At 43.6% G+C, this 115904-nt stretch overlaps 19 non-coding genes across 19 annotated transcripts; all 19 read right to left on the reverse strand.

The window, feature by feature from the left end:
* Positions 1-827: 827 nt before the first annotated feature.
* On the reverse strand, positions 828-934 carry LOC138568000 (U6 spliceosomal RNA). The gene has a single exon (XR_011302377.1). It is a non-coding gene; the product is annotated as a U6 spliceosomal RNA (small nuclear RNA).
* A 5348-nt stretch (positions 935-6282) lies between these two features.
* On the reverse strand, positions 6283-6389 carry LOC138568001 (U6 spliceosomal RNA). Its single transcript, XR_011302378.1, has one exon. It is a non-coding gene; the product is annotated as a U6 spliceosomal RNA (small nuclear RNA).
* A 5351-nt stretch (positions 6390-11740) lies between these two features.
* LOC138568002 (U6 spliceosomal RNA) lies at positions 11741-11847 on the reverse strand. Its single transcript, XR_011302379.1, has one exon. It is a non-coding gene; the product is annotated as a U6 spliceosomal RNA (small nuclear RNA).
* A 5359-nt stretch (positions 11848-17206) lies between these two features.
* Positions 17207-17313, reverse strand: LOC138568004 (U6 spliceosomal RNA). The gene has a single exon (XR_011302380.1). It is a non-coding gene; the product is annotated as a U6 spliceosomal RNA (small nuclear RNA).
* Positions 17314-18818: 1505 nt separating this feature from the next.
* On the reverse strand, positions 18819-18925 carry LOC138568005 (U6 spliceosomal RNA). The gene has a single exon (XR_011302381.1). It is a non-coding gene; the product is annotated as a U6 spliceosomal RNA (small nuclear RNA).
* A 5359-nt stretch (positions 18926-24284) lies between these two features.
* On the reverse strand, positions 24285-24391 carry LOC138568006 (U6 spliceosomal RNA). Its single transcript, XR_011302382.1, has one exon. It is a non-coding gene; the product is annotated as a U6 spliceosomal RNA (small nuclear RNA).
* A 5350-nt stretch (positions 24392-29741) lies between these two features.
* On the reverse strand, positions 29742-29848 carry LOC138568007 (U6 spliceosomal RNA). Its single transcript, XR_011302383.1, has one exon. It is a non-coding gene; the product is annotated as a U6 spliceosomal RNA (small nuclear RNA).
* Positions 29849-53776: 23928 nt separating this feature from the next.
* Positions 53777-53883, reverse strand: LOC138568008 (U6 spliceosomal RNA). The gene has a single exon (XR_011302384.1). It is a non-coding gene; the product is annotated as a U6 spliceosomal RNA (small nuclear RNA).
* A 5355-nt stretch (positions 53884-59238) lies between these two features.
* On the reverse strand, positions 59239-59345 carry LOC138568010 (U6 spliceosomal RNA). The gene has a single exon (XR_011302385.1). It is a non-coding gene; the product is annotated as a U6 spliceosomal RNA (small nuclear RNA).
* A 5359-nt stretch (positions 59346-64704) lies between these two features.
* On the reverse strand, positions 64705-64811 carry LOC138568011 (U6 spliceosomal RNA). Its single transcript, XR_011302386.1, has one exon. It is a non-coding gene; the product is annotated as a U6 spliceosomal RNA (small nuclear RNA).
* Positions 64812-70170: 5359 nt separating this feature from the next.
* Positions 70171-70277, reverse strand: LOC138568012 (U6 spliceosomal RNA). Its single transcript, XR_011302387.1, has one exon. It is a non-coding gene; the product is annotated as a U6 spliceosomal RNA (small nuclear RNA).
* A 5351-nt stretch (positions 70278-75628) lies between these two features.
* Positions 75629-75735, reverse strand: LOC138568013 (U6 spliceosomal RNA). Its single transcript, XR_011302388.1, has one exon. It is a non-coding gene; the product is annotated as a U6 spliceosomal RNA (small nuclear RNA).
* A 5351-nt stretch (positions 75736-81086) lies between these two features.
* LOC138568014 (U6 spliceosomal RNA) lies at positions 81087-81193 on the reverse strand. Its single transcript, XR_011302389.1, has one exon. It is a non-coding gene; the product is annotated as a U6 spliceosomal RNA (small nuclear RNA).
* Positions 81194-86532: 5339 nt separating this feature from the next.
* Positions 86533-86639, reverse strand: LOC138568015 (U6 spliceosomal RNA). The gene has a single exon (XR_011302390.1). It is a non-coding gene; the product is annotated as a U6 spliceosomal RNA (small nuclear RNA).
* A 5359-nt stretch (positions 86640-91998) lies between these two features.
* LOC138568016 (U6 spliceosomal RNA) lies at positions 91999-92105 on the reverse strand. Its single transcript, XR_011302391.1, has one exon. It is a non-coding gene; the product is annotated as a U6 spliceosomal RNA (small nuclear RNA).
* Positions 92106-97444: 5339 nt separating this feature from the next.
* Positions 97445-97551, reverse strand: LOC138568017 (U6 spliceosomal RNA). Its single transcript, XR_011302392.1, has one exon. It is a non-coding gene; the product is annotated as a U6 spliceosomal RNA (small nuclear RNA).
* Positions 97552-102910: 5359 nt separating this feature from the next.
* Positions 102911-103017, reverse strand: LOC138568018 (U6 spliceosomal RNA). The gene has a single exon (XR_011302393.1). It is a non-coding gene; the product is annotated as a U6 spliceosomal RNA (small nuclear RNA).
* Positions 103018-108360: 5343 nt separating this feature from the next.
* LOC138568019 (U6 spliceosomal RNA) lies at positions 108361-108467 on the reverse strand. Its single transcript, XR_011302394.1, has one exon. It is a non-coding gene; the product is annotated as a U6 spliceosomal RNA (small nuclear RNA).
* A 5351-nt stretch (positions 108468-113818) lies between these two features.
* Positions 113819-113925, reverse strand: LOC138568021 (U6 spliceosomal RNA). Its single transcript, XR_011302395.1, has one exon. It is a non-coding gene; the product is annotated as a U6 spliceosomal RNA (small nuclear RNA).
* Positions 113926-115904: the final 1979 nt, after the last annotated feature.

A 115904-nucleotide genomic window follows, 5' to 3' on the forward strand; every position in this document is an offset into this window, starting at 1 on the left:
GTCTGTGGGATTTCAGTAACTTGGAGACATGCAACCTGGTCGGGAGTGCTTCAGGTCTCCTTCCTTGCATGTTCCAAGCAACTCAACAAAGCATCAACAGGCTGGGATACCAACCACAGAGCCCCTTCCCACTTGATTAAAAGGCCAAAATCTTTTCCATGCAAATACATAGCCCCCAAATACCATATTTTCTTTGTTTTCTCTCTCTCTGTCTCTCTCTCCTCCCTCTCTCCCTCCCTCACTCACTCCTTCCCACCCTCCCGCCCTCTCTCTTCCCCCCTACCCCCCCTCCCTCTCCCTACCATTAATTTTAGGTTTTCATGCACTGCAGCACATTGTCACAATGGTATTTCACAATGGGACTTTTTGAAAGTTACAGAAATCAAAAAAGAAATCAACCAACTAAAAGCAGCCAAATCCGGAGTACACTGCTCAGCCCCAATTAAAGATTAAGGCCCTGAAGCAAGTAAAGCTGTGGTTCAGAGCGATGTTTGCAAACAGCACCTTAAAGCAGTTTACGCTGGAGTGCACAACAAGGAGGAAAGTGATAATACTGAGTTTGGTAGAATGGGATAAAAAAAATTTAAAAAAAGAAGCGTGCCACTTCTAAAAGTACAAGTCAAGAAACTGAAGGGGACAGGGCTGTTCATTCAGTCAAGAGGACTCACAAGTAAAAGGCTCCTGAGGCATTAGTGTTGAATTTGGCGCAAAATGTATTGTGTTGTCGTGTAATATGAATGAACATAAAATGTCAATCTTCAATAAAAAAAGATATATTAAAAAATAAAGACTTGCAAATTAAGAAAGTTTCTGTCCAGACATGTGCCTAAAATAGTGAATGCTTTACGAATGTGCGTGTCATCCTTTAGAGCAGGGGCCAATTTAATTTTCCCATTATCATTCCAATATTAGTACATGTGTTGCAGAAGCAAGCGCAAAGGGAGAGTCAATCAAACCATTGATTAGGACCTCTGGTCAAAGGTTTGCCATACCAAATGTCCTTATGTCAGAGGGCAGAAAGTCCAAACACCATTTAGATATCGGGTGATATGAAATGAAGAGGCAAACAACAATGAATAAGCATTCTTTGCTGCTGTATTGATCTGGTCCTAAAGGGTTTTAGTTTAATGCCAATTATATTTAAAGATATAAAGATTAATGCTCCAGGGTGCTTGCAAAATGACACCCCCTCCCCATCACAATGGCTGGCTGATGCAAGCCTGAGAGCATCACAACAGACCCATAGACATGAGAAAAACTCTGTACCTCTGAGTGTATGTGGGCCCATGGCTGTAACAAGGACAAGGCAAGAACAGGAGGTGGCTTAAAGCGTCAGCACCAGAGGCTGTCCGATTGAGCCCTGTAAGCAACAGATGTTGGACCATCCTTTAAAGGATTCTCAGGCTGATTTCAATTTTAACTTTGCAGCTGATTTAAGGATTGCTCAACCTTCGACCCACGTCTAGATTGCAAGGATAAGCCCTGGAAATCTTGTACAGCTTGTACTGGTGGGAGATGATGTGACTTTATCAACTGCAACGGGATATGAGGCATGTGTGCCACAAAAAGCAGGTCTAGGATTTTTTAAAAGAAAGCCGCTTTAAGAAGGGAACTTTGGGCAACCCCACTGAGAGCAAAAGTATGACACAAAAGGTAAGGGGTTCAGTGGGTCAAATGATAGCACATTTGACTGTGAGTCAGTTTATTGTAAGTCCAAATGCTACCTGCTTTGAAATTTTCCAGGCTTTTTGTCTCATTTCTTAACAGATCCATTCCTATGTACCTCTGTGCTTTGAACAGAGTTTTCATTGTAAGGGAGGGACATACAGTATACCTTCCTGGGCAGGGAAGACTCTATGTAAAAGCAAGAGTAGCAGACAGCTTAAAAGAATCACCAGCAGGACCCTCTAGACCTTCCCCAAAAAACATAAAATGATTTCTCTGCATACATGTGCATTGAACAGCGCAAGTAGTTTGGTTAATGTCAGTGGATAAATGTCACTTTCCCACAGTGCAGAACAAAATCTCTTGTACAGGCCCCTTCTGCAAAAGCATTACCACTGTAGAAAGCAGGGCAGGTGAGGCAGTGTACAGTCACCTCCGACACTTCACTCCTCTGATCGGCTACGATCGGCCAAGGACCTCTCTATGAGAGCTGAGGGTGGAATTTTCTGGTCCTCGGTAACTTAGGGAGACATGGCAAAAGGGATCCTCAATCAACGGCTCAGCCTTTGCTTTGTGGCCTGTCCATATATGTCTGTTCTCCAAATTACCTGCCGCTGCCCAGGTGTCAGCTGGTGAGATGGAATGACCTCGCAGGAAGCAAACTGGCAGATGATTTGCATAGGCAAACCCCCTCTCCCTCTTTCTTAGCCCTGCTTACTCCACAGTAGCAAGTATCTGGGGAAAATATAGTGGTCGAGGTGGGGTAGTAGTAACTAGTAAATCTGGGGTGCTTGGCAACTTGTGGGGAACAACTGCAGAGCTCAGCGCCCAGAACTTTGTGGCACAGGGAGGAGGTCTGTGGGATTTCAGTAACTTGGAGGCATGCAACCTGGTCGGGAGTGCTTCAGGTCTCCTTCCATGCACGTTCCAAGCAACTCAACAAAGCATCAACAGGCTGCCATACCAGCCACAGAGCCCCTTTCCACATAAAGAAAATATGGTATTCGGGGGCTATGTGTTTGCATGGCAAAGATTTTAGGCTTTTAATTGTTTTCTCTCTCTCTCTGTCTCTCTCTCTCCTCCCTCCCTCCCTCCTTCCCATCCCCCACAACCCCCGCTCCCTCTCCCTACCATTAATTTTAAGTGTTCCTGCACTGCATCACATTGTGACAATGGTATTTCACAATGGGACTGTTTGAAAGTTACAGAAATCAAAAAAGAAATCAACCAACTAAAAGCAGCCAAATCCGGAGTACACTGCTCAGCCCCAATTAAAGATTAAGGCCTAGAAGCAAGTAAAGCTGTAGTTCAGAGCGATGTTTGCAAATAGCACCTTAAAGCAGTTTACGCTGGAGTGCACAACAAGGGGGAAAGTGTTAATACTGAGTTTGGTAGAATGGGATAAAAAAACAAAAGCAGCGTGCCACTTCTAAAAGTACAAGTCAAGAAATTGAAGGGGATGGGGCTGTTCATTCAGTCAATAGGACTCACAAGTAAAAGGCTCCAGAGTCATTAGTGTTGAATTTGGCGCAAAATGTATTGTGTTGTCGTGTAAAATGAATGAACATACAATTTCAATCTTCATTAAAAAAGATGTATTCAAAAATAAAGACTTGCAGATTAAGAAAGTTTTTGTCCTGTCGTGTGCCAAAAATAGTGAATGCTTTACGAATGTGCGTGTCATCCTTTGAAGCAGGGTCAAATTCAATTTTCCCATTTTCATTCCAATATTAGTACATGGGTTGCTGAGGCACATATGAATGGATCTGTTAAGAAATGAAACAAAAAGCCTGGAAAAATGTTGAAACAGGTAGGATTTGGACTTACAATAAACTGACTCACAGTCAGATGTGCTATCCCTTGACCCACTGACCCCCTTGCCTTTTGTGTAATCCTTTTCCTCTCAGCAGTGTTGTCCAAAGTTCCCTACTTAAAGAGACTTTCTTATACAAAAGATCCTAGACCTGTTTTTTATGGCCCACATGCCTCATATCCCGTTGCTCTTGATAAACCCACGTCATCTCCCACCAATACAATCTGTAAAATATTTCAAGGGCATAGCCAAGGAAATTAGACGTGGGCCGAAGGTTGAGCAATCCTTAAACCAGCAGCAAAATTAACATTGAAATCAGCCTCAGAATCTCTTAAAGGATGGGCCAACATTGGTTGCTTGCAGGGCGCAATCGGACAGCCTCTGGTGCTGACGCCTTAAGGCAAGCGCAAAGGGAGAGCCAACCAAACCATTGATTAGGACCTCTGGACTTTCTGCTCTTTGACATAAGGACATTTGATATGGCAAACGTTTGACCAAACACCATTTAGATGTCGGATGGTATGGAATTAAGCGGCAAACAGCAATACATCAGCATTCTTTGCTGCTTTATTGATCTGGTCCTAAAGGGTTTGGTTTAATGCCAATTATATTTAAAGATTCATGCTCAAGGGTGCTTGCAAATCGACACCCCCTCCCCATCACGATGGCTGGGTGATGCAAGCGTGAGAGCATCACAGCAGACCCATAGACATGAGAAACACTCTGTACCTCTGAGTGTATGTGGGCCCATGGCTGGATCAAGGACAAGGCAAGAACAGGAGATGGCTTAAGGTGTCAGCACCCAGGCTGCCCCTTTGCACGCTGCCAGCAACAGATGTTGGCCCATCCTTTAAGAGATTCTGAGGCTGATTTCAATGTTAACTTTGCTGCTGATTAAAGAATTGCTCAACCTTCGACCTGCGTCTAGTTTGCTTGGCTAAGCCCTGAAAATCTTTTACAGCTTGTATTGGTGGGAGATGATGTGAGTTTATCAAGAGCAACGGGATATGAGGCATGTGTGCCACAAAATGCAGGTCTAGGATCTTTTATTTGAAAGCCACTTTGGAAAACCCTACTGAGAACAAAAGGATTACACAAAAGGAAAGGGGATCAGTGGGTCAGGGGATAGCACATCTGACTGTGAGTCAGTTAATTGTAAGCCCAAATCCTACCCGTTTCGACATTTTTCCAGACTTTTTGTTTCATTTCTTAACAGATCCATTCCTATGTACCTCTGTGCTTTCAACAGAGTTTTCATTGTAATGGAGGGACATACAGTATGCCTTAAACATGCCTGGGCAGGGAAGACTATGTAAAAGCAAGAGTAGCAGACAGCTTAATAAATCATCAGCAGGACCCTCTAGACCTTCCCCAAAAAACATAACATGATTTCTATGCATGTATGTGCGTTGAACAGCGCAAGTAATTTGGTTAATGTCAGTGGATAAATGTGACTTTCGCACAGCGCAGAACAAAATCACTTGTACAGGCCCCTTCTGCAAAAGCATTACCGCTACAGAAAGCAGTGAAAAGGTGAGGCAGTGTGCAGTCCCCCCTGACCCTTCACAGCCCTGATCGGCCACGATCGGCCAAGGACCTCTCTATGAGAGCTGAGGGTGGAATTTTTCTGGACCTCAGTAACTTAGGGAGACATGGCTAAAGGGATCCTCAATCAACGGCCCAGCCTTTGCTCTGTGGCCTGTCCGGATATGTCTGTTCTCCAAATTACCTGCCGCTGCCCAGGTGTCAGCTGGTGAGATGGAATGACCTCCCAGGAAGCACACTGGCAGATAATTTGCATAGGCACACCCCCTCTCCCTCTCCTTAGCCCTGCTTGCTCCACAGTAGCAAGTATCTGGGGAAAATATAGTGGTCGAGGTGGGGTAGCAGTAACTAGCAACTCTGAGAAAGTAAATCTGGGACACTTGGCGACCTGTGGGCAACAACTGCAGAGCTCAGTGCCCAGGACTTTGTGGCACAGGGAGGAGGTCTGTGGGATTTCAGTAACTTGGAGACATGCAACCTGGTCGGGAGTGCTTCAGGTCTCCTTCCTTGCATGTTCCAAGCAACTCAACAAAGCATCAACAGGCTGAGATACCAACCACAGAGCCCCTTCCCACTTGATTAAAAGGCCAAAATCTTTTCCATGCAAATACATAGCCCCCAAATACCATATTTTCTTTGTTTTCTCTCTCTCTGTCTCTCTCTCCTCCCTCTCTCCCTCCCTCACTCACTCCTTCCCACCCTCTCTCTTCCCCCCTACCCCCCTCCCTCTCCCTACCATTAATTTTAGGTTTTCATGCACTGCAGCACATTGTCACAATGGTATTTCACAATGGGACTTTTTGAAAGTTACAGAAATCAAAAAAGAAATCAACCAACTAAACGCAGCCAAATCCGGAGTACACTGCTCAGCCCCAATTAAAGATTAAGGCCCTGAAGCAAGTAAAGCTGTGGTTCAGAGCGATGTTTGCAAACAGCACCTTAAAGCAGTTTACGCTGGAGTGCACAACAAGGAGGAAAGTGATAATACTGAGTTTGGTAGAATGGGATAAAAAAAAAAAAAAAAGAAGCGTGCCACTTCTAAAAGTACAAGTCAAGAAACTGAAGGGGACAGGGCTGTTCATTCAGTCAAGAGGACTCACAAGTAAAAGGCTCCTGAGGCATTAGTGTTGAATTTGGCGCAAAATGTATTGTGTTGTCGTGTAATATGAATGAACATAAAATGTCAATCTTCAATAAAAAAAGATATATTAAAAAATAAAGACTTGCAAATTAAGAAAGTTTCTGTCCAGACATGTGCCTAAAATAGTGAATGCTTTACGAATGTGCGTGTCATCCTTTAGAGCAGGGGCCAATTTAATTTTCCCATTATCATTCCAATATTAGTACATGTGTTGCAGAAGCAAGCGCAAAGGGAGAGTCAATCAAACCATTGATTAGGACCTCTGGTCAAAGGTTTGCCATACCAAATGTCCTTATGTCAGAGGGCAGAAAGTCCAAACACCATTTAGATATCGGGTGATATGAAATGAAGAGGCAAACAACAATGAATAAGCATTCTTTGCTGCTGTATTGATCTGGTCCTAAAGGGTTTTAGTTTAATGCCAATTATATTTAAAGATATAAAGATTAATGCTCCAGGGTGCTTGCAAAATGACACCCCCTCCCCATCACAATGGCTGGCTGATGCAAGCCTGAGAGCATCACAACAGACCCATAGACATGAGAAAAACTCTGTACCTCTGAGTGTATGTGGGCCCATGGCTGTAACAAGGACAAGGCAAGAACAGGAGGTGGCTTAAAGCGTCAGCACCAGAGGCTGTCCGATTGAGCCCTGTAAGCAACAGATGTTGGACCATCCTTTAAAGGATTCTCAGGCTGATTTCAATTTTAACTTTGCAGCTGATTTAAGGATTGCTCAACCTTCGACCCACGTCTAGATTGCAAGGATAAGCCCTGGAAATCTTGTACAGCTTGTACTGGTGGGAGATGATGTGACTTTATCAACTGCAACGGGATATGAGGCATGTGTGCCACAAAAAGCAGGTCTAGGATTTTTTAAAAGAAAGCCGCTTTAAGAAGGGAACTTTGGGCAACCCCACTGAGAGCAAAAGTATGACACAAAAGGTAAGGGGTTCAGTGGGTCAAATGATAGCACATTTGACTGTGAGTCAGTTTATTGTAAGTCCAAATGCTACCTGCTTTGAAATTTTCCAGGCTTTTTGTCTCATTTCTTAACAGATCCATTCCTATGTACCTCTGTGCTTTGAACAGAGTTTTCATTGTAAGGGAGGGACATACAGTATACCTTCCTGGGCAGGGAAGACTCTATGTAAAAGCAAGAGTAGCAGACAGCTTAAAAGAATCACCAGCAGGACCCTCTAGACCTTCCCCAAAAAACATAAAATGATTTCTCTGCATACATGTGCATTGAACAGCGCAAGTAGTTTGGTTAATGTCAGTGGATAAATGTCACTTTCCCACAGTGCAGAACAAAATCTCTTGTACAGGCCCCTTCTGCAAAAGCATTACCACTGTAGAAAGCAGGGCAGGTGAGGCAGTGTACAGTCACCTCCGACACTTCACTCCTCTGATCGGCTACGATCGGCCAAGGACCTCTCTATGAGAGCTGAGGGTGGAATTTTCTGGTCCTCGGTAACTTAGGGAGACATGGCAAAAGGGATCCTCAATCAACGGCTCAGCCTTTGCTTTGTGGCCTGTCCATATATGTCTGTTCTCCAAATTACCTGCCGCTGCCCAGGTGTCAGCTGGTGAGATGGAATGACCTCGCAGGAAGCAAACTGGCAGATGATTTGCATAGGCAAACCCCCTCTCCCTCTTTCTTAGCCCTGCTTACTCCACAGTAGCAAGTATCTGGGGAAAATATAGTGGTCGAGGTGGGGTAGTAGTAACTAGTAAATCTGGGGTGCTTGGCAACTTGTGGGGAACAACTGCAGAGCTCAGCGCCCAGAACTTTGTGGCACAGGGAGGAGGTCTGTGGGATTTCAGTAACTTGGAGGCATGCAACCTGGTCGGGAGTGCTTCAGGTCTCCTTCCATGCACGTTCCAAGCAACTCAACAAAGCATCAACAGGCTGCCATACCAGCCACAGAGCCCCTTTCCACATAAAGAAAATATGGTATTCGGGGGCTATGTGTTTGCATGGCAAAGATTTTAGGCTTTTAATTGTTTTCTCTCTCTCTCTGTCTCTCTCTCTCCTCCCTCCCTCCCTCCTTCCCATCCCCCACAACCCCCGCTCCCTCTCCCTACCATTAATTTTAAGTGTTCCTGCACTGCATCACATTGGTATTTCACAATGGGACTGTTTGAAAGTTACAGAAATCAAAAAAGAAATCAACCAACTAAAAGCAGCCAAATCCGGAGTACACTGCTCAGCCCCAATTAAAGATTAAGGCCTAGAAGCAAGTAAAGCTGTAGTTCAGAGCGATGTTTGCAAATAGCACCTTAAAGCAGTTTACGCTGGAGTGCACAACAAGGGGGAAAGTGTTAATACTGAGTTTGGTAGAATGGGATAAAAAAACAAAAGCAGCGTGCCACTTCTAAAAGTACAAGTCAAGAAATTGAAGGGGATGGGGCTGTTCATTCAGTCAATAGGACTCACAAGTAAAAGGCTCCAGAGTCATTAGTGTTGAATTTGGCGCAAAATGTATTGTGTTGTCGTGTAAAATGAATGAACATACAATTTCAATCTTCATTAAAAAAGATGTATTCAAAAATAAAGACTTGCAGATTAAGAAAGTTTTTGTCCTGTCGTGTGCCAAAAATAGTGAATGCTTTACGAATGTGCGTGTCATCCTTTGAAGCAGGGTCAAATTCAATTTTCCCATTTTCATTCCAATATTAGTACATGGGTTGCTGAGGCACATAGGAATGGATCTGTTAAGAAATGAAACAAAAAGCCTGGAAAAATGTTGAAACAGGTAGGATTTGGACTTACAATAAACTGACTCACAGTCAGATGTGCTATCCCTTGACCCACTGACCCCCTTGCCTTTTGTGTAATCCTTTTCCTCTCAGCAGTGTTGTCCAAAGTTCCCTACTTAAAGAGACTTTCTTATACAAAAGATCCTAGACCTGTTTTTTATGGCCCACATGCCTCATATCCCGTTGCTCTTGATAAACCCACGTCATCTCCCACCAATACAATCTGTAAAATATTTCAAGGGCATAGCCAAGGAAATTAGACGTGGGCCGAAGGTTGAGCAATCCTTAAACCAGCAGCAAAATTAACATTGAAATCAGCCTCAGAATCTCTTAAAGGATGGGCCAACATTGGTTGCTTGCAGGGCGCAATCGGACAGCCTCTGGTGCTGACGCCTTAAGGCAAGCGCAAAGGGAGAGCCAACCAAACCATTGATTAGGACCTCTGGACTTTCTGCTCTTTGACATAAGGACATTTGATATGGCAAACGTTTGACCAAACACCATTTAGATGTCGGATGGTATGGAATTAAGCGGCAAACAGCAATACATCAGCATTCTTTGCTGCTTTATTGATCTGGTCCTAAAGGGTTTGGTTTAATGCCAATTATATTTAAAGATTCATGCTCAAGGGTGCTTGCAAATCGACACCCCCTCCCCATCACGATGGCTGGGTGATGCAAGCGTGAGAGCATCACAGCAGACCCATAGACATGAGAAACACTCTGTACCTCTGAGTGTATGTGGGCCCATGGCTGGATCAAGGACAAGGCAAGAACAGGAGATGGCTTAAGGTGTCAGCACCCAGGCTGCCCCTTTGCACGCTGCCAGCAACAGATGTTGGCCCATCCTTTAAGAGATTCTGAGGCTGATTTCAATGTTAACTTTGCTGCTGATTAAAGGATTGCTCAACCTTCGACCTGCGTCTAGTTTGCTTGGCTAAGCCCTGAAAATCTTTTACAGCTTGTATTGGTGGGAGATGATGTGAGTTTATCAAGAGCAACGGGATATGAGGCATGTGTGCCACAAAATGCAGGTCTAGGATCTTTTATTTGAAAGCCACTTTGGAAAACCCTACTGAGAACAAAAGGATTACACAAAAGGAAAGGGGATCAGTGGGTCAGGGGATAGCACATCTGACTGTGAGTCAGTTAATTGTAAGCCCAAATCCTACCCGTTTCGACATTTTTCCAGACTTTTTGTTTCATTTCTTAACAGATCCATTCCTATGTACCTCTGTGCTTTCAACAGAGTTTTCATTGTAATGGAGGGACATACAGTATGCCTTAAACATGCCTGGGCAGGGAAGACTATGTAAAAGCAAGAGTAGCAGACAGCTTAATAAATCATCAGCAGGACCCTCTAGACCTTCCCCAAAAAACATAACATGATTTCTATGCATGTATGTGCGTTGAACAGCGCAAGTAATTTGGTTAATGTCAGTGGATAAATGTGACTTTCGCACAGCGCAGAACAAAATCACTTGTACAGGCCCCTTCTGCAAAAGCATTACCGCTACAGAAAGCAGTGAAAAGGTGAGGCAGTGTGCAGTCCCCCCTGACCCTTCACAGCCCTGATCGGCCACGATCGGCCAAGGACCTCTCTATGAGAGCTGAGGGTGGAATTTTTCTGGACCTCAGTAACTTAGGGAGACATGGCTAAAGGGATCCTCAATCAACGGCCCAGCCTTTGCTCTGTGGCCTGTCCGGATATGTCTGTTCTCCAAATTACCTGCCGCTGCCCAGGTGTCAGCTGGTGAGATGGAATGACCTCCCAGGAAGCACACTGGCAGATAATTTGCATAGGCACACCCCCTCTCCCTCTCCTTAGCCCTGCTTGCTCCACAGTAGCAAGTATCTGGGGAAAATATAGTGGTCGAGGTGGGGTAGCAGTAACTAGCAACTCTGAGAAAGTAAATCTGGGACACTTGGCGACCTGTGGGCAACAACTGCAGAGCTCAGTGCCCAGGACTTTGTGGCACAGGGAGGAGGTCTGTGGGATTTCAGTAACTTGGAGACATGCAACCTGGTCGGGAGTGCTTCAGGTCTCCTTCCTTGCATGTTCCAAGCAACTCAACAAAGCATCAACAGGCTGGGATACCAACCACAGAGCCCCTTCCCACTTGATTAAAAGGCCAAAATCTTTTCCATGCAAATACATAGCCCCCAAATACCATATTTTCTTTGTTTTCTCTCTCTCTGTCTCTCTCTCCTCCCTCTCTCCCTCCCTCACTCACTCCTTCCCACCCTCCCGCCCTCTCTCTTCCCCCCTACCCCCCCTCCCTCTCCCTACCATTAATTTTAGGTTTTCATGCACTGCAGCACATTGTCACAATGGTATTTCACAATGGGACTTTTTGAAAGTTACAGAAATCAAAAAAGAAATCAACCAACTAAAAGCAGCCAAATCCGGAGTACACTGCTCAGCCCCAATTAAAGATTAAGGCCCTGAAGCAAGTAAAGCTGTGGTTCAGAGCGATGTTTGCAAACAGCACCTTAAAGCAGTTTACGCTGGAGTGCACAACAAGGAGGAAAGTGATAATACTGAGTTTGGTAGAATGGGATAAAAAAAAAAAAAAAAAAGAAGCGTGCCACTTCTAAAAGTACAAGTCAAGAAACTGAAGGGGACAGGGCTGTTCATTCAGTCAAGAGGACTCACAAGTAAAAGGCTCCTGAGGCATTAGTGTTGAATTTGGCGCAAAATGTATTGTGTTGTCGTGTAATATGAATGAACATAAAATGTCAATCTTCAATAAAAAAAGATATATTAAAAAATAAAGACTTGCAAATTAAGAAAGTTTCTGTCCAGACATGTGCCTAAAATAGTGAATGCTTTACGAATGTGCGTGTCATCCTTTAGAGCAGGGGCCAATTTAATTTTCCCATTATCATTCCAATATTAGTACATGTGTTGCAGAAGCAAGCGCAAAGGGAGAGTCAATCAAACCATTGATTAGGACCTCTGGTCAAAGGTTTGCCATACCAAATGTCCTTATGTCAGAGGGCAGAAAGTCCAAACACCATTTAGATATCGGGTGATATGAAATGAAGAGGCAAACAACAATGAATAAGCATTCTTTGCTGCTGTATTGATCTGGTCCTAAAGGGTTTTAGTTTAATGCCAATTATATTTAAAGATATAAAGATTAATGCTCCAGGGTGCTTGCAAAATGACACCCCCTCCCCATCACAATGGCTGGCTGATGCAAGCCTGAGAGCATCACAACAGACCCATAGACATGAGAAAAACTCTGTACCTCTGAGTGTATGTGGGCCCATGGCTGTAACAAGGACAAGGCAAGAACAGGAGGTGGCTTAAAGCGTCAGCACCAGAGGCTGTCCGATTGAGCCCTGTAAGCAACAGATGTTGGACCATCCTTTAAAGGATTCTCAGGCTGATTTCAATTTTAACTTTGCAGCTGATTTAAGGATTGCTCAACCTTCGACCCACGTCTAGATTGCAAGGATAAGCCCTGGAAATCTTGTACAGCTTGTACTGGTGGGAGATGATGTGACTTTATCAACTGCAACGGGATATGAGGCATGTGTGCCACAAAAAGCAGGTCTAGGATTTTTTAAAAGAAAGCCGCTTTAAGAAGGGAACTTTGGGCAACCCCACTGAGAGCAAAAGTATGACACAAAAGGTAAGGGGTTCAGTGGGTCAAATGATAGCACATTTGACTGTGAGTCAGTTTATTGTAAGTCCAAATGCTGCCTGCTTTGAAATTTTCCAGGCTTTTTGTCTCATTTCTTAACAGATCCATTCCTATGTACCTCTGTGCTTTGAACAGAGTTTTCATTGTAAGGGAGGGACATACAGTATACCTTCCTGGGCAGGGAAGACTCTATGTAAAAGCAAGAGTAGCAGACAGCTTAAAAGAATCACCAGCAGGACCCTCTAGACCTTCCCCAAAAAACATAAAATGATTTCTCTGCATACATGTGCATTGAACAGCGCAAGTAGTTTGGTTAATGTCAGTGGATAAATGTCACTTTCCCACAGTGCAGAACAAAATCTCTTGTACAGGCCCCTTCTGCAAAAGCATTACCACTGTAGAAAGCAGGGCAGGTGAGGCAGTGTACAGTCACCTCCGACACTTCACTCCTCTGATCGGCTACGATCGGCCAAGGACCTCTCTATGAGAGCTGAGGGTGGAATTTTCTGGTCCTCGGTAACTTAGGGAGACATGGCAAAAGGGATCCTCAATCAACGGCTCAGCCTTTGCTTTGTGGCCTGTCCATATATGTCTGTTCTCCAAATTACCTGCCGCTGCCCAGGTGTCAGCTGGTGAGATGGAATGACCTCGCAGGAAGCAAACTGGCAGATGATTTGCATAGGCAAACCCCCTCTCCCTCTTTCTTAGCCCTGCTTACTCCACAGTAGCAAGTATCTGGGGAAAATATAGTGGTCGAGGTGGGGTAGTAGTAACTAGTAAATCTGGGGTGCTTGGCAACTTGTGGGGAACAACTGCAGAGCTCAGCGCCCAGAACTTTGTGGCACAGGGAGGAGGTCTGTGGGATTTCAGTAACTTGGAGGCATGCAACCTGGTCGGGAGTGCTTCAGGTCTCCTTCCATGCACGTTCCAAGCAACTCAACAAAGCATCAACAGGCTGCCATACCAGCCACAGAGCCCCTTTCCACATAAAGAAAATATGGTATTCGGGGGCTATGTGTTTGCATGGCAAAGATTTTAGGCTTTTAATTGTTTTCTCTCTCTCTCTGTCTCTCTCTCTCCTCCCTCCCTCCCTCCTTCCCATCCCCCACAACCCCCGCTCCCTCTCCCTACCATTAATTTTAAGTGTTCCTGCACTGCATCACATTGTGACAATGGTATTTCACAATGGGACTGTTTGAAAGTTACAGAAATCAAAAAAGAAATCAACCAACTAAAAGCAGCCAAATCCGGAGTACACTGCTCAGCCCCAATTAAAGATTAAGGCCTAGAAGCAAGTAAAGCTGTAGTTCAGAGCGATGTTTGCAAATAGCACCTTAAAGCAGTTTACGCTGGAGTGCACAACAAGGGGGAAAGTGTTAATACTGAGTTTGGTAGAATGGGATAAAAAAACAAAAGCAGCGTGCCACTTCTAAAAGTACAAGTCAAGAAATTGAAGGGGATGGGGCTGTTCATTCAGTCAATAGGACTCACAAGTAAAAGGCTCCAGAGTCATTAGTGTTGAATTTGGCGCAAAATGTATTGTGTTGTCGTGTAAAATGAATGAACATACAATTTCAATCTTCATTAAAAAAGATGTATTCAAAAATAAAGACTTGCAGATTAAGAAAGTTTTTGTCCTGTCGTGTGCCAAAAATAGTGAATGCTTTACGAATGTGCGTGTCATCCTTTGAAGCAGGGTCAAATTCAATTTTCCCATTTTCATTCCAATATTAGTACATGGGTTGCTGAGGCACATAGGAATGGATCTGTTAAGAAATGAAACAAAAAGCCTGGAAAAATGTTGAAACAGGTAGGATTTGGACTTACAATAAACTGACTCACAGTCAGATGTGCTATCCCTTGACCCACTGACCCCCTTGCCTTTTGTGTAATCCTTTTCCTCTCAGCAGTGTTGTCCAAAGTTCCCTACTTAAAGAGACTTTCTTATACAAAAGATCCTAGACCTGTTTTTTATGGCCCACATGCCTCATATCCCGTTGCTCTTGATAAACCCACGTCATCTCCCACCAATACAATCTGTAAAATATTTCAAGGGCATAGCCAAGGAAATTAGACGTGGGCCGAAGGTTGAGCAATCCTTAAACCAGCAGCAAAATTAACATTGAAATCAGCCTCAGAATCTCTTAAAGGATGGGCCAACATTGGTTGCTTGCAGGGCGCAATCGGACAGCCTCTGGTGCTGACGCCTTAAGGCAAGCGCAAAGGGAGAGCCAACCAAACCATTGATTAGGACCTCTGGACTTTCTGCTCTTTGACATAAGGACATTTGATATGGCAAACGTTTGACCAAACACCATTTAGATGTCGGATGGTATGGAATTAAGCGGCAAACAGCAATACATCAGCATTCTTTGCTGCTTTATTGATCTGGTCCTAAAGGGTTTGGTTTAATGCCAATTATATTTAAAGATTCATGCTCAAGGGTGCTTGCAAATCGACACCCCCTCCCCATCACGATGGCTGGGTGATGCAAGCGTGAGAGCATCACAGCAGACCCATAGACATGAGAAACACTCTGTACCTCTGAGTGTATGTGGGCCCATGGCTGGATCAAGGACAAGGCAAGAACAGGAGATGGCTTAAGGTGTCAGCACCCAGGCTGCCCCTTTGCACGCTGCCAGCAACAGATGTTGGCCCATCCTTTAAGAGATTCTGAGGCTGATTTCAATGTTAACTTTGCTGCTGATTAAAGGATTGCTCAACCTTCGACCTGCGTCTAGTTTGCTTGGCTAAGCCCTGAAAATCTTTTACAGCTTGTATTGGTGGGAGATGATGTGAGTTTATCAAGAGCAACGGGATATGAGGCATGTGTGCCACAAAATGCAGGTCTAGGATCTTTTATTTGAAAGCCACTTTGGAAAACCCTACTGAGAACAAAAGGATTACACAAAAGGAAAGGGGATCAGTGGGTCAGGGGATAGCACATCTGACTGTGAGTCAGTTAATTGTAAGCCCAAATCCTACCCGTTTCGACATTTTTCCAGACTTTTTGTTTCATTTCTTAACAGATCCATTCCTATGTACCTCTGTGCTTTCAACAGAGTTTTCATTGTAATGGAGGGACATACAGTATGCCTTAAACATGCCTGGGCAGGGAAGACTATGTAAAAGCAAGAGTAGCAGACAGCTTAATAAATCATCAGCAGGACCCTCTAGACCTTCCCCAAAAAACATAACATGATTTCTATGCATGTATGTGCGTTGAACAGCGCAAGTAATTTGGTTAATGTCAGTGGATAAATGTGACTTTCGCACAGCGCAGAACAAAATCACTTGTACAGGCCCCTTCTGCAAAAGCATTACCGCTACAGAAAGCAGTGAAAAGGTGAGGCAGTGTGCAGTCCCCCCTGACCCTTCACAGCCCTGATCGGCCACGATCGGCCAAGGACCTCTCTATGAGAGCTGAGGGTGGAATTTTTCTGGACCTCAGTAACTTAGGGAGACATGGCTAAAGGGATCCTCAATCAACGGCCCAGCCTTTGCTCTGTGGCCTGTCCGGATATGTCTGTTCTCCAAATTACCTGCCGCTGCCCAGGTGTCAGCTGGTGAGATGGAATGACCTCCCAGGAAGCACACTGGCAGATAATTTGCATAGGCAGACCCCCTCTCCCTCTCCTTAGCCCTGCTTGCTCCACAGTAGCAAGTATCTGGGGAAAATATAGTGGTCGAGGTGGGGTAGCAGTAACTAGCAACTCTGAGAAAGTAAATCTGGGACACTTGGCGACCTGTGGGCAACAACTGCAGAGCTCAGTGCCCAGGACTTTGTGGCACAGGGAGGAGGTCTGTGGGATTTCAGTAACTTGGAGACATGCAACCTGGTCGGGAGTGCTTCAGGTCTCCTTCCTTGCATGTTCCAAGCAACTCAACAAAGCATCAACAGGCTGGGATACCAACCACAGAGCCCCTTCCCACTTGATTAAAAGGCCAAAATCTTTTCCATGCAAATACATAGCCCCCAAATACCATATTTTCTTTGTTTTCTCTCTCTCTGTCTCTCTCTCCTCCCTCTCTCCCTCCCTCACTCACTCCTTCCCACCCTCCCGCCCTCTCTCTTCCCCCCTACCCCCCCTCCCTCTCCCTACCATTAATTTTAGGTTTTCATGCACTGCAGCACATTGTCACAATGGTATTTCACAATGGGACTTTTTGAAAGTTACAGAAATCAAAAAAGAAATCAACCAACTAAAAGCAGCCAAATCCGGAGTACACTGCTCAGCCCCAATTAAAGATTAAGGCCCTGAAGCAAGTAAAGCTGTGGTTCAGAGCGATGTTTGCAAACAGCACCTTAAAGCAGTTTACGCTGGAGTGCACAACAAGGAGGAAAGTGATAATACTGAGTTTGGTAGAATGGGATAAAAAAAATTTAAAAAAAGAAGCGTGCCACTTCTAAAAGTACAAGTCAAGAAACTGAAGGGGACAGGGCTGTTCATTCAGTCAAGAGGACTCACAAGTAAAAGGCTCCTGAGGCATTAGTGTTGAATTTGGCGCAAAATGTATTGTGTTGTCGTGTAATATGAATGAACATAAAATGTCAATCTTCAATAAAAAAAGATATATTAAAAAATAAAGACTTGCAAATTAAGAAAGTTTCTGTCCAGACATGTGCCTAAAATAGTGAATGCTTTACGAATGTGCGTGTCATCCTTTAGAGCAGGGGCCAATTTAATTTTCCCATTATCATTCCAATATTAGTACATGTGTTGCAGAAGCAAGCGCAAAGGGAGAGTCAATCAAACCATTGATTAGGACCTCTGGTCAAAGGTTTGCCATACCAAATGTCCTTATGTCAGAGGGCAGAAAGTCCAAACACCATTTAGATATCGGGTGATATGAAATGAAGAGGCAAACAACAATGAATAAGCATTCTTTGCTGCTGTATTGATCTGGTCCTAAAGGGTTTTAGTTTAATGCCAATTATGCCAGAAAGCAGTGAAAAGGTGAGGCAGTGTGCAGTCCCCCCTGACCCTTCACAGCCCTGATCGGCCACGATCGGCCAAGGACCTCTCTATGAGAGCTGAGGGTGGAATTTTTCTGGACCTCAGTAACTTAGGGAGACATGGCTAAAGGGATCCTCAATCAACGGCCCAGCCTTTGCTCTGTGGCCTGTCCGGATATGTCTGTTCTCCAAATTACCTGCCGCTGCCCAGGTGTCAGCTGGTGAGATGGAATGACCTCCCAGGAAGCACACTGGCAGATAATTTGCATAGGCAGACCCCCTCTCCCTCTCCTTAGCCCTGCTTGCTCCACAGTAGCAAGTATCTGGGGAAAATATAGTGGTCGAGGTGGGGTAGCAGTAACTAGCAACTCTGAGAAAGTAAATCTGGGACACTTGGCGACCTGTGGGCAACAACTGCAGAGCTCAGTGCCCAGGACTTTGTGGCACAGGGAGGAGGTCTGTGGGATTTCAGTAACTTGGAGACATGCAACCTGGTCGGGAGTGCTTCAGGTCTCCTTCCTTGCATGTTCCAAGCAACTCAACAAAGCATCAACAGGCTGGGATACCAACCACAGAGCCCCTTCCCACTTGATTAAAAGGCCAAAATCTTTTCCATGCAAATACATAGCCCCCAAATACCATATTTTCTTTGTTTTCTCTCTCTCTGTCTCTCTCTCCTCCCTCTCTCCCTCCCTCACTCACTCCTTCCCACCCTCCCGCCCTCTCTCTTCCCCCCTACCCCCCCTCCCTCTCCCTACCATTAATTTTAGGTTTTCATGCACTGCAGCACATTGTCACAATGGTATTTCACAATGGGACTTTTTGAAAGTTACAGAAATCAAAAAAGAAATCAACCAACTAAAAGCAGCCAAATCCGGAGTACACTGCTCAGCCCCAATTAAAGATTAAGGCCCTGAAGCAAGTAAAGCTGTGGTTCAGAGCGATGTTTGCAAACAGCACCTTAAAGCAGTTTACGCTGGAGTGCACAACAAGGAGGAAAGTGATAATACTGAGTTTGGTAGAATGGGATAAAAAAAATTTAAAAAAAGAAGCGTGCCACTTCTAAAAGTACAAGTCAAGAAACTGAAGGGGACAGGGCTGTTCATTCAGTCAAGAGGACTCACAAGTAAAAGGCTCCTGAGGCATTAGTGTTGAATTTGGCGCAAAATGTATTGTGTTGTCGTGTAATATGAATGAACATAAAATGTCAATCTTCAATAAAAAAAGATATATTAAAAAATAAAGACTTGCAAATTAAGAAAGTTTCTGTCCAGACATGTGCCTAAAATAGTGAATGCTTTACGAATGTGCGTGTCATCCTTTAGAGCAGGGGCCAATTTAATTTTCCCATTATCATTCCAATATTAGTACATGTGTTGCAGAAGCAAGCGCAAAGGGAGAGTCAATCAAACCATTGATTAGGACCTCTGGTCAAAGGTTTGCCATACCAAATGTCCTTATGTCAGAGGGCAGAAAGTCCAAACACCATTTAGATATCGGGTGATATGAAATGAAGAGGCAAACAACAATGAATAAGCATTCTTTGCTGCTGTATTGATCTGGTCCTAAAGGGTTTTAGTTTAATGCCAATTATATTTAAAGATATAAAGATTAATGCTCCAGGGTGCTTGCAAAATGACACCCCCTCCCCATCACAATGGCTGGCTGATGCAAGCCTGAGAGCATCACAACAGACCCATAGACATGAGAAAAACTCTGTACCTCTGAGTGTATGTGGGCCCATGGCTGTAACAAGGACAAGGCAAGAACAGGAGGTGGCTTAAAGCGTCAGCACCAGAGGCTGTCCGATTGAGCCCTGTAAGCAACAGATGTTGGACCATCCTTTAAAGGATTCTCAGGCTGATTTCAATTTTAACTTTGCAGCTGATTTAAGGATTGCTCAACCTTCGACCCACGTCTAGATTGCAAGGATAAGCCCTGGAAATCTTGTACAGCTTGTACTGGTGGGAGATGATGTGACTTTATCAACTGCAACGGGATATGAGGCATGTGTGCCACAAAAAGCAGGTCTAGGATTTTTTAAAAGAAAGCCGCTTTAAGAAGGGAACTTTGGGCAACCCCACTGAGAGCAAAAGTATGACACAAAAGGTAAGGGGTTCAGTGGGTCAAATGATAGCACATTTGACTGTGAGTCAGTTTATTGTAAGTCCAAATGCTACCTGCTTTGAAATTTTCCAGGCTTTTTGTCTCATTTCTTAACAGATCCATTCCTATGTACCTCTGTGCTTTGAACAGAGTTTTCATTGTAAGGGAGGGACATACAGTATACCTTCCTGGGCAGGGAAGACTCTATGTAAAAGCAAGAGTAGCAGACAGCTTAAAAGAATCACCAGCAGGACCCTCTAGACCTTCCCCAAAAAACATAAAATGATTTCTCTGCATACATGTGCATTGAACAGCGCAAGTAGTTTGGTTAATGTCAGTGGATAAATGTCACTTTCCCACAGTGCAGAACAAAATCTCTTGTACAGGCCCCTTCTGCAAAAGCATTACCACTGTAGAAAGCAGGGCAGGTGAGGCAGTGTACAGTCACCTCCGACACTTCACTCCTCTGATCGGCTACGATCGGCCAAGGACCTCTCTATGAGAGCTGAGGGTGGAATTTTCTGGTCCTCGGTAACTTAGGGAGACATGGCAAAAGGGATCCTCAATCAACGGCTCAGCCTTTGCTTTGTGGCCTGTCCATATATGTCTGTTCTCCAAATTACCTGCCGCTGCCCAGGTGTCAGCTGGTGAGATGGAATGACCTCGCAGGAAGCAAACTGGCAGATGATTTGCATAGGCAAACCCCCTCTCCCTCTTTCTTAGCCCTGCTTACTCCACAGTAGCAAGTATCTGGGGAAAATATAGTGGTCGAGGTGGGGTAGTAGTAACTAGTAAATCTGGGGTGCTTGGCAACTTGTGGGGAACAACTGCAGAGCTCAGCGCCCAGAACTTTGTGGCACAGGGAGGAGGTCTGTGGGATTTCAGTAACTTGGAGGCATGCAACCTGGTCGGGAGTGCTTCAGGTCTCCTTCCATGCACGTTCCAAGCAACTCAACAAAGCATCAACAGGCTGCCATACCAGCCACAGAGCCCCTTTCCACATAAAGAAAATATGGTATTCGGGGGCTATGTGTTTGCATGGCAAAGATTTTAGGCTTTTAATTGTTTTCTCTCTCTCTCTGTCTCTCTCTCTCCTCCCTCCCTCCCTCCTTCCCATCCCCCACAACCCCCGCTCCCTCTCCCTACCATTAATTTTAAGTGTTCCTGCACTGCATCACATTGTGACAATGGTATTTCACAATGGGACTGTTTGAAAGTTACAGAAATCAAAAAAGAAATCAACCAACTAAAAGCAGCCAAATCCGGAGTACACTGCTCAGCCCCAATTAAAGATTAAGGCCTAGAAGCAAGTAAAGCTGTAGTTCAGAGCGATGTTTGCAAATAGCACCTTAAAGCAGTTTACGCTGGAGTGCACAACAAGGGGGAAAGTGTTAATACTGAGTTTGGTAGAATGGGATAAAAAAACAAAAGCAGCGTGCCACTTCTAAAAGTACAAGTCAAGAAATTGAAGGGGATGGGGCTGTTCATTCAGTCAATAGGACTCACAAGTAAAAGGCTCCAGAGTCATTAGTGTTGAATTTGGCGCAAAATGTATTGTGTTGTCGTGTAAAATGAATGAACATACAATTTCAATCTTCATTAAAAAAGATGTATTCAAAAATAAAGACTTGCAGATTAAGAAAGTTTTTGTCCTGTCGTGTGCCAAAAATAGTGAATGCTTTACGAATGTGCGTGTCATCCTTTGAAGCAGGGTCAAATTCAATTTTCCCATTTTCATTCCAATATTAGTACATGGGTTGCTGAGGCACATAGGAATGGATCTGTTAAGAAATGAAACAAAAAGCCTGGAAAAATGTTGAAACAGGTAGGATTTGGACTTACAATAAACTGACTCACAGTCAGATGTGCTATCCCTTGACCCACTGACCCCCTTGCCTTTTGTGTAATCCTTTTCCTCTCAGCAGTGTTGTCCAAAGTTCCCTACTTAAAGAGACTTTCTTATACAAAAGATCCTAGACCTGTTTTTTATGGCCCACATGCCTCATATCCCGTTGCTCTTGATAAACCCACGTCATCTCCCACCAATACAATCTGTAAAATATTTCAAGGGCATAGCCAAGGAAATTAGACGTGGGCCGAAGGTTGAGCAATCCTTAAACCAGCAGCAAAATTAACATTGAAATCAGCCTCAGAATCTCTTAAAGGATGGGCCAACATTGGTTGCTTGCAGGGCGCAATCGGACAGCCTCTGGTGCTGACGCCTTAAGGCAAGCGCAAAGGGAGAGCCAACCAAACCATTGATTAGGACCTCTGGACTTTCTGCTCTTTGACATAAGGACATTTGATATGGCAAACGTTTGACCAAACACCATTTAGATGTCGGATGGTATGGAATTAAGCGGCAAACAGCAATACATCAGCATTCTTTGCTGCTTTATTGATCTGGTCCTAAAGGGTTTGGTTTAATGCCAATTATATTTAAAGATTCATGCTCAAGGGTGCTTGCAAATCGACACCCCCTCCCCATCACGATGGCTGGGTGATGCAAGCGTGAGAGCATCACAGCAGACCCATAGACATGAGAAACACTCTGTACCTCTGAGTGTATGTGGGCCCATGGCTGGATCAAGGACAAGGCAAGAACAGGAGATGGCTTAAGGTGTCAGCACCCAGGCTGCCCCTTTGCACGCTGCCAGCAACAGATGTTGGCCCATCCTTTAAGAGATTCTGAGGCTGATTTCAATGTTAACTTTGCTGCTGATTAAAGGATTGCTCAACCTTCGACCTGCGTCTAGTTTGCTTGGCTAAGCCCTGAAAATCTTTTACAGCTTGTATTGGTGGGAGATGATGTGAGTTTATCAAGAGCAACGGGATATGAGGCATGTGTGCCACAAAATGCAGGTCTAGGATCTTTTATTTGAAAGCCACTTTGGAAAACCCTACTGAGAACAAAAGGATTACACAAAAGGAAAGGGGATCAGTGGGTCAGGGGATAGCACATCTGACTGTGAGTCAGTTAATTGTAAGCCCAAATCCTACCCGTTTCGACATTTTTCCAGACTTTTTGTTTCATTTCTTAACAGATCCATTCCTATGTACCTCTGTGCTTTCAACAGAGTTTTCATTGTAATGGAGGGACATACAGTATGCCTTAAACATGCCTGGGCAGGGAAGACTATGTAAAAGCAAGAGTAGCAGACAGCTTAATAAATCATCAGCAGGACCCTCTAGACCTTCCCCAAAAAACATAACATGATTTCTATGCATGTATGTGCGTTGAACAGCGCAAGTAATTTGGTTAATGTCAGTGGATAAATGTGACTTTCGCACAGCGCAGAACAAAATCACTTGTACAGGCCCCTTCTGCAAAAGCATTACCGCTACAGAAAGCAGTGAAAAGGTGAGGCAGTGTGCAGTCCCCCCTGACCCTTCACAGCCCTGATCGGCCACGATCGGCCAAGGACCTCTCTATGAGAGCTGAGGGTGGAATTTTTCTGGACCTCAGTAACTTAGGGAGACATGGCTAAAGGGATCCTCAATCAACGGCCCAGCCTTTGCTCTGTGGCCTGTCCGGATATGTCTGTTCTCCAAATTACCTGCCGCTGCCCAGGTGTCAGCTGGTGAGATGGAATGACCTCCCAGGAAGCACACTGGCAGATAATTTGCATAGGCAGACCCCCTCTCCCTCTCCTTAGCCCTGCTTGCTCCACAGTAGCAAGTATCTGGGGAAAATATAGTGGTCGAGGTGGGGTAGCAGTAACTAGCAACTCTGAGAAAGTAAATCTGGGACACTTGGCGACCTGTGGGCAACAACTGCAGAGCTCAGTGCCCAGGACTTTGTGGCACAGGGAGGAGGTCTGTGGGATTTCAGTAACTTGGAGACATGCAACCTGGTCGGGAGTGCTTCAGGTCTCCTTCCTTGCATGTTCCAAGCAACTCAACAAAGCATCAACAGGCTGGGATACCAACCACAGAGCCCCTTCCCACTTGATTAAAAGGCCAAAATCTTTTCCATGCAAATACATAGCCCCCAAATACCATATTTTCTTTGTTTTCTCTCTCTCTGTCTCTCTCTCCTCCCTCTCTCCCTCCCTCACTCACTCCTTCCCACCCTCCCGCCCTCTCTCTTCCCCCCTACCCCCCCTCCCTCTCCCTACCATTAATTTTAGGTTTTCATGCACTGCAGCACATTGTCACAATGGTATTTCACAATGGGACTTTTTGAAAGTTACAGAAATCAAAAAAGAAATCAACCAACTAAAAGCAGCCAAATCCGGAGTACACTGCTCAGCCCCAATTAAAGATTAAGGCCCTGAAGCAAGTAAAGCTGTGGTTCAGAGCGATGTTTGCAAACAGCACCTTAAAGCAGTTTACGCTGGAGTGCACAACAAGGAGGAAAGTGATAATACTGAGTTTGGTAGAATGGGATAAAAAAAATTTAAAAAAAGAAGCGTGCCACTTCTAAAAGTACAAGTCAAGAAACTGAAGGGGACAGGGCTGTTCATTCAGTCAAGAGGACTCACAAGTAAAAGGCTCCTGAGGCATTAGTGTTGAATTTGGCGCAAAATGTATTGTGTTGTCGTGTAATATGAATGAACATAAAATGTCAATCTTCAATAAAAAAAGATATATTAAAAAATAAAGACTTGCAAATTAAGAAAGTTTCTGTCCAGACATGTGCCTAAAATAGTGAATGCTTTACGAATGTGCGTGTCATCCTTTAGAGCAGGGGCCAATTTAATTTTCCCATTATCATTCCAATATTAGTACATGTGTTGCAGAAGCAAGCGCAAAGGGAGAGTCAATCAAACCATTGATTAGGACCTCTGGTCAAAGGTTTGCCATACCAAATGTCCTTATGTCAGAGGGCAGAAAGTCCAAACACCATTTAGATATCGGGTGATATGAAATGAAGAGGCAAACAACAATGAATAAGCATTCTTTGCTGCTGTATTGATCTGGTCCTAAAGGGTTTTAGTTTAATGCCAATTATATTTAAAGATATAAAGATTAATGCTCCAGGGTGCTTGCAAAATGACACCCCCTCCCCATCACAATGGCTGGCTGATGCAAGCCTGAGAGCATCACAACAGACCCATAGACATGAGAAAAACTCTGTACCTCTGAGTGTATGTGGGCCCATGGCTGTAACAAGGACAGGGCAAGAACAGGAGGTGGCTTAAAGCGTCAGCACCAGAGGCTGTCCGATTGAGCCCTGTAAGCAACAGATGTTGGACCATCCTTTAAAGGATTCTCAGGCTGATTTCAATTTTAACTTTGCAGCTGATTTAAGGATTGCTCAACCTTCGACCCACGTCTAGATTGCAAGGATAAGCCCTGGAAATCTTGTACAGCTTGTACTGGTGGGAGATGATGTGACTTTATCAACTGCAACGGGATATGAGGCATGTGTGCCACAAAAAGCAGGTCTAGGATTTTTTAAAAGAAAGCCGCTTTAAGAAGGGAACTTTGGGCAACCCCACTGAGAGCAAAAGTATGACACAAAAGGTAAGGGGTTCAGTGGGTCAAATGATAGCACATTTGACTGTGAGTCAGTTTATTGTAAGTCCAAATGCTACCTGCTTTGAAATTTTCCAGGCTTTTTGTCTCATTTCTTAACAGATCCATTCCTATGTACCTCTGTGCTTTGAACAGAGTTTTCATTGTAAGGGAGGGACATACAGTATACCTTCCTGGGCAGGGAAGACTCTATGTAAAAGCAAGAGTAGCAGACAGCTTAAAAGAATCACCAGCAGGACCCTCTAGACCTTCCCCAAAAAACATAAAATGATTTCTCTGCATACATGTGCATTGAACAGCGCAAGTAGTTTGGTTAATGTCAGTGGATAAATGTCACTTTCCCACAGTGCAGAACAAAATCTCTTGTACAGGCCCCTTCTGCAAAAGCATTACCACTGTAGAAAGCAGGGCAGGTGAGGCAGTGTACAGTCACCTCCGACACTTCACTCCTCTGATCGGCTACGATCGGCCAAGGACCTCTCTATGAGAGCTGAGGGTGGAATTTTCTGGTCCTCGGTAACTTAGGGAGACATGGCAAAAGGGATCCTCAATCAACGGCTCAGCCTTTGCTTTGTGGCCTGTCCATATATGTCTGTTCTCCAAATTACCTGCCGCTGCCCAGGTGTCAGCTGGTGAGATGGAATGACCTCGCAGGAAGCAAACTGGCAGATGATTTGCATAGGCAAACCCCCTCTCCCTCTTTCTTAGCCCTGCTTACTCCACAGTAGCAAGTATCTGGGGAAAATATAGTGGTCGAGGTGGGGTAGTAGTAACTAGTAAATCTGGGGTGCTTGGCAACTTGTGGGGAACAACTGCAGAGCTCAGCGCCCAGAACTTTGTGGCACAGGGAGGAGGTCTGTGGGATTTCAGTAACTTGGAGGCATGCAACCTGGTCGGGAGTGCTTCAGGTCTCCTTCCATGCACTTTCCAAGCAACTCAACAAAGCATCAACAGGCTGCCATACCAGCCACAGAGCCCCTTTCCACATAAAGAAAATATGGTATTTGGGGGCTATGTGTTTGCATGGCAAAGATTTTAGGCTTTTAATTGTTTTCTCTCTCTCTCTGTCTCTCTCTCTCCTCCCTCCCTCCCTCCTTCCCATCCCCCACAACCCCCGCTCCCTCTCCCTACCATTAATTTTAAGTGTTCCTGCACTGCATCACATTGTGACAATGGTATTTCACAATGGGACTGTTTGAAAGTTACAGAAATCAAAAAAGAAATCAACCAACTAAAAGCAGCCAAATCCGGAGTACACTGCTCAGCCCCAATTAAAGATTAAGGCCTAGAAGCAAGTAAAGCTGTAGTTCAGAGCGATGTTTGCAAATAGCACCTTAAAGCAGTTTACGCTGGAGTGCACAACAAGGGGGAAAGTGTTAATACTGAGTTTGGTAGAATGGGATAAAAAAACAAAAGCAGCGTGCCACTTCTAAAAGTACAAGTCAAGAAATTGAAGGGGATGGGGCTGTTCATTCAGTCAATAGGACTCACAAGTAAAAGGCTCCAGAGTCATTAGTGTTGAATTTGGCGCAAAATGTATTGTGTTGTCGTGTAAAATGAATGAACATACAATTTCAATCTTCATTAAAAAAGATGTATTCAAAAATAAAGACTTGCAGATTAAGAAAGTTTTTGTCCTGTCGTGTGCCAAAAATAGTGAATGCTTTACGAATGTGCGTGTCATCCTTTGAAGCAGGGTCAAATTCAATTTTCCCATTTTCATTCCAATATTAGTACATGGGTTGCTGAGGTACATAGGAATGGATCTGTTAAGAAATGAAACAAAAAGCCTGGAAAAATGTTGAAACAGGTAGGATTTGGACTTACAATAAACTGACTCACAGTCAGATGTGCTATCCCTTGACCCACTGACCCCCTTGCCTTTTGTGTAATCCTTTTCCTCTCAGCAGTGTTGTCCAAAGTTCCCTACTTAAAGAGACTTTCTTATACAAAAGATCCTAGACCTGTTTTTTATGGCCCACATGCCTCATATCCCGTTGCTCTTGATAAACCCACGTCATCTCCCACCAATACAATCTGTAAAATATTTCAAGGGCATAGCCAAGGAAATTAGACGTGGGCCGAAGGTTGAGCAATCCTTAAACCAGCAGCAAAATTAACATTGAAATCAGCCTCAGAATCTCTTAAAGGATGGGCCAACATTGGTTGCTTGCAGGGCGCAATCGGACAGCCTCTGGTGCTGACGCCTTAAGGCAAGCGCAAAGGGAGAGCCAACCAAACCATTGATTAGGACCTCTGGACTTTCTGCTCTTTGACATAAGGACATTTGATATGGCAAACGTTTGACCAAACACCATTTAGATGTCGGATGGTATGGAATTAAGCGGCAAACAGCAATACATCAGCATTCTTTGCTGCTTTATTGATCTGGTCCTAAAGGGTTTGGTTTAATGCCAATTATATTTAAAGATTCATGCTCAAGGGTGCTTGCAAATCGACACCCCCTCCCCATCACGATGGCTGGGTGATGCAAGCGTGAGAGCATCACAGCAGACCCATAGACATGAGAAACACTCTGTACCTCTGAGTGTATGTGGGCCCATGGCTGGATCAAGGACAAGGCAAGAACAGGAGATGGCTTAAGGTGTCAGCACCCAGGCTGCCCCTTTGCACGCTGCCAGCAACAGATGTTGGCCCATCCTTTAAGAGATTCTGAGGCTGATTTCAATGTTAACTTTGCTGCTGATTAAAGGATTGCTCAACCTTCGACCTGCGTCTAGTTTGCTTGGCTAAGCCCTGAAAATCTTTTACAGCTTGTATTGGTGGGAGATGATGTGAGTTTATCAAGAGCAACGGGATATGAGGCATGTGTGCCACAAAATGCAGGTCTAGGATCTTTTATTTGAAAGCCACTTTGGAAAACCCTACTGAGAACAAAAGGATTACACAAAAGGAAAGGGGATCAGTGGGTCAGGGGATAGCACATCTGACTGTGAGTCAGTTAATTGTAAGCCCAAATCCTACCCGTTTCGACATTTTTCCAGACTTTTTGTTTCATTTCTTAACAGATCCATTCCTATGTACCTCTGTGCTTTCAACAGAGTTTTCATTGTAATGGAGGGACATACAGTATGCCTTAAACATGCCTGGGCAGGGAAGACTATGTAAAAGCAAGAGTAGCAGACAGCTTAATAAATCATCAGCAGGACCCTCTAGACCTTCCCCAAAAAACATAACATGATTTCTATGCATGTATGTGCGTTGAACAGCGCAAGTAATTTGGTTAATGTCAGTGGATAAATGTGACTTTCGCACAGCGCAGAACAAAATCACTTGTACAGGCCCCTTCTGCAAAAGCATTACCGCTACAGAAAGCAGTGAAAAGGTGAGGCAGTGTGCAGTCCCCCCTGACCCTTCACAGCCCTGATCGGCCACGATCGGCCAAGGACCTCTCTATGAGAGCTGAGGGTGGAATTTTTCTGGACCTCAGTAACTTAGGGAGACATGGCTAAAGGGATCCTCAATCAACGGCCCAGCCTTTGCTCTGTGGCCTGTCCGGATATGTCTGTTCTCCAAATTACCTGCCGCTGCCCAGGTGTCAGCTGGTGAGATGGAATGACCTCCCAGGAAGCACACTGGCAGATAATTTGCATAGGCACACACCCTCTCCCTCTCCTTAGCCCTGCTTGCTCCACAGTAGCAAGTATCTGGGGAAAATATAGTGGTCGAGGTGGGGTAGCAGTAACTAGCAACTCTGAGAAAGTAAATCTGGGACACTTGGCGACCTGTGGGCAACAACTGCAGAGCTCAGTGCCCAGGACTTTGTGGCACAGGGAGGAGGTCTGTGGGATTTCAGTAACTTGGAGACATGCAACCTGGTCGGGAGTGCTTCAGGTCTCCTTCCTTGCATGTTCCAAGCAACTCAACAAAGCATCAACAGGCTGAGATACCAACCACAGAGCCCCTTCCCACTTGATTAAAAGGCCAAAATCTTTTCCATGCAAATACATAGCCCCCAAATACCATATTTTCTTTGTTTTCTCTCTCTCTGTCTCTCTCTCCTCCCTCTCTCCCTCCCTCACTCACTCCTTCCCACCCTCTCTCTTCCCCCCTACCCCCCTCCCTCTCCCTACCATTAATTTTAGGTTTTCATGCACTGCAGCACATTGTCACAATGGTATTTCACAATGGGACTTTTTGAAAGTTACAGAAATCAAAAAAGAAATCAACCAACTAAACGCAGCCAAATCCGGAGTACACTGCTCAGCCCCAATTAAAGATTAAGGCCCTGAAGCAAGTAAAGCTGTGGTTCAGAGCGATGTTTGCAAACAGCACCTTAAAGCAGTTTACGCTGGAGTGCACAACAAGGAGGAAAGTGATAATACTGAGTTTGGTAGAATGGGATAAAAAAAAAAAAAAAAAAGAAGCGTGCCACTTCTAAAAGTACAAGTCAAGAAACTGAAGGGGACAGGGCTGTTCATTCAGTCAAGAGGACTCACAAGTAAAAGGCTCCTGAGGCATTAGTGTTGAATTTGGCGCAAAATGTATTGTGTTGTCGTGTAATATGAATGAACATAAAATGTCAATCTTCAATAAAAAAAGATATATTAAAAAATAAAGACTTGCAAATTAAGAAAGTTTCTGTCCAGACATGTGCCTAAAATAGTGAATGCTTTACGAATGTGCGTGTCATCCTTTAGAGCAGGGGCCAATTTAATTTTCCCATTATCATTCCAATATTAGTACATGTGTTGCAGAAGCAAGCGCAAAGGGAGAGTCAATCAAACCATTGATTAGGACCTCTGGTCAAAGGTTTGCCATACCAAATGTCCTTATGTCAGAGGGCAGAAAGTCCAAACACCATTTAGATATCGGGTGATATGAAATGAAGAGGCAAACAACAATGAATAAGCATTCTTTGCTGCTGTATTGATCTGGTCCTAAAGGGTTTTAGTTTAATGCCAATTATATTTAAAGATATAAAGATTAATGCTCCAGGGTGCTTGCAAAATGACACCCCCTCCCCATCACAATGGCTGGCTGATGCAAGCCTGAGAGCATCACAACAGACCCATAGACATGAGAAAAACTCTGTACCTCTGAGTGTATGTGGGCCCATGGCTGTAACAAGGACAAGGCAAGAACAGGAGGTGGCTTAAAGCGTCAGCACCAGAGGCTGTCCGATTGAGCCCTGTAAGCAACAGATGTTGGACCATCCTTTAAAGGATTCTCAGGCTGATTTCAATTTTAACTTTGCAGCTGATTTAAGGATTGCTCAACCTTCGACCCACGTCTAGATTGCAAGGATAAGCCCTGGAAATCTTGTACAGCTTGTACTGGTGGGAGATGATGTGACTTTATCAACTGCAACGGGATATGAGGCATGTGTGCCACAAAAAGCAGGTCTAGGATTTTTTAAAAGAAAGCCGCTTTAAGAAGGGAACTTTGGGCAACCCCACTGAGAGCAAAAGTATGACACAAAAGGTAAGGGGTTCAGTGGGTCAAATGATAGCACATTTGACTGTGAGTCAGTTTATTGTAAGTCCAAATGCTACCTGCTTTGAAATTTTCCAGGCTTTTTGTCTCATTTCTTAACAGATCCATTCCTATGTACCTCTGTGCTTTGAACAGAGTTTTCATTGTAAGGGAGGGACATACAGTATACCTTCCTGGGCAGGGAAGACTCTATGTAAAAGCAAGAGTAGCAGACAGCTTAAAAGAATCACCAGCAGGACCCTCTAGACCTTCCCCAAAAAACATAAAATGATTTCTCTGCATACATGTGCATTGAACAGCGCAAGTAGTTTGGTTAATGTCAGTGGATAAATGTCACTTTCCCACAGTGCAGAACAAAATCTCTTGTACAGGCCCCTTCTGCAAAAGCATTACCACTGTAGAAAGCAGGGCAGGTGAGGCAGTGTACAGTCACCTCCGACACTTCACTCCTCTGATCGGCTACGATCGGCCAAGGACCTCTCTATGAGAGCTGAGGGTGGAATTTTCTGGTCCTCGGTAACTTAGGGAGACATGGCAAAAGGGATCCTCAATCAACGGCTCAGCCTTTGCTTTGTGGCCTGTCCATATATGTCTGTTCTCCAAATTACCTGCCGCTGCCCAGGTGTCAGCTGGTGAGATGGAATGACCTCGCAGGAAGCAAACTGGCAGATGATTTGCATAGGCAAACCCCCTCTCCCTCTTTCTTAGCCCTGCTTACTCCACAGTAGCAAGTATCTGGGGAAAATATAGTGGTCGAGGTGGGGTAGTAGTAACTAGTAAATCTGGGGTGCTTGGCAACTTGTGGGGAACAACTGCAGAGCTCAGCGCCCAGAACTTTGTGGCACAGGGAGGAGGTCTGTGGGATTTCAGTAACTTGGAGGCATGCAACCTGGTCGGGAGTGCTTCAGGTCTCCTTCCATGCACGTTCCAAGCAACTCAACAAAGCATCAACAGGCTGCCATACCAGCCACAGAGCCCCTTTCCACATAAAGAAAATATGGTATTCGGGGGCTATGTGTTTGCATGGCAAAGATTTTAGGCTTTTAATTGTTTTCTCTCTCTCTCTGTCTCTCTCTCTCCTCCCTCCCTCCCTCCTTCCCATCCCCCACAACCCCCGCTCCCTCTCCCTACCATTAATTTTAAGTGTTCCTGCACTGCATCACATTGGTATTTCACAATGGGACTGTTTGAAAGTTACAGAAATCAAAAAAGAAATCAACCAACTAAAAGCAGCCAAATCCGGAGTACACTGCTCAGCCCCAATTAAAGATTAAGGCCTAGAAGCAAGTAAAGCTGTAGTTCAGAGCGATGTTTGCAAATAGCACCTTAAAGCAGTTTACGCTGGAGTGCACAACAAGGGGGAAAGTGTTAATACTGAGTTTGGTAGAATGGGATAAAAAAACAAAAGCAGCGTGCCACTTCTAAAAGTACAAGTCAAGAAATTGAAGGGGATGGGGCTGTTCATTCAGTCAATAGGACTTACAAGTAAAAGGCTCCAGAGTCATTAGTGTTGAATTTGGCGCAAAATGTATTGTGTTGTCGTGTAAAATGAATGAACATACAATTTCAATCTTCATTAAAAAAGATGTATTCAAAAATAAAGACTTGCAGATTAAGAAAGTTTTTGTCCTGTCGTGTGCCAAAAATAGTGAATGCTTTACGAATGTGCGTGTCATCCTTTGAAGCAGGGTCAAATTCAATTTTCCCATTTTCATTCCAATATTAGTACATGGGTTGCTGAGGCACATAGGAATGGATCTGTTAAGAAATGAAACAAAAAGCCTGGAAAAATGTTGAAACAGGTAGGATTTGGACTTACAATAAACTGACTCACAGTCAGATGTGCTATCCCTTGACCCACTGACCCCCTTGCCTTTTGTGTAATCCTTTTCCTCTCAGCAGTGTTGTCCAAAGTTCCCTACTTAAAGAGACTTTCTTATACAAAAGATCCTAGACCTGTTTTTTATGGCCCACATGCCTCATATCCCGTTGCTCTTGATAAACCCACGTCATCTCCCACCAATACAATCTGTAAAATATTTCAAGGGCATAGCCAAGGAAATTAGACGTGGGCCGAAGGTTGAGCAATCCTTAAACCAGCAGCAAAATTAACATTGAAATCAGCCTCAGAATCTCTTAAAGGATGGGCCAACATTGGTTGCTTGCAGGGCGCAATCGGACAGCCTCTGGTGCTGACGCCTTAAGGCAAGCGCAAAGGGAGAGCCAACCAAACCATTGATTAGGACCTCTGGACTTTCTGCTCTTTGACATAAGGACATTTGATATGGCAAACGTTTGACCAAACACCATTTAGATGTCGGATGGTATGGAATTAAGCGGCAAACAGCAATACATCAGCATTCTTTGCTGCTTTATTGATCTGGTCCTAAAGGGTTTGGTTTAATGCCAATTATATTTAAAGATTCATGCTCAAGGGTGCTTGCAAATCGACACCCCCTCCCCATCACGATGGCTGGGTGATGCAAGCGTGAGAGCATCACAGCAGACCCATAGACATGAGAAACACTCTGTACCTCTGAGTGTATGTGGGCCCATGGCTGGATCAAGGACAAGGCAAGAACAGGAGATGGCTTAAGGTGTCAGCACCCAGGCTGCCCCTTTGCACGCTGCCAGCAACAGATGTTGGCCCATCCTTTAAGAGATTCTGAGGCTGATTTCAATGTTAACTTTGCTGCTGATTAAAGGATTGCTCAACCTTCGACCTGCGTCTAGTTTGCTTGGCTAAGCCCTGAAAATCTTTTACAGCTTGTATTGGTGGGAGATGATGTGAGTTTATCAAGAGCAACGGGATATGAGGCATGTGTGCCACAAAATGCAGGTCTAGGATCTTTTATTTGAAAGCCACTTTGGAAAACCCTACTGAGAACAAAAGGATTACACAAAAGGAAAGGGGATCAGTGGGTCAGGGGATAGCACATCTGACTGTGAGTCAGTTAATTGTAAGCCCAAATCCTACCCGTTTCGACATTTTTCCAGACTTTTTGTTTCATTTCTTAACAGATCCATTCCTATGTACCTCTGTGCTTTCAACAGAGTTTTCATTGTAATGGAGGGACATACAGTATGCCTTAAACATGCCTGGGCAGGGAAGACTATGTAAAAGCAAGAGTAGCAGACAGCTTAATAAATCATCAGCAGGACCCTCTAGACCTTCCCCAAAAAACATAAAATGATTTCTCTGCATACATGTGCATTGAACAGCGCAAGTAGTTTGGTTAATGTCAGTGGATAAATGTCACTTTCCCACAGTGCAGAACAAAATCACTTGTACAGGCCCCTTCTGCAAAAGCATTACCACTGTAGAAAGCAGGGCAGGTGAGGCAGTGTGCAGTCCCCCCTGACCCTTCACAGCCCTGATCGGCCACGATCGGCCAAGGACCTCTCTAAGAGAGCTGAGGGTGGAATTTTCTGGTCCTCGGTAACTTAGGGAGACATGGCAAAAGGGATCCTCAATCAACGGCTCAGCCTTTGCTTTGTGGCCTGTCCGGATATGTCTGTTCTCCAAATTACCTGCCGCTGCCCAGGTGTCAGCTGGTGAGATGGAATGACCTCGCAGGAAGCAAACTGGCAGATGATTTGCATAGGCAAACCCCCTCTCCCTCTTTCTTAGCCCTGCTTACTCCACAGTAGCAAGTATCTGGGGAAAATATAGTGGTCGAGGTGGGGTAGTAGTAACTAGTAAATCTGGGGTGCTTGGCAACTTGTGGGGAACAACTGCAGAGCTCAGCGCCCAGAACTTTGTGGCACAGGGAGGAGGTCTGTGGGATTTCAGTAACTTGGAGGCATGCAACCTGGTCGGGAGTGCTTCAGGTCTCCTTCCATGCACGTTCCAAGCAACTCAACAAAGCATCAACAGGCTGCCATACCAGCCACAGAGCCCCTTTCCACATAAAGAAAATATGGTATTCGGGGGCTATGTGTTTGCATGGCAAAGATTTTAGGCTTTTAATTGTTTTCTCTCTCTCTCTGTCTCTCTCTCTCCTCCCTCCCTCCCTCCTTCCCATCCCCCACAACCCCCGCTCCCTCTCCCTACCATTAATTTTAAGTGTTCCTGCACTGCATCACATTGTGACAATGGTATTTTCCTGGTGTCTGGGCTCGCATGTGGTTGTGCCACGGGGTGCTGGCTACAGTTAGTTTTAAGATGATATTTGAGTACCAACTGTAATACGTATGGATGATTTCTCATCTGAACATTGTCTATATCTTTTTCTAAATCGTTTCTTTTCTTGTTATCTTTGATTTCACTGTGTTTTTACTGATCCACAACTGCTGTACCTCGCCCTCTGCATGTTTTCCTGGTATGTTTATTCATTTTATTTTATTTTTGCATTTCCGTTATCGTTTTGGAATATCGATGTGTACTTTATTTTAACGATTATCTTTCTACTGCTATGTATTCAATGATTATTTCTTTGTTATCTTTTTGAACATCTATATTATTCTTATTTACGATGTGTGTTAACCAGCCTTGAAAACGACCTAAGTGTCGAAACACGTGTCGGCTGTTCTTCAAAGAAAGCTTTATTATTAAAAACATTGTATTCAGCAAGACTGTTGATTTACTTTAGTTTAACAGTGTCAAGCGCATTCCTACCCCCGTTTTCATTATACTATTGTTAATTGTTGCCAGCCTTTGTGGATGGGTTGGTGGGTACGGAATTGCTGCTAGAGACGCCTTTTCTGAATATAGTAGTGATAAATAGCGCACAAGTATTCTGTTTGTGACTCCACACATTTTCTTGTCACTGTATTTTGTCACTTTTTACCTGTGCCAGCTGACCATCACTCTATTAATAATGGCTGACTATATGGCCAACAGGGACCAGGATAGAGCGGCCCTATTTGCCCCACGGGGCAGTACTGCTAATGCCTTTGCCAATAACACTAAAGTTTCTGAAACTCTTAAACAGAAATTTATCCGACTTGAAAGATTATCCAAGAAAGAAATCAATAAATACTGGGAGCAGGCTTCCCTCACTAATTATCTTGAAAACAATCTTATCCCGAGGGGCCTACGCAACTTAACATTTCCGAATTTTGATAATGAAGAGGATGCAGACTTAGCGGAACAGTGGGTAGATAACCTTAATCAAAGCTCTAAGAACATGATAGAATTATTAATTTTACATGCCACTAGAGAACACAAAAGGGTTCTTACCCAAATCACAGCACTCAAAGATGAGATTACTAAAATGCCAAATGCTGAAGAAACCAAACGTAAGAATTTTGACAAAATGCATGAAATCTTGGTTGAATATCAGGATGAAATTAAACTACGTAAATGCAGAAAGTTTTTCCGAGACGATAAGGATTATCGTCAAGATAGGGTCTATACATTTCAAACCAAATATGACAATATTAATATTGGCGGTAAATCCGCCTCAGCAACGACCTCAGCTAACACTACCCCTGCAAGTTCGGATCTCGATTCTGAAACAGACTTCAGTGAATTACCAACGGATGACGTTCCAACTAATGAACCTAATTTAAAGGGTAAACATTTTTTAGGGGAAATTCGGAGATACAAAAAAGGGAATGTAAGATTCGCAAATACCAAACAAGTTCGTTTCACCAAAACACCAACAGTATTTACTCCAATACCTCTAAACATACCAGGGGCAGGAGGGGGGGCAAGCGGAAGCGGAAGTGGCAGCTCAGACGAGGAACTAGCCCGACCGGGCATCTTGACTCGCTCCAGAAAACGTTTGGGACAATAGTTGATGTTGACTTAGTTACTAATCTTTCCAATCGTAACTTGACTGATCATGAAATATCTGCCCTGAATAAAGGTTTATCATTTTCACCCAGTGTGTGTACCAATTTCATCAATTTTCAGATTGACCTTTACAAATTTCTGAGAAAACTTAAGCTCAAAAAATATTTTGCAACACAGGTTACTATGTACAAACCTAAACCCAAACCTGATCCCCCGAGTACTTTCAGCATTTCAGACCTTAAAACCATTGAAACTTTGGTTTCCTTGGATCAGGAAGCCGGTCGTGACACCTCTAATGTTATCCATGATTTGAATATCAATCCATTGCACTTGGATATCATGGAATTTAAACCGAAATCTAAGTTTACACCTCAATTTATTGGAGACAATGTCATTGAGACATTTAATCAAGCTTTGACTCGAGATATCCATCAATATATGGACAAGCACTCCAAACCCCATTTTAAATCCAATCTTACCAAAAATCAAAAAACTGCTCTTCAAGAATTAGCCGATGACAGTAGTATTGTAATTAAAGAGGCAGATAAGGGAGGCAACATTGTCATTCTGAATACTTCTGATTACATTTCCATGGGTCTCAAACATCTTTCAACCCCTGGCTGCTATCTCACTCTTAAATCTGATCCCACTAAACGTGTTGTGTCAAATTTAATTGATCTGATTTCTCATTGGCATTCTAAAGGATTCTTAACTGATGATGAAAAAGATTTTTTGTTAATTACTGATCCTACCATACCAACTATGTATTTTTTACCTAAAATTCACAAACCTTATGAGATTCTACCTGAGGTCAGACCTATTATGAGCGGTATTCATTGGGCTACAGAGAGCTTGTCTAAATATTTGGATGAAGTGCTGAAACCATATGTAATACGAATGAATTCTTACATCAGAGATAGTACCCATATTCTTAAGGACCTCTTTGCCACTACTTGGCAATCAGACTTTTTGCTAGCTACCATTGATGTTGTTGCTTTGTACACCAATATTGATCACCATCTGGCATCACTTACATTAGATTATGTTTTTAAAGATTGTTCGGCATCTTATATTGAACATGTCTCTATGCTTAAACAATTTCTCAAATTTGTTCTAGCCAATAATATTTTTCTTTTCAATGACCAATTCTATCTTCAACTGAAGGGAGTAGCCATGGGAGCCAAGTTTGCACCCTCCCTGGCTAATCTCTTTATGGCATACTTTGAGGAGACCCATATTTTGAATCAAAATCAATATCATGCCAACATTGTTACATGGCGACGTTTTATTGATGATATCTTTTTGATTTGGAAAGGCACTGAGGATACCTTCAATGACTTCCTTACTTATGCCAATACTAATACCTTTGGGATCAATTTTACTGGCAAATCTGATTGTAAACAAATTGACTTCTTGGACTTACATATATTTGTCGAGAATCAACAAATTTACACGTGCACTTACAGGAAACCTACTGAGGTGAATTCCGTATTAGCAGCACAGAGCAACCATCGACGAACTACTATTAATAATATCCCTACGGGTGAGTTTCACAGGGCCAGACGGAACTGTACACGCCCTATCGACTTTGACAAAGAATCTAATATTATTAGTCAACGTTTTTTGAACAGAGGATACAAAGCCTCTGTAATCAATGAAGCACATGCTAAATTCATTGGTGTCACTCAACCAGACCTCTTGAACAAGGCAGCCAAATCTAAAGACTCTTTACCCCATATTTCTTTGGTTACCCCATTTACGTCTGATTCTTCCATGATGTACAAATTGGTTGCCAAACATTGGCACATCCTGAGACTTGACAAGGATCTAGAGCCATACCTGACTCCTAAACCGAAATTTACTTATTTAAGATCACCAACTATTAAATCACGGGTGAGTCCATCATTCTTTGATAACAAAACCACAGAAACTTCCTGGTTACAACAACTGACGGGCTTTCGTAAATGTGGAAATTGCAATCAATGTGCCTGGGCGTTTCCCAAGTGTGAAATTTTCACTGATAAATTTGGAACTAGAGTGTCCATTAAGGACTACATTAATTGCAGATCTACCCATGTGGTATATGCCATTGTATGTGTATGTGGCAAACTCTATGTGGGCAGTACCATCCGTCAGCTTCGAATACGCATCAGGGAACACTTGGCCAGCCTCAGGATGTGTGAACCCAAATCACCATTAGCAATTCATTGGCAAGTAGAGCATCAATTGGACTCAATCACTGATTTGCGCTTTATTGTTCTGCAGAAAGCACATAAAGGGAAAAGAGGCGGCAATCTCCAGCTTAAACTGCGACAGATGGAAGCCAAATTAATTTGTCTTTTGAGATGCACAACACGTGGGTTGAATTCAGATCATGAGATGCATGTTTTTCTCTAAATAAGGCTTACCTTATCAATATTGAATTTTGTGAGCAGAAAGGTTGTTTTTTTCATGCATGTGCATCACTGTTTTGAACATCTATCTGATTGGGGCCAGTTATCACCGTGGCTCACCTCTCATGCGTGTCCGACCACCAGTAATTTTTATATTACTCTTTAGTCTAATTTGGAATCTGTTTGTATACCATATTCATGGAGTTCACGTTAAATGGTTGTGAGGATTTTCCGGCAATTATCGGGCACTGTAAGTCACCTTTTCGAAACTATGTTGATATCTGACGTCATAGCCTGCGACCGGGGCGCACTGCGTACGGCTACCGTCACCTTGTTGATACAATACGTCACCAGAGCGACGTAACGCGCCTCCACTTACGTCGCCGTCACTTCTGTGACGTCTTTAGCGACACACTTTATCTTGGAAGCTTTCGATCATTGACGGTTGAATTTATCCTGGTATATATGTTTCTCACTCGATATATCGAGTAAGTAATTTCCTCTTGGTGAATATTGAATCTTTAACTGATTGAAATCGACAGCTTTCTTATTAGATCCGGTTTCCTTTCAGGCTATATAATTCAGTCGGCCAATACGGCAACTAGTACCTTGTTCTTTTGCATTTCGCCATATTTCCCAAGTGATGGGAACTTTTTCAATATTTTGATCCGGTGAGTGATTTATTTTAGTCCTCATCATTTTGTTCAATTGATTTCATAGCTCCTGTACTGAGTTCTATTTTTGTTTTATATATTTTTACTTTGAATAGGATATAACCAGCTAATTGATGATCTTTAGTTTTGTGTGGTAAGTGACTTTTCTGTATCATATTATCATCGAAAGGAATTTTGCATTATCCTTATGCTACTCTATATAATTGGTATCTTTTAATTATTTAGTATCACGTAATATTAGCTGATGCTGTATTTACAATATCCCTCCATTTAATTTTGGGTTATTCTGGACTGTGATTAGCACTTTGTTTTTTTGTTTTTTTTTTTTTTTTTTTCCTGGTGTCTGGGCTCGCATGTGGTTGTGCCACGGGGTGCTGGCTACAGTTAGTTTTAAGATGATATTTGAGTACCAACTGTAATACGTATGGATGATTTCTCATCTGAACATTGTCTATATCTTTTTCTAAATCGTTTCTTTTCTTGTTATCTTTGATTTCACTGTGTTTTTACTGATCCACAACTGCTGTACCTCGCCCTCTGCATGTTTTCCTGGTATGTTTATTCATTTTATTTTATTTTTGCATTTCCGTTATCGTTTTGGAATATCGATGTGTACTTTATTTTAACGATTATCTTTCTACTGCTATGTATTCAATGATTATTTCTTTGTTATCTTTTTGAACATCTATATTATTCTTATTTACGATGTGTGTTAACCAGCCTTGAAAACGACCTAAGTGTCGAAACACGTGTCGGCTGTTCTTCAAAGAAAGCTTTATTATTAAAAACATTGTATTCAGCAAGACTGTTGATTTACTTTAGTTTAACAGTGTCAAGCGCATTCCTACCCCCGTTTTCATTATACTATTGTTAATTGTTGCCAGCCTTTGTGGATGGGTTGGTGGGTACGGAATTGCTGCTAGAGACGCCTTTTCTGAATATAGTAGTGATAAATAGCGCACAAGTATTCTGTTTGTGACTCCACACATTTTCTTGTCACTGTATTTTGTCACTTTTTACCTGTGCCAGCTGACCATCACTCTATTAATAATGGCTGACTATATGGCCAACAGGGACCAGGATAGAGCGGCCCTATTTGCCCCACGGGGCAGTACTGCTAATGCCTTTGCCAATAACACTAAAGTTTCTGAAACTCTTAAACAGAAATTTATCCGACTTGAAAGATTATCCAAGAAAGAAATCAATAAATACTGGGAGCAGGCTTCCCTCACTAATTATCTTGAAAACAATCTTATCCCGAGGGGCCTACGCAACTTAACATTTCCGAATTTTGATAATGAAGAGGATGCAGACTTAGCGGAACAGTGGGTAGATAACCTTAATCAAAGCTCTAAGAACATGATAGAATTATTAATTTTACATGCCACTAGAGAACACAAAAGGGTTCTTACCCAAATCACAGCACTCAAAGATGAGATTACTAAAATGCCAAATGCTGAAGAAACCAAACGTAAGAATTTTGACAAAATGCATGAAATCTTGGTTGAATATCAGGATGAAATTAAACTACGTAAATGCAGAAAGTTTTTCCGAGACGATAAGGATTATCGTCAAGATAGGGTCTATACATTTCAAACCAAATATGACAATATTAATATTGGCGGTAAATCCGCCTCAGCAACGACCTCAGCTAACACTACCCCTGCAAGTTCGGATCTCGATTCTGAAACAGACTTCAGTGAATTACCAACGGATGACGTTCCAACTAATGAACCTAATTTAAAGGGTAAACATTTTTTAGGGGAAATTCGGAGATACAAAAAAGGGAATGTAAGATTCGCAAATACCAAACAAGTTCGTTTCACCAAAACACCAACAGTATTTACTCCAATACCTCTAAACATACCAGGGGCAGGAGGGGGGGCAAGCGGAAGCGGAAGTGGCAGCTCAGACGAGGAACTAGCCCGACCGGGCATCTTGACTCGCTCCAGAAAACGTTTGGGACAATAGTTGATGTTGACTTAGTTACTAATCTTTCCAATCGTAACTTGACTGATCATGAAATATCTGCCCTGAATAAAGGTTTATCATTTTCACCCAGTGTGTGTACCAATTTCATCAATTTTCAGATTGACCTTTACAAATTTCTGAGAAAACTTAAGCTCAAAAAATATTTTGCAACACAGGTTACTATGTACAAACCTAAACCCAAACCTGATCCCCCGAGTACTTTCAGCATTTCAGACCTTAAAACCATTGAAACTTTGGTTTCCTTGGATCAGGAAGCCGGTCGTGACACCTCTAATGTTATCCATGATTTGAATATCAATCCATTGCACTTGGATATCATGGAATTTAAACCGAAATCTAAGTTTACACCTCAATTTATTGGAGACAATGTCATTGAGACATTTAATCAAGCTTTGACTCGAGATATCCATCAATATATGGACAAGCACTCCAAACCCCATTTTAAATCCAATCTTACCAAAAATCAAAAAACTGCTCTTCAAGAATTAGCCGATGACAGTAGTATTGTAATTAAAGAGGCAGATAAGGGAGGCAACATTGTCATTCTGAATACTTCTGATTACATTTCCATGGGTCTCAAACATCTTTCAACCCCTGGCTGCTATCTCACTCTTAAATCTGATCCCACTAAACGTGTTGTGTCAAATTTAATTGATCTGATTTCTCATTGGCATTCTAAAGGATTCTTAACTGATGATGAAAAAGATTTTTTGTTAATTACTGATCCTACCATACCAACTATGTATTTTTTACCTAAAATTCACAAACCTTATGAGATTCTACCTGAGGTCAGACCTATTATGAGCGGTATTCATTGGGCTACAGAGAGCTTGTCTAAATATTTGGATGAAGTGCTGAAACCATATGTAATACGAATGAATTCTTACATCAGAGATAGTACCCATATTCTTAAGGACCTCTTTGCCACTACTTGGCAATCAGACTTTTTGCTAGCTACCATTGATGTTGTTGCTTTGTACACCAATATTGATCACCATCTGGCATCACTTACATTAGATTATGTTTTTAAAGATTGTTCGGCATCTTATATTGAACATGTCTCTATGCTTAAACAATTTCTCAAATTTGTTCTAGCCAATAATATTTTTCTTTTCAATGACCAATTCTATCTTCAACTGAAGGGAGTAGCCATGGGAGCCAAGTTTGCACCCTCCCTGGCTAATCTCTTTATGGCATACTTTGAGGAGACCCATATTTTGAATCAAAATCAATATCATGCCAACATTGTTACATGGCGACGTTTTATTGATGATATCTTTTTGATTTGGAAAGGCACTGAGGATACCTTCAATGACTTCCTTACTTATGCCAATACTAATACCTTTGGGATCAATTTTACTGGCAAATCTGATTGTAAACAAATTGACTTCTTGGACTTACATATATTTGTCGAGAATCAACAAATTTACACGTGCACTTACAGGAAACCTACTGAGGTGAATTCCGTATTAGCAGCACAGAGCAACCATCGACGAACTACTATTAATAATATCCCTACGGGTGAGTTTCACAGGGCCAGACGGAACTGTACACGCCCTATCGACTTTGACAAAGAATCTAATATTATTAGTCAACGTTTTTTGAACAGAGGATACAAAGCCTCTGTAATCAATGAAGCACATGCTAAATTCATTGGTGTCACTCAACCAGACCTCTTGAACAAGGCAGCCAAATCTAAAGACTCTTTACCCCATATTTCTTTGGTTACCCCATTTACGTCTGATTCTTCCATGATGTACAAATTGGTTGCCAAACATTGGCACATCCTGAGACTTGACAAGGATCTAGAGCCATACCTGACTCCTAAACCGAAATTTACTTATTTAAGATCACCAACTATTAAATCACGGGTGAGTCCATCATTCTTTGATAACAAAACCACAGAAACTTCCTGGTTACAACAACTGACGGGCTTTCGTAAATGTGGAAATTGCAATCAATGTGCCTGGGCGTTTCCCAAGTGTGAAATTTTCACTGATAAATTTGGAACTAGAGTGTCCATTAAGGACTACATTAATTGCAGATCTACCCATGTGGTATATGCCATTGTATGTGTATGTGGCAAACTCTATGTGGGCAGTACCATCCGTCAGCTTCGAATACGCATCAGGGAACACTTGGCCAGCCTCAGGATGTGTGAACCCAAATCACCATTAGCAATTCATTGGCAAGTAGAGCATCAATTGGACTCAATCACTGATTTGCGCTTTATTGGTCTGCAGAAAGCACATAAAGGGAAAAGAGGCGGCAATCTCCAGCTTAAACTGCGACAGATGGAAGCCAAATTAATTTGTCTTTTGAGATGCACAACACGTGGGTTGAATTCAGATCATGAGATGCATGTTTTTCTCTAAATAAGGCTTACCTTATCAATATTGAATTTTGTGAGCAGAAAGGTTGTTTTTTTCATGCATGTGCATCACTGTTTTGAACATCTATCTGATTGGGGCCAGTTATCACCGTGGCTCACCTCTCATGCGTGTCCGACCACCAGTAATTTTTATATTACTCTTTAGTCTAATTTGGAATCTGTTTGTATACCATATTCATGGAGTTCACGTTAAATGGTTGTGAGGATTTTCCGGCAATTATCGGGCACTGTAAGTCACCTTTTCGAAACTATGTTGATATCTGACGTCATAGCCTGCGACCGGGGCGCACTGCGTACGGCTACCGTCACCTTGTTGATACAATACGTCACCAGAGCGACGTAACGCGCCTCCACTTACGTCGCCGTCACTTCTGTGACGTCTTTAGCGACACACTTTATCTTGGAAGCTTTCGATCATTGACGGTTGAATTTATCCTGGTATATATGTTTCTCACTCGATATATCGAGTAAGTAATTTCCTCTTGGTGAATATTGAATCTTTAACTGATTGAAATCGACAGCTTTCTTATTAGATCCGGTTTCCTTTCAGGCTATATAATTCAGTCGGCCAATACGGCAACTAGTACCTTGTTCTTTTGCATTTCGCCATATTTCCCAAGTGATGGGAACTTTTTCAATATTTTGATCCGGTGAGTGATTTATTTTAGTCCTCATCATTTTGTTCAATTGATTTCATAGCTCCTGTACTGAGTTCTATTTTTGTTTTATATATTTTTACTTTGAATAGGATATAACCAGCTAATTGATGATCTTTAGTTTTGTGTGGTAAGTGACTTTTCTGTATCATATTATCATCGAAAGGAATTTTGCATTATCCTTATGCTACTCTATATAATTGGTATCTTTTAATTATTTAGTATCACGTAATATTAGCTGATGCTGTATTTACAATATCCCTCCATTTAATTTTGGGTTATTCTGGACTGTGATTAGCACTTTGTTTTTTTGTTTTTTTTTTTTTTTTTTTCCTGGTGTCTGGGCTCGCATGTGGTTGTGCCACGGGGTGCTGGCTACAGTTAGTTTTAAGATGATATTTGAGTACCAACTGTAATACGTATGGATGATTTCTCATCTGAACATTGTCTATATCTTTTTCTAAATCGTTTCTTTTCTTGTTATCTTTGATTTCACTGTGTTTTTACTGATCCACAACTGCTGTACCTCGCCCTCTGCATGTTTTCCTGGTATGTTTATTCATTTTATTTTATTTTTGCATTTCCGTTATCGTTTTGGAATATCGATGTGTACTTTATTTTAACGATTATCTTTCTACTGCTATGTATTCAATGATTATTTCTTTGTTATCTTTTTGAACATCTATATTATTCTTATTTACGATGTGTGTTAACCAGCCTTGAAAACGACCTAAGTGTCGAAACACGTGTCGGCTGTTCTTCAAAGAAAGCTTTATTATTAAAAACATTGTATTCAGCAAGACTGTTGATTTACTTTAGTTTAACAGTGTCAAGCGCATTCCTACCCCCGTTTTCATTATACTATTGTTAATTGTTGCCAGCCTTTGTGGATGGGTTGGTGGGTACGGAATTGCTGCTAGAGACGCCTTTTCTGAATATAGTAGTGATAAATAGCGCACAAGTATTCTGTTTGTGACTCCACACATTTTCTTGTCACTGTATTTTGTCACTTTTTACCTGTGCCAGCTGACCATCACTCTATTAATAATGGCTGACTATATGGCCAACAGGGACCAGGATAGAGCGGCCCTATTTGCCCCACGGGGCAGTACTGCTAATGCCTTTGCCAATAACACTAAAGTTTCTGAAACTCAAACAGAAATTTATCCGACTTGAAAGATTATCCAAGAAAGAAATCAATAAATACTGGGAGCAGGCTTCCCTCACTAATTATCTTGAAAACAATCTTATCCCGAGGGGCCTACGCAACTTAACATTTCCGAATTTTGATAATGAAGAGGATGCAGACTTAGCGGAACAGTGGGTAGATAACCTTAATCAAAGCTCTAAGAACATGATAGAATTATTAATTTTACATGCCACTAGAGAACACAAAAGGGTTCTTACCCAAATCACAGCACTCAAAGATGAGATTACTAAAATGCCAAATGCTGAAGAAACCAAACGTAAGAATTTTGACAAAATGCATGAAATCTTGGTTGAATATCAGGATGAAATTAAACTACGTAAATGCAGAAAGTTTTTCCGAGACGATAAGGATTATCGTCAAGATAGGGTCTATACATTTCAAACCAAATATGACAATATTAATATTGGCGGTAAATCCGCCTCAGCAACGACCTCAGCTAACACTACCCCTGCAAGTTCGGATCTCGATTCTGAAACAGACTTCAGTGAATTACCAACGGATGACGTTCCAACTAATGAACCTAATTTAAAGGGTAAACATTTTTTAGGGGAAATTCGGAGATACAAAAAAGGGAATGTAAGATTCGCAAATACCAAACAAGTTCGTTTCACCAAAACACCAACAGTATTTACTCCAATACCTCTAAACATACCAGGGGCAGGAGGGGGGGCAAGCGGAAGCGGAAGTGGCAGCTCAGACGAGGAACTAGCCCGACCGGGCATCTTGACTCGCTCCAGAAAACGTTTGGGACAATAGTTGATGTTGACTTAGTTACTAATCTTTCCAATCGTAACTTGACTGATCATGAAATATCTGCCCTGAATAAAGGTTTATCATTTTCACCCAGTGTGTGTACCAATTTCATCAATTTTCAGATTGACCTTTACAAATTTCTGAGAAAACTTAAGCTCAAAAAATATTTTGCAACACAGGTTACTATGTACAAACCTAAACCCAAACCTGATCCCCCGAGTACTTTCAGCATTTCAGACCTTAAAACCATTGAAACTTTGGTTTCCTTGGATCAGGAAGCCGGTCGTGACACCTCTAATGTTATCCATGATTTGAATATCAATCCATTGCACTTGGATATCATGGAATTTAAACCGAAATCTAAGTTTACACCTCAATTTATTGGAGACAATGTCATTGAGACATTTAATCAAGCTTTGACTCGAGATATCCATCAATATATGGACAAGCACTCCAAACCCCATTTTAAATCCAATCTTACCAAAAATCAAAAAACTGCTCTTCAAGAATTAGCCGATGACAGTAGTATTGTAATTAAAGAGGCAGATAAGGGAGGCAACATTGTCATTCTGAATACTTCTGATTACATTTCCATGGGTCTCAAACATCTTTCAACCCCTGGCTGCTATCTCACTCTTAAATCTGATCCCACTAAACGTGTTGTGTCAAATTTAATTGATCTGATTTCTCATTGGCATTCTAAAGGATTCTTAACTGATGATGAAAAAGATTTTTTGTTAATTACTGATCCTACCATACCAACTATGTATTTTTTACCTAAAATTCACAAACCTTATGAGATTCTACCTGAGGTCAGACCTATTATGAGCGGTATTCATTGGGCTACAGAGAGCTTGTCTAAATATTTGGATGAAGTGCTGAAACCATATGTAATACGAATGAATTCTTACATCAGAGATAGTACCCATATTCTTAAGGACCTCTTTGCCACTACTTGGCAATCAGACTTTTTGCTAGCTACCATTGATGTTGTTGCTTTGTACACCAATATTGATCACCATCTGGCATCACTTACATTAGATTATGTTTTTAAAGATTGTTCGGCATCTTATATTGAACATGTCTCTATGCTTAAACAATTTCTCAAATTTGTTCTAGCCAATAATATTTTTCTTTTCAATGACCAATTCTATCTTCAACTGAAGGGAGTAGCCATGGGAGCCAAGTTTGCACCCTCCCTGGCTAATCTCTTTATGGCATACTTTGAGGAGACCCATATTTTGAATCAAAATCAATATCATGCCAACATTGTTACATGGCGACGTTTTATTGATGATATCTTTTTGATTTGGAAAGGCACTGAGGATACCTTCAATGACTTCCTTACTTATGCCAATACTAATACCTTTGGGATCAATTTTACTGGCAAATCTGATTGTAAACAAATTGACTTCTTGGACTTACATATATTTGTCGAGAATCAACAAATTTACACGTGCACTTACAGGAAACCTACTGAGGTGAATTCCGTATTAGCAGCACAGAGCAACCATCGACGAACTACTATTAATAATATCCCTACGGGTGAGTTTCACAGGGCCAGACGGAACTGTACACGCCCTATCGACTTTGACAAAGAATCTAATATTATTAGTCAACGTTTTTTGAACAGAGGATACAAAGCCTCTGTAATCAATGAAGCACATGCTAAATTCATTGGTGTCACTCAACCAGACCTCTTGAACAAGGCAGCCAAATCTAAAGACTCTTTACCCCATATTTCTTTGGTTACCCCATTTACGTCTGATTCTTCCATGATGTACAAATTGGTTGCCAAACATTGGCACATCCTGAGACTTGACAAGGATCTAGAGCCATACCTGACTCCTAAACCGAAATTTACTTATTTAAGATCACCAACTATTAAATCACGGGTGAGTCCATCATTCTTTGATAACAAAACCACAGAAACTTCCTGGTTACAACAACTGACGGGCTTTCGTAAATGTGGAAATTGCAATCAATGTGCCTGGGCGTTTCCCAAGTGTGAAATTTTCACTGATAAATTTGGAACTAGAGTGTCCATTAAGGACTACATTAATTGCAGATCTACCCATGTGGTATATGCCATTGTATGTGTATGTGGCAAACTCTATGTGGGCAGTACCATCCGTCAGCTTCGAATACGCATCAGGGAACACTTGGCCAGCCTCAGGATGTGTGAACCCAAATCACCATTAGCAATTCATTGGCAAGTAGAGCATCAATTGGACTCAATCACTGATTTGCGCTTTATTGGTCTGCAGAAAGCACATAAAGGGAAAAGAGGCGGCAATCTCCAGCTTAAACTGCGACAGATGGAAGCCAAATTAATTTGTCTTTTGAGATGCACAACACGTGGGTTGAATTCAGATCATGAGATGCATGTTTTTCTCTAAATAAGGCTTACCTTATCAATATTGAATTTTGTGAGCAGAAAGGTTGTTTTTTTCATGCATGTGCATCACTGTTTTGAACATCTATCTGATTGGGGCCAGTTATCACCGTGGCTCACCTCTCATGCGTGTCCGACCACCAGTAATTTTTATATTACTCTTTAGTCTAATTTGGAATCTGTTTGTATACCATATTCATGGAGTTCACGTTAAATGGTTGTGAGGATTTTCCGGCAATTATCGGGCACTGTAAGTCACCTTTTCGAAACTATGTTGATATCTGACGTCATAGCCTGCGACCGGGGCGCACTGCGTACGGCTACCGTCACCTTGTTGATACAATACGTCACCAGAGCGACGTAACGCGCCTCCACTTACGTCGCCGTCACTTCTGTGACGTCTTTAGCGACACACTTTATCTTGGAAGCTTTCGATCATTGACGGTTGAATTTATCCTGGTATATATGTTTCTCACTCGATATATCGAGTAAGTAATTTCCTCTTGGTGAATATTGAATCTTTAACTGATTGAAATCGACAGCTTTCTTATTAGATCCGGTTTCCTTTCAGGCTATATAATTCAGTCGGCCAATACGGCAACTAGTACCTTGTTCTTTTGCATTTCGCCATATTTCCCAAGTGATGGGAACTTTTTCAATATTTTGATCCGGTGAGTGATTTATTTTAGTCCTCATCATTTTGTTCAATTGATTTCATAGCTCCTGTACTGAGTTCTATTTTTGTTTTATATATTTTTACTTTGAATAGGATATAACCAGCTAATTGATGATCTTTAGTTTTGTGTGGTAAGTGACTTTTCTGTATCATATTATCATCGAAAGGAATTTTGCATTATCCTTATGCTACTCTATATAATTGGTATCTTTTAATTATTTAGTATCACGTAATATTAGCTGATGCTGTATTTACAATATCCCTCCATTTAATTTTGGGTTATTCTGGACTGTGATTAGCACTTTGTTTTTTTGTTTTTTTTTTTTTTTTTTCCTGGTGTCTGGGCTTGCATGTGGTTGTGCCACGGGGTGCTGGCTACAGTTAGTTTTAAGATGATATTTGAGTACCAACTGTAATACGTATGGATGATTTCTCATCTGAACATTGTCTATATCTTTTTCTAAATCGTTTCTTTTCTTGTTATCTTTGATTTCACTGTGTTTTTACTGATCCACAACTGCTGTACCTCGCCCTCTGCATGTTTTCCTGGTATGTTTATTCATTTTATTTTATTTTTGCATTTCCGTTATCGTTTTGGAATATCGATGTGTACTTTATTTTAACGATTATCTTTCTACTGCTATGTATTCAATGATTATTTCTTTGTTATCTTTTTGAACATCTATATTATTCTTATTTACGATGTGTGTTAACCAGCCTTGAAAACGACCTAAGTGTCGAAACACGTGTCGGCTGTTCTTCAAAGAAAGCTTTATTATTAAAAACATTGTATTCAGCAAGACTGTTGATTTACTTTAGTTTAACAGTGTCAAGCGCATTCCTACCCCCGTTTTCATTATACTAGTATTTCACAATGGGACTGTTTGAAAGTTACAGAAATCAAAAAAGAAATCAACCAACTAAAAGCAGCCAAATCCGGAGTACACTGCTCAGCCCCAATTAAAGATTAAGGCCTAGAAGCAAGTAAAGCTGTAGTTCAGAGCGATGTTTGCAAATAGCACCTTAAAGCAGTTTACGCTGGAGTGCACAACAAGGGGGAAAGTGTTAATACTGAGTTTGGTAGAATGGGATAAAAAAACAAAAGCAGCGTGCCACTTCTAAAAGTACAAGTCAAGAAATTGAAGGGGATGGGGCTGTTCATTCAGTCAATAGGACTCACAAGTAAAAGGCTCCAGAGTCATTAGTGTTGAATTTGGCGCAAAATGTATTGTGTTGTCGTGTAAAATGAATGAACATACAATTTCAATCTTCATTAAAAAAGATGTATTCAAAAATAAAGACTTGCAGATTAAGAAAGTTTTTGTCCTGTCGTGTGCCAAAAATAGTGAATGCTTTACGAATGTGCGTGTCATCCTTTGAAGCAGGGTCAAATTCAATTTTCCCATTTTCATTCCAATATTAGTACATGGGTTGCTGAGGCACATAGGAATGGATCTGTTAAGAAATGAAACAAAAAGCCTGGAAAAATGTTGAAACAGGTAGGATTTGGACTTACAATAAACTGACTCACAGTCAGATGTGCTATCCCTTGACCCACTAACCCCCTTGCCTTTTGTGTAATCCTTTTCCTCTCAGCAGTGTTGTCCAAAGTTCCCTACTTAAAGAGACTTTCTTATACAAAAGATCCTAGACCTGTTTTTTATGGCCCACATGCCTCATATCCCGTTGCTCTTGATAAACCCACGTCATCTCCCACCAATACAATCTGTAAAATATTTCAAGGGCATAGCCAAGGAAATTAGACGTGGGCCGAAGGTTGAGCAATCCTTAAACCAGCAGCAAAATTAACATTGAAATCAGCCTCAGAATCTCTTAAAGGATGGGCCAACATTGGTTGCTTGCAGGGCGCAATCGGACAGCCTCTGGTGCTGACGCCTTAAGGCAAGCGCAAAGGGAGAGCCAACCAAACCATTGATTAGGACCTCTGGACTTTCTGCTCTTTGACATAAGGACATTTGATATGGCAAACGTTTGACCAAACACCATTTAGATGTCGGATGGTATGGAATTAAGCGGCAAACAGCAATACATCAGCATTCTTTGCTGCTTTATTGATCTGGTCCTAAAGGGTTTGGTTTAATGCCAATTATATTTAAAGATTCATGCTCAAGGGTGCTTGCAAATCGACACCCCCTCCCCATCACGATGGCTGGGTGATGCAAGCGTGAGAGCATCACAGCAGACCCATAGACATGAGAAACACTCTGTACCTCTGAGTGTATGTGGGCCCATGGCTGGATCAAGGACAAGGCAAGAACAGGAGATGGCTTAAGGTGTCAGCACCCAGGCTGCCCCTTTGCACGCTGCCAGCAACAGATGTTGGCCCATCCTTTAAGAGATTCTGAGGCTGATTTCAATGTTAACTTTGCTGCTGATTAAAGGATTGCTCAACCTTCGACCTGCGTCTAGTTTGCTTGGCTAAGCCCTGAAAATCTTTTACAGCTTGTATTGGTGGGAGATGATGTGAGTTTATCAAGAGCAACGGGATATGAGGCATGTGTGCCACAAAATGCAGGTCTAGGATCTTTTATTTGAAAGCCACTTTGGAAAACCCTACTGAGAACAAAAGGATTACACAAAAGGAAAGGGGATCAGTGGGTCAGGGGATAGCACATCTGACTGTGAGTCAGTTAATTGTAAGCCCAAATCCTACCCGTTTCGACATTTTTCCAGACTTTTTGTTTCATTTCTTAACAGATCCATTCCTATGTACCTCTGTGCTTTCAACAGAGTTTTCATTGTAATGGAGGGACATACAGTATGCCTTAAACATGCCTGGGCAGGGAAGACTATGTAAAAGCAAGAGTAGCAGACAGCTTAATAAATCATCAGCAGGACCCTCTAGACCTTCCCCAAAAAACATAACATGATTTCTATGCATGTATGTGCGTTGAACAGCGCAAGTAATTTGGTTAATGTCAGTGGATAAATGTGACTTTCGCACAGCGCAGAACAAAATCACTTGTACAGGCCCCTTCTGCAAAAGCATTACCGCTACAGAAAGCAGTGAAAAGGTGAGGCAGTGTGCAGTCCCCCCTGACCCTTCACAGCCCTGATCGGCCACGATCGGCCAAGGACCTCTCTATGAGAGCTGAGGGTGGAATTTTTCTGGACCTCAGTAACTTAGGGAGACATGGCTAAAGGGATCCTCAATCAACGGCCCAGCCTTTGCTCTGTGGCCTGTCCGGATATGTCTGTTCTCCAAATTACCTGCCGCTGCCCAGGTGTCAGCTGGTGAGATGGAATGACCTCCCAGGAAGCACACTGGCAGATAATTTGCATAGGCACACCCCCTCTCCCTCTCCTTAGCCCTGCTTGCTCCACAGTAGCAAGTATCTGGGGAAAATATAGTGGTCGAGGTGGGGTAGCAGTAACTAGCAACTCTGAGAAAGTAAATCTGGGACACTTGGCGACCTGTGGGCAACAACTGCAGAGCTCAGTGCCCAGGACTTTGTGGCACAGGGAGGAGGTCTGTGGGATTTCAGTAACTTGGAGACATGCAACCTGGTCGGGAGTGCTTCAGGTCTCCTTCCTTGCATGTTCCAAGCAACTCAACAAAGCATCAACAGGCTGGGATACCAACCACAGAGCCCCTTCCCACTTGATTAAAAGGCCAAAATCTTTTCCATGCAAATACATAGCCCCCAAATACCATATTTTCTTTGTTTTCTCTCTCTCTGTCTCTCTCTCCTCCCTCTCTCCCTCCCTCACTCACTCCTTCCCACCCTCCCGCCCTCTCTCTTCCCCCCTACCCCCCCTCCCTCTCCCTACCATTAATTTTAGGTTTTCATGCACTGCAGCACATTGTCACAATGGTATTTCACAATGGGACTTTTTGAAAGTTACAGAAATCAAAAAAGAAATCAACCAACTAAAAGCAGCCAAATCCGGAGTACACTGCTCAGCCCCAATTAAAGATTAAGGCCCTGAAGCAAGTAAAGCTGTGGTTCAGAGCGATGTTTGCAAACAGCACCTTAAAGCAGTTTACGCTGGAGTGCACAACAAGGAGGAAAGTGATAATACTGAGTTTGGTAGAATGGGATAAAAAAAAAAAAAAAAAGAAGCGTGCCACTTCTAAAAGTACAAGTCAAGAAACTGAAGGGGACAGGGCTGTTCATTCAGTCAAGAGGACTCACAAGTAAAAGGCTCCTGAGGCATTAGTGTTGAATTTGGCGCAAAATGTATTGTGTTGTCGTGTAATATGAATGAACATAAAATGTCAATCTTCAATAAAAAAAGATATATTAAAAAATAAAGACTTGCAAATTAAGAAAGTTTCTGTCCAGACATGTGCCTAAAATAGTGAATGCTTTACGAATGTGCGTGTCATCCTTTAGAGCAGGGGCCAATTTAATTTTCCCATTATCATTCCAATATTAGTACATGTGTTGCAGAAGCAAGCGCAAAGGGAGAGTCAATCAAACCATTGATTAGGACCTCTGGTCAAAGGTTTGCCATACCAAATGTCCTTATGTCAGAGGGCAGAAAGTCCAAACACCATTTAGATATCGGGTGATATGAAATGAAGAGGCAAACAACAATGAATAAGCATTCTTTGCTGCTGTATTGATCTGGTCCTAAAGGGTTTTAGTTTAATGCCAATTATATTTAAAGATATAAAGATTAATGCTCCAGGGTGCTTGCAAAATGACACCCCCTCCCCATCACAATGGCTGGCTGATGCAAGCCTGAGAGCATCACAACAGACCCATAGACATGAGAAAAACTCTGTACCTCTGAGTGTATGTGGGCCCATGGCTGTAACAAGGACAAGGCAAGAACAGGAGGTGGCTTAAAGCGTCAGCACCAGAGGCTGTCCGATTGAGCCCTGTAAGCAACAGATGTTGGACCATCCTTTAAAGGATTCTCAGGCTGATTTCAATTTTAACTTTGCAGCTGATTTAAGGATTGCTCAACCTTCGACCCACGTCTAGATTGCAAGGATAAGCCCTGGAAATCTTGTACAGCTTGTACTGGTGGGAGATGATGTGACTTTATCAACTGCAACGGGATATGAGGCATGTGTGCCACAAAAAGCAGGTCTAGGATTTTTTAAAAGAAAGCCGCTTTAAGAAGGGAACTTTGGGCAACCCCACTGAGAGCAAAAGTATGACACAAAAGGTAAGGGGTTCAGTGGGTCAAATGATAGCACATTTGACTGTGAGTCAGTTTATTGTAAGTCCAAATGCTACCTGCTTTGAAATTTTCCAGGCTTTTTGTCTCATTTCTTAACAGATCCATTCCTATGTACCTCTGTGCTTTGAACAGAGTTTTCATTGTAAGGGAGGGACATACAGTATACCTTCCTGGGCAGGGAAGACTCTATGTAAAAGCAAGAGTAGCAGACAGCTTAAAAGAATCACCAGCAGGACCCTCTAGACCTTCCCCAAAAAACATAAAATGATTTCTCTGCATACATGTGCATTGAACAGCGCAAGTAGTTTGGTTAATGTCAGTGGATAAATGTCACTTTCCCACAGTGCAGAACAAAATCTCTTGTACAGGCCCCTTCTGCAAAAGCATTACCACTGTAGAAAGCAGGGCAGGTGAGGCAGTGTACAGTCACCTCCGACACTTCACTCCTCTGATCGGCTACGATCGGCCAAGGACCTCTCTATGAGAGCTGAGGGTGGAATTTTCTGGTCCTCGGTAACTTAGGGAGACATGGCAAAAGGGATCCTCAATCAACGGCTCAGCCTTTGCTTTGTGGCCTGTCCATATATGTCTGTTCTCCAAATTACCTGCCGCTGCCCAGGTGTCAGCTGGTGACATGGAATGACCTCGCAGGAAGCAAACTGGCAGATGATTTGCATAGGCAAACCCCCTCTCCCTCTTTCTTAGCCCTGCTTACTCCACAGTAGCAAGTATCTGGGGAAAATATAGTGGTCGAGGTGGGGTAGTAGTAACTAGTAAATCTGGGGTGCTTGGCAACTTGTGGGGAACAACTGCAGAGCTCAGCGCCCAGAACTTTGTGGCACAGGGAGGAGGTCTGTGGGATTTCAGTAACTTGGAGGCATGCAACCTGGTCGGGAGTGCTTCAGGTCTCCTTCCATGCACGTTCCAAGCAACTCAACAAAGCATCAACAGGCTGCCATACCAGCCACAGAGCCCCTTTCCACATAAAGAAAATATGGTATTCGGGGGCTATGTGTTTGCATGGCAAAGATTTTAGGCTTTTAATTGTTTTCTCTCTCTCTCTGTCTCTCTCTCTCCTCCCTCCCTCCCTCCTTCCCATCCCCCACAACCCCCGCTCCCTCTCCCTACCATTAATTTTAAGTGTTCCTGCACTGCATCACATTGGTATTTCACAATGGGACTGTTTGAAAGTTACAGAAATCAAAAAAGAAATCAACCAACTAAAAGCAGCCAAATCCGGAGTACACTGCTCAGCCCCAATTAAAGATTAAGGCCTAGAAGCAAGTAAAGCTGTAGTTCAGAGCGATGTTTGCAAATAGCACCTTAAAGCAGTTTACGCTGGAGTGCACAACAAGGGGGAAAGTGTTAATACTGAGTTTGGTAGAATGGGATAAAAAAACAAAAGCAGCGTGCCACTTCTAAAAGTACAAGTCAAGAAATTGAAGGGGATGGGGCTGTTCATTCAGTCAATAGGACTCACAAGTAAAAGGCTCCAGAGTCATTAGTGTTGAATTTGGCGCAAAATGTATTGTGTTGTCGTGTAAAATGAATGAACATACAATTTCAATCTTCATTAAAAAAGATGTATTCAAAAATAAAGACTTGCAGATTAAGAAAGTTTTTGTCCTGTCGTGTGCCAAAAATAGTGAATGCTTTACGAATGTGCGTGTCATCCTTTGAAGCAGGGTCAAATTCAATTTTCCCATTTTCATTCCAATATTAGTACATGGGTTGCTGAGGCACATAGGAATGGATCTGTTAAGAAATGAAACAAAAAGCCTGGAAAAATGTTGAAACAGGTAGGATTTGGACTTACAATAAACTGACTCACAGTCAGATGTGCTATCCCTTGACCCACTAACCCCCTTGCCTTTTGTGTAATCCTTTTCCTCTCAGCAGTGTTGTCCAAAGTTCCCTACTTAAAGAGACTTTCTTATACAAAAGATCCTAGACCTGTTTTTTATGGCCCACATGCCTCATATCCCGTTGCTCTTGATAAACCCACGTCATCTCCCACCAATACAATCTGTAAAATATTTCAAGGGCATAGCCAAGGAAATTAGACGTGGGCCGAAGGTTGAGCAATCCTTAAACCAGCAGCAAAATTAACATTGAAATCAGCCTCAGAATCTCTTAAAGGATGGGCCAACATTGGTTGCTTGCAGGGCGCAATCGGACAGCCTCTGGTGCTGACGCCTTAAGGCAAGCGCAAAGGGAGAGCCAACCAAACCATTGATTAGGACCTCTGGACTTTCTGCTCTTTGACATAAGGACATTTGATATGGCAAACGTTTGACCAAACACCATTTAGATGTCGGATGGTATGGAATTAAGCGGCAAACAGCAATACATCAGCATTCTTTGCTGCTTTATTGATCTGGTCCTAAAGGGTTTGGTTTAATGCCAATTATATTTAAAGATTCATGCTCAAGGGTGCTTGCAAATCGACACCCCCTCCCCATCACGATGGCTGGGTGATGCAAGCGTGAGAGCATCACAGCAGACCCATAGACATGAGAAACACTCTGTACCTCTGAGTGTATGTGGGCCCATGGCTGGATCAAGGACAAGGCAAGAACAGGAGATGGCTTAAGGTGTCAGCACCCAGGCTGCCCCTTTGCACGCTGCCAGCAACAGATGTTGGCCCATCCTTTAAGAGATTCTGAGGCTGATTTCAATGTTAACTTTGCTGCTGATTAAAGGATTGCTCAACCTTCGACCTGCGTCTAGTTTGCTTGGCTAAGCCCTGAAAATCTTTTACAGCTTGTATTGGTGGGAGATGATGTGAGTTTATCAAGAGCAACGGGATATGAGGCATGTGTGCCACAAAATGCAGGTCTAGGATCTTTTATTTGAAAGCCACTTTGGAAAACCCTACTGAGAACAAAAGGATTACACAAAAGGAAAGGGGATCAGTGGGTCAGGGGATAGCACATCTGACTGTGAGTCAGTTAATTGTAAGCCCAAATCCTACCCGTTTCGACATTTTTCCAGACTTTTTGTTTCATTTCTTAACAGATCCATTCCTATGTACCTCTGTGCTTTCAACAGAGTTTTCATTGTAATGGAGGGACATACAGTATGCCTTAAACATGCCTGGGCAGGGAAGACTATGTAAAAGCAAGAGTAGCAGACAGCTTAATAAATCATCAGCAGGACCCTCTAGACCTTCCCCAAAAAACATAACATGATTTCTATGCATGTATGTGCGTTGAACAGCGCAAGTAATTTGGTTAATGTCAGTGGATAAATGTGACTTTCGCACAGCGCAGAACAAAATCACTTGTACAGGCCCCTTCTGCAAAAGCATTACCGCTACAGAAAGCAGTGAAAAGGTGAGGCAGTGTGCAGTCCCCCCTGACCCTTCACAGCCCTGATCGGCCACGATCGGCCAAGGACCTCTCTATGAGAGCTGAGGGTGGAATTTTTCTGGACCTCAGTAACTTAGGGAGACATGGCTAAAGGGATCCTCAATCAACGGCCCAGCCTTTGCTCTGTGGCCTGTCCGGATATGTCTGTTCTCCAAATTACCTGCCGCTGCCCAGGTGTCAGCTGGTGAGATGGAATGACCTCCCAGGAAGCACACTGGCAGATAATTTGCATAGGCACACCCCCTCTCCCTCTCCTTAGCCCTGCTTGCTCCACAGTAGCAAGTATCTGGGGAAAATATAGTGGTCGAGGTGGGGTAGCAGTAACTAGCAACTCTGAGAAAGTAAATCTGGGACACTTGGCGACCTGTGGGCAACAACTGCAGAGCTCAGTGCCCAGGACTTTGTGGCACAGGGAGGAGGTCTGTGGGATTTCAGTAACTTGGAGACATGCAACCTGGTCGGGAGTGCTTCAGGTCTCCTTCCTTGCATGTTCCAAGCAACTCAACAAAGCATCAACAGGCTGGGATACCAACCACAGAGCCCCTTCCCACTTGATTAAAAGGCCAAAATCTTTTCCATGCAAATACATAGCCCCCAAATACCATATTTTCTTTGTTTTCTCTCTCTCTGTCTCTCTCTCCTCCCTCTCTCCCTCCCTCACTCACTCCTTCCCACCCTCCCGCCCTCTCTCTTCCCCCCTACCCCCCCTCCCTCTCCCTACCATTAATTTTAGGTTTTCATGCACTGCAGCACATTGTCACAATGGTATTTCACAATGGGACTTTTTGAAAGTTACAGAAATCAAAAAAGAAATCAACCAACTAAAAGCAGCCAAATCCGGAGTACACTGCTCAGCCCCAATTAAAGATTAAGGCCCTGAAGCAAGTAAAGCTGTGGTTCAGAGCGATGTTTGCAAACAGCACCTTAAAGCAGTTTACGCTGGAGTGCACAACAAGGAGGAAAGTGATAATACTGAGTTTGGTAGAATGGGATAGATAAAAAAAAAAAAAAAAAAGAAGCGTGCCACTTCTAAAAGTACAAGTCAAGAAACTGAAGGGGACAGGGCTGTTCATTCAGTCAAGAGGACTCACAAGTAAAAGGCTCCTGAGGCATTAGTGTTGAATTTGGCGCAAAATGTATTGTGTTGTCGTGTAATATGAATGAACATAAAATGTCAATCTTCAATAAAAAAAGATATATTAAAAAATAAAGACTTGCAAATTAAGAAAGTTTCTGTCCAGACATGTGCCTAAAATAGTGAATGCTTTACGAATGTGCGTGTCATCCTTTAGAGCAGGGGCCAATTTAATTTTCCCATTATCATTCCAATATTAGTACATGTGTTGCAGAAGCAAGCGCAAAGGGAGAGTCAATCAAACCATTGATTAGGACCTCTGGTCAAAGGTTTGCCATACCAAATGTCCTTATGTCAGAGGGCAGAAAGTCCAAACACCATTTAGATATCGGGTGATATGAAATGAAGAGGCAAACAACAATGAATAAGCATTCTTTGCTGCTGTATTGATCTGGTCCTAAAGGGTTTTAGTTTAATGCCAATTATATTTAAAGATATAAAGATTAATGCTCCAGGGTGCTTGCAAAATGACACCCCCTCCCCATCACAATGGCTGGCTGATGCAAGCCTGAGAGCATCACAACAGACCCATAGACATGAGAAAAACTCTGTACCTCTGAGTGTATGTGGGCCCATGGCTGTAACAAGGACAAGGCAAGAACAGGAGGTGGCTTAAAGCGTCAGCACCAGAGGCTGTCCGATTGAGCCCTGTAAGCAACAGATGTTGGACCATCCTTTAAAGGATTCTCAGGCTGATTTCAATTTTAACTTTGCAGCTGATTTAAGGATTGCTCAACCTTCGACCCACGTCTAGATTGCAAGGATAAGCCCTGGAAATCTTGTACAGCTTGTACTGGTGGGAGATGATGTGACTTTATCAACTGCAACGGGATATGAGGCATGTGTGCCACAAAAAGCAGGTCTAGGATTTTTTAAAAGAAAGCCGCTTTAAGAAGGGAACTTTGGGCAACCCCACTGAGAGCAAAAGTATGACACAAAAGGTAAGGGGTTCAGTGGGTCAAATGATAGCACATTTGACTGTGAGTCAGTTTATTGTAAGTCCAAATGCTACCTGCTTTGAAATTTTCCAGGCTTTTTGTCTCATTTCTTAACAGATCCATTCCTATGTACCTCTGTGCTTTGAACAGAGTTTTCATTGTAAGGGAGGGACATACAGTATACCTTCCTGGGCAGGGAAGACTCTATGTAAAAGCAAGAGTAGCAGACAGCTTAAAAGAATCACCAGCAGGACCCTCTAGACCTTCCCCAAAAAACATAAAATGATTTCTCTGCATACATGTGCATTGAACAGCGCAAGTAGTTTGGTTAATGTCAGTGGATAAATGTCACTTTCCCACAGTGCAGAACAAAATCTCTTGTACAGGCCCCTTCTGCAAAAGCATTACCACTGTAGAAAGCAGGGCAGGTGAGGCAGTGTACAGTCACCTCCGACACTTCACTCCTCTGATCGGCTACGATCGGCCAAGGACCTCTCTATGAGAGCTGAGGGTGGAATTTTCTGGTCCTCGGTAACTTAGGGAGACATGGCAAAAGGGATCCTCAATCAACGGCTCAGCCTTTGCTTTGTGGCCTGTCCATATATGTCTGTTCTCCAAATTACCTGCCGCTGCCCAGGTGTCAGCTGGTGACATGGAATGACCTCGCAGGAAGCAAACTGGCAGATGATTTGCATAGGCAAACCCCCTCTCCCTCTTTCTTAGCCCTGCTTACTCCACAGTAGCAAGTATCTGGGGAAAATATAGTGGTCGAGGTGGGGTAGTAGTAACTAGTAAATCTGGGGTGCTTGGCAACTTGTGGGGAACAACTGCAGAGCTCAGCGCCCAGAACTTTGTGGCACAGGGAGGAGGTCTGTGGGATTTCAGTAACTTGGAGGCATGCAACCTGGTCGGGAGTGCTTCAGGTCTCCTTCCATGCACGTTCCAAGCAACTCAACAAAGCATCAACAGGCTGCCATACCAGCCACAGAGCCCCTTTCCACATAAAGAAAATATGGTATTCGGGGGCTATGTGTTTGCATGGCAAAGATTTTAGGCTTTTAATTGTTTTCTCTCTCTCTCTGTCTCTCTCTCTCCTCCCTCCCTCCCTCCTTCCCATCCCCCACAACCCCCGCTCCCTCTCCCTACCATTAATTTTAAGTGTTCCTGCACTGCATCACATTGTGACAATGGTATTTCACAATGGGACTGTTTGAAAGTTACAGAAATCAAAAAAGAAATCAACCAACTAAAAGCAGCCAAATCCGGAGTACACTGCTCAGCCCCAATTAAAGATTAAGGCCTAGAAGCAAGTAAAGCTGTAGTTCAGAGCAATGTTTGCAAATAGCACCTTAAAGCAGTTTACGCTGGAGTGCACAACAAGGGGGAAAGTGTTAATACTGAGTTTGGTAGAATGGGATAAAAAAACAAAAGCAGCGTGCCACTTCTAAAAGTACAAGTCAAGAAATTGAAGGGGATGGGGCTGTTCATTCAGTCAATAGGACTCACAAGTAAAAGGCTCCAGAGTCATTAGTGTTGAATTTGGCGCAAAATGTATTGTGTTGTCGTGTAAAATGAATGAACATACAATTTCAATCTTCATTAAAAAAGATGTATTCAAAAATAAAGACTTGCAGATTAAGAAAGTTTTTGTCCTGTCGTGTGCCAAAAATAGTGAATGCTTTACGAATGTGCGTGTCATCCTTTGAAGCAGGGTCAAATTCAATTTTCCCATTTTCATTCCAATATTAGTACATGGGTTGCTGAGGCACATAGGAATGGATCTGTTAAGAAATGAAACAAAAAGCCTGGAAAAATGTTGAAACAGGTAGGATTTGGACTTACAATAAACTGACTCACAGTCAGATGTGCTATCCCTTGACCCACTGACCCCCTTGCCTTTTGTGTAATCCTTTTCCTCTCAGCAGTGTTGTCCAAAGTTCCCTACTTAAAGAGACTTTCTTATACAAAAGATCCTAGACCTGTTTTTTATGGCCCACATGCCTCATATCCCGTTGCTCTTGATAAACCCACGTCATCTCCCACCAATACAATCTGTAAAATATTTCAAGGGCATAGCCAAGGAAATTAGACGTGGGCCGAAGGTTGAGCAATCCTTAAACCAGCAGCAAAATTAACATTGAAATCAGCCTCAGAATCTCTTAAAGGATGGGCCAACATTGGTTGCTTGCAGGGCGCAATCGGACAGCCTCTGGTGCTGACGCCTTAAGGCAAGCGCAAAGGGAGAGCCAACCAAACCATTGATTAGGACCTCTGGACTTTCTGCTCTTTGACATAAGGACATTTGATATGGCAAACGTTTGACCAAACACCATTTAGATGTCGGATGGTATGGAATTAAGCGGCAAACAGCAATACATCAGCATTCTTTGCTGCTTTATTGATCTGGTCCTAAAGGGTTTGGTTTAATGCCAATTATATTTAAAGATTCATGCTCAAGGGTGCTTGCAAATCGACACCCCCTCCCCATCACGATGGCTGGGTGATGCAAGCGTGAGAGCATCACAGCAGACCCATAGACATGAGAAACACTCTGTACCTCTGAGTGTATGTGGGCCCATGGCTGGATCAAGGACAAGGCAAGAACAGGAGATGGCTTAAGGTGTCAGCACCCAGGCTGCCCCTTTGCACGCTGCCAGCAACAGATGTTGGCCCATCCTTTAAGAGATTCTGAGGCTGATTTCAATGTTAACTTTGCTGCTGATTAAAGGATTGCTCAACCTTCGACCTGCGTCTAGTTTGCTTGGCTAAGCCCTGAAAATCTTTTACAGCTTGTATTGGTGGGAGATGATGTGAGTTTATCAAGAGCAACGGGATATGAGGCATGTGTGCCACAAAATGCAGGTCTAGGATCTTTTATTTGAAAGCCACTTTGGAAAACCCTACTGAGAACAAAAGGATTACACAAAAGGAAAGGGGATCAGTGGGTCAGGGGATAGCACATCTGACTGTGAGTCAGTTAATTGTAAGCCCAAATCCTACCCGTTTCGACATTTTTCCAGACTTTTTGTTTCATTTCTTAACAGATCCATTCCTATGTACCTCTGTGCTTTCAACAGAGTTTTCATTGTAATGGAGGGACATACAGTATGCCTTAAACATGCCTGGGCAGGGAAGACTATGTAAAAGCAAGAGTAGCAGACAGCTTAATAAATCATCAGCAGGACCCTCTAGACCTTCCCCAAAAAACATAACATGATTTCTATGCATGTATGTGCGTTGAACAGCGCAAGTAATTTGGTTAATGTCAGTGGATAAATGTGACTTTCGCACAGCGCAGAACAAAATCACTTGTACAGGCCCCTTCTGCAAAAGCATTACCGCTACAGAAAGCAGTGAAAAGGTGAGGCAGTGTGCAGTCCCCCCTGACCCTTCACAGCCCTGATCGGCCACGATCGGCCAAGGACCTCTCTATGAGAGCTGAGGGTGGAATTTTTCTGGACCTCAGTAACTTAGGGAGACATGGCTAAAGGGATCCTCAATCAACGGCCCAGCCTTTGCTCTGTGGCCTGTCCGGATATGTCTGTTCTCCAAATTACCTGCCGCTGCCCAGGTGTCAGCTGGTGAGATGGAATGACCTCCCAGGAAGCACACTGGCAGATAATTTGCATAGGCACACCCCCTCTCCCTCTCCTTAGCCCTGCTTGCTCCACAGTAGCAAGTATCTGGGGAAAATATAGTGGTCGAGGTGGGGTAGCAGTAACTAGCAACTCTGAGAAAGTAAATCTGGGACACTTGGCGACCTGTGGGCAACAACTGCAGAGCTCAGTGCCCAGGACTTTGTGGCACAGGGAGGAGGTCTGTGGGATTTCAGTAACTTGGAGACATGCAACCTGGTCGGGAGTGCTTCAGGTCTCCTTCCTTGCATGTTCCAAGCAACTCAACAAAGCATCAACAGGCTGGGATACCAACCACAGAGCCCCTTCCCACTTGATTAAAAGGCCAAAATCTTTTCCATGCAAATACATAGCCCCCAAATACCATATTTTCTTTGTTTTCTCTCTCTCTGTCTCTCTCTCCTCCCTCTCTCCCTCCCTCACTCACTCCTTCCCACCCTCCCGCCCTCTCTCTTCCCCCCTACCCCCCCTCCCTCTCCCTACCATTAATTTTAGGTTTTCATGCACTGCAGCACATTGTCACAATGGTATTTCACAATGGGACTTTTTGAAAGTTACAGAAATCAAAAAAGAAATCAACCAACTAAAAGCAGCCAAATCCGGAGTACACTGCTCAGCCCCAATTAAAGATTAAGGCCCTGAAGCAAGTAAAGCTGTGGTTCAGAGCGATGTTTGCAAACAGCACCTTAAAGCAGTTTACGCTGGAGTGCACAACAAGGAGGAAAGTGATAATACTGAGTTTGGTAGAATGGGATAAAAAAAAAAAAAAAAAAGAAGCGTGCCACTTCTAAAAGTACAAGTCAAGAAACTGAAGGGGACAGGGCTGTTCATTCAGTCAAGAGGACTCACAAGTAAAAGGCTCCTGAGGCATTAGTGTTGAATTTGGCGCAAAATGTATTGTGTTGTCGTGTAATATGAATGAACATAAAATGTCAATCTTCAATAAAAAAAGATATATTAAAAAATAAAGACTTGCAAATTAAGAAAGTTTCTGTCCAGACATGTGCCTAAAATAGTGAATGCTTTACGAATGTGCGTGTCATCCTTTAGAGCAGGGGCCAATTTAATTTTCCCATTATCATTCCAATATTAGTACATGTGTTGCAGAAGCAAGCGCAAAGGGAGAGTCAATCAAACCATTGATTAGGACCTCTGGTCAAAGGTTTGCCATACCAAATGTCCTTATGTCAGAGGGCAGAAAGTCCAAACACCATTTAGATATCGGGTGATATGAAATGAAGAGGCAAACAACAATGAATAAGCATTCTTTGCTGCTGTATTGATCTGGTCCTAAAGGGTTTTAGTTTAATGCCAATTATATTTAAAGATATAAAGATTAATGCTCCAGGGTGCTTGCAAAATGACACCCCCTCCCCATCACAATGGCTGGCTGATGCAAGCCTGAGAGCATCACAACAGACCCATAGACATGAGAAAAACTCTGTACCTCTGAGTGTATGTGGGCCCATGGCTGTAACAAGGACAAGGCAAGAACAGGAGGTGGCTTAAAGCGTCAGCACCAGAGGCTGTCCGATTGAGCCCTGTAAGCAACAGATGTTGGACCATCCTTTAAAGGATTCTCAGGCTGATTTCAATTTTAACTTTGCAGCTGATTTAAGGATTGCTCAACCTTCGACCCACGTCTAGATTGCAAGGATAAGCCCTGGAAATCTTGTACAGCTTGTACTGGTGGGAGATGATGTGACTTTATCAACTGCAACGGGATATGAGGCATGTGTGCCACAAAAAGCAGGTCTAGGATTTTTTAAAAGAAAGCCGCTTTAAGAAGGGAACTTTGGGCAACCCCACTGAGAGCAAAAGTATGACACAAAAGGTAAGGGGTTCAGTGGGTCAAATGATAGCACATTTGACTGTGAGTCAGTTTATTGTAAGTCCAAATGCTACCTGCTTTGAAATTTTCCAGGCTTTTTGTCTCATTTCTTAACAGATCCATTCCTATGTACCTCTGTGCTTTGAACAGAGTTTTCATTGTAAGGGAGGGACATACAGTATACCTTCCTGGGCAGGGAAGACTCTATGTAAAAGCAAGAGTAGCAGACAGCTTAAAAGAATCACCAGCAGGACCCTCTAGACCTTCCCCAAAAAACATAAAATGATTTCTCTGCATACATGTGCATTGAACAGCGCAAGTAGTTTGGTTAATGTCAGTGGATAAATGTCACTTTCCCACAGTGCAGAACAAAATCTCTTGTACAGGCCCCTTCTGCAAAAGCATTACCACTGTAGAAAGCAGGGCAGGTGAGGCAGTGTACAGTCACCTCCGACACTTCACTCCTCTGATCGGCTACGATCGGCCAAGGACCTCTCTAAGAGAGCTGAGGGTGGAATTTTCTGGTCCTCGGTAACTTAGGGAGACATGGCAAAAGGGATCCTCAATCAACGGCTCAGCCTTTGCTTTGTGGCCTGTCCATATATGTCTGTTCTCCAAATTACCTGCCGCTGCCCAGGTGTCAGCTGGTGAGATGGAATGACCTCGCAGGAAGCAAACTGGCAGATGATTTGCATAGGCAAACCCCCTCTCCCTCTTTCTTAGCCCTGCTTACTCCACAGTAGCAAGTATCTGGGGAAAATATAGTGGTCGAGGTGGGGTAGTAGTAACTAGTAAATCTGGGGTGCTTGGCAACTTGTGGGGAACAACTGCAGAGCTCAGCGCCCAGAACTTTGTGGCACAGGGAGGAGGTCTGTGGGATTTCAGTAACTTGGAGGCATGCAACCTGGTCGGGAGTGCTTCAGGTCTCCTTCCATGCACGTTCCAAGCAACTCAACAAAGCATCAACAGGCTGCCATACCAGCCACAGAGCCCCTTTCCACATAAAGAAAATATGGTATTCGGGGGCTATGTGTTTGCATGGCAAAGATTTTAGGCTTTTAATTGTTTTCTCTCTCTCTCTGTCTCTCTCTCTCCTCCCTCCCTCCCTCCTTCCCATCCCCCACAACCCCCGCTCCCTCTCCCTACCATTAATTTTAAGTGTTCCTGCACTGCATCACATTGTGACAATGGTATTTCACAATGGGACTGTTTGAAAGTTACAGAAATCAAAAAAGAAATCAACCAACTAAAAGCAGCCAAATCCGGAGTACACTGCTCAGCCCCAATTAAAGATTAAGGCCTAGAAGCAAGTAAAGCTGTAGTTCAGAGCGATGTTTGCAAATAGCACCTTAAAGCAGTTTACGCTGGAGTGCACAACAAGGGGGAAAGTGTTAATACTGAGTTTGGTAGAATGGGATAAAAAAACAAAAGCAGCGTGCCACTTCTAAAAGTACAAGTCAAGAAATTGAAGGGGATGGGGCTGTTCATTCAGTCAATAGGACTCACAAGTAAAAGGCTCCAGAGTCATTAGTGTTGAATTTGGCGCAAAATGTATTGTGTTGTCGTGTAAAATGAATGAACATACAATTTCAATCTTCATTAAAAAAGATGTATTCAAAAATAAAGACTTGCAGATTAAGAAAGTTTTTGTCCTGTCGTGTGCCAAAAATAGTGAATGCTTTACGAATGTGCGTGTCATCCTTTGAAGCAGGGTCAAATTCAATTTTCCCATTTTCATTCCAATATTAGTACATGGGTTGCTGAGGCACATAGGAATGGATCTGTTAAGAAATGAAACAAAAAGCCTGGAAAAATGTTGAAACAGGTAGGATTTGGACTTACAATAAACTGACTCACAGTCAGATGTGCTATCCCTTGACCCACTAACCCCCTTGCCTTTTGTGTAATCCTTTTCCTCTCAGCAGTGTTGTCCAAAGTTCCCTACTTAAAGAGACTTTCTTATACAAAAGATCCTAGACCTGTTTTTTATGGCCCACATGCCTCATATCCCGTTGCTCTTGATAAACCCACGTCATCTCCCACCAATACAATCTGTAAAATATTTCAAGGGCATAGCCAAGGAAATTAGACGTGGGCCGAAGGTTGAGCAATCCTTAAACCAGCAGCAAAATTAACATTGAAATCAGCCTCAGAATCTCTTAAAGGATGGGCCAACATTGGTTGCTTGCAGGGCGCAATCGGACAGCCTCTGGTGCTGACGCCTTAAGGCAAGCGCAAAGGGAGAGCCAACCAAACCATTGATTAGGACCTCTGGACTTTCTGCTCTTTGACATAAGGACATTTGATATGGCAAACGTTTGACCAAACACCATTTAGATGTCGGATGGTATGGAATTAAGCGGCAAACAGCAATACATCAGCATTCTTTGCTGCTTTATTGATCTGGTCCTAAAGGGTTTGGTTTAATGCCAATTATATTTAAAGATTCATGCTCAAGGGTGCTTGCAAATCGACACCCCCTCCCCATCACGATGGCTGGGTGATGCAAGCGTGAGAGCATCACAGCAGACCCATAGACATGAGAAACACTCTGTACCTCTGAGTGTATGTGGGCCCATGGCTGGATCAAGGACAAGGCAAGAACAGGAGATGGCTTAAGGTGTCAGCACCCAGGCTGCCCCTTTGCACGCTGCCAGCAACAGATGTTGGCCCATCCTTTAAGAGATTCTGAGGCTGATTTCAATGTTAACTTTGCTGCTGATTAAAGGATTGCTCAACCTTCGACCTGCGTCTAGTTTGCTTGGCTAAGCCCTGAAAATCTTTTACAGCTTGTATTGGTGGGAGATGATGTGAGTTTATCAAGAGCAACGGGATATGAGGCATGTGTGCCACAAAATGCAGGTCTAGGATCTTTTATTTGAAAGCCACTTTGGAAAACCCTACTGAGAACAAAAGGATTACACAAAAGGAAAGGGGATCAGTGGGTCAGGGGATAGCACATCTGACTGTGAGTCAGTTAATTGTAAGCCCAAATCCTACCCGTTTCGACATTTTTCCAGACTTTTTGTTTCATTTCTTAACAGATCCATTCCTATGTACCTCTGTGCTTTCAACAGAGTTTTCATTGTAATGGAGGGACATACAGTATGCCTTAAACATGCCTGGGCAGGGAAGACTATGTAAAAGCAAGAGTAGCAGACAGCTTAATAAATCATCAGCAGGACCCTCTAGACCTTCCCCAAAAAACATAACATGATTTCTATGCATGTATGTGCGTTGAACAGCGCAAGTAATTTGGTTAATGTCAGTGGATAAATGTGACTTTCGCACAGCGCAGAACAAAATCACTTGTACAGGCCCCTTCTGCAAAAGCATTACCGCTACAGAAAGCAGTGAAAAGGTGAGGCAGTGTGCAGTCCCCCCTGACCCTTCACAGCCCTGATCGGCCACGATCGGCCAAGGACCTCTCTATGAGAGCTGAGGGTGGAATTTTTCTGGACCTCAGTAACTTAGGGAGACATGGCTAAAGGGATCCTCAATCAACGGCCCAGCCTTTGCTCTGTGGCCTGTCCGGATATGTCTGTTCTCCAAATTACCTGCCGCTGCCCAGGTGTCAGCTGGTGAGATGGAATGACCTCCCAGGAAGCACACTGGCAGATAATTTGCATAGGCACACCCCCTCTCCCTCTCCTTAGCCCTGCTTGCTCCACAGTAGCAAGTATCTGGGGAAAATATAGTGGTCGAGGTGGGGTAGCAGTAACTAGCAACTCTGAGAAAGTAAATCTGGGACACTTGGCGACCTGTGGGCAACAACTGCAGAGCTCAGTGCCCAGGACTTTGTGGCACAGGGAGGAGGTCTGTGGGATTTCAGTAACTTGGAGACATGCAACCTGGTCGGGAGTGCTTCAGGTCTCCTTCCTTGCATGTTCCAAGCAACTCAACAAAGCATCAACAGGCTGGGATACCAACCACAGAGCCCCTTCCCACTTGATTAAAAGGCCAAAATCTTTTCCATGCAAATACATAGCCCCCAAATACCATATTTTCTTTGTTTTCTCTCTCTCTGTCTCTCTCTCCTCCCTCTCTCCCTCCCTCACTCACTCCTTCCCACCCTCCCGCCCTCTCTCTTCCCCCCTACCCCCCCTCCCTCTCCCTACCATTAATTTTAGGTTTTCATGCACTGCAGCACATTGTCACAATGGTATTTCACAATGGGACTTTTTGAAAGTTACAGAAATCAAAAAAGAAATCAACCAACTAAAAGCAGCCAAATCCGGAGTACACTGCTCAGCCCCAATTAAAGATTAAGGCCCTGAAGCAAGTAAAGCTGTGGTTCAGAGCGATGTTTGCAAACAGCACCTTAAAGCAGTTTACGCTGGAGTGCACAACAAGGAGGAAAGTGATAATACTGAGTTTGGTAGAATGGGATAAAAAAAAAAAAAAAAAAGAAGCGTGCCACTTCTAAAAGTACAAGTCAAGAAACTGAAGGGGACAGGGCTGTTCATTCAGTCAAGAGGACTCACAAGTAAAAGGCTCCTGAGGCATTAGTGTTGAATTTGGCGCAAAATGTATTGTGTTGTCGTGTAATATGAATGAACATAAAATGTCAATCTTCAATAAAAAAAGATATATTAAAAAATAAAGACTTGCAAATTAAGAAAGTTTCTGTCCAGACATGTGCCTAAAATAGTGAATGCTTTACGAATGTGCGTGTCATCCTTTAGAGCAGGGGCCAATTTAATTTTCCCATTATCATTCCAATATTAGTACATGTGTTGCAGAAGCAAGCGCAAAGGGAGAGTCAATCAAACCATTGATTAGGACCTCTGGTCAAAGGTTTGCCATACCAAATGTCCTTATGTCAGAGGGCAGAAAGTCCAAACACCATTTAGATATCGGGTGATATGAAATGAAGAGGCAAACAACAATGAATAAGCATTCTTTGCTGCTGTATTGATCTGGTCCTAAAGGGTTTTAGTTTAATGCCAATTATATTTAAAGATATAAAGATTAATGCTCCAGGGTGCTTGCAAAATGACACCCCCTCCCCATCACAATGGCTGGCTGATGCAAGCCTGAGAGCATCACAACAGACCCATAGACATGAGAAAAACTCTGTACCTCTGAGTGTATGTGGGCCCATGGCTGTAACAAGGACAAGGCAAGAACAGGAGGTGGCTTAAAGCGTCAGCACCAGAGGCTGTCCGATTGAGCCCTGTAAGCAACAGATGTTGGACCATCCTTTAAAGGATTCTCAGGCTGATTTCAATTTTAACTTTGCAGCTGATTTAAGGATTGCTCAACCTTCGACCCACGTCTAGATTGCAAGGATAAGCCCTGGAAATCTTGTACAGCTTGTACTGGTGGGAGATGATGTGACTTTATCAACTGCAACGGGATATGAGGCATGTGTGCCACAAAAAGCAGGTCTAGGATTTTTTAAAAGAAAGCCGCTTTAAGAAGGGAACTTTGGGCAACCCCACTGAGAGCAAAAGTATGACACAAAAGGTAAGGGGTTCAGTGGGTCAAATGATAGCACATTTGACTGTGAGTCAGTTTATTGTAAGTCCAAATGCTACCTGCTTTGAAATTTTCCAGGCTTTTTGTCTCATTTCTTAACAGATCCATTCCTATGTACCTCTGTGCTTTGAACAGAGTTTTCATTGTAAGGGAGGGACATACAGTATACCTTCCTGGGCAGGGAAGACTCTATGTAAAAGCAAGAGTAGCAGACAGCTTAAAAGAATCACCAGCAGGACCCTCTAGACCTTCCCCAAAAAACATAAAATGATTTCTCTGCATACATGTGCATTGAACAGCGCAAGTAGTTTGGTTAATGTCAGTGGATAAATGTCACTTTCCCACAGTGCAGAACAAAATCTCTTGTACAGGCCCCTTCTGCAAAAGCATTACCACTGTAGAAAGCAGGGCAGGTGAGGCAGTGTACAGTCACCTCCGACACTTCACTCCTCTGATCGGCTACGATCGGCCAAGGACCTCTCTATGAGAGCTGAGGGTGGAATTTTCTGGTCCTCGGTAACTTAGGGAGACATGGCAAAAGGGATCCTCAATCAACGGCTCAGCCTTTGCTTTGTGGCCTGTCCATATATGTCTGTTCTCCAAATTACCTGCCGCTGCCCAGGTGTCAGCTGGTGACATGGAATGACCTCGCAGGAAGCAAACTGGCAGATGATTTGCATAGGCAAACCCCCTCTCCCTCTTTCTTAGCCCTGCTTACTCCACAGTAGCAAGTATCTGGGGAAAATATAGTGGTCGAGGTGGGGTAGTAGTAACTAGTAAATCTGGGGTGCTTGGCAACTTGTGGGGAACAACTGCAGAGCTCAGCGCCCAGAACTTTGTGGCACAGGGAGGAGGTCTGTGGGATTTCAGTAACTTGGAGGCATGCAACCTGGTCGGGAGTGCTTCAGGTCTCCTTCCATGCACGTTCCAAGCAACTCAACAAAGCATCAACAGGCTGCCATACCAGCCACAGAGCCCCTTTCCACATAAAGAAAATATGGTATTCGGGGGCTATGTGTTTGCATGGCAAAGATTTTAGGCTTTTAATTGTTTTCTCTCTCTCTCTGTCTCTCTCTCTCCTCCCTCCCTCCCTCCTTCCCATCCCCCACAACCCCCGCTCCCTCTCCCTACCATTAATTTTAAGTGTTCCTGCACTGCATCACATTGGTATTTCACAATGGGACTGTTTGAAAGTTACAGAAATCAAAAAAGAAATCAACCAACTAAAAGCAGCCAAATCCGGAGTACACTGCTCAGCCCCAATTAAAGATTAAGGCCTAGAAGCAAGTAAAGCTGTAGTTCAGAGCGATGTTTGCAAATAGCACCTTAAAGCAGTTTACGCTGGAGTGCACAACAAGGGGGAAAGTGTTAATACTGAGTTTGGTAGAATGGGATAAAAAAACAAAAGCAGCGTGCCACTTCTAAAAGTACAAGTCAAGAAATTGAAGGGGATGGGGCTGTTCATTCAGTCAATAGGACTCACAAGTAAAAGGCTCCAGAGTCATTAGTGTTGAATTTGGCGCAAAATGTATTGTGTTGTCGTGTAAAATGAATGAACATACAATTTCAATCTTCATTAAAAAAGATGTATTCAAAAATAAAGACTTGCAGATTAAGAAAGTTTTTGTCCTGTCGTGTGCCAAAAATAGTGAATGCTTTACGAATGTGCGTGTCATCCTTTGAAGCAGGGTCAAATTCAATTTTCCCATTTTCATTCCAATATTAGTACATGGGTTGCTGAGGCACATAGGAATGGATCTGTTAAGAAATGAAACAAAAAGCCTGGAAAAATGTTGAAACAGGTAGGATTTGGACTTACAATAAACTGACTCACAGTCAGATGTGCTATCCCTTGACCCACTAACCCCCTTGCCTTTTGTGTAATCCTTTTCCTCTCAGCAGTGTTGTCCAAAGTTCCCTACTTAAAGAGACTTTCTTATACAAAAGATCCTAGACCTGTTTTTTATGGCCCACATGCCTCATATCCCGTTGCTCTTGATAAACCCACGTCATCTCCCACCAATACAATCTGTAAAATATTTCAAGGGCATAGCCAAGGAAATTAGACGTGGGCCGAAGGTTGAGCAATCCTTAAACCAGCAGCAAAATTAACATTGAAATCAGCCTCAGAATCTCTTAAAGGATGGGCCAACATTGGTTGCTTGCAGGGCGCAATCGGACAGCCTCTGGTGCTGACGCCTTAAGGCAAGCGCAAAGGGAGAGCCAACCAAACCATTGATTAGGACCTCTGGACTTTCTGCTCTTTGACATAAGGACATTTGATATGGCAAACGTTTGACCAAACACCATTTAGATGTCGGATGGTATGGAATTAAGCGGCAAACAGCAATACATCAGCATTCTTTGCTGCTTTATTGATCTGGTCCTAAAGGGTTTGGTTTAATGCCAATTATATTTAAAGATTCATGCTCAAGGGTGCTTGCAAATCGACACCCCCTCCCCATCACGATGGCTGGGTGATGCAAGCGTGAGAGCATCACAGCAGACCCATAGACATGAGAAACACTCTGTACCTCTGAGTGTATGTGGGCCCATGGCTGGATCAAGGACAAGGCAAGAACAGGAGATGGCTTAAGGTGTCAGCACCCAGGCTGCCCCTTTGCACGCTGCCAGCAACAGATGTTGGCCCATCCTTTAAGAGATTCTGAGGCTGATTTCAATGTTAACTTTGCTGCTGATTAAAGGATTGCTCAACCTTCGACCTGCGTCTAGTTTGCTTGGCTAAGCCCTGAAAATCTTTTACAGCTTGTATTGGTGGGAGATGATGTGAGTTTATCAAGAGCAACGGGATATGAGGCATGTGTGCCACAAAATGCAGGTCTAGGATCTTTTATTTGAAAGCCACTTTGGAAAACCCTACTGAGAACAAAAGGATTACACAAAAGGAAAGGGGATCAGTGGGTCAGGGGATAGCACATCTGACTGTGAGTCAGTTAATTGTAAGCCCAAATCCTACCCGTTTCGACATTTTTCCAGACTTTTTGTTTCATTTCTTAACAGATCCATTCCTATGTACCTCTGTGCTTTCAACAGAGTTTTCATTGTAATGGAGGGACATACAGTATGCCTTAAACATGCCTGGGCAGGGAAGACTATGTAAAAGCAAGAGTAGCAGACAGCTTAATAAATCATCAGCAGGACCCTCTAGACCTTCCCCAAAAAACATAACATGATTTCTATGCATGTATGTGCGTTGAACAGCGCAAGTAATTTGGTTAATGTCAGTGGATAAATGTGACTTTCGCACAGCGCAGAACAAAATCACTTGTACAGGCCCCTTCTGCAAAAGCATTACCGCTACAGAAAGCAGTGAAAAGGTGAGGCAGTGTGCAGTCCCCCCTGACCCTTCACAGCCCTGATCGGCCACGATCGGCCAAGGACCTCTCTATGAGAGCTGAGGGTGGAATTTTTCTGGACCTCAGTAACTTAGGGAGACATGGCTAAAGGGATCCTCAATCAACGGCCCAGCCTTTGCTCTGTGGCCTGTCCGGATATGTCTGTTCTCCAAATTACCTGCCGCTGCCCAGGTGTCAGCTGGTGAGATGGAATGACCTCCCAGGAAGCACACTGGCAGATAATTTGCATAGGCACACCCCCTCTCCCTCTCCTTAGCCCTGCTTGCTCCACAGTAGCAAGTATCTGGGGAAAATATAGTGGTCGAGGTGGGGTAGCAGTAACTAGCAACTCTGAGAAAGTAAATCTGGGACACTTGGCGACCTGTGGGCAACAACTGCAGAGCTCAGTGCCCAGGACTTTGTGGCACAGGGAGGAGGTCTGTGGGATTTCAGTAACTTGGAGACATGCAACCTGGTCGGGAGTGCTTCAGGTCTCCTTCCTTGCATGTTCCAAGCAACTCAACAAAGCATCAACAGGCTGGGATACCAACCACAGAGCCCCTTCCCACTTGATTAAAAGGCCAAAATCTTTTCCATGCAAATACATAGCCCCCAAATACCATATTTTCTTTGTTTTCTCTCTCTCTGTCTCTCTCTCCTCCCTCTCTCCCTCCCTCACTCACTCCTTCCCACCCTCCCGCCCTCTCTCTTCCCCCCTACCCCCCCTCCCTCTCCCTACCATTAATTTTAGGTTTTCATGCACTGCAGCACATTGTCACAATGGTATTTCACAATGGGACTTTTTGAAAGTTACAGAAATCAAAAAAGAAATCAACCAACTAAAAGCAGCCAAATCCGGAGTACACTGCTCAGCCCCAATTAAAGATTAAGGCCCTGAAGCAAGTAAAGCTGTGGTTCAGAGCGATGTTTGCAAACAGCACCTTAAAGCAGTTTACGCTGGAGTGCACAACAAGGAGGAAAGTGATAATACTGAGTTTGGTAGAATGGGATAAAAAAAAAAAAAAAAAAGAAGCGTGCCACTTCTAAAAGTACAAGTCAAGAAACTGAAGGGGACAGGGCTGTTCATTCAGTCAAGAGGACTCACAAGTAAAAGGCTCCTGAGGCATTAGTGTTGAATTTGGCGCAAAATGTATTGTGTTGTCGTGTAATATGAATGAACATAAAATGTCAATCTTCAATAAAAAAAGATATATTAAAAAATAAAGACTTGCAAATTAAGAAAGTTTCTGTCCAGACATGTGCCTAAAATAGTGAATGCTTTACGAATGTGCGTGTCATCCTTTAGAGCAGGGGCCAATTTAATTTTCCCATTATCATTCCAATATTAGTACATGTGTTGCAGAAGCAAGCGCAAAGGGAGAGTCAATCAAACCATTGATTAGGACCTCTGGTCAAAGGTTTGCCATACCAAATGTCCTTATGTCAGAGGGCAGAAAGTCCAAACACCATTTAGATATCGGGTGATATGAAATGAAGAGGCAAACAACAATGAATAAGCATTCTTTGCTGCTGTATTGATCTGGTCCTAAAGGGTTTTAGTTTAATGCCAATTATATTTAAAGATATAAAGATTAATGCTCCAGGGTGCTTGCAAAATGACACCCCCTCCCCATCACAATGGCTGGCTGATGCAAGCCTGAGAGCATCACAACAGACCCATAGACATGAGAAAAACTCTGTACCTCTGAGTGTATGTGGGCCCATGGCTGTAACAAGGACAAGGCAAGAACAGGAGGTGGCTTAAAGCGTCAGCACCAGAGGCTGTCCGATTGAGCCCTGTAAGCAACAGATGTTGGACCATCCTTTAAAGGATTCTCAGGCTGATTTCAATTTTAACTTTGCAGCTGATTTAAGGATTGCTCAACCTTCGACCCACGTCTAGATTGCAAGGATAAGCCCTGGAAATCTTGTACAGCTTGTACTGGTGGGAGATGATGTGACTTTATCAACTGCAACGGGATATGAGGCATGTGTGCCACAAAAAGCAGGTCTAGGATTTTTTAAAAGAAAGCCGCTTTAAGAAGGGAACTTTGGGCAACCCCACTGAGAGCAAAAGTATGACACAAAAGGTAAGGGGTTCAGTGGGTCAAATGATAGCACATTTGACTGTGAGTCAGTTTATTGTAAGTCCAAATGCTACCTGCTTTGAAATTTTCCAGGCTTTTTGTCTCATTTCTTAACAGATCCATTCCTATGTACCTCTGTGCTTTGAACAGAGTTTTCATTGTAAGGGAGGGACATACAGTATACCTTCCTGGGCAGGGAAGACTCTATGTAAAAGCAAGAGTAGCAGACAGCTTAAAAGAATCACCAGCAGGACCCTCTAGACCTTCCCCAAAAAACATAAAATGATTTCTCTGCATACATGTGCATTGAACAGCGCAAGTAGTTTGGTTAATGTCAGTGGATAAATGTCACTTTCCCACAGTGCAGAACAAAATCTCTTGTACAGGCCCCTTCTGCAAAAGCATTACCACTGTAGAAAGCAGGGCAGGTGAGGCAGTGTACAGTCACCTCCGACACTTCACTCCTCTGATCGGCTACGATCGGCCAAGGACCTCTCTATGAGAGCTGAGGGTGGAATTTTCTGGTCCTCGGTAACTTAGGGAGACATGGCAAAAGGGATCCTCAATCAACGGCTCAGCCTTTGCTTTGTGGCCTGTCCATATATGTCTGTTCTCCAAATTACCTGCCGCTGCCCAGGTGTCAGCTGGTGACATGGAATGACCTCGCAGGAAGCAAACTGGCAGATGATTTGCATAGGCAAACCCCCTCTCCCTCTTTCTTAGCCCTGCTTACTCCACAGTAGCAAGTATCTGGGGAAAATATAGTGGTCGAGGTGGGGTAGTAGTAACTAGTAAATCTGGGGTGCTTGGCAACTTGTGGGGAACAACTGCAGAGCTCAGCGCCCAGAACTTTGTGGCACAGGGAGGAGGTCTGTGGGATTTCAGTAACTTGGAGGCATGCAACCTGGTCGGGAGTGCTTCAGGTCTCCTTCCATGCACGTTCCAAGCAACTCAACAAAGCATCAACAGGCTGCCATACCAGCCACAGAGCCCCTTTCCACATAAAGAAAATATGGTATTCGGGGGCTATGTGTTTGCATGGCAAAGATTTTAGGCTTTTAATTGTTTTCTCTCTCTCTCTGTCTCTCTCTCTCCTCCCTCCCTCCCTCCTTCCCATCCCCCACAACCCCCGCTCCCTCTCCCTACCATTAATTTTAAGTGTTCCTGCACTGCATCACATTGGTATTTCACAATGGGACTGTTTGAAAGTTACAGAAATCAAAAAAGAAATCAACCAACTAAAAGCAGCCAAATCCGGAGTACACTGCTCAGCCCCAATTAAAGATTAAGGCCTAGAAGCAAGTAAAGCTGTAGTTCAGAGCGATGTTTGCAAATAGCACCTTAAAGCAGTTTACGCTGGAGTGCACAACAAGGGGGAAAGTGTTAATACTGAGTTTGGTAGAATGGGATAAAAAAACAAAAGCAGCGTGCCACTTCTAAAAGTACAAGTCAAGAAATTGAAGGGGATGGGGCTGTTCATTCAGTCAATAGGACTCACAAGTAAAAGGCTCCAGAGTCATTAGTGTTGAATTTGGCGCAAAATGTATTGTGTTGTCGTGTAAAATGAATGAACATACAATTTCAATCTTCATTAAAAAAGATGTATTCAAAAATAAAGACTTGCAGATTAAGAAAGTTTTTGTCCTGTCGTGTGCCAAAAATAGTGAATGCTTTACGAATGTGCGTGTCATCCTTTGAAGCAGGGTCAAATTCAATTTTCCCATTTTCATTCCAATATTAGTACATGGGTTGCTGAGGCACATAGGAATGGATCTGTTAAGAAATGAAACAAAAAGCCTGGAAAAATGTTGAAACAGGTAGGATTTGGACTTACAATAAACTGACTCACAGTCAGATGTGCTATCCCTTGACCCACTAACCCCCTTGCCTTTTGTGTAATCCTTTTCCTCTCAGCAGTGTTGTCCAAAGTTCCCTACTTAAAGAGACTTTCTTATACAAAAGATCCTAGACCTGTTTTTTATGGCCCACATGCCTCATATCCCGTTGCTCTTGATAAACCCACGTCATCTCCCACCAATACAATCTGTAAAATATTTCAAGGGCATAGCCAAGGAAATTAGACGTGGGCCGAAGGTTGAGCAATCCTTAAACCAGCAGCAAAATTAACATTGAAATCAGCCTCAGAATCTCTTAAAGGATGGGCCAACATTGGTTGCTTGCAGGGCGCAATCGGACAGCCTCTGGTGCTGACGCCTTAAGGCAAGCGCAAAGGGAGAGCCAACCAAACCATTGATTAGGACCTCTGGACTTTCTGCTCTTTGACATAAGGACATTTGATATGGCAAACGTTTGACCAAACACCATTTAGATGTCGGATGGTATGGAATTAAGCGGCAAACAGCAATACATCAGCATTCTTTGCTGCTTTATTGATCTGGTCCTAAAGGGTTTGGTTTAATGCCAATTATATTTAAAGATTCATGCTCAAGGGTGCTTGCAAATCGACACCCCCTCCCCATCACGATGGCTGGGTGATGCAAGCGTGAGAGCATCACAGCAGACCCATAGACATGAGAAACACTCTGTACCTCTGAGTGTATGTGGGCCCATGGCTGGATCAAGGACAAGGCAAGAACAGGAGATGGCTTAAGGTGTCAGCACCCAGGCTGCCCCTTTGCACGCTGCCAGCAACAGATGTTGGCCCATCCTTTAAGAGATTCTGAGGCTGATTTCAATGTTAACTTTGCTGCTGATTAAAGGATTGCTCAACCTTCGACCTGCGTCTAGTTTGCTTGGCTAAGCCCTGAAAATCTTTTACAGCTTGTATTGGTGGGAGATGATGTGAGTTTATCAAGAGCAACGGGATATGAGGCATGTGTGCCACAAAATGCAGGTCTAGGATCTTTTATTTGAAAGCCACTTTGGAAAACCCTACTGAGAACAAAAGGATTACACAAAAGGAAAGGGGATCAGTGGGTCAGGGGATAGCACATCTGACTGTGAGTCAGTTAATTGTAAGCCCAAATCCTACCCGTTTCGACATTTTTCCAGACTTTTTGTTTCATTTCTTAACAGATCCATTCCTATGTACCTCTGTGCTTTCAACAGAGTTTTCATTGTAATGGAGGGACATACAGTATGCCTTAAACATGCCTGGGCAGGGAAGACTATGTAAAAGCAAGAGTAGCAGACAGCTTAATAAATCATCAGCAGGACCCTCTAGACCTTCCCCAAAAAACATAACATGATTTCTATGCATGTATGTGCGTTGAACAGCGCAAGTAATTTGGTTAATGTCAGTGGATAAATGTGACTTTCGCACAGCGCAGAACAAAATCACTTGTACAGGCCCCTTCTGCAAAAGCATTACCGCTACAGAAAGCAGTGAAAAGGTGAGGCAGTGTGCAGTCCCCCCTGACCCTTCACAGCCCTGATCGGCCACGATCGGCCAAGGACCTCTCTATGAGAGCTGAGGGTGGAATTTTTCTGGACCTCAGTAACTTAGGGAGACATGGCTAAAGGGATCCTCAATCAACGGCCCAGCCTTTGCTCTGTGGCCTGTCCGGATATGTCTGTTCTCCAAATTACCTGCCGCTGCCCAGGTGTCAGCTGGTGAGATGGAATGACCTCCCAGGAAGCACACTGGCAGATAATTTGCATAGGCACACCCCCTCTCCCTCTCCTTAGCCCTGCTTGCTCCACAGTAGCAAGTATCTGGGGAAAATATAGTGGTCGAGGTGGGGTAGCAGTAACTAGCAACTCTGAGAAAGTAAATCTGGGACACTTGGCGACCTGTGGGCAACAACTGCAGAGCTCAGTGCCCAGGACTTTGTGGCACAGGGAGGAGGTCTGTGGGATTTCAGTAACTTGGAGACATGCAACCTGGTCGGGAGTGCTTCAGGTCTCCTTCCTTGCATGTTCCAAGCAACTCAACAAAGCATCAACAGGCTGGGATACCAACCACAGAGCCCCTTCCCACTTGATTAAAAGGCCAAAATCTTTTCCATGCAAATACATAGCCCCCAAATACCATATTTTCTTTGTTTTCTCTCTCTCTGTCTCTCTCTCCTCCCTCTCTCCCTCCCTCACTCACTCCTTCCCACCCTCCCGCCCTCTCTCTTCCCCCCTACCCCCCCTCCCTCTCCCTACCATTAATTTTAGGTTTTCATGCACTGCAGCACATTGTCACAATGGTATTTCACAATGGGACTTTTTGAAAGTTACAGAAATCAAAAAAGAAATCAACCAACTAAAAGCAGCCAAATCCGGAGTACACTGCTCAGCCCCAATTAAAGATTAAGGCCCTGAAGCAAGTAAAGCTGTGGTTCAGAGCGATGTTTGCAAACAGCACCTTAAAGCAGTTTACGCTGGAGTGCACAACAAGGAGGAAAGTGATAATACTGAGTTTGGTAGAATGGGATAAAAAAAAAAAAAAAAAAGAAGCGTGCCACTTCTAAAAGTACAAGTCAAGAAACTGAAGGGGACAGGGCTGTTCATTCAGTCAAGAGGACTCACAAGTAAAAGGCTCCTGAGGCATTAGTGTTGAATTTGGCGCAAAATGTATTGTGTTGTCGTGTAATATGAATGAACATAAAATGTCAATCTTCAATAAAAAAAGATATATTAAAAAATAAAGACTTGCAAATTAAGAAAGTTTCTGTCCAGACATGTGCCTAAAATAGTGAATGCTTTACGAATGTGCGTGTCATCCTTTAGAGCAGGGGCCAATTTAATTTTCCCATTATCATTCCAATATTAGTACATGTGTTGCAGAAGCAAGCGCAAAGGGAGAGTCAATCAAACCATTGATTAGGACCTCTGGTCAAAGGTTTGCCATACCAAATGTCCTTATGTCAGAGGGCAGAAAGTCCAAACACCATTTAGATATCGGGTGATATGAAATGAAGAGGCAAACAACAATGAATAAGCATTCTTTGCTGCTGTATTGATCTGGTCCTAAAGGGTTTTAGTTTAATGCCAATTATATTTAAAGATATAAAGATTAATGCTCCAGGGTGCTTGCAAAATGACACCCCCTCCCCATCACAATGGCTGGCTGATGCAAGCCTGAGAGCATCACAACAGACCCATAGACATGAGAAAAACTCTGTACCTCTGAGTGTATGTGGGCCCATGGCTGTAACAAGGACAAGGCAAGAACAGGAGGTGGCTTAAAGCGTCAGCACCAGAGGCTGTCCGATTGAGCCCTGTAAGCAACAGATGTTGGACCATCCTTTAAAGGATTCTCAGGCTGATTTCAATTTTAACTTTGCAGCTGATTTAAGGATTGCTCAACCTTCGACCCACGTCTAGATTGCAAGGATAAGCCCTGGAAATCTTGTACAGCTTGTACTGGTGGGAGATGATGTGACTTTATCAACTGCAACGGGATATGAGGCATGTGTGCCACAAAAAGCAGGTCTAGGATTTTTTAAAAGAAAGCCGCTTTAAGAAGGGAACTTTGGGCAACCCCACTGAGAGCAAAAGTATGACACAAAAGGTAAGGGGTTCAGTGGGTCAAATGATAGCACATTTGACTGTGAGTCAGTTTATTGTAAGTCCAAATGCTACCTGCTTTGAAATTTTCCAGGCTTTTTGTCTCATTTCTTAACAGATCCATTCCTATGTACCTCTGTGCTTTGAACAGAGTTTTCATTGTAAGGGAGGGACATACAGTATACCTTCCTGGGCAGGGAAGACTCTATGTAAAAGCAAGAGTAGCAGACAGCTTAAAAGAATCACCAGCAGGACCCTCTAGACCTTCCCCAAAAAACATAAAATGATTTCTCTGCATACATGTGCATTGAACAGCGCAAGTAGTTTGGTTAATGTCAGTGGATAAATGTCACTTTCCCACAGTGCAGAACAAAATCTCTTGTACAGGCCCCTTCTGCAAAAGCATTACCACTGTAGAAAGCAGGGCAGGTGAGGCAGTGTACAGTCACCTCCGACACTTCACTCCTCTGATCGGCTACGATCGGCCAAGGACCTCTCTATGAGAGCTGAGGGTGGAATTTTCTGGTCCTCGGTAACTTAGGGAGACATGGCAAAAGGGATCCTCAATCAACGGCTCAGCCTTTGCTTTGTGGCCTGTCCATATATGTCTGTTCTCCAAATTACCTGCCGCTGCCCAGGTGTCAGCTGGTGACATGGAATGACCTCGCAGGAAGCAAACTGGCAGATGATTTGCATAGGCAAACCCCCTCTCCCTCTTTCTTAGCCCTGCTTACTCCACAGTAGCAAGTATCTGGGGAAAATATAGTGGTCGAGGTGGGGTAGTAGTAACTAGTAAATCTGGGGTGCTTGGCAACTTGTGGGGAACAACTGCAGAGCTCAGCGCCCAGAACTTTGTGGCACAGGGAGGAGGTCTGTGGGATTTCAGTAACTTGGAGGCATGCAACCTGGTCGGGAGTGCTTCAGGTCTCCTTCCATGCACGTTCCAAGCAACTCAACAAAGCATCAACAGGCTGCCATACCAGCCACAGAGCCCCTTTCCACATAAAGAAAATATGGTATTCGGGGGCTATGTGTTTGCATGGCAAAGATTTTAGGCTTTTAATTGTTTTCTCTCTCTCTCTGTCTCTCTCTCTCCTCCCTCCCTCCCTCCTTCCCATCCCCCACAACCCCCGCTCCCTCTCCCTACCATTAATTTTAAGTGTTCCTGCACTGCATCACATTGGTATTTCACAATGGGACTGTTTGAAAGTTACAGAAATCAAAAAAGAAATCAACCAACTAAAAGCAGCCAAATCCGGAGTACACTGCTCAGCCCCAATTAAAGATTAAGGCCTAGAAGCAAGTAAAGCTGTAGTTCAGAGCGATGTTTGCAAATAGCACCTTAAAGCAGTTTACGCTGGAGTGCACAACAAGGGGGAAAGTGTTAATACTGAGTTTGGTAGAATGGGATAAAAAAACAAAAGCAGCGTGCCACTTCTAAAAGTACAAGTCAAGAAATTGAAGGGGATGGGGCTGTTCATTCAGTCAATAGGACTCACAAGTAAAAGGCTCCAGAGTCATTAGTGTTGAATTTGGCGCAAAATGTATTGTGTTGTCGTGTAAAATGAATGAACATACAATTTCAATCTTCATTAAAAAAGATGTATTCAAAAATAAAGACTTGCAGATTAAGAAAGTTTTTGTCCTGTCGTGTGCCAAAAATAGTGAATGCTTTACGAATGTGCGTGTCATCCTTTGAAGCAGGGTCAAATTCAATTTTCCCATTTTCATTCCAATATTAGTACATGGGTTGCTGAGGCACATAGGAATGGATCTGTTAAGAAATGAAACAAAAAGCCTGGAAAAATGTTGAAACAGGTAGGATTTGGACTTACAATAAACTGACTCACAGTCAGATGTGCTATCCCTTGACCCACTGACCCCCTTGCCTTTTGTGTAATCCTTTTCCTCTCAGCAGTGTTGTCCAAAGTTCCCTACTTAAAGAGACTTTCTTATACAAAAGATCCTAGACCTGTTTTTTATGGCCCACATGCCTCATATCCCGTTGCTCTTGATAAACCCACGTCATCTCCCACCAATACAATCTGTAAAATATTTCAAGGGCATAGCCAAGGAAATTAGACGTGGGCCGAAGGTTGAGCAATCCTTAAACCAGCAGCAAAATTAACATTGAAATCAGCCTCAGAATCTCTTAAAGGATGGGCCAACATTGGTTGCTTGCAGGGCGCAATCGGACAGCCTCTGGTGCTGACGCCTTAAGGCAAGCGCAAAGGGAGAGCCAACCAAACCATTGATTAGGACCTCTGGACTTTCTGCTCTTTGACATAAGGACATTTGATATGGCAAACGTTTGACCAAACACCATTTAGATGTCGGATGGTATGGAATTAAGCGGCAAACAGCAATACATCAGCATTCTTTGCTGCTTTATTGATCTGGTCCTAAAGGGTTTGGTTTAATGCCAATTATATTTAAAGATTCATGCTCAAGGGTGCTTGCAAATCGACACCCCCTCCCCATCACGATGGCTGGGTGATGCAAGCGTGAGAGCATCACAGCAGACCCATAGACATGAGAAACACTCTGTACCTCTGAGTGTATGTGGGCCCATGGCTGGATCAAGGACAAGGCAAGAACAGGAGATGGCTTAAGGTGTCAGCACCCAGGCTGCCCCTTTGCACGCTGCCAGCAACAGATGTTGGCCCATCCTTTAAGAGATTCTGAGGCTGATTTCAATGTTAACTTTGCTGCTGATTAAAGGATTGCTCAACCTTCGACCTGCGTCTAGTTTGCTTGGCTAAGCCCTGAAAATCTTTTACAGCTTGTATTGGTGGGAGATGATGTGAGTTTATCAAGAGCAACGGGATATGAGGCATGTGTGCCACAAAATGCAGGTCTAGGATCTTTTATTTGAAAGCCACTTTGGAAAACCCTACTGAGAACAAAAGGATTACACAAAAGGAAAGGGGATCAGTGGGTCAGGGGATAGCACATCTGACTGTGAGTCAGTTAATTGTAAGCCCAAATCCTACCCGTTTCGACATTTTTCCAGACTTTTTGTTTCATTTCTTAACAGATCCATTCCTATGTACCTCTGTGCTTTCAACAGAGTTTTCATTGTAATGGAGGGACATACAGTATGCCTTAAACATGCCTGGGCAGGGAAGACTATGTAAAAGCAAGAGTAGCAGACAGCTTAATAAATCATCAGCAGGACCCTCTAGACCTTCCCCAAAAAACATAACATGATTTCTATGCATGTATGTGCGTTGAACAGCGCAAGTAATTTGGTTAATGTCAGTGGATAAATGTGACTTTCGCACAGCGCAGAACAAAATCACTTGTACAGGCCCCTTCTGCAAAAGCATTACCGCTACAGAAAGCAGTGAAAAGGTGAGGCAGTGTGCAGTCCCCCCTGACCCTTCACAGCCCTGATCGGCCACGATCGGCCAAGGACCTCTCTATGAGAGCTGAGGGTGGAATTTTTCTGGACCTCAGTAACTTAGGGAGACATGGCTAAAGGGATCCTCAATCAACGGCCCAGCCTTTGCTCTGTGGCCTGTCCGGATATGTCTGTTCTCCAAATTACCTGCCGCTGCCCAGGTGTCAGCTGGTGAGATGGAATGACCTCCCAGGAAGCACACTGGCAGATAATTTGCATAGGCACACCCCCTCTCCCTCTCCTTAGCCCTGCTTGCTCCACAGTAGCATGTATCTGGGGAAAATATAGTGGTCGAGGTGGGGTAGCAGTAACTAGCAACTCTGAGAAAGTAAATCTGGGACACTTGGCGACCTGTGGGCAACAACTGCAGAGCTCAGTGCCCAGGACTTTGTGGCACAGGGAGGAGGTCTGTGGGATTTCAGTAACTTGGAGACATGCAACCTGGTCGGGAGTGCTTCAGGTCTCCTTCCTTGCATGTTCCAAGCAACTCAACAAAGCATCAACAGGCTGAGATACCAACCACAGAGCCCCTTCCCACTTGATTAAAAGGCCAAAATCTTTTCCATGCAAATACATAGCCCCCAAATACCATATTTTCTTTGTTTTCTCTCTCTCTGTCTCTCTCTCCTCCCTCTCTCCCTCCCTCACTCACTCCTTCCCACCCTCTCTCTTCCCCCCTACCCCCCTCCCTCTCCCTACCATTAATTTTAGGTTTTCATGCACTGCAGCACATTGTCACAATGGTATTTCACAATGGGACTTTTTGAAAGTTACAGAAATCAAAAAAGAAATCAACCAACTAAACGCAGCCAAATCCGGAGTACACTGCTCAGCCCCAATTAAAGATTAAGGCCCTGAAGCAAGTAAAGCTGTGGTTCAGAGCAATGTTTGCAAACAGCACCTTAAAGCAGTTTACGCTGGAGTGCACAACAAGGAGGAAAGTGATAATACTGAGTTTGGTAGAATGGGATAAAAAAAAAAAAAAAGAAGCGTGCCACTTCTAAAAGTACAAGTCAAGAAACTGAAGGGGACAGGGCTGTTCATTCAGTCAAGAGGACTCACAAGTAAAAGGCTCCTGAGGCATTAGTGTTGAATTTGGCGCAAAATGTATTGTGTTGTCGTGTAATATGAATGAACATAAAATGTCAATCTTCAATAAAAAAAGATATATTAAAAAATAAAGACTTGCAAATTAAGAAAGTTTCTGTCCAGACATGTGCCTAAAATAGTGAATGCTTTACGAATGTGCGTGTCATCCTTTAGAGCAGGGGCCAATTTAATTTTCCCATTATCATTCCAATATTAGTACATGTGTTGCAGAAGCAAGCGCAAAGGGAGAGTCAATCAAACCATTGATTAGGACCTCTGGTCAAAGGTTTGCCATACCAAATGTCCTTATGTCAGAGGGCAGAAAGTCCAAACACCATTTAGATATCGGGTGATATGAAATGAAGAGGCAAACAACAATGAATAAGCATTCTTTGCTGCTGTATTGATCTGGTCCTAAAGGGTTTTAGTTTAATGCCAATTATATTTAAAGATATAAAGATTAATGCTCCAGGGTGCTTGCAAAATGACACCCCCTCCCCATCACAATGGCTGGCTGATGCAAGCCTGAGAGCATCACAACAGACCCATAGACATGAGAAAAACTCTGTACCTCTGAGTGTATGTGGGCCCATGGCTGTAACAAGGACAAGGCAAGAACAGGAGGTGGCTTAAAGCGTCAGCACCAGCGGCTGTCCGATTGAGCCCTGTAAGCAACAGATGTTGGACCATCCTTTAAAGGATTCTCAGGCTGATTTCAATTTTAACTTTGCAGCTGATTTAAGGATTGCTCAACCTTCGACCCACGTCTAGATTGCAAGGATAAGCCCTGGAAATCTTGTACAGCTTGTACTGGTGGGAGATGATGTGACTTTATCAACTGCAACGGGATATGAGGCATGTGTGCCACAAAAAGCAGGTCTAGGATTTTTTAAAAGAAAGCCGCTTTAAGAAGGGAACTTTGGGCAACCCCACTGAGAGCAAAAGTATGACACAAAAGGTAAGGGGTTCAGTGGGTCAAATGATAGCACATTTGACTGTGAGTCAGTTTATTGTAAGTCCAAATGCTACCTGCTTTGAAATTTTCCAGGCTTTTTGTCTCATTTCTTAACAGATCCATTCCTATGTACCTCTGTGCTTTGAACAGAGTTTTCATTGTAAGGGAGGGACATACAGTATACCTTCCTGGGCAGGGAAGACTCTATGTAAAAGCAAGAGTAGCAGACAGCTTAAAAGAATCACCAGCAGGACCCTCTAGACCTTCCCCAAAAAACATAAAATGATTTCTCTGCATACATGTGCATTGAACAGCGCAAGTAGTTTGGTTAATGTCAGTGGATAAATGTCACTTTCCCACAGTGCAGAACAAAATCTCTTGTACAGGCCCCTTCTGCAAAAGCATTACCACTGTAGAAAGCAGGGCAGGTGAGGCAGTGTACAGTCACCTCCGACACTTCACTCCTCTGATCGGCTACGATCGGCCAAGGACCTCTCTATGAGAGCTGAGGGTGGAATTTTCTGGTCCTCGGTAACTTAGGGAGACATGGCAAAAGGGATCCTCAATCAACGGCTCAGCCTTTGCTTTGTGGCCTGTCCATATATGTCTGTTCTCCAAATTACCTGCCGCTGCCCAGGTGTCAGCTGGTGAGATGGAATGACCTCGCAGGAAGCAAACTGGCAGATGATTTGCATAGGCAAACCCCCTCTCCCTCTTTCTTAGCCCTGCTTACTCCACAGTAGCAAGTATCTGGGGAAAATATAGTGGTCGAGGTGGGGTAGTAGTAACTAGTAAATCTGGGGTGCTTGGCAACTTGTGGGGAACAACTGCAGAGCTCAGCGCCCAGAACTTTGTGGCACAGGGAGGAGGTCTGTGGGATTTCAGTAACTTGGAGGCATGCAACCTGGTCGGGAGTGCTTCAGGTCTCCTTCCATGCACGTTCCAAGCAACTCAACAAAGCATCAACAGGCTGCCATACCAGCCACAGAGCCCCTTTCCACATAAAGAAAATATGGTATTCGGGGGCTATGTGTTTGCATGGCAAAGATTTTAGGCTTTTAATTGTTTTCTCTCTCTCTCTGTCTCTCTCTCTCCTCCCTCCCTCCCTCCTTCCCATCCCCCACAACCCCAGCTCCCTCTCCCTACCATTAATTTTAAGTGTTCCTGCACTGCATCACATTGTGACAATGGTATTTCACAATGGGACTGTTTGAAAGTTACAGAAATCAAAAAAGAAATCAACCAACTAAAAGCAGCCAAATCCGGAGTACACTGCTCAGCCCCAATTAAAGATTAAGGCCTAGAAGCAAGTAAAGCTGTAGTTCAGAGCGATGTTTGCAAATAGCACCTTAAAGCAGTTTACGCTGGAGTGCACAACAAGGGGGAAAGTGTTAATACTGAGTTTGGTAGAATGGGATAAAAAAACAAAAGCAGCGTGCCACTTCTAAAAGTACAAGTCAAGAAATTGAAGGGGATGGGGCTGTTCATTCAGTCAATAGGACTCACAAGTAAAAGGCTCCAGAGTCATTAGTGTTGAATTTGGCGCAAAATGTATTGTGTTGTCGTGTAAAATGAATGAACATACAATTTCAATCTTCATTAAAAAAGATGTATTCAAAAATAAAGACTTGCAGATTAAGAAAGTTTTTGTCCTGTCGTGTGCCAAAAATAGTGAATGCTTTACGAATGTGCGTGTCATCCTTTGAAGCAGGGTCAAATTCAATTTTCCCATTTTCATTCCAATATTAGTACATGGGTTGCTGAGGCACATAGGAATGGATCTGTTAAGAAATGAAACAAAAAGCCTGGAAAAATGTTGAAACAGGTAGGATTAGGACTTACAATAAACTGACTCACAGTCAGATGTGCTATCCCTTGACCCACTGACCCCCTTGCCTTTTGTGTAATCCTTTTCCTCTCAGCAGTGTTGTCCAAAGTTCCCTACTTAAAGAGACTTTCTTATACAAAAGATCCTAGACCTGTTTTTTATGGCCCACATGCCTCATATCCCGTTGCTCTTGATAAACCCACGTCATCTCCCACCAATACAATCTGTAAAATATTTCAAGGGCATAGCCAAGGAAATTAGACGTGGGCCGAAGGTTGAGCAATCCTTAAACCAGCAGCAAAATTAACATTGAAATCAGCCTCAGAATCTCTTAAAGGATGGGCCAACATTGGTTGCTTGCAGGGCGCAATCGGACAGCCTCTGGTGCTGACGCCTTAAGGCAAGCGCAAAGGGAGAGCCAACCAAACCATTGATTAGGACCTCTGGACTTTCTGCTCTTTGACATAAGGACATTTGATATGGCAAACGTTTGACCAAACACCATTTAGATGTCGGATGGTATGGAATTAAGCGGCAAACAGCAATACATCAGCATTCTTTGCTGCTTTATTGATCTGGTCCTAAAGGGTTTGGTTTAATGCCAATTATATTTAAAGATTCATGCTCAAGGGTGCTTGCAAATCGACACCCCCTCCCCATCACGATGGCTGGGTGATGCAAGCGTGAGAGCATCACAGCAGACCCATAGACATGAGAAACACTCTGTACCTCTGAGTGTATGTGGGCCCATGGCTGGATCAAGGACAAGGCAAGAACAGGAGATGGCTTAAGGTGTCAGCACCCAGGCTGCCCCTTTGCACGCTGCCAGCAACAGATGTTGGCCCATCCTTTAAGAGATTCTGAGGCTGATTTCAATGTTAACTTTGCTGCTGATTAAAGGATTGCTCAACCTTCGACCTGCGTCTAGTTTGCTTGGCTAAGCCCTGAAAATCTTTTACAGCTTGTATTGGTGGGAGATGATGTGAGTTTATCAAGAGCAACGGGATATGAGGCATGTGTGCCACAAAATGCAGGTCTAGGATCTTTTATTTGAAAGCCACTTTGGAAAACCCTACTGAGAACAAAAGGATTACACAAAAGGAAAGGGGATCAGTGGGTCAGGGGATAGCACATCTGACTGTGAGTCAGTTAATTGTAAGCCCAAATCCTACCCGTTTCGACATTTTTCCAGACTTTTTGTTTCATTTCTTAACAGATCCATTCCTATGTACCTCTGTGCTTTCAACAGAGTTTTCATTGTAATGGAGGGACATACAGTATGCCTTAAACATGCCTGGGCAGGGAAGACTATGTAAAAGCAAGAGTAGCAGACAGCTTAATAAATCATCAGCAGGACCCTCTAGACCTTCCCCAAAAAACATAACATGATTTCTATGCATGTATGTGCGTTGAACAGCGCAAGTAATTTGGTTAATGTCAGTGGATAAATGTGACTTTCGCACAGCGCAGAACAAAATCACTTGTACAGGCCCCTTCTGCAAAAGCATTACCGCTACAGAAAGCAGTGAAAAGGTGAGGCAGTGTGCAGTCCCCCCTGACCCTTCACAGCCCTGATCGGCCACGATCGGCCAAGGACCTCTCTATGAGAGCTGAGGGTGGAATTTTTCTGGACCTCAGTAACTTAGGGAGACATGGCTAAAGGGATCCTCAATCAACGGCCCAGCCTTTGCTCTGTGGCCTGTCCGGATATGTCTGTTCTCCAAATTACCTGCCGCTGCCCAGGTGTCAGCTGGTGAGATGGAATGACCTCCCAGGAAGCACACTGGCAGATAATTTGCATAGGCACACCCCCTCTCCCTCTCCTTAGCCCTGCTTGCTCCACAGTAGCAAGTATCTGGGGAAAATATAGTGGTCGAGGTGGGGTAGCAGTAACTAGCAACTCTGAGAAAGTAAATCTGGGACACTTGGCGACCTGTGGGCAACAACTGCAGAGCTCAGTGCCCAGGACTTTGTGGCACAGGGAGGAGGTCTGTGGGATTTCAGTAACTTGGAGACATGCAACCTGGTCGGGAGTGCTTCAGGTCTCCTTCCTTGCATGTTCCAAGCAACTCAACAAAGCATCAACAGGCTGGGATACCAACCACAGAGCCCCTTCCCACTTGATTAAAAGGCCAAAATCTTTTCCATGCAAATACATAGCCCCCAAATACCATATTTTCTTTGTTTTCTCTCTCTCTGTCTCTCTCTCCTCCCTCTCTCCCTCCCTCACTCACTCCTTCCCACCCTCCCGCCCTCTCTCTTCCCCCCTACCCCCCCTCCCTCTCCCTACCATTAATTTTAGGTTTTCATGCACTGCAGCACATTGTCACAATGGTATTTCACAATGGGACTTTTTGAAAGTTACAGAAATCAAAAAAGAAATCAACCAACTAAAAGCAGCCAAATCCGGAGTACACTGCTCAGCCCCAATTAAAGATTAAGGCCCTGAAGCAAGTAAAGCTGTGGTTCAGAGCGATGTTTGCAAACAGCACCTTAAAGCAGTTTACGCTGGAGTGCACAACAAGGAGGAAAGTGATAATACTGAGTTTGGTAGAATGGGATAAAAAAAAAAAAAAAAAAGAAGCGTGCCACTTCTAAAAGTACAAGTCAAGAAACTGAAGGGGACAGGGCTGTTCATTCAGTCAAGAGGACTCACAAGTAAAAGGCTCCTGAGGCATTAGTGTTGAATTTGGCGCAAAATGTATTGTGTTGTCGTGTAATATGAATGAACATAAAATGTCAATCTTCAATAAAAAAAGATATATTAAAAAATAAAGACTTGCAAATTAAGAAAGTTTCTGTCCAGACATGTGCCTAAAATAGTGAATGCTTTACGAATGTGCGTGTCATCCTTTAGAGCAGGGGCCAATTTAATTTTCCCATTATCATTCCAATATTAGTACATGTGTTGCAGAAGCAAGCGCAAAGGGAGAGTCAATCAAACCATTGATTAGGACCTCTGGTCAAAGGTTTGCCATACCAAATGTCCTTATGTCAGAGGGCAGAAAGTCCAAACACCATTTAGATATCGGGTGATATGAAATGAAGAGGCAAACAACAATGAATAAGCATTCTTTGCTGCTGTATTGATCTGGTCCTAAAGGGTTTTAGTTTAATGCCAATTATATTTAAAGATATAAAGATTAATGCTCCAGGGTGCTTGCAAAATGACACCCCCTCCCCATCACAATGGCTGGCTGATGCAAGCCTGAGAGCATCACAACAGACCCATAGACATGAGAAAAACTCTGTACCTCTGAGTGTATGTGGGCCCATGGCTGTAACAAGGACAAGGCAAGAACAGGAGGTGGCTTAAAGCGTCAGCACCAGAGGCTGTCCGATTGAGCCCTGTAAGCAACAGATGTTGGACCATCCTTTAAAGGATTCTCAGGCTGATTTCAATTTTAACTTTGCAGCTGATTTAAGGATTGCTCAACCTTCGACCCACGTCTAGATTGCAAGGATAAGCCCTGGAAATCTTGTACAGCTTGTACTGGTGGGAGATGATGTGACTTTATCAACTGCAACGGGATATGAGGCATGTGTGCCACAAAAAGCAGGTCTAGGATTTTTTAAAAGAAAGCCGCTTTAAGAAGGGAACTTTGGGCAACCCCACTGAGAGCAAAAGTATGACACAAAAGGTAAGGGGTTCAGTGGGTCAAATGATAGCACATTTGACTGTGAGTCAGTTTATTGTAAGTCCAAATGCTACCTGCTTTGAAATTTTCCAGGCTTTTTGTCTCATTTCTTAACAGATCCATTCCTATGTACCTCTGTGCTTTGAACAGAGTTTTCATTGTAAGGGAGGGACATACAGTATACCTTCCTGGGCAGGGAAGACTCTATGTAAAAGCAAGAGTAGCAGACAGCTTAAAAGAATCACCAGCAGGACCCTCTAGACCTTCCCCAAAAAACATAAAATGATTTCTCTGCATACATGTGCATTGAACAGCGCAAGTAGTTTGGTTAATGTCAGTGGATAAATGTCACTTTCCCACAGTGCAGAACAAAATCTCTTGTACAGGCCCCTTCTGCAAAAGCATTACCACTGTAGAAAGCAGGGCAGGTGAGGCAGTGTACAGTCACCTCCGACACTTCACTCCTCTGATCGGCTACGATCGGCCAAGGACCTCTCTATGAGAGCTGAGGGTGGAATTTTCTGGTCCTCGGTAACTTAGGGAGACATGGCAAAAGGGATCCTCAATCAACGGCTCAGCCTTTGCTTTGTGGCCTGTCCATATATGTCTGTTCTCCAAATTACCTGCCGCTGCCCAGGTGTCAGCTGGTGACATGGAATGACCTCGCAGGAAGCAAACTGGCAGATGATTTGCATAGGCAAACCCCCTCTCCCTCTTTCTTAGCCCTGCTTACTCCACAGTAGCAAGTATCTGGGGAAAATATAGTGGTCGAGGTGGGGTAGTAGTAACTAGTAAATCTGGGGTGCTTGGCAACTTGTGGGGAACAACTGCAGAGCTCAGCGCCCAGAACTTTGTGGCACAGGGAGGAGGTCTGTGGGATTTCAGTAACTTGGAGGCATGCAACCTGGTCGGGAGTGCTTCAGGTCTCCTTCCATGCACGTTCCAAGCAACTCAACAAAGCATCAACAGGCTGCCATACCAGCCACAGAGCCCCTTTCCACATAAAGAAAATATGGTATTCGGGGGCTATGTGTTTGCATGGCAAAGATTTTAGGCTTTTAATTGTTTTCTCTCTCTCTCTGTCTCTCTCTCTCCTCCCTCCCTCCCTCCTTCCCATCCCCCACAACCCCCGCTCCCTCTCCCTACCATTAATTTTAAGTGTTCCTGCACTGCATCACATTGGTATTTCACAATGGGACTGTTTGAAAGTTACAGAAATCAAAAAAGAAATCAACCAACTAAAAGCAGCCAAATCCGGAGTACACTGCTCAGCCCCAATTAAAGATTAAGGCCTAGAAGCAAGTAAAGCTGTAGTTCAGAGCGATGTTTGCAAATAGCACCTTAAAGCAGTTTACGCTGGAGTGCACAACAAGGGGGAAAGTGTTAATACTGAGTTTGGTAGAATGGGATAAAAAAACAAAAGCAGCGTGCCACTTCTAAAAGTACAAGTCAAGAAATTGAAGGGGATGGGGCTGTTCATTCAGTCAATAGGACTCACAAGTAAAAGGCTCCAGAGTCATTAGTGTTGAATTTGGCGCAAAATGTATTGTGTTGTCGTGTAAAATGAATGAACATACAATTTCAATCTTCATTAAAAAAGATGTATTCAAAAATAAAGACTTGCAGATTAAGAAAGTTTTTGTCCTGTCGTGTGCCAAAAATAGTGAATGCTTTACGAATGTGCGTGTCATCCTTTGAAGCAGGGTCAAATTCAATTTTCCCATTTTCATTCCAATATTAGTACATGGGTTGCTGAGGCACATAGGAATGGATCTGTTAAGAAATGAAACAAAAAGCCTGGAAAAATGTTGAAACAGGTAGGATTTGGACTTACAATAAACTGACTCACAGTCAGATGTGCTATCCCTTGACCCACTGACCCCCTTGCCTTTTGTGTAATCCTTTTCCTCTCAGCAGTGTTGTCCAAAGTTCCCTACTTAAAGAGACTTTCTTATACAAAAGATCCTAGACCTGTTTTTTATGGCCCACATGCCTCATATCCCGTTGCTCTTGATAAACCCACGTCATCTCCCACCAATACAATCTGTAAAATATTTCAAGGGCATAGCCAAGGAAATTAGACGTGGGCCGAAGGTTGAGCAATCCTTAAACCAGCAGCAAAATTAACATTGAAATCAGCTTCAGAATCTCTTAAAGGATGGGCCAACATTGGTTGCTTGCAGGGCGCAATCGGACAGCCTCTGGTGCTGACGCCTTAAGGCAAGCGCAAAGGGAGAGCCAACCAAACCATTGATTAGGACCTCTGGACTTTCTGCTCTTTGACATAAGGACATTTGATATGGCAAACGTTTGACCAAACACCATTTAGATGTCGGATGGTATGGAATTAAGCGGCAAACAGCAATACATCAGCATTCTTTGCTGCTTTATTGATCTGGTCCTAAAGGGTTTGGTTTAATGCCAATTATATTTAAAGATTCATGCTCAAGGGTGCTTGCAAATCGACACCCCCTCCCCATCACGATGGCTGGGTGATGCAAGCGTGAGAGCATCACAGCAGACCCATAGACATGAGAAACACTCTGTACCTCTGAGTGTATGTGGGCCCATGGCTGGATCAAGGACAAGGCAAGAACAGGAGATGGCTTAAGGTGTCAGCACCCAGGCTGCCCCTTTGCACGCTGCCAGCAACAGATGTTGGCCCATCCTTTAAGAGATTCTGAGGCTGATTTCAATGTTAACTTTGCTGCTGATTAAAGGATTGCTCAACCTTCGACCTGCGTCTAGTTTGCTTGGCTAAGCCCTGAAAATCTTTTACAGCTTGTATTGGTGGGAGATGATGTGAGTTTATCAAGAGCAACGGGATATGAGGCATGTGTGCCACAAAATGCAGGTCTAGGATCTTTTATTTGAAAGCCACTTTGGAAAACCCTACTGAGAACAAAAGGATTACACAAAAGGAAAGGGGATCAGTGGGTCAGGGGATAGCACATCTGACTGTGAGTCAGTTAATTGTAAGCCCAAATCCTACCCGTTTCGACATTTTTCCAGACTTTTTGTTTCATTTCTTAACAGATCCATTCCTATGTACCTCTGTGCTTTCAACAGAGTTTTCATTGTAATGGAGGGACATACAGTATGCCTTAAACATGCCTGGGCAGGGAAGACTATGTAAAAGCAAGAGTAGCAGACAGCTTAATAAATCATCAGCAGGACCCTCTAGACCTTCCCCAAAAAACATAACATGATTTCTATGCATGTATGTGCGTTGAACAGCGCAAGTAATTTGGTTAATGTCAGTGGATAAATGTGACTTTCGCACAGCGCAGAACAAAATCACTTGTACAGGCCCCTTCTGCAAAAGCATTACCGCTACAGAAAGCAGTGAAAAGGTGAGGCAGTGTGCAGTCCCCCCTGACCCTTCACAGCCCTGATCGGCCACGATCGGCCAAGGACCTCTCTATGAGAGCTGAGGGTGGAATTTTTCTGGACCTCAGTAACTTAGGGAGACATGGCTAAAGGGATCCTCAATCAACGGCCCAGCCTTTGCTCTGTGGCCTGTCCGGATATGTCTGTTCTCCAAATTACCTGCCGCTGCCCAGGTGTCAGCTGGTGAGATGGAATGACCTCCCAGGAAGCACACTGGCAGATAATTTGCATAGGCACACCCCCTCTCCCTCTCCTTAGCCCTGCTTGCTCCACAGTAGCATGTATCTGGGGAAAATATAGTGGTCGAGGTGGGGTAGCAGTAACTAGCAACTCTGAGAAAGTAAATCTGGGACACTTGGCGACCTGTGGGCAACAACTGCAGAGCTCAGTGCCCAGGACTTTGTGGCACAGGGAGGAGGTCTGTGGGATTTCAGTAACTTGGAGACATGCAACCTGGTCGGGAGTGCTTCAGGTCTCCTTCCTTGCATGTTCCAAGCAACTCAACAAAGCATCAACAGGCTGAGATACCAACCACAGAGCCCCTTCCCACTTGATTAAAAGGCCAAAATCTTTTCCATGCAAATACATAGCCCCCAAATACCATATTTTCTTTGTTTTCTCTCTCTCTGTCTCTCTCTCCTCCCTCTCTCCCTCCCTCACTCACTCCTTCCCACCCTCTCTCTTCCCCCCTACCCCCCTCCCTCTCCCTACCATTAATTTTAGGTTTTCATGCACTGCAGCACATTGTCACAATGGTATTTCACAATGGGACTTTTTGAAAGTTACAGAAATCAAAAAAGAAATCAACCAACTAAACGCAGCCAAATCCGGAGTACACTGCTCAGCCCCAATTAAAGATTAAGGCCCTGAAGCAAGTAAAGCTGTGGTTCAGAGCAATGTTTGCAAACAGCACCTTAAAGCAGTTTACGCTGGAGTGCACAACAAGGAGGAAAGTGATAATACTGAGTTTGGTAGAATGGGATAAAAAAAAAAAAAAAGAAGCGTGCCACTTCTAAAAGTACAAGTCAAGAAACTGAAGGGGACAGGGCTGTTCATTCAGTCAAGAGGACTCACAAGTAAAAGGCTCCTGAGGCATTAGTGTTGAATTTGGCGCAAAATGTATTGTGTTGTCGTGTAATATGAATGAACATAAAATGTCAATCTTCAATAAAAAAAGATATATTAAAAAATAAAGACTTGCAAATTAAGAAAGTTTCTGTCCAGACATGTGCCTAAAATAGTGAATGCTTTACGAATGTGCGTGTCATCCTTTAGAGCAGGGGCCAATTTAATTTTCCCATTATCATTCCAATATTAGTACATGTGTTGCAGAAGCAAGCGCAAAGGGAGAGTCAATCAAACCATTGATTAGGACCTCTGGTCAAAGGTTTGCCATACCAAATGTCCTTATGTCAGAGGGCAGAAAGTCCAAACACCATTTAGATATCGGGTGATATGAAATGAAGAGGCAAACAACAATGAATAAGCATTCTTTGCTGCTGTATTGATCTGGTCCTAAAGGGTTTTAGTTTAATGCCAATTATATTTAAAGATATAAAGATTAATGCTCCAGGGTGCTTGCAAAATGACACCCCCTCCCCATCACAATGGCTGGCTGATGCAAGCCTGAGAGCATCACAACAGACCCATAGACATGAGAAAAACTCTGTACCTCTGAGTGTATGTGGGCCCATGGCTGTAACAAGGACAAGGCAAGAACAGGAGGTGGCTTAAAGCGTCAGCACCAGCGGCTGTCCGATTGAGCCCTGTAAGCAACAGATGTTGGACCATCCTTTAAAGGATTCTCAGGCTGATTTCAATTTTAACTTTGCAGCTGATTTAAGGATTGCTCAACCTTCGACCCACGTCTAGATTGCAAGGATAAGCCCTGGAAATCTTGTACAGCTTGTACTGGTGGGAGATGATGTGACTTTATCAACTGCAACGGGATATGAGGCATGTGTGCCACAAAAAGCAGGTCTAGGATTTTTTAAAAGAAAGCCGCTTTAAGAAGGGAACTTTGGGCAACCCCACTGAGAGCAAAAGTATGACACAAAAGGTAAGGGGTTCAGTGGGTCAAATGATAGCACATTTGACTGTGAGTCAGTTTATTGTAAGTCCAAATGCTACCTGCTTTGAAATTTTCCAGGCTTTTTGTCTCATTTCTTAACAGATCCATTCCTATGTACCTCTGTGCTTTGAACAGAGTTTTCATTGTAAGGGAGGGACATACAGTATACCTTCCTGGGCAGGGAAGACTCTATGTAAAAGCAAGAGTAGCAGACAGCTTAAAAGAATCACCAGCAGGACCCTCTAGACCTTCCCCAAAAAACATAAAATGATTTCTCTGCATACATGTGCATTGAACAGCGCAAGTAGTTTGGTTAATGTCAGTGGATAAATGTCACTTTCCCACAGTGCAGAACAAAATCTCTTGTACAGGCCCCTTCTGCAAAAGCATTACCACTGTAGAAAGCAGGGCAGGTGAGGCAGTGTACAGTCACCTCCGACACTTCACTCCTCTGATCGGCTACGATCGGCCAAGGACCTCTCTATGAGAGCTGAGGGTGGAATTTTCTGGTCCTCGGTAACTTAGGGAGACATGGCAAAAGGGATCCTCAATCAACGGCTCAGCCTTTGCTTTGTGGCCTGTCCATATATGTCTGTTCTCCAAATTACCTGCCGCTGCCCAGGTGTCAGCTGGTGAGATGGAATGACCTCGCAGGAAGCAAACTGGCAGATGATTTGCATAGGCAAACCCCCTCTCCCTCTTTCTTAGCCCTGCTTACTCCACAGTAGCAAGTATCTGGGGAAAATATAGTGGTCGAGGTGGGGTAGTAGTAACTAGTAAATCTGGGGTGCTTGGCAACTTGTGGGGAACAACTGCAGAGCTCAGCGCCCAGAACTTTGTGGCACAGGGAGGAGGTCTGTGGGATTTCAGTAACTTGGAGGCATGCAACCTGGTCGGGAGTGCTTCAGGTCTCCTTCCATGCACGTTCCAAGCAACTCAACAAAGCATCAACAGGCTGCCATACCAGCCACAGAGCCCCTTTCCACATAAAGAAAATATGGTATTCGGGGGCTATGTGTTTGCATGGCAAAGATTTTAGGCTTTTAATTGTTTTCTCTCTCTCTCTGTCTCTCTCTCTCCTCCCTCCCTCCCTCCTTCCCATCCCCCACAACCCCAGCTCCCTCTCCCTACCATTAATTTTAAGTGTTCCTGCACTGCATCACATTGTGACAATGGTATTTCACAATGGGACTGTTTGAAAGTTACAGAAATCAAAAAAGAAATCAACCAACTAAAAGCAGCCAAATCCGGAGTACACTGCTCAGCCCCAATTAAAGATTAAGGCCTAGAAGCAAGTAAAGCTGTAGTTCAGAGCGATGTTTGCAAATAGCACCTTAAAGCAGTTTACGCTGGAGTGCACAACAAGGGGGAAAGTGTTAATACTGAGTTTGGTAGAATGGGATAAAAAAACAAAAGCAGCGTGCCACTTCTAAAAGTACAAGTCAAGAAATTGAAGGGGATGGGGCTGTTCATTCAGTCAATAGGACTCACAAGTAAAAGGCTCCAGAGTCATTAGTGTTGAATTTGGCGCAAAATGTATTGTGTTGTCGTGTAAAATGAATGAACATACAATTTCAATCTTCATTAAAAAAGATGTATTCAAAAATAAAGACTTGCAGATTAAGAAAGTTTTTGTCCTGTCGTGTGCCAAAAATAGTGAATGCTTTACGAATGTGCGTGTCATCCTTTGAAGCAGGGTCAAATTCAATTTTCCCATTTTCATTCCAATATTAGTACATGGGTTGCTGAGGCACATAGGAATGGATCTGTTAAGAAATGAAACAAAAAGCCTGGAAAAATGTTGAAACAGGTAGGATTAGGACTTACAATAAACTGACTCACAGTCAGATGTGCTATCCCTTGACCCACTGACCCCCTTGCCTTTTGTGTAATCCTTTTCCTCTCAGCAGTGTTGTCCAAAGTTCCCTACTTAAAGAGACTTTCTTATACAAAAGATCCTAGACCTGTTTTTTATGGCCCACATGCCTCATATCCCGTTGCTCTTGATAAACCCACGTCATCTCCCACCAATACAATCTGTAAAATATTTCAAGGGCATAGCCAAGGAAATTAGACGTGGGCCGAAGGTTGAGCAATCCTTAAACCAGCAGCAAAATTAACATTGAAATCAGCCTCAGAATCTCTTAAAGGATGGGCCAACATTGGTTGCTTGCAGGGCGCAATCGGACAGCCTCTGGTGCTGACGCCTTAAGGCAAGCGCAAAGGGAGAGCCAACCAAACCATTGATTAGGACCTCTGGACTTTCTGCTCTTTGACATAAGGACATTTGATATGGCAAACGTTTGACCAAACACCATTTAGATGTCGGATGGTATGGAATTAAGCGGCAAACAGCAATACATCAGCATTCTTTGCTGCTTTATTGATCTGGTCCTAAAGGGTTTGGTTTAATGCCAATTATATTTAAAGATTCATGCTCAAGGGTGCTTGCAAATCGACACCCCCTCCCCATCACGATGGCTGGGTGATGCAAGCGTGAGAGCATCACAGCAGACCCATAGACATGAGAAACACTCTGTACCTCTGAGTGTATGTGGGCCCATGGCTGGATCAAGGACAAGGCAAGAACAGGAGATGGCTTAAGGTGTCAGCACCCAGGCTGCCCCTTTGCACGCTGCCAGCAACAGATGTTGGCCCATCCTTTAAGAGATTCTGAGGCTGATTTCAATGTTAACTTTGCTGCTGATTAAAGGATTGCTCAACCTTCGACCTGCGTCTAGTTTGCTTGGCTAAGCCCTGAAAATCTTTTACAGCTTGTATTGGTGGGAGATGATGTGAGTTTATCAAGAGCAACGGGATATGAGGCATGTGTGCCACAAAATGCAGGTCTAGGATCTTTTATTTGAAAGCCACTTTGGAAAACCCTACTGAGAACAAAAGGATTACACAAAAGGAAAGGGGATCAGTGGGTCAGGGGATAGCACATCTGACTGTGAGTCAGTTAATTGTAAGCCCAAATCCTACCCGTTTCGACATTTTTCCAGACTTTTTGTTTCATTTCTTAACAGATCCATTCCTATGTACCTCTGTGCTTTCAACAGAGTTTTCATTGTAATGGAGGGACATACAGTATGCCTTAAACATGCCTGGGCAGGGAAGACTATGTAAAAGCAAGAGTAGCAGACAGCTTAATAAATCATCAGCAGGACCCTCTAGACCTTCCCCAAAAAACATAACATGATTTCTATGCATGTATGTGCGTTGAACAGCGCAAGTAATTTGGTTAATGTCAGTGGATAAATGTGACTTTCGCACAGCGCAGAACAAAATCACTTGTACAGGCCCCTTCTGCAAAAGCATTACCGCTACAGAAAGCAGTGAAAAGGTGAGGCAGTGTGCAGTCCCCCCTGACCCTTCACAGCCCTGATCGGCCACGATCGGCCAAGGACCTCTCTATGAGAGCTGAGGGTGGAATTTTTCTGGACCTCAGTAACTTAGGGAGACATGGCTAAAGGGATCCTCAATCAACGGCCCAGCCTTTGCTCTGTGGCCTGTCCGGATATGTCTGTTCTCCAAATTACCTGCCGCTGCCCAGGTGTCAGCTGGTGAGATGGAATGACCTCCCAGGAAGCACACTGGCAGATAATTTGCATAGGCACACCCCCTCTCCCTCTCCTTAGCCCTGCTTGCTCCACAGTAGCAAGTATCTGGGGAAAATATAGTGGTCGAGGTGGGGTAGCAGTAACTAGCAACTCTGAGAAAGTAAATCTGGGACACTTGGCGACCTGTGGGCAACAACTGCAGAGCTCAGTGCCCAGGACTTTGTGGCACAGGGAGGAGGTCTGTGGGATTTCAGTAACTTGGAGACATGCAACCTGGTCGGGAGTGCTTCAGGTCTCCTTCCTTGCATGTTCCAAGCAACTCAACAAAGCATCAACAGGCTGGGATACCAACCACAGAGCCCCTTCCCACTTGATTAAAAGGCCAAAATCTTTTCCATGCAAATACATAGCCCCCAAATACCATATTTTCTTTGTTTTCTCTCTCTCTGTCTCTCTCTCCTCCCTCTCTCCCTCCCTCACTCACTCCTTCCCACCCTCCCGCCCTCTCTCTTCCCCCCTACCCCCCCTCCCTCTCCCTACCATTAATTTTAGGTTTTCATGCACTGCAGCACATTGTCACAATGGTATTTCACAATGGGACTTTTTGAAAGTTACAGAAATCAAAAAAGAAATCAACCAACTAAAAGCAGCCAAATCCGGAGTACACTGCTCAGCCCCAATTAAAGATTAAGGCCCTGAAGCAAGTAAAGCTGTGGTTCAGAGCGATGTTTGCAAACAGCACCTTAAAGCAGTTTACGCTGGAGTGCACAACAAGGAGGAAAGTGATAATACTGAGTTTGGTAGAATGGGATAAAAAAAAAAAAAAAAAAGAAGCGTGCCACTTCTAAAAGTACAAGTCAAGAAACTGAAGGGGACAGGGCTGTTCATTCAGTCAAGAGGACTCACAAGTAAAAGGCTCCTGAGGCATTAGTGTTGAATTTGGCGCAAAATGTATTGTGTTGTCGTGTAATATGAATGAACATAAAATGTCAATCTTCAATAAAAAAAGATATATTAAAAAATAAAGACTTGCAAATTAAGAAAGTTTCTGTCCAGACATGTGCCTAAAATAGTGAATGCTTTACGAATGTGCGTGTCATCCTTTAGAGCAGGGGCCAATTTAATTTTCCCATTATCATTCCAATATTAGTACATGTGTTGCAGAAGCAAGCGCAAAGGGAGAGTCAATCAAACCATTGATTAGGACCTCTGGTCAAAGGTTTGCCATACCAAATGTCCTTATGTCAGAGGGCAGAAAGTCCAAACACCATTTAGATATCGGGTGATATGAAATGAAGAGGCAAACAACAATGAATAAGCATTCTTTGCTGCTGTATTGATCTGGTCCTAAAGGGTTTTAGTTTAATGCCAATTATATTTAAAGATATAAAGATTAATGCTCCAGGGTGCTTGCAAAATGACACCCCCTCCCCATCACAATGGCTGGCTGATGCAAGCCTGAGAGCATCACAACAGACCCATAGACATGAGAAAAACTCTGTACCTCTGAGTGTATGTGGGCCCATGGCTGTAACAAGGACAAGGCAAGAACAGGAGGTGGCTTAAAGCGTCAGCACCAGAGGCTGTCCGATTGAGCCCTGTAAGCAACAGATGTTGGACCATCCTTTAAAGGATTCTCAGGCTGATTTCAATTTTAACTTTGCAGCTGATTTAAGGATTGCTCAACCTTCGACCCACGTCTAGATTGCAAGGATAAGCCCTGGAAATCTTGTACAGCTTGTACTGGTGGGAGATGATGTGACTTTATCAACTGCAACGGGATATGAGGCATGTGTGCCACAAAAAGCAGGTCTAGGATTTTTTAAAAGAAAGCCGCTTTAAGAAGGGAACTTTGGGCAACCCCACTGAGAGCAAAAGTATGACACAAAAGGTAAGGGGTTCAGTGGGTCAAATGATAGCACATTTGACTGTGAGTCAGTTTATTGTAAGTCCAAATGCTACCTGCTTTGAAATTTTCCAGGCTTTTTGTCTCATTTCTTAACAGATCCATTCCTATGTACCTCTGTGCTTTGAACAGAGTTTTCATTGTAAGGGAGGGACATACAGTATACCTTCCTGGGCAGGGAAGACTCTATGTAAAAGCAAGAGTAGCAGACAGCTTAAAAGAATCACCAGCAGGACCCTCTAGACCTTCCCCAAAAAACATAAAATGATTTCTCTGCATACATGTGCATTGAACAGCGCAAGTAGTTTGGTTAATGTCAGTGGATAAATGTCACTTTCCCACAGTGCAGAACAAAATCTCTTGTACAGGCCCCTTCTGCAAAAGCATTACCACTGTAGAAAGCAGGGCAGGTGAGGCAGTGTACAGTCACCTCCGACACTTCACTCCTCTGATCGGCTACGATCGGCCAAGGACCTCTCTATGAGAGCTGAGGGTGGAATTTTCTGGTCCTCGGTAACTTAGGGAGACATGGCAAAAGGGATCCTCAATCAACGGCTCAGCCTTTGCTTTGTGGCCTGTCCATATATGTCTGTTCTCCAAATTACCTGCCGCTGCCCAGGTGTCAGCTGGTGAGATGGAATGACCTCGCAGGAAGCAAACTGGCAGATGATTTGCATAGGCAAACCCCCTCTCCCTCTTTCTTAGCCCTGCTTACTCCACAGTAGCAAGTATCTGGGGAAAATATAGTGGTCGAGGTGGGGTAGTAGTAACTAGTAAATCTGGGGTGCTTGGCAACTTGTGGGGAACAACTGCAGAGCTCAGCGCCCAGAACTTTGTGGCACAGGGAGGAGGTCTGTGGGATTTCAGTAACTTGGAGGCATGCAACCTGGTCGGGAGTGCTTCAGGTCTCCTTCCATGCACGTTCCAAGCAACTCAACAAAGCATCAACAGGCTGCCATACCAGCCACAGAGCCCCTTTCCACATAAAGAAAATATGGTATTCGGGGGCTATGTGTTTGCATGGCAAAGATTTTAGGCTTTTAATTGTTTTCTCTCTCTCTCTGTCTCTCTCTCTCCTCCCTCCCTCCCTCCTTCCCATCCCCCACAACCCCCGCTCCCTCTCCCTACCATTAATTTTAAGTGTTCCTGCACTGCATCACATTGGTATTTCACAATGGGACTGTTTGAAAGTTACAGAAATCAAAAAAGAAATCAACCAACTAAAAGCAGCCAAATCCGGAGTACACTGCTCAGCCCCAATTAAAGATTAAGGCCTAGAAGCAAGTAAAGCTGTAGTTCAGAGCGATGTTTGCAAATAGCACCTTAAAGCAGTTTACGCTGGAGTGCACAACAAGGGGGAAAGTGTTAATACTGAGTTTGGTAGAATGGGATAAAAAAACAAAAGCAGCGTGCCACTTCTAAAAGTACAAGTCAAGAAATTGAAGGGGATGGGGCTGTTCATTCAGTCAATAGGACTCACAAGTAAAAGGCTCCAGAGTCATTAGTGTTGAATTTGGCGCAAAATGTATTGTGTTGTCGTGTAAAATGAATGAACATACAATTTCAATCTTCATTAAAAAAGATGTATTCAAAAATAAAGACTTGCAGATTAAGAAAGTTTTTGTCCTGTCGTGTGCCAAAAATAGTGAATGCTTTACGAATGTGCGTGTCATCCTTTGAAGCAGGGTCAAATTCAATTTTCCCATTTTCATTCCAATATTAGTACATGGGTTGCTGAGGCACATAGGAATGGATCTGTTAAGAAATGAAACAAAAAGCCTGGAAAAATGTTGAAACAGGTAGGATTTGGACTTACAATAAACTGACTCACAGTCAGATGTGCTATCCCTTGACCCACTGACCCCCTTGCCTTTTGTGTAATCCTTTTCCTCTCAGCAGTGTTGTCCAAAGTTCCCTACTTAAAGAGACTTTCTTATACAAAAGATCCTAGACCTGTTTTTTATGGCCCACATGCCTCATATCCCGTTGCTCTTGATAAACCCACGTCATCTCCCACCAATACAATCTGTAAAATATTTCAAGGGCATAGCCAAGGAAATTAGACGTGGGCCGAAGGTTGAGCAATCCTTAAACCAGCAGCAAAATTAACATTGAAATCAGCTTCAGAATCTCTTAAAGGATGGGCCAACATTGGTTGCTTGCAGGGCGCAATCGGACAGCCTCTGGTGCTGACGCCTTAAGGCAAGCGCAAAGGGAGAGCCAACCAAACCATTGATTAGGACCTCTGGACTTTCTGCTCTTTGACATAAGGACATTTGATATGGCAAACGTTTGACCAAACACCATTTAGATGTCGGATGGTATGGAATTAAGCGGCAAACAGCAATACATCAGCATTCTTTGCTGCTTTATTGATCTGGTCCTAAAGGGTTTGGTTTAATGCCAATTATATTTAAAGATTCATGCTCAAGGGTGCTTGCAAATCGACACCCCCTCCCCATCACGATGGCTGGGTGATGCAAGCGTGAGAGCATCACAGCAGACCCATAGACATGAGAAACACTCTGTACCTCTGAGTGTATGTGGGCCCATGGCTGGATCAAGGACAAGGCAAGAACAGGAGATGGCTTAAGGTGTCAGCACCCAGGCTGCCCCTTTGCACGCTGCCAGCAACAGATGTTGGCCCATCCTTTAAGAGATTCTGAGGCTGATTTCAATGTTAACTTTGCTGCTGATTAAAGGATTGCTCAACCTTCGACCTGCGTCTAGTTTGCTTGGCTAAGCCCTGAAAATCTTTTACAGCTTGTATTGGTGGGAGATGATGTGAGTTTATCAAGAGCAACGGGATATGAGGCATGTGTGCCACAAAATGCAGGTCTAGGATCTTTTATTTGAAAGCCACTTTGGAAAACCCTACTGAGAACAAAAGGATTACACAAAAGGAAAGGGGATCAGTGGGTCAGGGGATAGCACATCTGACTGTGAGTCAGTTAATTGTAAGCCCAAATCCTACCCGTTTCGACATTTTTCCAGACTTTTTGTTTCATTTCTTAACAGATCCATTCCTATGTACCTCTGTGCTTTCAACAGAGTTTTCATTGTAATGGAGGGACATACAGTATGCCTTAAACATGCCTGGGCAGGGAAGACTATGTAAAAGCAAGAGTAGCAGACAGCTTAATAAATCATCAGCAGGACCCTCTAGACCTTCCCCAAAAAACATAACATGATTTCTATGCATGTATGTGCGTTGAACAGCGCAAGTAATTTGGTTAATGTCAGTGGATAAATGTGACTTTCGCACAGCGCAGAACAAAATCACTTGTACAGGCCCCTTCTGCAAAAGCATTACCGCTACAGAAAGCAGTGAAAAGGTGAGGCAGTGTGCAGTCCCCCCTGACCCTTCACAGCCCTGATCGGCCACGATCGGCCAAGGACCTCTCTATGAGAGCTGAGGGTGGAATTTTTCTGGACCTCAGTAACTTAGGGAGACATGGCTAAAGGGATCCTCAATCAACGGCCCAGCCTTTGCTCTGTGGCCTGTCCGGATATGTCTGTTCTCCAAATTACCTGCCGCTGCCCAGGTGTCAGCTGGTGAGATGGAATGACCTCCCAGGAAGCACACTGGCAGATAATTTGCATAGGCACACCCCCTCTCCCTCTCCTTAGCCCTGCTTGCTCCACAGTAGCAAGTATCTGGGGAAAATATAGTGGTCGAGGTGGGGTAGCAGTAACTAGCAACTCTGAGAAAGTAAATCTGGGACACTTGGCGACCTGTGGGCAACAACTGCAGAGCTCAGTGCCCAGGACTTTGTGGCACAGGGAGGAGGTCTGTGGGATTTCAGTAACTTGGAGACATGCAACCTGGTCGGGAGTGCTTCAGGTCTCCTTCCTTGCATGTTCCAAGCAACTCAACAAAGCATCAACAGGCTGAGATACCAACCACAGAGCCCCTTCCCACTTGATTAAAAGGCCAAAATCTTTTCCATGCAAATACATAGCCCCCAAATACCATATTTTCTTTGTTTTCTCTCTCTCTGTCTCTCTCTCCTCCCTCTCTCCCTCCCTCACTCACTCCTTCCCACCCTCTCTCTTCCCCCCTACCCCCCTCCCTCTCCCTACCATTAATTTTAGGTTTTCATGCACTGCAGCACATTGTCACAATGGTATTTCACAATGGGACTTTTTGAAAGTTACAGAAATCAAAAAAGAAATCAACCAACTAAACGCAGCCAAATCCGGAGTACACTGCTCAGCCCCAATTAAAGATTAAGGCCCTGAAGCAAGTAAAGCTGTGGTTCAGAGCGATGTTTGCAAACAGCACCTTAAAGCAGTTTACGCTGGAGTGCACAACAAGGAGGAAAGTGATAATACTGAGTTTGGTAGAATGGGATTAAAAAAAAAAAAAAAAAAGAAGCGTGCCACTTCTAAAAGTACAAGTCAAGAAATTGAAGGGGACAGGGCTGTTCATTCAGTCAAGAGGACTCACAAGTAAAAGGCTCCTGAGGCATTAGTGTTGAATTTGGCGCAAAATGTATTGTGTTGTCGTGTAATATGAATGAACATAAAATGTCAATCTTCAATAAAAAAAGATATATTAAAAAATAAAGACTTGCAAATTAAGAAAGTTTCTGTCCAGACATGTGCCTAAAATAGTGAATGCTTTACGAATGTGCGTGTCATCCTTTAGAGCAGGGGCCAATTTAATTTTCCCATTATCATTCCAATATTAGTACATGTGTTGCAGAAGCAAGCGCAAAGGGAGAGTCAATCAAACCATTGATTAGGACCTCTGGTCAAAGGTTTGCCATACCAAATGTCCTTATGTCAGAGGGCAGAAAGTCCAAACACCATTTAGATATCGGGTGATATGAAATGAAGAGGCAAACAACAATGAATAAGCATTCTTTGCTGCTGTATTGATCTGGTCCTAAAGGGTTTTAGTTTAATGCCAATTATATTTAAAGATATAAAGATTAATGCTCCAGGGTGCTTGCAAAATGACACCCCCTCCCCATCACAATGGCTGGCTGATGCAAGCCTGAGAGCATCACAACAGACCCATAGACATGAGAAAAACTCTGTACCTCTGAGTGTATGTGGGCCCATGGCTGTAACAAGGACAAGGCAAGAACAGGAGGTGGCTTAAAGCGTCAGCACCAGAGGCTGTCCGATTGAGCCCTGTAAGCAACAGATGTTGGACCATCCTTTAAAGGATTCTCAGGCTGATTTCAATTTTAACTTTGCAGCTGATTTAAGGATTGCTCAACCTTCGACCCACGTCTAGATTGCAAGGATAAGCCCTGGAAATCTTGTACAGCTTGTACTGGTGGGAGATGATGTGACTTTATCAACTGCAACGGGATATGAGGCATGTGTGCCACAAAAAGCAGGTCTAGGATTTTTTAAAAGAAAGCCGCTTTAAGAAGGGAACTTTGGGCAACCCCACTGAGAGCAAAAGTATGACACAAAAGGTAAGGGGTTCAGTGGGTCAAATGATAGCACATTTGACTGTGAGTCAGTTTATTGTAAGTCCAAATGCTACCTGCTTTGAAATTTTCCAGGCTTTTTGTCTCATTTCTTAACAGATCCATTCCTATGTACCTCTGTGCTTTGAACAGAGTTTTCATTGTAAGGGAGGGACATACAGTATACCTTCCTGGGCAGGGAAGACTCTATGTAAAAGCAAGAGTAGCAGACAGCTTAAAAGAATCACCAGCAGGACCCTCTAGACCTTCCCCAAAAAACATAAAATGATTTCTCTGCATACATGTGCATTGAACAGCGCAAGTAGTTTGGTTAATGTCAGTGGATAAATGTCACTTTCCCACAGTGCAGAACAAAATCTCTTGTACAGGCCCCTTCTGCAAAAGCATTACCACTGTAGAAAGCAGGGCAGGTGAGGCAGTGTACAGTCACCTCCGACACTTCACTCCTCTGATCGGCTACGATCGGCCAAGGACCTCTCTATGAGAGCTGAGGGTGGAATTTTCTGGTCCTCGGTAACTTAGGGAGACATGGCAAAAGGGATCCTCAATCAACGGCTCAGCCTTTGCTTTGTGGCCTGTCCATATATGTCTGTTCTCCAAATTACCTGCCGCTGCCCAGGTGTCAGCTGGTGAGATGGAATGACCTCGCAGGAAGCAAACTGGCAGATGATTTGCATAGGCAAACCCCCTCTCCCTCTTTCTTAGCCCTGCTTACTCCACAGTAGCAAGTATCTGGGGAAAATATAGTGGTCGAGGTGGGGTAGTAGTAACTAGTAAATCTGGGGTGCTTGGCAACTTGTGGGGAACAACTGCAGAGCTCAGCGCCCAGAACTTTGTGGCACAGGGAGGAGGTCTGTGGGATTTCAGTAACTTGGAGGCATGCAACCTGGTCGGGAGTGCTTCAGGTCTCCTTCCATGCACGTTCCAAGCAACTCAACAAAGCATCAACAGGCTGCCATACCAGCCACAGAGCCCCTTTCCACATAAAGAAAATATGGTATTCGGGGGCTATGTGTTTGCATGGCAAAGATTTTAGGCTTTTAATTGTTTTCTCTCTCTCTCTGTCTCTCTCTCTCCTCCCTCCCTCCCTCCTTCCCATCCCCCACAACCCCCGCTCCCTCTCCCTACCATTAATTTTAAGTGTTCCTGCACTGCATCACATTGTGACAATGGTATTTCACAATGGGACTGTTTGAAAGTTACAGAAATCAAAAAAGAAATCAACCAACTAAAAGCAGCCAAATCCGGAGTACACTGCTCAGCCCCAATTAAAGATTAAGGCCTAGAAGCAAGTAAAGCTGTAGTTCAGAGCGATGTTTGCAAATAGCACCTTAAAGCAGTTTACGCTGGAGTGCACAACAAGGGGGAAAGTGTTAATACTGAGTTTGGTAGAATGGGATAAAAAAACAAAAGCAGCGTGCCACTTCTAAAAGTACAAGTCAAGAAATTGAAGGGGATGGGGCTGTTCATTCAGTCAATAGGACTCACAAGTAAAAGGCTCCAGAGTCATTAGTGTTGAATTTGGCGCAAAATGTATTGTGTTGTCGTGTAAAATGAATGAACATACAATTTCAATCTTCATTAAAAAAGATGTATTCAAAAATAAAGACTTGCAGATTAAGAAAGTTTTTGTCCTGTCGTGTGCCAAAAATAGTGAATGCTTTACGAATGTGCGTGTCATCCTTTGAAGCAGGGTCAAATTCAATTTTCCCATTTTCATTCCAATATTAGTACATGGGTTGCTGAGGCACATAGGAATGGATCTGTTAAGAAATGAAACAAAAAGCCTGGAAAAATGTTGAAACAGGTAGGATTTGGACTTACAATAAACTGACTCACAGTCAGATGTGCTATCCCTTGACCCACTGACCCCCTTGCCTTTTGTGTAATCCTTTTCCTCTCAGCAGTGTTGTCCAAAGTTCCCTACTTAAAGAGACTTTCTTATACAAAAGATCCTAGACCTGTTTTTTATGGCCCACATGCCTCATATCCCGTTGCTCTTGATAAACCCACGTCATCTCCCACCAATACAATCTGTAAAATATTTCAAGGGCATAGCCAAGGAAATTAGACGTGGGCCGAAGGTTGAGCAATCCTTAAACCAGCAGCAAAATTAACATTGAAATCAGCTTCAGAATCTCTTAAAGGATGGGCCAACATTGGTTGCTTGCAGGGCGCAATCGGACAGCCTCTGGTGCTGACGCCTTAAGGCAAGCGCAAAGGGAGAGCCAACCAAACCATTGATTAGGACCTCTGGACTTTCTGCTCTTTGACATAAGGACATTTGATATGGCAAACGTTTGACCAAACACCATTTAGATGTCGGATGGTATGGAATTAAGCGGCAAACAGCAATACATCAGCATTCTTTGCTGCTTTATTGATCTGGTCCTAAAGGGTTTGGTTTAATGCCAATTATATTTAAAGATTCATGCTCAAGGGTGCTTGCAAATCGACACCCCCTCCCCATCACGATGGCTGGGTGATGCAAGCGTGAGAGCATCACAGCAGACCCATAGACATGAGAAACACTCTGTACCTCTGAGTGTATGTGGGCCCATGGCTGGATCAAGGACAAGGCAAGAACAGGAGATGGCTTAAGGTGTCAGCACCCAGGCTGCCCCTTTGCACGCTGCCAGCAACAGATGTTGGCCCATCCTTTAAGAGATTCTGAGGCTGATTTCAATGTTAACTTTGCTGCTGATTAAAGGATTGCTCAACCTTCGACCTGCGTCTAGTTTGCTTGGCTAAGCCCTGAAAATCTTTTACAGCTTGTATTGGTGGGAGATGATGTGAGTTTATCAAGAGCAACGGGATATGAGGCATGTGTGCCACAAAATGCAGGTCTAGGATCTTTTATTTGAAAGCCACTTTGGAAAACCCTACTGAGAACAAAAGGATTACACAAAAGGAAAGGGGATCAGTGGGTCAGGGGATAGCACATCTGACTGTGAGTCAGTTAATTGTAAGCCCAAATCCTACCCGTTTCGACATTTTTCCAGACTTTTTGTTTCATTTCTTAACAGATCCATTCCTATGTACCTCTGTGCTTTCAACAGAGTTTTCATTGTAATGGAGGGACATACAGTATGCCTTAAACATGCCTGGGCAGGGAAGACTATGTAAAAGCAAGAGTAGCAGACAGCTTAATAAATCATCAGCAGGACCCTCTAGACCTTCCCCAAAAAACATAACATGATTTCTATGCATGTATGTGCGTTGAACAGCGCAAGTAATTTGGTTAATGTCAGTGGATAAATGTGACTTTCGCACAGCGCAGAACAAAATCACTTGTACAGGCCCCTTCTGCAAAAGCATTACCGCTACAGAAAGCAGTGAAAAGGTGAGGCAGTGTGCAGTCCCCCCTGACCCTTCACAGCCCTGATCGGCCACGATCGGCCAAGGACCTCTCTATGAGAGCTGAGGGTGGAATTTTTCTGGACCTCAGTAACTTAGGGAGACATGGCTAAAGGGATCCTCAATCAACGGCCCAGCCTTTGCTCTGTGGCCTGTCCGGATATGTCTGTTCTCCAAATTACCTGCCGCTGCCCAGGTGTCAGCTGGTGAGATGGAATGACCTCCCAGGAAGCACACTGGCAGATAATTTGCATAGGCACACCCCCTCTCCCTCTCCTTAGCCCTGCTTGCTCCACAGTAGCAAGTATCTGGGGAAAATATAGTGGTCGAGGTGGGGTAGCAGTAACTAGCAACTCTGAGAAAGTAAATCTGGGACACTTGGCGACCTGTGGGCAACAACTGCAGAGCTCAGTGCCCAGGACTTTGTGGCACAGGGAGGAGGTCTGTGGGATTTCAGTAACTTGGAGACATGCAACCTGGTCGGGAGTGCTTCAGGTCTCCTTCCTTGCATGTTCCAAGCAACTCAACAAAGCATCAACAGGCTGAGATACCAACCACAGAGCCCCTTCCCACTTGATTAAAAGGCCAAAATCTTTTCCATGCAAATACATAGCCCCCAAATACCATATTTTCTTTGTTTTCTCTCTCTCTGTCTCTCTCTCCTCCCTCTCTCCCTCCCTCACTCACTCCTTCCCACCCTCTCTCTTCCCCCCTACCCCCCTCCCTCTCCCTACCATTAATTTTAGGTTTTCATGCACTGCAGCACATTGTCACAATGGTATTTCACAATGGGACTTTTTGAAAGTTACAGAAATCAAAAAAGAAATCAACCAACTAAACGCAGCCAAATCCGGAGTACACTGCTCAGCCCCAATTAAAGATTAAGGCCCTGAAGCAAGTAAAGCTGTGGTTCAGAGCGATGTTTGCAAACAGCACCTTAAAGCAGTTTACGCTGGAGTGCACAACAAGGAGGAAAGTGATAATACTGAGTTTGGTAGAATGGGATTAAAAAAAAAAAAAAAAAAGAAGCGTGCCACTTCTAAAAGTACAAGTCAAGAAATTGAAGGGGACAGGGCTGTTCATTCAGTCAAGAGGACTCACAAGTAAAAGGCTCCTGAGGCATTAGTGTTGAATTTGGCGCAAAATGTATTGTGTTGTCGTGTAATATGAATGAACATAAAATGTCAATCTTCAATAAAAAAAGATATATTAAAAAATAAAGACTTGCAAATTAAGAAAGTTTCTGTCCAGACATGTGCCTAAAATAGTGAATGCTTTACGAATGTGCGTGTCATCCTTTAGAGCAGGGGCCAATTTAATTTTCCCATTATCATTCCAATATTAGTACATGTGTTGCAGAAGCAAGCGCAAAGGGAGAGTCAATCAAACCATTGATTAGGACCTCTGGTCAAAGGTTTGCCATACCAAATGTCCTTATGTCAGAGGGCAGAAAGTCCAAACACCATTTAGATATCGGGTGATATGAAATGAAGAGGCAAACAACAATGAATAAGCATTCTTTGCTGCTGTATTGATCTGGTCCTAAAGGGTTTTAGTTTAATGCCAATTATATTTAAAGATATAAAGATTAATGCTCCAGGGTGCTTGCAAAATGACACCCCCTCCCCATCACAATGGCTGGCTGATGCAAGCCTGAGAGCATCACAACAGACCCATAGACATGAGAAAAACTCTGTACCTCTGAGTGTATGTGGGCCCATGGCTGTAACAAGGACAAGGCAAGAACAGGAGGTGGCTTAAAGCGTCAGCACCAGAGGCTGTCCGATTGAGCCCTGTAAGCAACAGATGTTGGACCATCCTTTAAAGGATTCTCAGGCTGATTTCAATTTTAACTTTGCAGCTGATTTAAGGATTGCTCAACCTTCGACCCACGTCTAGATTGCAAGGATAAGCCCTGGAAATCTTGTACAGCTTGTACTGGTGGGAGATGATGTGACTTTATCAACTGCAACGGGATATGAGGCATGTGTGCCACAAAAAGCAGGTCTAGGATTTTTTAAAAGAAAGCCGCTTTAAGAAGGGAACTTTGGGCAACCCCACTGAGAGCAAAAGTATGACACAAAAGGTAAGGGGTTCAGTGGGTCAAATGATAGCACATTTGACTGTGAGTCAGTTTATTGTAAGTCCAAATGCTACCTGCTTTGAAATTTTCCAGGCTTTTTGTCTCATTTCTTAACAGATCCATTCCTATGTACCTCTGTGCTTTGAACAGAGTTTTCATTGTAAGGGAGGGACATACAGTATACCTTCCTGGGCAGGGAAGACTCTATGTAAAAGCAAGAGTAGCAGACAGCTTAAAAGAATCACCAGCAGGACCCTCTAGACCTTCCCCAAAAAACATAAAATGATTTCTCTGCATACATGTGCATTGAACAGCGCAAGTAGTTTGGTTAATGTCAGTGGATAAATGTCACTTTCCCACAGTGCAGAACAAAATCTCTTGTACAGGCCCCTTCTGCAAAAGCATTACCACTGTAGAAAGCAGGGCAGGTGAGGCAGTGTACAGTCACCTCCGACACTTCACTCCTCTGATCGGCTACGATCGGCCAAGGACCTCTCTATGAGAGCTGAGGGTGGAATTTTCTGGTCCTCGGTAACTTAGGGAGACATGGCAAAAGGGATCCTCAATCAACGGCTCAGCCTTTGCTTTGTGGCCTGTCCATATATGTCTGTTCTCCAAATTACCTGCCGCTGCCCAGGTGTCAGCTGGTGAGATGGAATGACCTCGCAGGAAGCAAACTGGCAGATGATTTGCATAGGCAAACCCCCTCTCCCTCTTTCTTAGCCCTGCTTACTCCACAGTAGCAAGTATCTGGGGAAAATATAGTGGTCGAGGTGGGGTAGTAGTAACTAGTAAATCTGGGGTGCTTGGCAACTTGTGGGGAACAACTGCAGAGCTCAGCGCCCAGAACTTTGTGGCACAGGGAGGAGGTCTGTGGGATTTCAGTAACTTGGAGGCATGCAACCTGGTCGGGAGTGCTTCAGGTCTCCTTCCATGCACGTTCCAAGCAACTCAACAAAGCATCAACAGGCTGCCATACCAGCCACAGAGCCCCTTTCCACATAAAGAAAATATGGTATTCGGGGGCTATGTGTTTGCATGGCAAAGATTTTAGGCTTTTAATTGTTTTCTCTCTCTCTCTGTCTCTCTCTCTCCTCCCTCCCTCCCTCCTTCCCATCCCCCACAACCCCCGCTCCCTCTCCCTACCATTAATTTTAAGTGTTCCTGCACTGCATCACATTGTGACAATGGTATTTCACAATGGGACTGTTTGAAAGTTACAGAAATCAAAAAAGAAATCAACCAACTAAAAGCAGCCAAATC

The sequence above is a fragment of the Ambystoma mexicanum genome, chromosome 2p (genome assembly GCF_040938575.1).
Source record: "Ambystoma mexicanum isolate Mex_15411 chromosome 2p, UKY_AmexF1_1, whole genome shotgun sequence".
Lineage (NCBI taxonomy): Eukaryota > Metazoa > Chordata > Amphibia > Caudata > Ambystomatidae > Ambystoma > Ambystoma mexicanum.